The sequence below is a fragment of the Bos grunniens genome, chromosome 3 (assembly GCF_055505025.1).
Source record: "Bos grunniens cultivar Pamir isolate PY7600 chromosome 3, Bosgru_T2T1.0, whole genome shotgun sequence".
NCBI lineage: Eukaryota > Metazoa > Chordata > Mammalia > Artiodactyla > Bovidae > Bos > Bos grunniens.
The window spans coordinates 27,761,394-27,866,494 of NC_141167.1; the positions used below are offsets into that span (position 1 = coordinate 27,761,394).

A 105,101-nucleotide genomic window follows, 5' to 3' on the forward strand; every position below is an offset into this window, starting at 1 on the left:
CGACTGCACTGCACTGAACTGAACTATCTATTTTATACATAGTATCAATAGCATATATATATATCAATCCCAATTTCCCAGATTTCCCACCACCCTCCTTTTCCCGTTGATATCCATACATTTTTTCTCTACATCAGTGTCTCTACTTTTGCTTTACAAATAAGATCACCTATACCATTTTTATAGAATCCACATATTTGTGTTAATATATGGTATTTGTTTTTTCTCTTTCTGACTTATTTCACTCTGTATGACAGTCTCTAGGTCCATCTGCATCTCTGCTAATAATCCAATTTCCTTTCTTTTTATAGCTGAGTATCTAATTTATTCTTTACAAAATTACACATCATTTGTTCAACAAACATTCCCTGGATGTTTAATAATAACTAGGGCCTAAGGTGGAGAAGGCAATGGCAACCCACTCCAGTACTCTTGCCTGGAAAAATCCCATGGATGGAGGAGCCTGGTAGGCTTCAGTCCATGAGGTCGCTAGGAGTCAGACACAACTGAGCGACTTCACTTTCACTTTTAACTTTCATGCATTGGAGAAGGAAATGGCAACCCACTCCAGTGTTCTTGCCTGAAGAATCCCAGGGATGGGGGAGCCTGGTGGGCTGCCGTCTATGGGGTCGCACAGAGTCGGACACAACTGAAGCGACTTAGCAGCAGCAGCAGGGCCTAAGGGGTGCAGAATTGAAGAAAGCAAGATTTCAACAAAAGCATACAACTTTTAGAAGATGAAAAGCATTTGTTAATAATTATATGCTGAAATGCTCCTCCTAATGATTAATGGAAGGCAAAGTTAAAACAGTGGTATTTTTTAATCTTTAGATCAACAGAAATTGGCATCCTATATTTGTGAGGGTGCTGAGAAACCAGCATTCCCATACACTGCTGTTGGAAATAATAGATTGATACCTCCTCCTTAGATATTAGTTTGGTAATACCTATTAACATTTAAAGTGTGCTTCGATATTTTTGGACAGTGGGAGAAAATATTTGCAAACTGTCTAACAGCTGAGTGACTAAGCACACAGCACATCCCACAATAGATTTGTATCCAGAATATATAGAGAGCACTCACAGCTCAACAATAAAAAGATAATTATTAAGAAATGAGCAATAGAAACTTTCATGGTAGTTCAGTGGCTTAGAGTCCAGTTTCCCAATGCAGGGGGCCCAGTTTTAATCCCTGTTCAGGGAACTATTAGTAGATCCCACATGCTGAAACTAAGCATTCCCACGCCAAATCTGGAAGATACCACATGCTGCAACTAAGACCTAGGGCAGACAAATAAATAAATACATTTTTTTAAAGAAAGAAAATAGGCAATATATTTGAGTACATATTTCACCAAAGACATTGGATGGGTAATGAGCACACAAAATAACACCCAGCACAGGGAAATACAAATAAAATCTACAATGACGTAACGCTATAAAATTACTAGAATGGCTATAATCAACAAGACAAGTATACCAAGTGTTTATGAGGATATGAAAAAAGATTAGAACTCGTATACATTTCCGGTCAGAATGTAAAATGCTGCAGTCACTTTGTATTTTTGTTTATTTGAATCTTATCTTGTACTAAGGACACTTAAAATGAGATCTACCCTCTTAGCAAATTTTTGTATACAAATACATTATCATTGACTATAGGTACAATGTACAGTGTTGTACAGAAGATTTCCAAGAGCTTGTTAATCTTGTTTAAGTCAAACTTTGTCCCCTTGGTTAGGAGCTCCCAGTTTTCCCTTCTTCCTAGCCCCTGGCAACCGTCATTCTTCTGTTTGAGTCTATGGATTTGACAATTTTAGATACGTCATGTAAGTGGAAATATGCGGTATTTGTCTTTCTATAACTAGTTCATTTCACTTAGCATAATGTCCTGAAGTGTCATCCATGTCGTAGCATATTGCAGTATTTCCTTCTTTATTAAGGCTGAGTAGTATCCCATGTATATTTATTTGTTGTTGTTTGGTCACTAAGCTGTGTCCTGCTCTTTGTAACCCCATGGTCTGTAGCCTGCCAGGCTCCTCTGTCCATGGGGTTTCCCAGGCAAGGATCTTGGAGTGGGTTGCCAATTCCTTCTCCAGGGGATCATATATATATATCTATATATCCACTCACCTGTCAATGACATTTAGTTGTTTCCACATCTTAGTTAATTAATGTTCTGGAACCAAACTGAAATGAATCACTTATGTCAGGGAAAAAATGGAGATGGTTAATGCAAGCACATTAGGAAAATTTAACCTTATAGAAATTTACAGCTCTCAGAAGTCAGCAGAACATGCCACCCAATCTTCAAACACCAAGTCTGTTCACACTATATCTAGATTTTTTCCCCCCCGACTCAGCTACCTTGGTCCAAATAAGGAAGACCACCAGACAACCAATTAGCTGAAAAAAACAAATAAGTTCCACATTTATTCCATAAAAATTCCTTCAGTTCAGTTCAGTTTAGTTGCTCAGTCGTGTCCGACTCTTTGCGACCCCATGAATCGCAGCACGCCAGGCCTCCCTGTCCATCACCATCCCCCGGAGTTCACTCAGACTCACGTCCATCGAGTCAGTGATGCCATCCAGCCATCTCATCCTCTGTCATCCCCTTCTCCTCCTGCCCCCAATCCCTCCCAGCATCAGAGTCTTTTCCAATGAGTCAACTCTTCGAATGAGGTGGCCAAAGTACTGGAGTTTCAGCTTTAGCATCATTCCTTCCAAAGAACACCCAGGGCTGATCTCCTTTAGAATGGACTGGTTGGATCTCCTTGCACTCCAAGGGACTCTCAAGAGTCTTCTCCAACACCACACTTCAAAAGCATCAATTCTTTGGCACTCAGCCTTCTTCACAGTCCAACTGTCATATCGACCACTGGAAAAACCATAGCCTTGACTAGACGGACCTTTGTTGGCAAAGTAATGTCTCTGCTTTTCAATATGCTATCTAGGTTGCTCATAACTTTTCTTCCGAGGAGTAAGTGTCTTTTAATTTCTTGCCTGCAATCACTATCTGCAGTGTTTTTGGAGCCCAGAAAAATAAAGCCAGCCACTGTTTCCAGTGTTTCCCCATCTGTTTGCCATGAAGTGTTGGGACCAGATGCCATGATCTTCGTTTTCTGAATATTGAGCTTTAAGCCAACTTTTTCACTCTTCTCTTTCACTTTCATCAAGAGGCTTTTGAGGTCCTCTTCACTTTCTGCCATAAGGGTGGTGTCATCTGCATATCTGAGGTGATTGATATTTCTCCCAGCAATCTTGATTCCAGCTTGTGCTTCTTCTAGCCCAGCGTTTCTCATGATGTACTCTTCATAGAAGTTAAGTAAGCACGGTGACAATATACAGCCTTGACGAACTCCTTTTCCTATTTGGAACCAGTCTGTTGTTCCATGTCCAGTTCTAACTGTTGCTTCCTGACCTGCATACAGATTTCTCAAGAGGCAGGTCAGGTGGTCTGGTATTCCCATCTCTTTCAGAATTTTCCACAGTTTATTGTGATCCACATAGTCAAAGGCTTTGGGATAGTCAATAACGCAGAAATAGATGTTTTTCTGAAACTCTTGCTTTTTCAATGATCCAGCAGATGTTGGTAATTTGATCCCTGGTTCCTCTGCCTTTTCTAAAACCAGCTTGAACATCTGGAAGTTCACAGTTCACATATTGCTGAAGCCTGGCTTGAAGAATTTTGAGCATTACTTTACTAGCATGTGAGATGAGTGCAATTGTGCAGTAGTTTGAGCATTCTTTGGCATTGCCTTTCTTTGGGATTGGAATGAAAACTGACCTTTTCCAGTCCTGTGGCCACTGCTGAGTATTCCAAATGTGCCAGTATATTGACTGCAGCCCTTTCACAGAGTCATCTTTTAAGATTTGGAATAGCTCAACTGGAATTCCATCCCCTCCTGTGAGCAACTCAGAACTCATTGCTCCTTGTAGCATGGAGTTTCCTGGCTTGCATGTTGAAACCCTTGCAATTAACTCATCTTTCTGCTGATTTGTTTTCAGTATGTGGGGTTTGAATTTGTCAAAAACCAAATTCTGTGTATAGTGAAGCAATGAATATGGTGATGCTAATATTTCCTCAAGAGTCTGATTTCAGCTCTTTTGGATAAATGCCCAGGAGTGGGGACACTGGATTAAATGGTAATTTAATGTTTAAATTTTTGAGGAATCTCCATACTGTTTTCCATAGTAGCTGCACCATTTTGCATTCCCATCAACAGTGTGCAAGGAAAAAAGTGTGCGAGGATTCCAGTTTCTCCATATCTTTGATATTGCTTGCTGTCCTGACAGGTGTAAGGTAATATCTCATTGTGGTTCTTATTTGCATTTTCCTAATGATTAGACCTTTGAAACATCTTTTCATATGCCTGTCAACCATTTGCACATCTCATTTGGAGAAATGTCCATTCAAGTCCCTAGCTCATTTTTAGATCATGCTATTGCCATCATCTGTTAGATCATGGAAAAAGCAAGAGAGTTCCAGAAAAACATCTATTTCTGCTTTATTGACTATGTCAAAGCCTTTGACTGTGTGGATCACAATAAACTGTGGAAAATTCTGAAAGAGATGGGAATACCAGACCACCTGACCTGCCTCTTGAGAAATTTGTATGCAGGTCAGGAAGCAACAGTTACAACTGGACATGGAACAACAGACTGGTTCCAAATAGGAAAAGGAGTACGTCAAGGCTGTATATTGTCATCCTGCTTATTTAACTTCTATGCAGAGTACATCATGAGAAACGCTGGACTGGAAGAAACACAAGCTGGAATCAAGATTGCTGGGAGAAATATCAATCACCTCAGATAGGCAGATGACACCACCCTTATGGCAGAAAGTGAAGAGGACCTCAAAAGCCTCTTGATGAGAGTGAAAGTGGAGAGTGAAAAAGTTGGCTTAAAGCTCAACATTCAGAAAACGAAGATCATGGCATCCGGTCCCATCACTTCATGGGAAATAGATGGGGAAACAGTGTCAGACTTTATTTTTTGGGGCTCCAAAATCACTGCAGATGGTGACTGCAGCCATCAAATTAAAAGACGCTTACTCCTTGGAAGGAAAGTTATGACCAACCTAAATAGCATATTGAAAAGCAGAGACATTACTTTGCCAACAGAGGTCCATCTAGTCAAGGCTATGGTTTTTCCAGTGGTCATGTATGGATGTGACAGTTGGACTGTGAAGAAGGCTGAGTGCCAAAGAATTGATGTTTTTGAACTGTGGTGTTGGAGAAGACTCTTGAGAGTCCCTTGGACTGCAAGGAGATCCAACCAGTCCATTCTGAAGGAGATCAGCCCTGGGATTTCTTTGGAAGGAATGATGCTAAAGCTGAAACTCTAGTACTTTGGCCACCTCATGCGAAGAGTTGACTCATTGGAAAAGACTCTGATGCTGGGAGGGATTGGGGGCAGGAGGAGAAGGGGAAGACAGAGGATGAGGTGGCTGGATGGCATCACTGACTCGATGGACGTGAGTTTGAGTGAACTCCGGGAGTTGGTGATAGACAGGGAGGCCTGGCGTGCTGCGATTCATGGGGTCGCAAAGAGTCGGACATGACTGAGTGACTGATCTGATCTGATCTGATTAGTTTTCTGCTATTGAGATATAGGAGTTCCCCACTTATCTGGAAGATTAGCCCTTTATCAGATATCTGGTCTGCAAACATTCCCTCCTATTCCACAGATTGCTTTTTCATTAAGCTGACTGTTTTCTTTGCTGTGCAGATGCTTTTTGTTTTGATGTAGTTCTACATGTTTATTTCTGGTTTTGTTGCCTGTGCTTTTGGTGTTATTAAAATGTGCTTACAGGGAATTACCTGGTGGTGCAGTACTTTGAACTCAGCGCTTTCTCTGCCAGGCCCAGGAACTAAGAGCCCCCAAGCCATGTGGCTGGAAAAAAAAATTGTTGTTATATTTTTAACCTGGAAATTTAACTTCCAAAAATGTATCCTACAGCAATTCTTATGTAAACAAAGAAATATTTACTGCAGTTTTTGTTTTTGCTGCTGCTGTTTTTTGTAACAGAAGCAACCCATATCCAAGAATAACAGCTTTAACTACAAGGTAGACATTTAAAAAAAAAATGAAAGAGGTCTTTTCACACCAACTTTGAAAATGTTCAAATATATTGTTAAGTGAGAAAGAAAGTTGTGTAAATGACTTAATTTTTGTTTAAAAAATAACCTTCTGTATATTCATAGGAAAAAAAAAAAACCTGAGAGAAAATACACTGAACTGTTAATAGTTAACTATGGGCTGGGAAGACGAGAGGGAGTAGTGCATTAGGAATGTCCAGTATTTATATTACATTTTAATTTTTTTAATAGTCCTATATTACTTTTGTAATCAGACAACAATACAAGAAAATTTTAAGGGGATGATGTCTTTACTAGAAATGTTCACTTTTATGGGTCATTTCAGAGGTTTCATACCCATTCTATAAACGAGGTTCTGAGAAATAAAGTGATTTCAAGGTCACAGAGCCTGCCAATTCTCCCCCAGAGGTCACTTGACAGTGAGCTGACAGGACCCACCCGAGCAGAGAGACGGGACCAATCACGTTTGCTGTGAGGTCACTTTGAAGGCCTGGGATTGGTGCTAGTGTCTTAAGCAGAGCCGGCGGTCAGCAACCCGGGCAGCTGTGCGTGGCAGAAAGCTCCTGAGGGTGGCGGGAGGCCTGGGGGTTGGTCTTGGGGCACCAGCACCGTGCCTCAGCATCGGATGGGCTAGCCGTAGAGACAGCCTGCCTTTCTGGCTCTGGCCAGTCAGTCCCCCAAGCCCGTGCCCGCAGAGTCTGCAGCCGTTCTCCCTGCATCTCTCCCACCGAGCACAGGGAAAGGCAGGTCTCAGCCCTGCTCAGACTCCTTTTCAGCAGCGGTTGATTACGCATCACAGTCTCCGTTTGACCTGCCTGATCTGAAGCCAGCACAAGCGATCAGAGACAGGTCTCACACCATCTCTGCTTCCCTGCCTATCCTTGAACCTCCTGCAGCTATGCTGCTGAGCTGGAAAGACCCCTGCTTTATAGAGAAAAGGAGGGAGGGAGGTCCAGAGAGGAAGGGGTTTGGCTCAGAGCACACAGTGAGTTAATGACAGAAGCATGGACCTTTCCTTCAGGACAGCAAATTCGATGGTAACCTTTCCAACTTTACCTTCACCTCTTCCTAACAAACACCTTCATTCTTCTCTGTCTCTGACTTCCTCTGTGTCTCAAGCCCGTAAAACATCTGAAGCAGCAAGTTTTATCAAGAATGATAAAGACTTTAGAATCCCACACTTCTTGTAAGACCTTGGACTTATTGCCCTTATCTTCCTCTCTGCTGTGGGATATTGTTCTCTACTCTACCTTATGAGAGTAAATGAGAAATTGGGAGGCAGTTTGTTATAGAGCAGTGGTTTGTAAAGTATGATACCTGGACCATCACCACTGAAATCACCCAGGAATTTGATAGAAATGAATACTTTCCAACCCTACAACAAATCTCCTGAATCAGAAACTTCAGGGCCCAGCAATCTATGTCTTAACAAATTCTCCAAGTGATTCTGATGCATGCTAAAGTTTGAGAACCACTAGTATACAAAGGGTAAAACTACTGGGTTTGGAGTCAATTATGAGTTCTTCTAAAAGTGTCTTCATTCTGCCTAGTACTATTTGGGAGTCCTCAAGCAAAGCATGTCACCTACATGCTCTTTAGTTCACTTACCTGTGAAATGGAGGTAATGGTTCTATCTACATAACACTGTTGTTTATTCATTTGTTCAACATTTTTTTTTTGAGTGACTATTATATGACAAAGGACTTCCCTGGTGGCTTAGAGGGTAAAGCATCTGCCTGCAATGCAGGAGACCCTGGTTCGATCGCTGAGTTGGGAAGATCCCCTGGAGAAGGAAATTATATGACAATCACTCTTCTAGGTTCTACAGAAACAACAGTGAACAAAACAGACAAAAATCTCTGACCTCATGTAATGTACATTCTAATGAGACTTGAGGATTAATTGATATAATTATGATCATGTATAATGCTTAGTATAACATGCGGACGTATTAAGCATTCAGCAAGTGGAAGCTATTATAAATGATGGAAAAAGCACTTGGAAGGAGTGAAATGTTCTATTAGACTAAGTTGTGAACTAAGAAATGTATGATTCATGCCCATGTCATCAAAATCTTACACAGGACTTGGTGCTGAGTAGGGCTTGGTAAATATTTGATGAATATATGTACAAAAGTCAGGGATTAATGCTCTCTCTCTTGTCTGACTGGCTTTCCTTTATAATCCTTTAGAGTTGACAGCTCACCAATAAGTCACACCCTCCATAAACCTTCCTCTCTTCCTACATTTGTTTATTTCACTCGGTCCAGTGATTGAAAGATAATTTTCTCCACATTAACAGGTGTTTTGGGTCTGAAATGTAGTTGTATGATAAATCTATATAGAGTGAGTGAATGGATGCCAGAGAAGCATAGAAATATACTGGAAATAGCACTGAAATAGGAATCAGAAGGCTTCAATTCTAATTCCTATTCTGCCTCTTCTATAGTGTTTGGTCTTAACTTAAATCTGTTTTCTTTTCAGATCCCCAGTCTCTTCATCTGTAACATGGAACTTACAATCCCAACTCCACCACAATGCTGAGAGGAGACAGACTAACCTTGATACCTAAGTTTTAAGAACGTCTCACACAACCGTGAATGTGTGGTCTCCTTATCTTACTCCTCAAGAAGAATTGCTAAAAGCAGTAAAGGAGATAATGTATATCTCTTTGCAAACCTTAAAACACTGTGAAAATTAGATACTATTTCAAATCAAATAGTCTATAACCTATAGAATTTATAGTTTGGAAATATCTCCTTATCCTTGCAACTGAAAGGGTGATCTGCAGCCTTGACACCACTTGAGATCTTCGTAGGAATGCAGACTCTTGAGCCCCACCCAAACCAACTAAACCAGAATCCTTCATTTTAACAACACTTGCCGCTGGGTTAGTGGTAAAGAATCTGCCTGCAATGCAGGAGACTGCGGTTTGATCGCTGGGTTGGGAGGATCCCTTGGAGGAGGAAATGGCAACCCACTCTAGTATTCTTGCTGGGATAGTCCCGTGGAGAGAGGAGCCTGGCAGGTTTCAAGAGTCAGACACAGTTTATCGACCAAACCACCACCACCACTGTGATCTGGTGATTCAAATGCACAGTGAAGCTGGAAGCACTGCTGTAAATCAGGGGCTTCCCGGGTGGCTCAGTGGTAAAGAATCTGCCTGCCAATGCAAGAAGCTCAAGAGATGCAGGTTAGATCCCTGGGTTGGGAAGATCCCCTGGAGGAGGAAATGGCACCCTAATTCAGTATTCTTGCCTGGAAAATCCTATGAACAGGGATTGTAGGGTTTGTTAGGGCTATAGTCCATGGTGTCACAAAGAGTCAGACATGACTGAGCGTGCACACATGCTGTCAATCAGACTTACAGGACATAAGCATGGAAAAGATTTGAAGATCATCTTCAACTCTCTCATTTTACAGATGAGTACACTGGAGCCCTGCAATGAAAGGGACTTGTCTTTCTAAAAGGCAGATCTGTGTCACCCACACCTCACGTTGCAAGCCAGTGGTTCCACATTGCCCATATCCTTAGCTCAGCATCATCTGGCTGCTGCTGACTACTCAGTTGATACCTCCCCATACAGACTAGACAAACCAATCACTCTGACCCCTACTCCTCTGCTCTAAACTCTTTGGGATATTTTCTCTATGTGGGCTCCCCTTTCCACTTTAGTCCAGGCTCTTGCCACCAGCTCAGACTATGACAGCCCCCAGCTTTCATTAGGACACTTATCTAACCTTTACGGTTGACAGTGGGCACGGTTAGCCAGCTGAGGTCTCCTCTGCCTCCTGAAGCACTGTGGTCATTATCTGTTCTTACATTACTTATTTTACCAGACTGTGAGCTCCTTAAGGATTGAAACCAGGGTTCAGGTCTCAACACAGAGTCAGGCACCTTGTAAGACCTCAATTTATCCCAATGTGACTAATGTTCTCTAGCATGTCTTCGAGGTCCAATTTTCTACATTTTTCAACGGTGAAACCCCAGAGATCAGGGACTTGATATTCCTTCTCTTTCCATCTCACTCATGAGGCCCCATGTATCTGAGTACATAGGCACTGACTCACCACCCAGGCTGACTCGTTCAGCTGTTGGTGACAGGTAGGCATTCCCCTGATGTGCCCCTCAGAGTGGTTCACTGCAGCGTGTTCAGGGATGTTCAAGTGACACAACATGTTGCAACACCAAGGGTAAGGAAGGGATTAGCCTTCAGAATAAGTCATTTCAACTCTGGGCTGAGATCTAGTGCCTTCTAAAAACGCTCACAAGAAAAGCGAACCCTCCGACTGTGGTGGGAATGTAAGTTGGTGCAGCCACTATGGAAAACAGAATAGAGTTTCCTTAGAAAACTAAAAATAAAGTTGCCAGATGATCCAGCAATTCCACTCCTAGGCATGTATCTGGTGAAAACTATAATTTAAAAAGATACATGCACCCAAACTTCATAGCAATTCTATGTACAATATCCAAGACAGGGAAGCAACCTAAATGTCCATCTACAGATAAATGGATTAAAAAGATGTAGTATATTTACCCAATGGAATATTACTCAGTCATAAAAAAGAATGAAATCTTGCCATTTGCAGCAACATGGATGCCCCTGGAGATTATCATACTAAGTGAAGTAAGTCAGAAAGAGAGACAAATACCATATGATATAACTTATATATGGAATCTAAAATACTACGTAAATGAACGTATTTTTGAAACAGAAACAGACTGACAGACATAGAAAAACTTACGTTTTCTAAAACGGACAGGGGATGATAAAAGGATAAATTGGGAGTTTGGGATTAGCAGATACAAGCTATTATATATAAAATAGATAAACAACAAGGTCCTATGGTTGGGCACAGGGAACTATATTCAATATCTTCTAATAAATCATAATGGAAAAAGATACAAAAAAGAATATGTACATGTATGTATAACGAATCATTTTTCTGTATACTAGATAGAAACTAACACCGGAGAAGGCGATGGCACCCCACTCCGGTACTCTTGCCTGGAAAATCCCATGGATGGAGGAGCCTGGTAGGCTGCAGTCCATGAGGTCGCTAAGAGTTGGACACGACTGGGTGACTTCACTTTCACTTTTCACTTTCATGCATTGGAGAAGGAAATGGCAGCCCACTCCAGTGATCTTGTCTGGAGAATCCCAGGGATGGGGGAGCCTGGTGGGCTGCTGTCTATGGGGTCGCACAGAGTCGAACACGACTGAAGCGACTTAGCAGCAGCAGCAGCAGAAACTAACACATTATAAATAAACTATACTTCAATTTAAAAACTAAAATAAAAATTTAAATGTACAGAATAAAATTATGTACTTTGCAAAATTTTTAAAAAGTGTTCACAAGATTTCAAGCTGTGTCCCAAAAGTCAGTTCCTGAGGCCTCCTATCTCCATACAAGAACTGATACAAGTAGGTGCTCAGTACATGTTGATGAAGGAATAAACGATTGAATGGGTAAAGAGTTCTGGATTTCTAAATGTAACCAAATGCTTTCAAAAAAAGCAGTTGTGGGAATTCCCTGGTGGTCCAGTGGTTAGGAGTCTGCACTTTCACTTCTGAGGGCTTGGTTCAATTTCTGGTAGGGGAACTAAGATACCACAAGCCACATGGCTCCACCAAAAAAAAAAAGAGAGAGAAAGAAGCAGTTGTGCAGGGAGAGAGTTAAAACCAAATGTCACGTAGCATTAAAGCTAAAGTGTTTTAAGTTCTTTACCTTTGCCCACAAGCCCTGTGCAATCTGACCCAGCCTGCCTTGCCAGCTTTGTCTCTTCCCCTCCCATACATACAATTTTTGTCTCATCCCAAAAGATCTGTAGCCCCTAAACATGTCATCTGCTTTCATGGTCCAGTGCCTTCACACACATGTTTTCCTATATCTAAAGTCCTTTCTCTTCCCCTCTTAATTTAGGTAATTCTTATTTGTCTTTCAAAGACCTGGTTAAATCTGCTTAACCAGGGAAGCCTGGGAAAGCCTGCTCCTGGGAAGCCTGCTCTGACTGCACAACTGGGCTAGATGCCTCTTCCGTGCTCTGGTAGGTGCCTAGCTCCTTTTCATGAGTACTGATCATATTGTTTTGCTGTTGTCTACCTTTCCCCGCCCCCCACAAAGATTTGAGCACCTTGAGGACAGAGACTATGAGGACAGGTCTTATTTATTTCTGTGTCCTCAGTGTCCAGTATATGACATGACAGAAAGGAGAGACATTTATTGGGCACATTATCCAGTAGCAAGAATGGAGAGTGAAAGAGTTATCATTAGTCAGGACCTTTGTCACCTGTAGAATTCCACTCTTAAGAAGAGCTTTGCAGGGACTTCCCTCGTGGTCCAGTGGTTAAGAATCTGCCTTGCAGTGCAGAGGACACAGGTTTGATCCCTGATTGGGGAACTTAGATCCTATATGCCACAGGGCAACTACACCAGCATGCTGTGACTACTGAAGCCAGCATGATGCAGAACCCACGTGCCACAACTAGAGAGTCCACACACCACAGTGAAAGATCCTGCATGACACAACGAAGATCCTGCATGTGGCAAATACACCCAACTTCGCCAAATAAACAAATATTAAAAAAAAACAAGCAAACAAAAGACCCGAAGAGACCTCAACTTTAACTCCAAGTTTGTAAGTTAATTTAAGAGTACTTGTTTTAATGGTAATGTTTGGCAGAAACCAACAAAACACTGTAAAGCAACTATTTTTCAATTAAAAATAAATTAAATTTTAAAAATGAGTACTTATTTTAAAAAAAGAAGAGCTTTGCAAAGCCTCATTTAATATTTGTTGATGAATAAATTATTTACACACATATGAAAAGGGCTGGGGCAGTGAATAGTAAATGACAGGCAAGGACGCCTGGGGAAGCAGAATTTTACCACCGCCACTATCACCCAACCCTGCTGCAAGTCCACAGTAGATGAATGAGGAGGACATTGACAGATGACCCTCTACAGAAGGGCACACTGGGGACAAGACCCCAATAGTCTGATTGGAATGACTATTCCAAACTAGCTGCCACTTTTTCCTTTCTCCTACCCTACCCTGACAGAGAGTTTCAGAAGAGTTAATGACAAGAAAATATCATCTGGATCAGTTACCAGACCTGAGAATCAAGTCAGTTTTACAACCTAGGGAAATTCACTCCTCTAAGCTTCAGTTTCCTCATTGTAAGAAGAAATAGTAATATCTAGCTTGCGGAATTGGCAGGAGGATTTTATAATAATAGTTAATACTTATATAACATATATCATTGCAAGTCCTATTATAATACAAATATATTATTGCATATTATATATGTATATGTACATATATGAATAGTAACTCAATTAATCCTCACCAGAACTCTATAAGGTAAGCACAATTTTCATGTCAATTTTATAAATAAAGAAACTGAGACACAGAAATATGACAAAACTTCAGGATTTCCCTGGTGATCCAGTGGCCAAGACTTCACGTTCCCAACGTAGGAGGCCCAGATTTGACCTCTGGTCAGGGAATCAGATCCCACATGCCACAGTGAAGACTGAAGATCCCATATGCTGTGCAACTAAGACCTGGCACAGCCAAATAAATAAATATTTTTCTAAAAAAGAGAGAAATGTCACATAACTTTTCCAAGATCATACAGCTGGAAAGTGTGAAGCAGGGAGTGAAACCCAAGCATATTGGTTTGCTCTAGAGCCTTTAATCTTAGCCAGATCTTAACAAGTACTATACTCTGCCTCTTAAGATAATTATGTGAGAGTGAAGATGTCTGGCTCATAATAGTACATAAGAAACAATGACTGTAAGTAAAGTAACCCATGACCTGAGATGGCATAAAATGGATTAATATTAAAAGGTACAATATTACCTTATAACTCTTTAAAAATGTCTTATCTTTAAACTATTACATAGTGTTTATGTACAAGTCACATAGTTTATGTAATAGTCACATAGTCCTGTGATTGGAAGACTATTTTCTGCTTGAACAATCTGGGCTATTTTAAGATGCCCTAAAGGTAAGCTGGTTTTGCCTTCTCCTGAGGAACTGAAACAAGCTCTTAGCACTTCAGCCAGAGAACTTTTGAGGGGCTTGACGATCTCATGAAATTAATTCCTCCAGTCAGGCCCTGAAGACAGAGACAAATTGAATCCAGTCAGTGCTCTCAAGGAACTCACAACTAAATTGGGGAGACAAACAAAAAAGATCATCTCAATATAACACTGTTATATTGGAGGGAAGCTTGTAAAGGACATTTAAGTTAATTATGGACAGAGTGATCAGGGAAGACCTTTCAAGAGAAGGAGGCACATGGAGTCTAGTATCAAAGGGCAAGTGAGACATTTGAAGACATCAAGAAGGGTTTTCTTGGTAAAGGGAATTCTATGAACAAATGAATGGGGGCTTGAAATAGCACTGTATATTCCAAGAACTACAGTACTGTAGTTCACTATGGCTAGAACAGAGCAAGAGTCATGAAATGGTAGTGCCAGACAGAGGCAGAGGCCAGACGGGGAAATGCCTCAGTTGTCAAATTAAGGGGTTTGGCCCTAATCTTACAGGTTATGCAGAGCCATTGACTGAAGTCCCAAACAAAAATATAATATGGTTTAAAAGATAATCTTGGTAGCAAAGGTGGGTTAAACTAGAGGTTTAAAACTATAGATATCTTTTAAGCACGTGAAAAGATACTCAATATCTAATTAGTCATTAGAGAAATGCAAATTAAAGCCATAATAGATATCATCACTGGGATGCCCATAATAAAAAAAGAGGAACAACAACAAGTGTTGGCAAGGATGTGGGGAATTTGGAACCCTCATACATTGCTGGTAGGATTTGAAAATTGTGCAGCTGCTTTGCAAAACAGTTTGGCATGTCATCAAAAGTTAAATATAGAGTTCCATATGACCCAGTAATTCTACTTCTAGTTATATACTCAAGAGAAATGAACATACATTGACATAAAAACATTTACATGCAGCTTTATAGCAGCATTATTCATAATAGCCAAAAATGGAAACAATCCAAATATTCATCAGCTGATGAATAAACAGAATATGGTACATCCATATGGAATACATAATTGAATATTATTCAGCCATGAAAGGGTATAAAGTCCTGATAGATGCTACAACATAGATAAGCCTTGAAAACATAATTCTAAGAGGGAAAAGTCAAACACAAAGGGCCACATAGCATATAATTCGATTTATATGAAATATTCAGAATAGCCAGGCTCATAGAGATATAGATCAGTGGTTGCCTGGGGCTGGGGGTAGGAAGGAATGAGGAGTGACTGCTATTGAGTACACTTGTATGTGTCGCTTCTGTTGTGTCTGGCTCTTTGTGACCCTATGGACTTTAAAGCCTGCCAGTTCCTCTGTCCGTGGGGTTCTCCAGGCAACCATACTGGAGTGGGGTGCCATGCCCTCCTCCAGGGGATCTTCCCAACCCAGGGATCTAACCTGCATCTCTTACATCTCCTGAATTGGCAGGATTCTTTGTCAGTAGTGCCACCCTGGAAGCCCTCCTATTGAGTACAGGTCTCTGGAATTAGTGGTGATTGGTGGTACAAGATTTTGAATATACTAAAACCCACTGATTTGTGTTTAAAAAGTGTAAGTTTTATGACATGTGAATTATATATATAATAGAGACTGGTGGCAGAGTGACAAGTGAGGTTACTGAAATGGCCTAAGCAGCAGACTTCAAACAGGGGAATCCACATCCTTGGAAGTTCATGAAGAATTTCTGGGGGCAACACAGGCATAAATAAATTCCATATCTCTAACTTTTTTGTGTCCATTCCTTTCTAAAACTAATCTGCCTGATAATGTGTATTTTATTTCTCCTCTTTCACAGTAACTTTTCTCTTATCTTCAAAGGAAAGATATGCCACTGATGAATCTTGACTATCACTATGCAAGTATTGAAGTGAAGTGAAAGTCACTCAGTTATGTCTGACTCTTTGTGACCCCAAGGACTATACAGTCCAAGAAATTCTCCAGGCCAGAATATTGGAGTGGGTAGCCTTTCCCTTCTCCAGGAGATCTTCTCAACTCAGGAATCGAACCCAGGTCTCCCACATTGCAAGCAGATTCTTTACCAGCTGAGCCACAAGGGAAGCCTAAGAATATTGGAGTGGATAGCCTATCCCTTCTCCAGTGGATCTTCCTGACCCAGAAATTGAACCTGGGTCTCCTGCATTGCAGGTGGATTCTTTACCAACTGAGCTAACAGGGAAATCCCAATGAAAGTATAGCCCTGGGCTAAAAATGTCTGGACCATCACTGAAAGGATAATTTGAATGTTCTGGACTTCTGATGGACAGCAAAGCAAGAGTGTTCAGTAAGCAATGATTAAACTGATAATAAAAATGTAGATGTCAAATTAAAAATGTGTGAGGAGGGCCATAGTGTCTCAAAATTCTTCTAAAGGGTACCAAAAGATAAAGTCTAGAATTAGCTTTACCTTAGGATCACCAGGTTGCTTAATGTTCAAAACTCTAGTTTTGTGGTACCTTCAGATAATGGAACATTATTTAGCACTAAAAGAAATGAGTCAGTAAGTCACAAAAAGACATGGAGGAAATGTAATACTTAGCACTTTCATCATGTAAAAGAAACCAACCTAAACAGGCTACATATGCCATATGATTCTAACTATACAACATTCTGGAAAAGGCAAAACTGTGGAGACAGTAAAAAGATAAGTGGTTGTCAGGGTTAGGGAGAGAGATGGATAAATAGAACACAGAGGATTTTTAGGGCAGTGAAACTTCATACATCTAATTATATATTTGTCCAGATCTTTAAAAAATAAACTCATTTTTTGACATCTGCTCCTGCAATAGAGAACACAAAAAGGCAAATTAGTTTTTAGGAAAGATAGGGAGTTAATCTTTGAGCCTGAGGTTATGAGATATCAGTGGGATATCCAAGCAGAGTCTGCATTTGACATTAGATGTAGAGGCCTGGAGCTTGGGAGGAAAATTTAGAATAAAAATTTTGGACTCATCAGAATAGAGGGCTGGCCCCTCTCCTTGCCTGCATGAAGCCATTGGAGAGTTTGTCACCATTCAAGAAAAGCATAGAGAGTACAAAGATAAAGAGACTGTGATGCACGGATAGGATGTTTTTAGACTTCACACACGAAGGAATTTTCAGTTTGACAAGGTTCAGGGTGCAGCCATAGGGTGCAGGGTGTGGTCAGTCTAATGACTGATGTGGAAAGGGGAGTCATTAGAACTGAGGAAGTCAAGGAATAGAGAGGCCAGGGGGCAGGACGGGTCGTTAAGGTGAATGTTGAAGTCACCCAAGTTACTGTAGGATTGTACCAGCCTAGTGGCTCTTTAACTTTAGTGTGGATCAGAATAAGTTGGAAGACTTAACAAAACATAGATTTCTGGGCCCCGTATCCAGAATTTCTGATTTAGTTTGTCTTGACGGCCCAAGAATTCACATTTATAATAAGTTCCCAGATGAGGCTGATACTGGCGGTCTGGGGACCACACTTGGACAATTACTGCAATGGAATGAGGACTGAGGACTGAGTCAGGTGTTAAGGTTTTCTATGAATGTGTTTAGTTGGTGAGAGTAATGAAGAGGGAGCAATACCAGTCCTAAACAATGGATTTAGAAAGTGGCCCTGACAGTTGGACACTTCACCTGATGGTCAGTTCTTTGTTCATCTTAGGTACGTACTTTTCACTACCATCTATACCAGAAATTTAGGTCGCCTTCATCTTCCCTCTCTGGTTTAAACCTCTACCTCCCTGCACTTTGATTTCTTGTTGGAATAAAACAAAGGCATGGAATACATGTCACCTTGATGTTTGAATCAGAAATAGCTAGAAGCATCTTAACTCTGAAACCATCAACTGCAAGGGAAGAAAGAAGACTGAATTGTCAAACTGCTTTCTAACCCAGAGATTTCATTATGTGTTGGGAAGTTAAGAAAAGGAAAAGAAATCACTGCAGAGGCCATGTATAGATTAAGTGAGTAACAGCTGGCATATTTCTCAGACTTTCTCACAAAAAATGTTTTGTGCCTTTATGCAAGTCTCTGAAACATATATTATAAGTCTTAAAAGTTAATTTTATCTATTCACATTAAAGATCAGAAAAATACAGGATGGACTCAAAGCTTCTAATAAGAGAGAATGGTAGGGAATTCCCTGGTGGTCCAGTGGTTAGGACTCTACGCTTTCACTGCCCAGGCCAGAGTTCAATCCCTGGTTGGGGAACTAAAATCCCACAAACCTCGTGGAGAGGCTTAAAAAAAAATAGAGGGAGAGAGAGAAAATGTAATCTTACTGATTAGTCACATAAGAAAATTCACTTGAACTCATGTACCACGATATTTGTTGGAGCACTGTTTACAATAGCCAGGACCTGGAAGCAGCCTAAATGTCCATCAACAGATAAATGGATAAAGAATATGTGATATATATAAATAGATAATGAAATATTACTCAGCCATAAAAAGGAATGAAATTGGGTCATTTGTAGTGATGTGGATGGACCTAGAGTCTGTCATACCGAGCAAGTCAGAAAGAGAAAAGCAAATACTGTATACTAACCCATATATATGGAATCTGGAAAAATGGTACAGATGAACCTATCTGGAAGGCAGGAATAGAGACACAGATGTAGGGAATGGATTGTGGATACAGGGTGGGAAGGGGAGTGTGGGATGAATTGAGAGAATAGTATTAACATATACACATCACCACGTGTGAAATAGCTAGCTAGTGGAAAGCTGCTGGACTGCAGAGGGAGCTCAGCTCTGTGCTCTGTGAGGGGTGGATTGGGGAGGGTGAGAGGGAGGCTCAAGAGGGAGAGGGTATATGTATACACATAGCTGATTCACTTTGTCATTCAGCAGAAACTAACACAACATTGTAACGCGATTATGCTCTAATTGAAAAAAAAATCTCACTTTACATTATTGTAGGTCTAGGTCCGAGGAATTTGTTTCCTTTCTGAACAAAACTCTCTGTTCATTGTTCCTTGTTAATTAAGACAAGACAAGAGGATACTTAACTGGTTTTTAATCCACATTTCTCTTCTCTGGAGATGTGTTTCTGATTCCACAGTCAGAAGTTCTCACCAATTTCCCCACAAGCGCTTAGAGCCATGATGTAAAGAGGATTTCTCATATATTAATACACTAATTTTTCAGAGTACCCTGGTCAATTAAATATCACCTACGCCTTGTCCACCCTGGAGGCATAGATATCTAGGGGAATCAAGTCTCTTGCTAGGTAAGTTCTGAACTACAATGTTAGAACTGGTAGAGAGGACTTGGGGGCCACCCTTCCAGGCCATTTAACCCTCAGGACATTTTATAAATGATTACACCGAGCCCCAGAGAGAGGAAAGATTTGCCCAAGGCTTCTGCATCTCAGGGTTCCAAGGTTCCTTAGAAGTATCAAATCCCACCTCCCCAGTGTCTGGAAAGCAGCCCTTCTGATTCCTGGTGTAGTGCTCCAGTCTCATCCTGAGGTATACTCGCGTCTCAGCAGTGCGGAAAGCTATAAAATCCTGCTGTTTTTCTACTCAAATCACTCTTATTTGCCTTCTAGCATCTTACAGAAGATACTAGGAAGGAGAGACTTCCCTGGTGGCTCAGCAGTAAAGAATCCACCTGCAATGCAGGAGACACAGCAGATGCACTTTTGATCCCTGGGTGGAGAAGATCCCCTGGAGGAGGAAATGGCAACCCACTCTAGTATTCTTGCCTGGAGAATCCCATGGACAGAGGAGCCTGGTGGGCTACAGTCCATAGGGTCCCAAAAAGTTGGACACTACTGAAGCGAGTTCATGTGCACAAACACATTATGAAGGAAGGATAGAGTGGGAGAGTGATTTTCCCAGCGCCTTCCTGGACTAGTATCATCAGCATCTCCTGGGAACATGCTAGTGGCACAAACTCTTGAGCCCTCACTCAGACCTAATGGATCAGAAATTCTGGGGGAGACACCTAGCAATCTGCTTTAACAGGTGCTCCAGTTGATTCTGATAGACACTAATATTTACAATGGATTATGGTCGAAAAACAATTTCACATTAGAAAGACCTCCTGTTCACCAGGTCCTTCCTATCCTAGAGAGAAATTCCAATTCTCTCCAAGGCAATGAGGTAGTGGGATTGATTGTGGGGTCAGCATTAGTTCTTACATGACTGACTTGAGCGGTTTCCTATCTCTGAGCCTGTGTTTTCTCATCTATCAAATGGAATAGTCACCTTTTTAACCAGCCCCAGGGGATTGTTGGGAGGCTTGAATGTGAAGCTTGCTGATAAACTGCTTTCTAAAACACTGCTGTGACTTTGTAAGAGATGGCTAGAGTTCATATTTGGATTGCTACTTTTAGCCTGAAAAAAAAAATCCCTTTGATACTGCCTAGCTCTACGCAGAGTAGCCAACCCAGTGACTAGGGTAGACCTCTGTTAATAGAGAGAATGCTTATCGGAAACTTCTGCTTGGGTTCTGATGAGTGGTTGGAATGGGGCTCAGCACCTCAAGCTCAAGAGAAACCAGCTGAAATTTCATCATACTAAGTTTGCTTTCTCTCATATTAAACTGATAAGGAGGATCTTGTGCTTATTTCTAACTGGAAGTCTTTTTCATTATCCAACAGAGTAGTACAAAAGACAGTAGACCTTTAGAATGGTTCCCTCCCTTAAAGCTTCAGGGTACTGAGTAGTGAAAAATATCACGAAATCCTGCTTTAGAAAAATAAGTGAGTTGTGTTGAAATTCTTATTCCTTTGCTTTTGTCTTTTCCCATTTAACTTTCTTGAACTGCTGACTTTCAGAATTAGGAGAAAATTGAATAATTATTAAATTTGTTCTAAAACTCATTATTAGAACTCCCATCTATCATATCCCCAACATTTTATCTATCAGCCCCTTTGGTGACCAAGAGTTTACTATGTCACAAATACACAGCCTATCCCATGTGAGATAGTTTTTGCTCTTAGAATGTTCTCTTATTTTTTGAGCTAAAAATGTACCTTGGAAAAGCTTCTTATTCTCTCTTTGCCTCCAGCTTTGCCTTCTAGGGCAAAGTGGAACAAATCGATATTCTCGTCATAATAATAATAATAATAACAGCTATTTAAGAAAAAAAGAATCTTCCACATTCTGTAAACAATTGATTTTCTAGAGAAATAAATTATCATTAACCTTGAATACCTTAGATTCAGCCTTGACTATAGTTAGAGACCAAAGGCCACAAGCTTCAATAGCAGGAATTTTTAAAGATACAAGTGTTTTTGAGAGGATGAAGCACTCACTGAATTAACCATTAACTTCTGTTTACATAGATAAGAGGAAAGAATAGTATATAATTATATGCCATGTGTCATTGAATTTAAGTTAAATTTAAGTTGAATTCAGTTACTCTGAATCTTTTCTCGTGAAGTTGAATTTCTGTGTTTATAAAAGGAGCAGACTTTCCCAATAATATCAAAAGGTTTATTTTCATAGTTCTAAAGACTCTATAAATTACTCTTTATCATCCTGAGATTATGAGTTACTATAGGAAACTATGTTTGTTGTAAAGTATTATATTTGTTCACTTTAAGTCATAAACTCTGTTTGCCAAAGGAGGTTGATTATATTCGCCAAACATGATGAGTAACTATTAACCTGCTGCTGCTAAGTCGATTCAGCTGTGTCCGAATCTGTGCGACCCCATAAACTGCAGCCTACTAGGCCCTTCAGTCCATGGGATTTTCCAGGCAAGAGTACTGGAGTGGGTTGCCATTGCCGTCTCCTAACTATTAATCTAGTTCTGATTAAATCAACCACAATAAAAAGTATACAGAATCTCTTATAATAGGGACATTATAAAGTCATTTCTCATGGTAAAAAAAATTGTTTTAATTGTAAAATGAATAAGCAGCTCCAAATCAGTTTTATTTATTTACTTTAAGAATTGGTAACACATCCTTATGATTAAAAAGTCAAAAGGCTAGTCTGTGAAGATCTTCTACCTGTCTCCTGCCATCTAGTTGTTTTCCCTTGCAGCAATCAGACAATCGATGATGTCTGTTTCTGTTAAATTCTTCCAGGGATATTTTCTGCAAATAAGCAATCATGAATACATATTACTACCCTCACTTCTTACAGTAACACTAGTATGCAATATACATTTTTAGCACCTTGCTTTTTCACTTAACAGTAGATCTTGAAAATTATTTGAAGAAATTTCTTGTTCTTTTTTATGGCTGCCAGGTAAGCTTTGTAGGAATATACTACTACTGTGTTTAACCAGTGTATTAATAAACAGTGTATTAATGTTTATGAATAAACATTTGTTTCCAGTCTTTTGCTATTACAAACAAAATTTGTACACATGCTTGAGTGTATGTGTAGATTAAATTTTTAAAAGTAGAGGGAATTCCCTGGCAGTCCACTAATTAGGGGACTTTCCCAGTGGCTCAGCAGTAAAGAATCTGCCTGCAATGCAGGAGATGTGGCTTTGATCCCTGGGTGGGGAAGGTCCCCTGGAGGAAGGCATGGCACTCCATATTTTTGCCTGGAGAATCCCATGGACAGAGCCTGGAGGGCTATGGTCCACTGGGTTGCAAAGAGGCGCACACTACTGTATCTACTGAGCACACACGCACGTTCCAGTAATTAGGACTCTGCACTTACACTGCAGGGGTCACAGGTTGGATCCCTGGTGGGGGAAGAAAGACCCTGTATGCCGTGTCACCAAAAATAAATAACTAAAAATTTTAAAAAACTGATAATAAAAAAAGCCCTTGTGACTTAAATATTCTGAACAATTTTTTTTAGAGGTAGAATTGCTGGGTCCAAGGGAACAGTAATTTAAAAATTTGATAAATACCGCCAACAAGGGCCTTCCCTGGTGGACCAGTGGCTAACACTCCGTGCTCCCAATGCAGGGGGCCCTGGTTCGATCCCTGGTTGAGGGAACTGGGTTCCACACACTGCCACTAAAGATTCTGCATCCGCAACTGAGACCTGGAGTCGCCAAACATATAAATAAATATTTTTTAAAAATACCACTACTGGACTTCCTGATAGTCCAGTGGTTAAGAATCTGCCTGCCAATGCAGAGGACTCTGGTTCAATCCCTGGTCCGGGAAGATCCCACATGCCATGGAGCAACTAAGCTGGTGTGCTATAAATACTGAGCTGGCACTCCAGAGCCTGTGAGCCATAACTAGAGAAAGCCTGTGCACAGCAATGAAGACCAAGTGTAGCCAAAAACAATTAATTAATTAATTAATCGAATAAAAAAAAATACCACTACTGAACTGTCCTCCATAAAAATTGTTTGAATTTACACTCCCACCAACAAAATATGAGAGTACCTGTTAAAACCACCACTACCACCACCACACAGTCTTAAGAGTCTTCTAGATCCTTGTCAATCTGAAAGGTGAAAAATAATATTTCAAAAACATTCTAATTTGCATTTCTCTTATCCTGGGCAAGAGTGAGCATTTAAGAGCCATTGCTATTAATATCTCTTTTTCTGTGACTATTGGTTCATGTCTTTGCACTTTTTCCTCTTGGATTTTGGTTCTTATAGATTTAATCTTTTTATATAAATATGACAATCACCCATTTTCTTATGATACAAACTGCAAATACATATATATATATATTTATATATAGTCATTTTCATCTCACTCTTCTTATGGTGGTTTTTGCATTACAAATAATTTTTATTTCCACATAGCTGTATTTATCCATCTTTTATAGCATCTACATTTTGTTTTGTACTTTAAAAGATATTCCTCACTTTGAGAGATTATAAAAACTGCCATGGTCCCTTCAAAAATATTTTGATTTCTTTTTTTTCCTTTTTAAAGTCGTTGATATATTTTAAGTTTCTCTTGAATAGTGAGGTGTAGGTCCAAGTTAAATTTTTCTAAATGGCTGTCCATTTATTGTAACACCAAAAATACTGCCGCTTTTTTTTTTAAACTGACTTGAAATTTTACCTTTATCATACAAAATTATCAAGTATATTTGGATGTACTTTTGGACTTTCTGTTCTATTTCATTGAATAGAGGTCAATTGTGGCTCCATTCTTCATTGATGGCAGAGTCCTGATTTTTTTATGGTGATTTTCCACCACTACCATTGGTTTCTTTTCTTTCCTTTTTAAAATCATTGATATATTTTAAATATATTTAAAATTGGGTCTTCAGGGAAGGTGATCTTCAGCTCGAACTCAGACAATAAATCATTATTGGTCTAAGCTAATACTAGTGGCCTTTTTTCTTTTTAAAAATATTTATTTATTTACTTGGCTGCTCTGTCTTAGTTTCAGCATGCGGGATCTAGTTCCCCGACCAGGTATCGAATCCAGGCCCCCTGCACTGGGAGCTCGGAGTCTTATCCACTGGACCACCACGGAAATCCCTCCCTTTTCTATTTCTTGGTTTATGCATGGCCAGTAGACTTGAGAAGAACCATACTGAATGGCTACTAGGAATAATAAAAATCTATTAGACATACAAAGGGGGATGTTCACAAGTCAGCAGTTGGATGTATAAGTCTGAAATTCAGAAAAGAGGTCTGGAAATGGAGGTGTCCTTTAGGGGATTATCACTACTTAGACTGTATTTTTAAAAAATGTGATAGGATATGATTATCAAGAAGTGAGTATAAATGGAAAAGGTAAGAGGTCAAAGTATTGAGCCCTGGAACACTGCAGTATTTAGAAGTCAGAGAAACGTGGAGAGATGAAGAGAAGCCAGTAAGGCAGAAGAAGAACCAAGGGAATGGAGTGTCATGTGGGCAAGGAGGAGGAATTGATTAGCTAAGTCTACTGCTCTTGGCATGTAAAGTAACCATGACCATTGATTTTTGTGAGTAAATGGATGTCACTGGTGTCTCTTGACGAGCATTTCGGTGGAGTGGTGGAGGTGAAAGCTCAACTGTACAGGGTCCCATAGGAGATGGGAGAAGGGAAATGAAGACAGTATAGTACTGGCCACCTTTGTGAGACATTTTGCTGTGAAAAACAGCAGAGAAATGGGGTAATGGTTGGAGGGTCAAGCCCAGTCAAGAGGGTTTTTGTTTTAAGATGGAAGAAATAAATTTATTTTGGTAAGTCAATGGGAAAGAAAAACCATGATGAGGAGAACTGCTGGATAGATGACTTAAAGAAAGTGAAACAGCAGCACAGTAGCACTGTCCTACTCAAAGTGTGATCTGCACACTAGTGATGGCCCCCAAAAGTTTGTCACCAGTTTGTGACAGAAATTGAGAGTAAATATTTAGAAATTTTTATAACAATTTGACAGAAATTTTATGTCTATTGGATCTAATAACAGCAACAAAAAACTCTGACCTGGAGTGGCCAAATTTTTAGAGATAGAAAGTAACCTGGTGGTTGTTATGATCCGAGGTGAGGAGGAAATGAAGAGTTATTGTTTAAAGAGTACAGAGTTTCGGTTTTGCAGGATGACAAGAACTCTGGAGGTAGATGATGGTTATGGTAGCACAATAATGTGAGGTATTTAATGCCACTGAACTCTATATTTAATAATGGTTGGGAGGGTTAAAAAAACTTACCTGGGCTTGCATTTTTGTATGTCTATTTTTAAAATTTAATTTTTCTAGCAATTAATTTTTATCACATTTTATAAAAATATAGGTTTATGGCTAATTGTGGGGGGGGGACAAGTCTTTTTGCACAGATAGTGCGAGAATAATTGAGGAGGGTTTGACCTTAGCTAAAAGGTAAATGCTGCTGCTGCTGCTGCTAAGTCACTTCAGTTGTGTCTGACTCTGTGCGACCCCATAGACGGCAGCCCACCAGGCTCCCCCGTCCCTGGGATTCTCCAGACAAGAACACTGGAGTGGGTTGCCATTTCCTTCTCCAATGCAGGAAAGTGAAAAGTGAAAGTGAAGTCATTCAGTCGTGTCCGACTCCTAGCAACCCCATGGACTGCAGCCTTCCAGGCTCCTCTGTCCATGGGATTCTCCAGGCAAGAGTACTGGAGTGGGGTGCCATTAAGCAAAGGAAGGCAGAGTATAACAGCACAGTCAGGAGCATAAGCAAAGGTATAAATAGGTTGGAGGTCATGGCACTGGTGGGAACCTAGAGATATTTTCTTTTGCTTGCTTCATTTTCACAGTAAATTGGAAATGAAATCATCAGGCAAGTGAGAAGCCTTGGAAGTTTCAAGAGAGATCTTTGACATAGTCACCCAGTGGGGAGGGGGAGTGATGGAACTGGATAAATGTAGTAGGAGAGCCAAGCATTAAGGGCTTATTTGACAATAATGATATAGAATTGTACGTGGAGGTCAGTCAGTATGATTTCAGATTTTTCTCCACTCTACCCCATTTTGCTGCAGGTTTAGGATTAAAGTTTCCTCAGGTGAGTACAAGGGACAGAAAGAATTAGAGAAATGAAGGTGAATACCTAGGAAATATTTTCATAATGGACATAGAAGCTAAGCTGTTCATGAAGGGAAATGAGGATATAGGATAGTGTAAAGAACAGTGAAAAATGTATTAGGACAGTGGATTCTGAGTCTTGGTGGACGTGATCAATTTTGGAGCTGGTATTAGAAGTGAGCTAGAAAGGAAGGAGGTTGAGGTGGGAGAGTTGGTGATTAAAACTGAGATTATATTAATAGATTTCAGCACAAGCTGGAATCAAGATTGCAGGGAGAAATATCAATAACCTCAGATATGCAGATGACACCACCCTTATTGCAGAACGAAAAGAAGAACTAAAGAGCCTTTTGGTGAAAGTGAAAGAGGAGAGTGAAAAAGTTGGCTTAAAACTCAACATTCAGAAAATGAAGAGCATGGCATCTGGTTCCATCACTTCATGGCAAATAGATGGGGAAGCAATGGAAACAGTGACAGACTTTATTTTCTTGGGCTCCAAAATCACTGCAGATGGTGACTGCAGCCATGAAATTAAAAGACACTTGCTCTTTGGAAGAAAAGTTATGACCAACCTAGACAGCATACTAAAAAGCAGAGACATTAATTTGCTATCAAAGGTCCGTCTAGTCAAAGCTATGGTTTTTCCAATAGTCATGTATGGATATGAGAGCTGGACTATTAAGAAAGCTGAGCACTTAAGAACTTAAGATGCTTTTGAACTGTGGTGTTGGACAAGACTCTTGAATGTCCCTTGGACTACAAGGAGATCCAACCAGTCCATCCTAAAGGAAATCAGTCCTGAATAGTCATTGGAAAGACTGATGCTGAAGCTGAAACTCCAATACTTTGGCCACCTGAAGCGAAGAGCTGACTCATTTGAAAAGACCCTGATGCTGGGAAAGATTGAAGGCGGGAGGATGAGATGGTTGGATGCGATCGTGGACTCAACGGACATGAGTTTGAGTAAACTCCTGGAGGCCTAGCGTGCTGCAGTTCACGGGGTCGCCAAGAGTGGGACAGGACTGAGCGACAGAACTGAACTGAGCTACAGTTATTGGAAATAAGAACAAAAGTATGAGCAGGGAAATGAAAAGCTGAGGCAAGGGTGGACCCTAGTGGAGAGAACCATGAGAAGTTAGGGCATTGGAGGTATAATCTAAAGTAACTGAAATGATCAAGAATTATGATAATGGTAATTAATGACAATGAACCAGAAGCACAGCGATCTGTAGGTTACCGAAACGAGTGACTGCTCTAGTCTCCTAACAGGAGTTTTATTTTTAAAGCTCTGGTTATTTGAGCAAGTACAGCTCCCTTAAAAGCCTGGGAGAACGAAAAGCCACAGAACCAAAGCTGTGCAGGAGCTTTTGTCGGGTCTCCTCCGCCGAGACTGCGCAGTGAGAGCGGAGGCGGGGCCAATCGTGGGCTCGCGGGCGAGGGCGGGGCCTTGGGGGCGGAGTCTGAGCTCCGGGTTGGGCTGCGGCTGCGGCTGCTGCACTTCCAGCTTCTGAGGCCAGGAGGCCGAGGCCTGGGCCCAGCCCGGAGCCGCCGCTCGTCGGAGCCTCCTGGAGCCCCCGCGCAGGCTCAGCCTGGGGGCGGGCTTAGGCCCGGCCCGCCGCGGAACCCAGGACAGAGGCTGCATGCCCGAGGACCAGGCCGGCGCAGCCATGGTGAGAGAGCGAGGCCTGCCTGACCCGCGGCCGCCCGCCACCCTGGCCCCCGCGGGCCTGCCCTCCCCAACTCTGATGCCCCGTCTGCTCCTGCCTTTACCTCCCTTTCTTGTTACCTACCCCTGACTGATCCGCTCCTTCTTTCCCTTGTGCCCCGGCCACCTGCTGGGGTAACACCCCCCCCCCCCAACCCCCCCTGCATCTCTCTCCACTCGGTGCCATTCCCCCTTTTTTTAAATCACCCCCCAGTGACAGCCTCTTTAGCGTTCCCCTTTGCCTCCCCCTCCTCGTCCTTTAATCCGACCTTCCTTTTCTCCTCTATGGTTTTGCCTTGTTCTCTCTTTTGGGATCTCTACACCTTCCTTCGGTTTCCTCCCTCTTTTTTGCTCCTGCTCCTTTTTTTCGCTACTCGCCCCTTTCATCATTTTATCTCCTCTCCGTATCCTTTCTCCCCTTCGTCCTCCACCATCCACATTTCCTTTCCCCCTTATTGGATGTCCTCTCTTCCGCGCTCTCACAGCTGTCCCCATTTCCTTCTACGGGATTCAAGGGTCTAAGCAGGAACAATTTGAGGGCGGTTGCTTCCCAGGAGCTGTTGGGCGGGCAGATAGGGAGCCGGAGGCTTTCTTCTTCCTTTTCTTCTTTGTCGAGGGAAGGGAGTAGATTGGAGAGAGCTTGCAAGCCTGATTACCTAATGTCTTTGCAAAAACTGAGTGATAATGTGTTTGGAGCGGCGGAGTGAGACGTGGGATGCGGGCCGACATGCATACTATGGCCTTATGAGATATCTAGCTTTTTGATAGAAGTAACTTAAAATGTTTTAAATCGAGTATTTATTTTGAGCATCTTTTAATGTGGAAGTATAGTTTGGGAAAATAAAAAATATTTATTTACAGGCTTTTTTGTTACTCAGAACAAATGGTTTGTTTTTGTTTGGAGACTGAGACCAGGGCATCTGGAGATGGAAAATCAGCTTGGCAGTCAGTTTGTGACAGTCTCCTTAGTACCTCTATTATCTTCATTTATTTTACCCTCTCTGCTTTTAGTTGGGAGAGCCTTACATTTGCAGATTTTCTCTCTCCTTCCTGTTTGAAGCTTCAGTGGGTCTTTCATTGAGTTGGGTTACACATGGTTTGCAGTTCATTTGATTAATCCGTTGCTCCAGCATATACAGCAATCTAAATTTTGGTCTCTGGGAGGAATAAGACATTCTAATAAAAACAAAGTCCTGGTAATTATGTTCTCCTAGGAGGATAGTCAGTTTCTGTTTTTTTCCCTGTTTTTTGAAGAGTGGTTCAAAGTTACTTAATTTGTGAACTTTCTCTAACTCACTGACTCTGCATTTTTAGGTGGTCATTCTCCAGTGTCTGCCTGCACAACAACCCTTCACATTCACAACCCATCACACAGCTATTGTATGTTAATCTGTTTCTTCCCCTGAAATGTGAGTTCTACACAGTTACTCTGCCTTACTCCTGTTATTCCCAGTGCCCAGGCCAAGTAGGTGCTTGAAATGATTTCACTTTATGGTCTCATTTTTCCTATCTGACAAATGTGATCTTGAACTGAAATTTGAGAAAACTAGTGGACTACTCAGAAAGAGTGAGTTTGAGATTCTTATTTTTGGTGCAGAAAGGAAATTTATTAAGATGGGACCTTTTCAGAATAAAGAGCTGGTCCCAACAAATACACCAAGTGGCTAGATTTTTGAAAATGTTAGCTTTCCCACAGAGAGTGAATGTATGAGTACAGAGAGAGAAGTGATAAACTCCTTTTTGGGGGTTTAGGATCCAAGTGTTCCATTTGAGCTGGGCTTGAAAAGTGAATAGGGTTCATATAGATCATTTTGGGTAGGGGAAGAATGTTGTGAATGTGAATAGGATTCACATAATGAGGATGTATTGTAGGTAGTAGGATTACTTTTATGTGGCATGAAGAATGCAGGAATGAGACTAGAATTAGATGTATTAGACGTGGTTATGGTTTAAACTTTGTCTCCAACTAACTGGATTTTTCCTTATTAAAATACATACACACAGTGTAAAAGTATTTATGTATGGGAGAGTAGAAGAGAAGGCAAAAGTTTAGCTTGTTTTGAGCTAAAAATTATTTGTAGAGGCTATTTAAAAAAAATTTCCTTGTGTAATAGGTGTAACAGGCACTCAATAAATAGAATCAAATATTATTATAAAGCTTTGTGTTTGACATTTTTCAAAATGTTCATTGTTAGGTTGTGTTTTGAATAGTTGATGTGTCTAAGATGGGTTCTCAAAATTTATCATGAATCAGAATTACCTGGAGGGCTTGTGGTCTGCCACTTCTAGAGTTTGATTTATTAGGTCTGGAGTAGGACCTGAGAGTTTGCATTTCTAACAAGTACCATGTCATGCTGGTGTTCCTGATCTATAAGCTATATTTTTGAGAACCACTGGTTTAAGATGTAGTCCTTTTTATTCATTTAACAGTTTTTGGACTGCCATTGACTGGTGACATTGAGGATATTGCAAGTAATAAAATGGATGTGGTCTGCTTTTTTGTTTGTTTTGTCTGTGGACAGTATAGCATCAAGCAAAAAGCGTAATTATAAATGTGAAGAGTGCTAAAAAAGGAAAAGTGGCAGGATCATGATATGGGAAAGTTAGGGATGGCTTCCCAGAGGGTCTTACTTTTAGGAGAAACCTAAGGGACTGAATGACAGGAGTTGAGTTGTGTTGCAGAAAACCTGTTTAGAAGGAATAGCATATGTAAATGACCTAGTACTGTCTCTTGCCTGCTTAACTGCATATCCTGGAGTTCTCAGCTCAAGAAAGTCAGGGAAACCCCAACTCCCCTGCCTACTCATCAAAACAAAACAAAAACACTGTGAAGTCACACACTTGAGTTATGTAAGTCTCTTTGATAGAATACACATCATTTGTAATTTTATATTTCTTGCTATGATTTTTCAGTTAATATCTGTCTCTGCCTTCAGACTATAAAAATCATTGATACAGAAGTGACTTGACTAGCTTCTAAGGGCCAGGTGATGTTCTAGGCATTGTGGTTAAAGTGGTTTAAAAAAAAAAGACAATAAACAAATATATTATGAGAATAGTTGTAAATGCTAAGAAGAAATAAATCAGAGTAAGGTATAAAATTAAATATATTTGTGTGTGGAACTATTTCAAATGATATGGTTAGGCAGCAGCATTAATAGCTGCTATTTACTGAACATGACTGTGTATAAGACCTATTTTGTGTCTCATATTGTGTCTTTAACACCTAAATAGCTCCTGATGTATAACATGTGCTTAATAAATGTTTGTTGAATGGATGGCTGACTTTGGGAAGGATCAGAAAGTCAGGTAGACCTTGGTGAGAAAGACCATTTCAGTTGGAGTTTTACCTTTTGAGGGTTTATTGGATAAGAGTTTGAGAAGGAAAGCTTCTTGGCAAAGGGACTGACTTGAGCACAGAAGCTGAAACGAAGGAGGCATGTTGTATGTGGGGAAAAGCCTGCCGACGGGTTCATTCCCTGGTCCTGGAAGATCCCACATGCCGCAGAGCAGCTAAGCCCGTGCACCACAACTGTTACGGCTGTGCTCCAAAGCCGGGAAGCTGGAACACCGAAGCCCACAGGCCCTAGAGCCTGTGCTCTGCGCAAGAGAAGCCACGGCAATGAGACGCCTACGCACTGGCAACTAGAGAGTAGCCCCTGCTTGCTGCAACTAGAGAAAAATAAAAGCCCTTGCAGCAACAAAGACCCACATAATCAAAAATAAAAATTAATTAATTTTAAAAAATACATAAGAACTGACTTTTAACCTTAAATTAGGAATTCTTGCTTTTTTGTACTTTAACAATCAGTAGGTCTTTTTTTAAAAATTAATTTTTATTTGACTATAGTTGATTTACAATATTGTTAGTTTCTGCTGTACAGCAAAGTTATACATACACATATATCCACTCTTCTTTAGATTCCTTTCCTATATAGTTCCCTGTGTTATACAGTAGGTCCTTATTAGTTAACTTTTTTTTATAGTAGTGTGCATATGTCATTGGAGAAGGAAATGGCAACCCACTCCAGTGTTCTTGCCTGGAAAATCCCAGGGACGGGGGAGCCTGGTGGGCTGCCGTCTGTGGGGTCGCACAGAGTCAGACACGACTGAAGCGATTTAGCAGCAGCAGTGCATATGTCAATCCTAATCTCCTAATTTACTCCTCTCCCTTTCCCTGATGGCAACCATCAGATTGTTCTCAGTATCTGTGACTCTATTTCTGTTTTATAAAGAAGTTCATGTATACCATTTTTTAAGATTACTTGAGCACTATCATATGAAATTTGTCCTTCTCTGTCTGGCTTATTTCACTCAGTATGACAATCTCTAGGTCCAGCCAGGTTGCTGCAAATGGCATTATTTAGTTATTTTTTTATGGTTGAGTAATATTGCTTTGTATATGTATAATACATATTGTATGTGTATTGTACATATAAAGATATAAAAATATCTTCTTTATTCATCTGTCCATGGACACTTAGGTTGCTTCCATGTTCTGGCTATTGTAAACAGCGCTGCAGTGAACATTGTGGTGCGTGTACCTTTTTGAATTATAGTTTTCTCCAGATATATGCCAAAGAGTGAGATTGTTGGGTTATATGGCAACACTATTTTTAGTTTTTTAAGGAACCTCCAGTCTGTTTTCTATGACTGTACCAATTTACATTCCCACCAACAGTGTAGGAGGGTTTTTCTTTTCTCCACACCCTTTCCACCGTTTACTGTTTGTAGATTTTTTGATGATGGCTCTTCTGATTGGTGTGAGATGATAACCTCATCGTGGTTTTGATTTCCATTTCTCTAATAATTAGCGATGTTGAACATCTTTTCATGTGCTTTTTGGCCATCTGTGTGTCTTGTTTGGAGACGTGTATGTTTAGATCTTCCATCTGTTTTTTGATTAGATTGTTTGATTTTTTTTTTTTAATATTGAGCTGCATGAGCTCTTTGTATATTTTGGAGGTTAATCCTTTGTCAGTTATTTTGTTTTGCTTTTGGTTTCCTTGGTTGTGCAAAAGCTTTTAAGTTTAATTAGGTCCTATTTGCTTATTTTTGTTTTGATTTTCATTACTCTGAGCGGTGGATAAGTAAAAATTAGTAGGTTTTTCTAATTTTTCTATTTTTTTTCTAAATGACAAAATAAAAAGAATGCTTCCAGGCTGCTGCTTACAAGCTTGTCTCCACAAATAAAACATTGGAAGTATGGATATTGCAGTAATGCTAGTCACTTAGTTGTGTCCGACTCTTTGCAACCCCATGGACTGTAGCTCTCCAGGCTCCTCTATCCATGAGATTCTCCCGGCAAGAATACTGGGATAGATTGCCATTTCCTTCTCCAGGGGATCTGCCTGACCCAGGGATCGAACCTGGGTCTTCCACATTGTAGACGGATTCTTTACCATCTGAGCCATCAGGAAGTATGGTTAGTTTACTTCTAATATTGAAAATCCAAATTGGATAGAATTATCATCACATTTCTTTTTTTAATACTTAAAAATACTGAAATATCTTGATGTACCATTTAAGAGTCCTGATAAGATAAATGCACTCATTTACTCCTATTTTGTCATCACAACTTAGGTTTCCTGTCTTTCTTTTACCAACAATTCATTATAAGAATAAAAATAATTTAAAATTCCTGTGTTGTTCAGTGTGTAACAATTGAGTGTCTGTAATATGATGAGCCAGTTTCCTAATTTCCACTAATTCACACATGTTCAGTAGATCAATTTTTGGATACTTTCAAACTATTCTATTTTCAAAGGAGAATATTTTAAGTAATTTTTTTATGATATGGTAAAAAAAAATACACAAATCAGTGTCTATTTGTGTATAACTGAGTCACCTTGCTGTACGGCAGAGATTGGTACACCACTGTAAATCAACTATACTTCAATTAAATAAAACTTAAAAAAATGCAAAGCAAAATATCAATGTTGAATTTAATGATTGAGTCATCCTTGAATTAGGAAATTTTGGCTGGAACACTACTTTTTTCATAGATTCTAAAGCTAACCCTTAAAAACACACAATGAATAAATAGCAGAAATAGTCATTATTTGAGGTGGAATAAAAGATATTTTTAATGCTAGTAATTAATAGAGGAAAATGTTAAGACAAAGTTCTTGAATGCTGGGACATTTATTTAGAGAGCATGATCTCACACATTTAGTGAGCACACAGTATCAGATGATGTACTAATTAATCTTCACAATTCCATGCGGTTGTGATGTTTTCTCATGGCACAGTTAAGAAAACTGAGACTTAGAGAAATCAGGCAATTATGGTCATATACCAAATAAGTGACTGAACAGGATTCAAGCACAGGTTTGTCTGACCCCTAAGTCTGTGCTATTTCAAACACCTTCCCTGGACTCAGATTTTCAGAATCTAAACTGAATTCATGCATTTAAAATATTTGTACTATTGTTTCCATTTTAAGAGTAATTTAATATTGAGAGAAAATCGGTCAAAGAGTGTGTATAATCTTATGGTTCTTGATCTGTCTTGCCAAATCACTTTCTGCAGAGCATTTGTAGAGTGTCAGATGTTGGTGGCATTCTGTCTTTAGCATTTAGATACCTTTTTCATGTTGAAAAGCTTGAGACACATGACAGGAATATACTTTTAGAACACAGTAATTAGGGGGAAAAGCCCCAGAGGCTGGTGGGAATCATTATTCTAGTAGCATCTGTTGGGCATTGAAAGTGTACATTTCAAGATATTATTGTGTACAGAGCATCCTTGGTATGCATGTGAATTTGTGGATTCTTCATTCCACATAAGAAACTAGAGTTTAGGGCCCACTGGTTTACAGTGGTCTTACAGGGCTGCTGCGGCCACTCAGATTGTACTGCACAACACAGGTAGCAACTGTACCTGTGGCCAGCAGTGGGTCTACAAATATCTGTATCCTGTGTACTTGGCAGCGTAAATCACATAGTGGGAGTCCAGCAAATAGTTCTGCGCCGTATACGAGGATTCTTAAGGTCTAATTCTTTAATGCACTAATCATTTCATGAGAAAAAGTCCTTGCATTTTATGTTCAGGCATACTGAGCACACATACTGTTTATCATGCCTTTAGTTTTGCTTAGACTCTTCCTTTAGCCTGGAACGCTGTCTGCTTGACTAACTTTCAGGTTCCCTTTAAGCCCTCCTCTGTGAAGCCTTCATTTGCCCTCAGGTAGCCTTGGGCTCTCCTCTTCCTATGCCTTCCTTGTACATTATATGTGCTTTGGGTATGGAAATTACTGTATGGTGTTAGTATTTTTAGTGAGGCTGGCTGTCTCTCCAGATTATGAGCGTTCTGTGGGTAAGTACAGTATTGTGTTTTTTTCAGCTTCATGTCTTAAACAGTTGGCATAATTCCTGAGACTGAAAGAATGTGAGTACTCTGTAGAGAATTGCATAAGGTGAATGTTTACTGAGATGTGAGTCATGAAAAAGGGGGAAATAGATGAACACTTTGTACAGGTCCTCTGAGGAGGGAAAAAGAGTTTTGATGGGTAAGAAATTTTGGATCAGATAGTTTCTCTTACTAGCATAAGTAGTAGTTTTCACCCGGGATAAACATTTCTTTTGAGAGTTCATCAGGAAGAGCTGGGGAAGAAGCCAGATGATTTTGAGATGAATTGCAAAGCACTATCCCTTTGTATAAACATTTGCAAATTATTTGTCTATAATTTGTGGAGGTACCCTTTCAAAAGAATAGAATATTTAAATACAGATAGTAAAGAATCAGTTACTTGTAAATGTAGAGAGGTGGTTAAATTAAATATTTTGTTAACTCTATATAAAGATTTTTTTTCTTTTTTCCGATCTCCAGTTCTCCCTTGTGTGAACACTTTGCTTAGCTCTCAAAAGCATCTTAATGCATGTTCAATGTCATAGTCTCCTTTTCTAAGGGCATTTTAAAAAAAGTTTCAGTGCTCTTGGTTATGTAATATCAGTTATTTTCTTTCCATAGGCCTTGTAACCTTTGGCAAGTCATTTCATCTTGATGTGCCTCCAATTTTAAATCTCTAAGGTGAAAAGGTTGTATTAAATCCTCTCTCTCTGACCTTTTACACCTGTTAAAAACTGTAGTAAGATTCTAGCATGTTAAAGGTAAATATTTTAGTAAAGTAGGTACATTCTATTACCTGTAGTGGCAGACTGCTTTAATAGGTTTTAATTTCGGGTGAACCTGAGCTCTTACCTCCATTAATATACTATACAACTTTTCACAGCGGAAACCCTTCTTTCAATTATGTTAATATTTCCATAGTATGTTAGTATTTTAAAGGCATTTTCATACACATCCCATTTATTCCTCAGTGCCATTTTGTGAGGTAGTCAAGATAGAGGTTTAGCAGACAAGAAAACTGAGAAGTTAATTTTTTTACCTAAGGTCACACAGCTACTAAATAGCAGAGCTGGGACTGACTGCAAGCCCAGTGCTCTTTCCATTATTAACCCAGCTTCTCTGTTTACCATATTATATTTCAAAACTAATGCTAGTAGTTAAGAGGAAAATAATGCTAAAGTATCTCTTTGAGTTAGTGATTGCTATGATCTGCTCGTCTGCTAAGTGACTGCTGATCTGAATTTTTGTATTGTTTCATGGAATAGCTTTATTACATGAGCTAAGACGGAAGAGAAGGGGATTTATTTACCTTTGCAAGCCTTGATCTTTTGTAGATAGAAATCTAGCTTCTTGCCCTTTAACACAGAGCCCTTTGCCACACTGGCCAAGCCTTGAAGTGATACATGCAAGAAGGTTGCCTTTAGTTCATTTCAGCTCAGTCGCTCAGTCGTGTCTGACTCTTTGCGACCCAGTGAACCGCAGCACGCCAGGCCTCCCTGTCCATCATCAACTCCTGGAGTTTACCCAAACTCATGTCCATTGAATCGGTGATGCCATCCAACCATCCCATCCCCTGTCGTCCCCTTCCCCTCCTGTCCTCAATCTTTCCCAGCATCAGGGTCTTTTCAAATGAGTTAGCTCTTCGCATCAGGTGGCCAAAGTATTGGAGTTTCAGCTTCAACATCAGTCCTTCTGATGACTATTCAGGACTGATTTCCTTTAGGATGGACTGGTTGGATCTCCTTGCAGTCCAAGGGACTCTCAAGAGTCTTCTCCAACACCACAGTTCAAAAGCATCCATTCTTCGGTGCTCAGCTTTGTTTATAGTCCAACTCTCACATCCATACATGACCACTGGAAAAATCATAGCCTTGACTAGACGGACCTTTGTTGACAAAGTAATGTCTCTGCTTTTTAATATGCTGTCTAGGTTGGTCATACCTGCAACTTTATTTGGTGTCTAGGGATCTCTGAAGAGTAGTTGGTCATTTTTGCTTGTTTTTTTTCTGGCCATACTGCACGGTGTGTGACCAGGGATCGAACCCATGTCCCTTGCAGTGGAAGCATGGAGTCCTAACCACTGGACTGCCAGGGAATTCCCTAGTTGGTATTTTTTAAAAAAGAAAATAACTCCCCTCAGTCCATGCCAAATAATTGAAAATATCTGTACCCTTGAGTATAATATACCTGTACCTTTACTACTACCGCAAGGAGGGGAAAACTCCATAAACTAAAAAGAGATATCCCATGGAGTACTACTAAAACAAGGAGTCAAAGATTGTTTCAGTATCTTGAAGTGTCTTATATCCATGAAGTCCAATGACACTGTCTGCTTTTCAATCCCATTGTTTAATTTTATTGCTAGACTTGGGACTTAATATTTCTCTCTGAACATATGGTCTCTTTCTCTAGGGGCAAATAAATACTTTAAACACACCTAACAATAAATTTGTGTTGACTGTTCATTTACTCATTCAATAAACATTTAGTGCCTATCTGTTAGACATTCTTGTTGGCTCTGGGAATATAGTAGTGAACAAAAATAGTGTTCGTTTTATGGAGTTTACATTGTATAGTAATAGCTAACAATTATTGAGCATTTATGGCTCCCTTGGTGGCTCAGATGGTAAAGAATCTGCCTGCAGTGTGGGAGACCCAGGTTCAATCCCTGGGTCGAGAAGATCCCCTGGAGAAGGAAATGGCAGCCCACCAGTATTCTTGCCTGGAGCATTTCATGGACATAGGATCCTGGCAGGCTACATGGGATCACATAGAATTGGACACGACTGATTGACTAACACACACACACACTGAGCATTTAATATATGCCAGAACTTGATGCTTTTGAACTGTAGTGTTGGAGAAGACTCTTGAAAAGTTCCTTGGACTGCAAGGAGATCCATCCAGTCCATCCTAAAGGAGATCAGTCCTGGGTGTTCATTGGAAGGACTGATACTAAAGCTGAAACTCCAATACTTTGGCCACCTCATGCGGAAAGCTGACTCATTTGAAAAGACCCTGATGCTGGGAGGGATTGAGGGCAGGAGGAGAAGGGGACGACAGGATGAGATGGCTGGATGGCATCACCGACACAATGGTCATGGGTTTGGGTGGACTCTGGGAGTTGGTGATGGACAGGGAGGCCTGGCGTGCTGTGGTTCATGGGGTCGCAGAGAATCTGACACAACTGAGCAACTGAACTGAACTGAGTCACTGTTCTAAGTGTCTTACACCTAAAATTTATTTATGGCAACAATCCTGTGATGTAGGTACTGTTATTGTGTGCTTTTATAGATCAGGAAACTGAGGTACAGGGAGATTAAGTACTCATGCCTAAAGTTACATCGTTTTGTAAGTGGTAGAGCTGGCATTTTAATCCAGGCAGGCTGACTTCCAAACCCACACTTTTCACCACAGTATTTGTTACATAGTCCCTCAGAGAGACGTCAGTAAAACATTTATTTCTAATACTGAAATTGTCAAGTTTGTGATCTTTGTAGTCACCTGGTTATTGGTCCAATCTTTAGGAAAAAATCATCCGGGGATGCGGAAAAAAACAGTATCAGAGCCTTTGCCTTCTATTGGAGGATCTATTAGTCCTAGGAACTTTTCAGGTAGGAGGTAAGATCTTGAATCTGATTCATGAATCATAACCAAGACAACTGCATAAAGCCAGGACCCTAACACCTAACATCACGCCATTGGTGAAAATGTAGACTAAAAAATATCTGCCTCATGGTGTAGGGAAACAAAGGAGCTTACTTGTCTTGACATGGTCTCTGGATGGGAATAGTCTCTGTCGAGAATTTACAGTCATGAACTTTCTGCCTTATGTGCCTGAAACTTGAACTTATATAACTTATGCAAGATCATGGTATTAAGTAGGAAGGGAACATTTACTGAGTAATTACTCTGCCAGACATTGTGCTGGGGGCTTTAAAAACAGTTTCTCACTTCATCCTGACAATAGCACCATGAGATAAGTACTAATATTATCCCCATTCTGCAAAGGATAGGACAGAGGATCAGAAAAGCTAAATAATTTGCAGTAACACCACTGAATTCAAATCAAGGTCAAGTATTCTTCCTGTTAAGCACAGGGTCTCTGGAAACATCATTTCATTTTTGTGCCTCAGCTTCCTTAACTGTGAAATGAAATTTCTAATATTTTTCCTTTTACTTCATAAGGTTATTATAGATATCAAATGATAATAAAGGATATGAATTTTTTTTTTTTTACTGTTAGATACTGTTCCTGGTATCATCCATAAAGTATATTTTTCCTTTTAATTAATTAATCAAAAGAGAGACCTCATTATTTAATAGTTTTGAAACCCACAAGGTCTGTCTTGAGGAATTAAGGCAGTCTTACTATTTTTTTGTATCAGATGTTTCCTGAAGTAGTTTCTTGAGAAACATATTAATTCTGAGATGTCATCTAGTAACTTACTAATTCATTCAACAAATAAGTTATCTGATGCATTTTTTGGAACTTTAGGCCCTAAGTGTAAAGGATGCCTGATCGATGAGGACTTCATTTTTTATCACTCCAGCAACAGTGGAAGCCCCAGTCTCCTCCAGCAGTAGACTACAGTTGCGATATGTAGTCAATCCCCAGCGTCCCCCACCTCCCCACTTGCTAGAAATGCTCAGAAAGCTTTCTGACCACTGCTCAGAAAGCTGAAATGCTTCTTTGCCCTGACCCTGGTGACATAGTAACAGAGTGAAGCTTTTACATATAGAAAACAAACCAACCAACAAATTATGTAACTAAGTCATGGGAAAGTGACTGAGTATGCCTCTAGCTGAATATTGCATAGATGACTAAATATGTCAAGAATGGAGAATATAAGGAAGAAAATTTTTAAAAATTAGGAAGATTAAAAGAAAGCCATGAGAAGATTAGGAAGAGCTAATGAGTATCAGCATGTGATTTCCTCAAAGACTCCTTAGGAAGAAGTCTGTTCTTCTGTATGATACTTAGAAGTGTTGCAAATCTCCTACTACATATGTACAAATGTAGCTTATTGTAATTCCCGTAATTTGGAAAGGAGATTTGTACTCAGTGCTTCAGCATTGTTGTATTGAGATGATGGTATTTTTTTTTATTGTTACTAGTTTTGTATCTTAATTGTAAATTATCATTGACTTAATCTAGTGTGTGGTTATATATATATTTGTACTAAAAGAACTTTTGACATAAAAGTTTCCAGATTTAGACTTTGACAGTGTTTTGTAACTTGAATAGGAAACATCCATTTTTCTTGGTGAAGCAAATGTCGGTAAAATTCCCTTGTAGTGATATTGTTAATATGGTTTTGCGTTGGAACTTGGGAACCAGGAGGGATGGATAGGCTATGAGGTTTTTTTGCCCCACTTATGTGGATCTTAGACAAAAAGCATTTGAGAACTACTAACTTTCCTTGAATTTGTAGTCTTGAGAGGGAGACGGCCATCTAAACAAGTAAAAATTATACAGTGGATGATTGTAATAGAACTGTATAGAGAATGTCATGTGATTGTATCAGTTGTATTTTGGGATATGAGGAACAGCTTCAGGGAGCAGTGGACATGTGTCCTGGCTCTTGTAGTGTTGGTAGGAATTTGATAGATGAGAGGAAGAGAAGGGTATTCTCAGGAGAGAGGACAGCATGTATTGAGAAAGGTAGGCATGACTGACTACCACTGGTGACATTTCTTCTCTGAACCTCAGCTTCTTCAACAAAGATAATCTCTTTCTCCTTACTTTATAGAATCATAATAATGATTGTTTTCAAAAGACTTAATATTTATTTAAAATTATTTTTGATTGCACTGGGTCTTCGTTGTTGCACACAGGCTTTGTCTAGTCTTGGTGAGCAGGGGTCACTCTCTGGTTGCAGCATGCGGGCTTTTCTTTGCAGTGGCTTCTCTTGTTGCAGAGCACGGGCTCTAGGTGCTCAGGGGCTCAGTAATTGCGGCTCATGGGCTCTAGAGCGCAAGCTTGGTAGTTGTGGCACATGGATTTGGTTGCCCTGCAGCATGTGGGATCGTCCCAGAATAGGGATTGACTGGTGTCCTGTGCGTTGCAAGGTAGATTGTTAACCACTGGACTACTGAAAAGACGTTATAAATCGAAGAGTTAGACAGCTGTTTAATGATGAAGGTGTGGACCTACATCTTGGCTCTTGTAGCATGAGCTGTTAGTGTCATTATTACTTTTTTTTCCTTTTCCTCATTTGAAAGCCTTCTGTGTCTCCAGGGAGGCCTGGCGTGCTGCGGCTCATGGGGTCGCAAAGAGTCAGACATGACTGAGCGACTGAACTGTGTCTCCCTGAGGTATCATCTCAAGACCTCTCTTAACCTCCTTTCAGTCCAGTTGTTCTTTATTTTTGTTGTTCTTTTCTTTTGTTGTTCCTTCAAGATTCTACTTTGTGGCATCTAAAGACAGGAGCAGAAGAGAAGATACATGTTTGTCTAACTAGCTTTAATAGCAGGAAAAATTCTTTAATTGTTTATGTATAACTAAGCTATGATCCATGTTGTTTAGCCTCAGAGCAGTGTCATAATCTATGGAATATAATCCTTCAGCCAAAAAGTCATTTAGTAATAACTCAAGAGTCTTTATTTGCAAAATGTTTGGACAGCTGAAATAGAGTTCACAGATATATTTCTTAAAATTTCTTTTTTATTTCCTATTTACTTCCCTTTATATACATCATAACCGTCCCCCTGCCTTTCCCCTGAAACCCTTCTCAAGATGCCCTTTTCAACCCAGTCCATCACTGTTAGATGGTAAAACCTCAGAAATGTAAGACTGCATAGGGAAAGGGTGTAGGAGCAGTGGTGAGAAGTTACATTATGACCAATTTAGGAAAAATAAAAATGTGTGTGTGTACATGTATATGGGTTTCCCTGGTAGCTCAGCTGGTAAAGAATCTGCCTGCAATGCAGGAGGCCCCGGTTTGATTCCAGGGTCCAGAAGATCCCCTGGAGAAGGGATAGGTTACCTACTCCAGTATTCGTGGGCTTCCCTGGTGGCTCAGTTGGTAAAGAAACCACCTGCAATTCAGGAGACCTGGATTTGATCTGGGTTGGGAAGATCCCCTGGAGGAGGCCATGGCAACCTGCTCTAGTATTCTTGCCTGGAGAATCCCCTATGGACAGAGGAGCCTGGTGGGCTGCAGTCCATGAGGTCTCAAAGAGTCGAACATGACTGAGCGACTAAGCACAGCACAGCATGTATATTTTTATTCATAATTAATATAATTTTAATTATATGTATAATTAAATGTAAAAGGTCTATTATAAAGTCTAATATAAAAGGTCTGTTCTTACTAGTTTGAATACATATATTGAAAAGTATGACTATATTGATAAAATATACACTGATTTTTGGTTATTTTGAAGTATTTGAAAAGCACAAATGTGAACACAGTTCTTTTTTTTCAACATTTTCACAAGTTTTTGCTTTTTTTTCTCTTATTTTTAATAACGGATACTTTTAGGGACTTCCCTCATGGTCCAGTGACTAAGACTCTGTGCTCCCAGAGCAGGGGACCAGGTTTGATCCCTGGTCAGGGAACTAGATCCCACATGCTGCAACTAAAACCCAGTCCAGTCAAATAAATAAATAAAAATGAATCTTATTTTTTAAAAAATGATAATTTGATACATTTAGAAGACCATAGAAAACATTTATGTAAGCCATGAAACATAGTAAACAAACGTCTAAAAACCAGCATCGAACGTAAGAAATAGAGAATAACCACTGCCAGTTTTTCCTCTGCGTGCCCCACTCTTCTATGCTACTTCCACCCACCCCCACCGTCCTTTTTAATTTTAAATCTTTCCCTTGCTCTTCTCTATAGGTTTACTATAACATATTGTTTAGTTTAGAAGTAGCTATATAATCTTCTGAAATTTGCTCAGTCGTGTCCGACTCTTTGTGACCCATGGACATTACAGTCCATGGAATTCTCCAGGTCAGAATACTGGAGTGGCTAGCCGTTCCCTTCTCCAGGGGATCTTCGCAACCCAGGGATCAAACCCAGGTCTCCTGCATTGCAGGCTGATTCTTTACCAGCCGAGCCACAAGGGAATCCTAATCCTATGCCTGTATAGATGTTTAGTTGAGCTCTTGCTGCATATACAGTTTTTGTTTAGCTTAGATTAACTTTATTCTTAGCATTTTACTGTCTTTAACCAACAAGGATCTACTGTGTAGCACATGAAACTCTGTGTTATGTGCCAGCCTGGATGGGAAGGGGGTTGGGGGAAGAATGGATACATGTATATGTATGTCCCTTAGCTCTTTAATTGGCTATATCCAAATAGAAAGTAAAAAGTTTGAAGTTTGAAAAAAAAAAAACAAAAACAGAAAAACTTAGCCCAAGCAAACTCAAAGGTATTTGATTATAGCTCAAGAAAACTTGAATTCTGAACAAAAATTATTACTCTACTACTGGAGAAATTCATTTAAGAATTCACATAACACATATCTAAGTAAACTTTTTTTCCAGAAATGAAGTGTAGAGACAAAAAATAAAAATAGTTTTGACATTGTATCCTTCTCACACATATACATAACTGAAATTGAATAACTTTTCTTTGTTTCATCATTTCAGAATAAAATGTGAAAAAGATACTTTAAAGACTGGGTTCTAAAAAAGAGTTATTCATAAACATATTATTATGAAATTATCTATATAGTTGATATACCATAATTTGCTTGCCATTTCCCCCCTATTTTAGAATTTGTATATGTATTTTAGCGGGGAGGTTAGAAAAACTGTGAATAAGTCTCTCTGTGTAAATTCCTTTGTTAATATCTCTGGTTATCCCTCCCCACCTTTTTTTTTAATTTTTTTCTTTTTTGTTCCTGGTAAATTCTTAGATGAGGTCCTGGATCCAGGGACTGGGTGTTTTTGAGATTGCAATTAAGTCTTTTATATCCAGAGAAATTGTGACAATTTATACTTTGAGCAGCAGTATTTGAGAGGACCAATCTGGATATACTTGATTTGAATGATTCACAATGTCAGGATTTTATCCAGTTCCAGAAAACACCATGTTAACAAAAAAAATTAAAGAGCTGTGCTGTTCTTTCAGACTGGTGTTATTTTTCCTGTTTTCCATAGGGTGTTTTTTCAGCCAGTGTTGAGGGACCACGTCATTCTGCCTGCTGTACATGTGATAGTTAATTACAGGGCTTAGTTATCCTGTCTGATCACTCCTCTGAGAATTTATCTCTTCTGTGACTCAGCTGTCACCAGTAGGGGGTGATATTTAAATCTGTATATTCAGCTCAGTTCTTTCACAGAAGCATTTTTAGTTCCTTTTCTGTACTTGCCTAAGCAGACAGACTTTTCACAGCCGTAACAAATTCCCTTGAAGAAATAAGTCTTTGCCTTGTCTTCTTTTCAGTCTTGTTAGTGAGATCATGGGAATATTAATTCCTATTTCATTTTTTATTTTCTAACTTTCTGAGGACAATTTCAGACTTACAGAAAGTTGCAGAAATAACATGAATTCTCGTATAGACATTCACCCAAATCCTCCAAATGTTAGCATTTTATCTTGTGTGCTTATCTGTGCTATTTCTACGCACACACAGACACACACACACATTTGGTTAATGACTACTTTAAATCTTGGAGTTTGTTTTATTTTAAAACCTCAGCTTCTCTGTCTTCCACCCTTTTCCCTCCTTCATCTGACAGCACTCTATGGAATAGGAAAAATTAGAACTAAATATGTTGTTGGAGAAGGAAATGGCAACCCACTCCAGTGTTCTTGCCTGGAGAATCCCAGGGACAGAGGAGCCTGGTGGGTTGCTGTCTATGGGGTCGCACAGAGTCGGACACGACTGAAGCGACTTAGCAGCAGCAGCAGCAGCAGATCCTTGTTTACCTTTTTAGTTATTACCAAAGCTGTGGGCCTGTGGAGTTGATTTCCACTCTTAGTTATTGATGATGCTAAAATTTGTAACTTTTTTTTTTTCAAATAAATGGTCAATTTTTATAAATCATCAAAAAAAAAAAAGAATTAAATATGTTGGTTCAAGGCCTAATTCTGCTACATTTTTAACTCGATGAACTTGGGTGCATTGTTCTTTCTGATCTCCAGTATCCTCATATACAAAGTAGCGTCTATTACACCAGCTCCACAAGTCTGCTGTGAGGGCCAAATATATGTCAAAAGGATTCTGTAGGAATGCTGGTCAATCCAGAGAACACTCAGGTATCTAGGAGAGTGCCAGGCATTATGCTGCTGCTGCTGCTAAGTCGCTTCAGTCGTGTCCGACTCTGCGACCCCAAAGATGACAGCCCACCAGGCTCTGCTGTCCCTGGGATTCTCCAGGCAAGAACACTGGAGTGGGTTGCAATTTCCTTCTCCAATGCATGAAAATGAAAAGTGAAAGTGAAGTCGCTCAGTTGTGTCCGACTCTGTGCGACCCCATGGACTGCAGCCCACCAGGCTCCTCTGTTCATGGGATTTTCCAGGCATTATGCTAGGTACTGGGAATTCAGAAATCAGCACCTGTTTGCTGTTTGGTCACTTACTGCATCTTGTCAATTCTTCAAATTGTTTTTCACTTTGGATTTTTTCCCCCCATTTTTTTTTGCTTCTGCCGTAATCCACAGCATTATCACCACTTGTGTGAGTCACTGTAAAAACCAGCTGGTCCCCAAGTTGTTTTTTGGCATTTATGTCAGTGCCAAACTAATAATTGTTCTGAGGTATGGTACAGTATGGGCTTCCCAGGTGGCTCAGTGGTAAAGAAACCACCTGCCAATGCTGGGGCTGCGGGAGACTCAGGTTTGATCACTGAGTGGGGAAGATCCCTGGAGGAGGAAATGGCTACCCACTCCAGTATTCTTGCGGGATAATCCCATGAACAAAAGAGCCTGGTAGGCTACCATCCATGGGGTCTCAAAGAGTTGGACAGACTGTAGCAACTGAGCACGTGGTGTGCGTGGGTGCGTGTGTGGTGTCACTTCAGTGGTGTCAGACTCTTTGCCACCCTATGGATGGTAGATCACCAGGCTCCTCTGTCTGTTGGATTCTCCAGGCAAGAATACTAGAGAAGATTGTCATTTCCTTCTCCAGGGGATCTTCCTGACCCAGAGATTGAACCCATGTCTCTCACATATTATAGTGGAAAAGGTTTAGACTTCATAATAAGAAGATCTAGGGTTACATTTTTGCCCCACTTCTTACAAATAGTGTGACTCTGGGCAAATCTCTTTACCACTATTCGAATTTAAACTCTTTCTCTTTTAACAGGTAAATATCAGGGAGTGTTCTAGGTGCTAAGGATATACAAAAAGGGTTAATATGTTCCTTGAACTTGAAGAGCATCATGATCTAGTAGGGTAGACATACTGTCATAAATAACTATGGAGTAACAGAAATTATAAAAGAAACTGGCTTTGGAGTCATATATAAAGAGCAGCTTGCTGCTGCTAAGTCACTTCAGTTGTGTCCGACTCTGTGTGACCCCATAGACGGCAGCCACCAGGATCCCCCGTCCCTGGGATTCTCCAGGCAAGAACACTGGAGTGGGTTGCCATTTCCTTCTCCAATGCATGAAAGTGAAAAGTGAAAGTGAAGTCGCTCAGTCTTGTCTGAAATTTAGTCTTTGAACTGTGTGGGTTACCTTATGATCCAAACGAAATCAGACTTGACCTCCTCTCCCTCCTGCTTTTTTTCTAGTAGGAGCTTTGTTTTTGCCTTGCCTGGAGTGTGCCTAATTGGTGAAGGGAAAAATCTCCCTGAGCAGGAATTTTCAAGAGATGAATTGTTTAGACACCGAATTTCAGCTTCTGCTTTATCCTTTCTTTGTTGTCCTGTGCTGCTGTTGTCTGTTTTAAAATAAAGGGAATTCCCTGGAAATCCTAGTGATTAGAAGGTGCTTTCACTTTTCACCATAGCCGAGGTTCAATCCCTGGTTGGGGAACTCATGCCTTGATGCAGCCAAAAATAATAATAATAAAATTAAAATTACTGATCTCTCAATACTTCTGTGTTAGCTAAAAATCCTGGAATTTGGGGAATCACAGATGGCAGTATAGTTTTTGGAGGAGATCTCAGATCACCTGAGTACAGTTGTAGTTTTGTCACTGGCTTGATATATATAACCTCTCTGTTGTTTTTCTTTAAATGGAGATGATTTTCCTTGTTCCCATCACATAACTGCTTTCAGTATCAGGCGAGATAACATATTTAGAATTTGTATATAAAGCTGAAAGATAGTGTATTATGCTGGATAAGGGCATAGGCTCTTGGAGCTACATTTCCTGGGTCTGAATCCTGACTCTGACCCTTGCAAGCTGTGTTTCCAGGCATACTGCCATTATTCTGAGTTCTTTTGATCCTATTTATCTCATTTGAATCCTCACAACAACTTTATGAAGTAGGCATTATTATTACCTGCATTATAAGATGAGAAAACTGAGGAGCAGAAAGTTTAGATAGCTTGTGTAATGTCACACAGTTAGCAAATGAAAAGTTGGGATTTGCACTCTAGTTCCAAAGCCCAGGTAATTAACTATTAGGCACATGTACTTCCCAATAGAAGAGCAGCTGACTAGAACAGTCTTTTTATGCTTGCTAATAGGAATTATAGAGATCAGGTGAAGTTTTCTCTGAAAAGGAAAAATTTGTGGGGGTGAAAAAATGTTTTTGTTTGTGAACATATTTTATCAATTGGAAAAAAATTTTTAGAATGATTAATTCAGTATTCTAAATGTTCATATATTACTTCCTTAGGTTTGTTCTGTTAAAATGACTTCTAAAAATTATGTGCTCAAAAAAAAAAAAAAAATTATGTGCTCAGAGAGTTCATGTCTCGTCTCTGACAGTTACCCAACTTTCATTCATTTTCTTTTGTAAAATAAATAGATTATTTTGAAACTTACCAACTGAGGTCAAAGGGTAGCTTGTTTCATCTGGGTGATGAATTATAGACACTTAGAAAGATGGTACAGTGAAGAGTAGAAAAAGCAGGAAGAATTCATACTTACAACACAGGAAGTAAGACAGAAAATGCAAAATTCTATGAGGCAGAAGTTGAATTTGAAGAATTACTTCCTCTAAACTTTTCTTATGTGTTCTAGCTACCTCTGGCTGCAGACAGAGGTATATGACCTTTGCTACAGATGGTCCTATGCCCAGGTAAAAATAAAAGGTTTATTAACATGGAAGAAAAGAAGAACAAATTTCATGGTTGGTAGCTCACAGCCTCTGTTACATTGGGCCAACCATTTAACTTTTGTGAAGTCTGTTTTCTCATCTTATAAATAATATCTTTGTTGTCCACTTTACTCAGTTATTACAATATCAAATGTGTCCATGTGAAAGCACTTTGTAAACTGTAAAATATGTAATTTTAAATAACTTTTAATTCTAGAAATCACATGGTATATAGAAAATTAGATTTATTCATATAAGATCAGTTTAGTTCAGTTCAGTTGCTCAGTCATGTCCGACTCTTTGCGACCCCATGGACTGCAGCATGCCAGGCCTCCCTGTCTATCACCAACTCCCAGAGTTTACTCAAACTCATGTCCATTGAGTCGGTGATGCCATCCAACCATCTTATCCTCTGTCATCCCCTTATAACCCCGCCTTCAATCTTTCCCAGCATCAGGGTCTTTTCCAATGAGTCAGTTCTTCGCATCAGGTGGCCAAAGTATTGGAATTTTATCTTCAACATCAGTCCTTCCAATGAATATTCAGGACTGATTTCCTTTAGAATGGACTGGTTGGATCTCCTTGCAGTCTAAGGGACGCTCAAGAGTCTTCTCCAACACCACAGTTCAAAAGCATCAATTCTTCAGCGCTCAGCTTTCTTTATAGTCCAACTCTCACATCCATACATGACCACTGGAAAAACCATAGCTTTGACTAGATGGACCTTTGTTGCAAAGTAATGTCTCTGCTTTTTAATATGCTGTCTAGGTTGGTCATAACTTTCCTTCCAATGAGCAAGTGTCTTTTAATTTCATGGCTGCAGTCACCATCTGCACTGATTTTGGAGCCCCCAAAAATAAAGTCTGTCACTGTTTCCGTTGTTTCCCCATCTATTTCCCATGAAGTGATGGGACCGGATGCCATAATCTTAGTTTTCTGAATGTTGAATTTTAAGCCAACTTTTTCACTCTCCTCTTTCACTTCCATCAAGAGGCTCTTTAGTCCTTCTTTACTTTCTGCCATAAGGGTGGTGTCATCTGCATATCTGAGGTTATTGATATTTCTCCCGGCAATCTTGATTCCAGCTTGTGCTTCATCCAGCCCAGCGTTTCTCATGATGTACTTAGCATATAAGTTAAATAAGCAGGGTGATAATATACAGCCTTGACATATTCCTTTTCCTATTTGGAACCAGTCCACTGTTCCATGTCCAGTTCTAACTGTTGCTTCCTGACCTGCATACAGATTTCTCAAGAGGCAGGTCATACCATATAAAATAACCAATAGCAATTTACCCAGAGTTAACGACTGTTAATATTTTGATGTATTTATTTCAGTTTTATATTTATAGTTTTGTAAACTAATTTTTGTGATAACTTTATTGATATATAATTCACATACGATTCAGTTCACCCATTTGAAGTGTACCCAATTCAGTGGTTTTTAAGTTACTAATAGTTGTGCAAATACATAATCAATTTCAGAATATTTTCAAATATTTCAACATTTCAGTTTCAAAAACAAGCTATGTACCCATTAGCATTTTCTTCTCATTTTCCTACAACTCTTCCTCTCCATTAGCTCTAGGCATCCACTAATCTTTCTGTCTGTATAGATTTGCCTATTTTGGACATTCCACATAAATGGAATTCTGCTTTATATGGTCTTTTGTGACCGGCTTCTTTCATTTAGTATAATGTTTTTGAGATCCATCTGTGATTCCATAATACAATGGAATAGTATTCCATTGTGTAAATATACCATATTTTGTTTATCCAGTCATAAATTGATGATATTAGGCCATTTCCACTTTTCATCTATTATGAATAAAGCTTTTATAAACATTTATGTTCAAGTTTTGTGTAACATACGTTTTCATTTCTCTTAAGTATATACTTAGTGGAATTGCAAGGTTATATGGCAATTGATAGATTTTTAAAGAAGTTTAATTTATTCTTGGCTGTGCTGGGTCTTTATTGCTGTGTGGGCTTTTCTCTCGTTGTGGAGAGCACAGTTGCGGAGCCTGGGCTTCTCATTATGGTGGCTTCTCCTGTTGCAGGCTCTACAGGGCACGGGCTTCAGTAGCTGTGATATGTGCATCTCCTGGGCTCTAGAGGGCAGGCTGCATAGTTGTGGTGCATGGGCTTAGTTGCTCTGCAGCAAGTGGGATCTTCCCAGATCAGGGATTGAACCCATGTCTCCTGCACTGGCAGGAGTCTTCACCACTGAGCCACCAGGGAAGCTCCTGCTAGATTGTTTTCCAAAGTGGCCGTACCACTTTACATTTCCACTTGCAGGGTACGAGAGTTCCAGTTTCTTCACATCTTCACCAACACTTGTTTTTATCTGTCTTTTGGTTATAGCCTTAATAGTGTGAGATATTACTTCATTGTAATTTTGATTTGCATTTTTCTGGTAACTAATGATGTTGCATGTCTTTCATGTGACTCTTGGTCATTTGTATTTCTTTGGAGAAATGTCCATTTAGACCTTTGCCTGTCTTTGAGTTGTCTTTTTATAATTGAGTTGTAAGAATTATTTGTATAATCTAGATACAAATCCCTTAACAGATACATGATTTGCAAATATTTTCTCCCATTTTTTGGGGTTTTCTTTTCACTTTCTTGATGATGACCTTTGATACAAAAGTTTTTTTGTTTTTATGAAGTCTAGTTTATCTGCTTTTTTCTTTGGTTGTTTGTGCTTTTGATGTCATATCTAAGAAGTCATTCACCAATTCAAAGTCAGGAAGGATTATACCAATGTTTTCTTCTAAGAACCTAACAGTTTTAACTTTTACCTTTGGGCCTTTGATCTATTTTGAGTTAATTTTTATATGTGCTTTGAGGAAGGGCCCCATGTTCATCCTTTTGCATGTAGACGTCCAGTTATCCCAGCACTGTTTGTTGAAAAGCCTGGTTTTTTTTCCCATTGAATTGTCTTGACAGCCTTGTTTAAGTCAACTGACCATAAATATGAGAGTTTATTTCTGATATTTCAGTTCTATCTCATTGATTTATGTGTCTGTTTTTATGCCAGTACCATACTGCTTTGTTTACTGTAGCTTTATAGTAAGCTTTAAAACTGACAAGTGTGTCTTCCAACTTTGTTGTTCTTTTCAGAGATTGTTTCAGTTATTCTAGGTCCATTGTATTTCCATATGACTTTTAGGTCAGTTTGTTAATTTCTGCAAAAAAAGAATCTGGAATTTTGGTAGGGATTGTACTGAATCTGTAGATCAATTTAAAAATATTATCTTCTGATCCATGAATATGAATGGATGACTTTTATCAGGTTGAGGATGTTCTATAAACTATGTATTTTAAAAAACTTACCTTGTATTATGAATATTTTCATATTTGAGTAATATATCTTTGAACTATAATTTTTAATGGCTGCATATTATTCAGCCATTAAAATGTCACATGTGTAGTATCAATTTAATATGGTTAAGAGTTATGTTCCTCAGTCATATTTTTTTTAAGATATTTTTATTTATTTATTTGGCTGCATCAGGTCTTCATTGTGGCAGGGATTGAACCTGGGTCGCCTGCATTGGGAGCTTGGAGTCTTATCCACTGGCCCACCAGAGAAGTCCCCCTAAGTCAGTTTTTAATTTGAAGTTACACTTTGTCAGTTACTATGTGTAGAATACTTAGATGTTACTTTTCTGAGCCAGTTTTCAGTTAGGCAAAAATGAAAATAATGCTTCACTACTTAGTAAAGTAGGGGTGAGGAATGACTGAAATAATGGATCAGATCAGATCAGTCGCTCAGTCGTGTCCGACTCTTTGCGACCCCATGAATTGCAGCATGCCACGCCTCCCTGTCCCTCAGCAACTCCCGGAGTTCACTCAGACTCACATCCATCGAGTCAGTGATGCCATCCAGCCATCTCATCCCTTGTCGTCCCCTTCCCCTCCTGCCCCCAATCCCTCCCAGCATCAGAGTCTTTTCCAATGAGTCAACTCTTTGAATGAGGTGGCCAAAGTACTGGAGTTTCAGCTTTAGGATCATTCCCTCCACAGAACTCCCCTTCAGAATGGACTGGTTGGATCTCCTTGCAGTCCAAAGGACTCTCAAGAGTCTTCTCCAACACCACAGTTCAAAAGCATCAATTATTCGGCGCTCAGCGTTAAACTCTCAGCAGAGTCATACAGAAAGCACCTAATGGATGGTAGCTGCTATAATTATATTTTAGTTATATTACTGTTATTAGGGACCTTAAAGAGTGTTTATTTCTGTAATCAAAACCCTTATACTTAAATCTTTGTGCTTATTTGATTAGTTCTGTATTCCTCAGATTGGAATAAACTGGGTTAACCTTTTTCTTTTTTGAGGGTAACACATATAGCACATTCTTTCCTCCAAATGAACTGATCATATTTGAACTGTTAGGTTGGGATGGGAATTTTGTGGGAGGTCAAGTTGGAAAGTAAACTGAGGCTAGATTTTGGAAGGACTCGGGCATCATCAGTCTAACAATATAAGATTTTTTTCTTTTGTGTTCAGGCCCATGCATCCCACTGATGTTTTGAGCAGTAGAGTGTCCTGGGATGGTAATTTGGGAAGATTAATCCGTTGTGCCATCTTCCCTAACCATCCTTGACTGATTAGGATACCTTGCTGTATGTTTACATGACTACCCAATATATCCTATACTATAGTATATAATAGACTTTTAGTAAAAATGTGTTTAAATGTTTCTCTTCTCCTGCTTCTTGAGAACATGGATCATATAGTGTATTCCCACTGCCTAACATGGTATCTTGCACATGGTAGACACTTGAGTAAAAGTACTTGTTGAGCAAGTAAATGAATCTTTTGTTTTCTACTTTTCTGGAAACTAACTTGTTGGCTTTGGTTTTCCCTTTGTTTCTTCCTGGGATCCAAGGAGGAGGCATCTCCTTATTCCTTACTTGATATCTGCTTGAATTTCCTGACTACTCACCTTGAGAAGTTCTGCTCAGCAAGACAAGATGGAACATTGTGTCTGCAGGAACCTGGAGTATTCCCACAGGAGGTGGCTGATCGGCTACTTCAGACCATGGCTTTTCATGGTAATAAATAAACAGAGGAAACAAAAATTATGCCCTTTAAATTAGCATTGGATTTTGAAGTGCTGCTGTGGCCATTTAATTATTTTCATAGAAATAACAGAAAAGCCTAATTGAGGAAAAGGAATTCATTTATTTTTGCCTACCTTGCTACTTATGGCATAATTTAAGTAAGCATTTTCTTTTCTAACCTGGCAAGCCCTTTTTTTTGTTTGTTTCTTCTATTTTGTTGTTATGAGAAGCTGTTCCCATGGCAAAAATAACTTCTCTCCCAAAATAGCAGTTTGGAAGTCTGCTGGTCTAAAATACCTTACAGGGTTATTTGGCAGCAAGAAAATCAATAAATGTTATAATGGAAAAGCTAGTTTATGCTTTTGATCTTTGAAACGGGAAATCATAGCTAATGTATTACTTCTGTCTTCAAAAACAAATTCTGAAAATGTGAAAGATTTATCTGTGAAATTCTGATTATGCACAATATATTGAGAATTTTGTTACCTACGTGTAAGTTCTAAGTTGAAAGAGATTCCATCCCTTTATATATTTAGGGTGTGTAAACTCTTACAAGTAAGAAATACAATTTTTTCCACAACTATCAAATAGAATAAATATGGCAATAGTGATAATTATCATTTATGAATTGCCTCTTCCATGTAATATTAATGCCAGGCATTTTATACTTTTCTTGAATTTTCTCAAAAACTTAAAAGGTAGCTACTTTTGTCCTATTCATATACAGATAAGGAAACTGAGGTTCAGAGAAGTAACTTGTTAAGAGTTACACTGCTAGTAAATGATAGAGTCCTGGTTCAAATGCAGATCTGTTTTATTCTAAATCAGTTTTCTTTTCACTGCCACACAACCTTCCTACTCCTACATTAGAGGTGTTGTTGCTCCCCTGGATAGCCGATAATGGTATATACACTTTTGCTGTGACTTTAAATATATATACCCACACATATATTCAAATATGTTTATAGTTGTTATATTTTATTAAATATAGGGACTATAAGGGACTTCCCAGGTGGCTCAGTGGTAAAGAATCCACCTGCCAGTGCAGGAGGTGCAGGAAACTCGGTTCAGTCCCTGGGTTGGGAAGATCCTCTGGAGGAAGAAATGGCACCCACTCCAGTATTCTTGCCTGTAAAATTCCATGGACTGGGAAGCCTGGTGGGCTACAGTCCATGCCAGTTGCAAAAGAGCCAGACACGACTGAGCAAGTGAACACACATACACAAATACATGAATTTATTATATATACTTAAAGTCACAGCAAAAGTATATCCCATTATCTGATATGTGTGTGTGTGTGTGTGTGTGTGTGTCTATAGACAGAGCACACACAAATGCAGATAGTGCATTCGAAGGAAGGGTGGGAGGAAGAAGATGTCTGCATTCCTTGGTTTTCACTAAAGTTGCTCAAGTCTGTAGTCTCTTTGGATTCTTCCAACTGCTGAAGGAATGAGGGTAAATTTCAATAGGTATTATCCACATTTAAGTTAAAGATCCCTTACAAATGAGATTTAAAAGGTTGTGGTAGTGCTAGCATTTCTTTCTGGTCTCAGTTTAATGATTACACTTAGCAAGTTCAGTTTAAATATTTGTACATATAACTAGTCTTATAAATCAAAAGAATAAATGTTAACTGAAGTTTTAACTTTTCCATATTCCTTTGGAAATATAACTATTGTTAATTAATAATAGCAGCTAACATTTGTTGAATGCTTATTATATACCAGGCACTGGTGAATGCTTTGTATGAATAAAATAATGAAAGTAGTTTTTAAGTACATATAACTTAATAATTGTCTTTCAGAGTATGTCTTTGAGAAGCTATATGCTTGATCAGAATGTGTTTTCTATCAGTTTTCTTCAAATTGAGTTCAAATGAGGAAAGTGAGGATCAAGAGAAACAGTGTGCTGCCCCATTTGTGTTTCCCCCATGTGATTACCTGTCTTATTCATTACATGCACAGATTATTTAATCTCTTTGTAAAAATCATATCCACCTTCAAACAGTCAAGAGTGGATACTGCTAATAGTACTGCAAAAGAAAAATCTCTGGACTGCTAGGGAATTCCTTATGAATGCTTTCAAAATTGCTAGTATAAGTCTTCTAATAGTGCAATGATTTTAGAAAATAATTCATTTAAAAAAATTTACTTATTTACTCAATTCAAGGGATTAATGATATTGGTAGCAGTCCTTATTAAAATAAGCCTGATACTAAAGAGTTTTACTTACTTGATTCTATAATTCTCTTGTTATACTCTTTGCTCACTGTATCTGTGGTCTCAATGCTAAAAGTTTTCCAGGAAATGTGTGCATAAGATCTAGAAATCAGAATAAGAATTTTACCATCTAAAAACATAATGCCATTTCAGTTCAGTTCAGTCACTCAGTCGTGTCTGACTCTGCGACCCCATGAATCGCAGCACGCCAGGTCTCCCTGTCCATCACCAACTCCTGGAGTTCACTCAGACTCACGTCCATCAAGTCAGTAACGCCATCGAGCCATCTCATCCTCTGTTGTCCCCTTCTCCTCCTGCCCCCAATCCCTCCCAGCATCAGAGTCTTTTCCAATGAGTCAACTCTTCGTATGAGGTGGCCAAAGTACTGGAGTTTCAGCTTCAGCATCATTCCCTCCAAAGAAATCCCAGGGCTGATCTCCTTCAGAATGGACTGGTTGGATCTCCTTGCAGTCCAAGGGACTCTCAAGAGTCTTCTCCAACACCACAGTTCAAAAGTATCAATTTTTCGGCACTCAGCCTTCTTCACAGTCCAACTGTCACATCCATACATGACCACAGGAAAAAGCATAGCCTTGACTAGACGGACCTTTGTTGGCAAAGTAATGTCTCTGCTTTTCAATATGCTATCTAGGTTGAACTTAACTTTCCTTCCAAGGAGTAAGCGTCTTTTAATTTCATGGCTACAGTCACCATCTGCAGTGATTTTGGAGCCCCCCAAAATAAAGTCTGACACTGTTTCCACTGTTTCCCCATCTATTTCCCATGAAGTGATGGGACCGGATGCCATGATCTTCGTTTTCTGAATGTTGAGCTTTAAGCCAACTTTTTCACTCTCCTCTTTCACTTTCATCAAGAGGCTTTTGAGGTCCTCTTCACTTTCTGCCATAAGGGTGGTGTCATCTGCATATCTGAGGTGATTGATATTTCTCCCAGCAATCTTGATTCCAGCTGTGTTTCTTCCAGTCCAGCGTTTCTCATGATGTACTCTGCATAGAAATTAAATAAGCAGGGTGACAATATACAGCCTTGACGTACTCCTTTTCCTATTTGGAGCCAGTCTGTTGTTCCATGTCCAGTTCTAACTGTTGCTTCCTGACCTGCATACAGATTTCTCAAGAGGCAGGTCTGGTGGTCTGATATTCCCATCTCTTTCAGAATTTTCCACAGTTTATTGTGATCCACACAGTCAAAGGCTTTGACATAGTCAATAAAGCAGAAATAGATGTTTTTCTGGAACTCTCTTGCTTTTTCCATGATCCAGCCGATGTTGGCAATTTGATCTCTGGTTCCTCTGCATTTTCTAAAACCAGCTTGAACATCAGGGAGTTCACGGTTCATGTATTGCTGAAGCCTGGCTTGGAGAATTTTGAGCATTACTTTACTAGCGTGTGAGATGAGTGCAATTGTGCAGTAGTTTGAGCATTCTTTGGCAGTGCCTTTCTTTGGGCTTGAAATGAAAACTGACCTTTTCCAGTCCTGTGGCCACTGCTGAGTTTTCCAAATTTGCTGGCATATTGAGTGCAGCACTTTCACAACATCATCTTTCAGGATTTGAAATAGCTCAACTGGAATTCCATCACCTCCACTAGCTTTGTTCGTAGTGATGCTTTCTAAGGCCCACTTGACTTCACATTCCAGGATGTCTGGCTCTAGGTCAGTGATCACACCATCCTGATTATCTGGGACATGAAGATCTTCTATGTATTCTTGCCACCTCTTCTTGGTATCTTCTGCTTCTGTTAGGTCCATACCATTTCTGTCCTTTATTGAGCCCATCTTTGCATGAAATGTCCCCTTGGTATCTCTAATTTTCTTGAAGAGATCTCTAGCCTTTCCCATTCTGTTGTTTTCCTCTATTTCTTTGCATTGATTGCTGAAGAAGGTTTTCTTATCTCTTCTTGCTATTCTTTGGAACTCTGCATTCAGATGCTGATATCTTTCCTTTTCTCCTTTGCTTTTCGCTTCTCTTCTTTTCACAGCTATTTGTAAGGCCTCCCCAGACAGCCATTTTGCTTTTTTGCATTTCTTGTCCATGGGGATGGTCTTGATCCCTGTCTCCTGTACAATGTCATGAACCTCCGTCCATAGTTCATCAGGCACTCTATCTATCAGATCGAGGCCCTTAAATCTATTTCTCACTTCCAGTGTATAATCATAAGGGATTTGATTTAGGTCATACCTGAATGGTCTTATTAATATAATATCTAACTATTAACTATTAAGAATGTAATGTCGAATATGAATATTGTAGTGGTATAGTCATCCATGGACAGGTCTTATGTGAACATAAGTTTTCATTTCTTTGGGATACATGCCCAGGAGTGCTACTGTTGGGTCCTATTGTAGTTGCATGTTTAGCCACACTGTTTACAGAATGGCTATGCCATTTTACACTCTTAACAATGTAAGACTGACTCAGTTTCTCTGCATACTTGCCAGCATTTGGTGTTATTACTGTTTTTTTATTTGAGCCATTTTAATAGGTGTGTAATGATTTCTTCAAATACTTTTTCAACCCTGCCCTATTCCTCCACTCTTTCTGGACAAATTAGCTGTGTTCAAATATGTTTTAAGTCTGTTTTTTTTACCTGTTCTTTAGATTTGGGTAATTTCTTTTTTTTTTTCACTCTTTTAGTTCACTAATTCTTTCCTTTTTTCCTTTTATTCTGTTGTTGAACGCAGCCATTATTGTATTTTTCAATTCTAAAATTTTCCTTTGGTTCTTCTTTATAACTTCTGCTTCTTTTCTGAGGTTTTCTGTTTTCCATTTGTTTCAAGCTTGTTTGTATTTGCACACTTAAGCATTTTTATGATGGCTCCTTTAAGACCTTCATCAAATAATTTTAACATTTCTCATTTTTTTAGTGTTGACATCTATAGTCTTCTTTTCACGTTGAGATCTTACTGGTCCTTTGTATGATGAGTGAGTTTTTATTGGAATCTGGACATTTTGGATATTGTGTTATGTGGGACTGCTGTTTTTGTTTGTGTCTCTGCCACCACTCTAGCAGTGGAAGGTGAAGGCACTGCCTTGTTATTGCCAGACTGGGGTAAATGTTCTTATTCCCCACTTGACTTCTGTTGACACCTGAGACTTAGTGCTTCTCATTACTCATTACTGCTCTGCAGGGGATTGGCGTGCTGCTTCCCCACTAGTTCGCTACTGGTACCCTCCCTAGCTGAGAGCCGTGTGAGTACTTCATTTCTCTTCTTCATTTGGCCTCCACTGACAGCATGTTGTAGGGAGGTGACCTCATTACTTACTGTTGGGCAGTGATGAAGTCTCAACTCTCCACTAGGCTTCCTTTGATACCACCCCAGCTCAGAAAGGGAGAAGCACCTCATTACTGCCAGATGGACATGGAAGTCCTGCCTCCATACTCGGCCTTCTCCTAACACTTCTCTGTGGGAGATTGTGGCAACTAGTTATAGCAGGAGTGAAAGTCTAGGTTCCCCGCTTGGCATCTGCTGGTGTGGATGAGGGTGAGGTTTTGTTCATGTCTCTGACACCCTCATCCACATCAGGAAATGTGGTGAGATAAAGTAATCACTTTATTTCAAACACCAGAGACCTAATGAGGAACCAGAACACCAGTCTCCCGCATAGCCATAATGAGGAGCACTAAGTCTCGGGTGTCAACAGAAGTCAAGTGAGGGACAAAAACATTTACCCTTGCTAGGCTGCCCTTTTCCTGGTACTTTGGCTAGAGTGAGCAGATTTTGTGGCCCTGGCAGGGGAGGGGCTGTTTTTGTGTGTGCTTGTTGGTATTTCCCAATTGCCAGCTTAAGTCTGGAATATATGGTACAGGGGAAAAAACCAGGAACTCCACCATATTGTTCTTTGTGTCCCAAGATCTCTAGCTAGCCTGCTTTCTTCTCTTGACCTTTCAGTGATCTAGCCTTATTCCTTGTCTCTTCCCACTTCCATACGTAATCTTCAGAAATCGACCATGTTCTCACTCATATCTAGGTTTTCCCCTGTATTCTTCTTAAATTCCCCTCACCTTCCTTCTCCATCTTTGCATTTTTCCTTCATCTTTGAAAGACCTTCTCAAGGATCACCTCTTCCATGGAGCCTTTTTCAGATCTCCAGGGATGGTAAATTACTTCCTTTTCTTTGCTTTCATGATCCTTTTGTACTTGGATCTGGTATACCTTTGGCTAGAACTGGGCATGTAGCCCCATCTAAATCCAAGGGTAGGTTGGAAAACACAACTGTGCATGTGTCCAGTAATGGGAGGAGAACCAGATATTAGTGAATATCAGTAATGCCTAACACAGTCCTGATTCTGCCACGTGCTATTTCTGTGCTGTTGGAAGACCACTTTTTTGAACCCCAGTTTACTCAGCTATAAATTGTAGATAATCACATTCTTACCTTAATGAATTGTTGTGTCTATTAAATGAAATACTGTTACATGGTAGTGCTTTGAAAGTGTAAAGTATACTGGAAGTTTTAGCTATCCTTTAACCATTTTTTGAAGTTAAAGTACTGCTTATTTTTTCCTAGGTCTCCTGAATGATGCAACTGTAGGTATTTTTAGGGGCAACCAGATGCGCTTAAAACGAGCTTGCATTCGCAAAGCCAAGATCTCTGCTGTTGCTTTCCGGAAAGCCTTCTGCCACCACAAGTTAGTGGAACTTGATGCCACAGGTGTGAATGCTGACATCACGATTACAGACATCATCAGTGGGCTTGGCAGTAATAAATGGATCCAGCAAAATCTCCAGTGCCTCGTGCTGAACTCATTAACTCTGTCCCTCGAAGATCCTTATGAGCGGTGCTTTAGCCGACTTTCTGGCCTTCGAGCATTAAGCATCACCAATGTTCTCTTTTACAATGAAGACCTGGCTGAAGTTGCCTCATTGCCAAGATTAGAGAGCCTGGATATTTCTAACACCTCGATCACAGACATCACGGCTCTGCTGGCTTGCAAAGACCGACTCAAGTCTCTAACCATGCATCACTTGAAATGTTTAAAAATGACAACTACCCAGATACTGGATGTTGTTCGAGAACTAAGACATCTGAATCATCTTGATATTTCGGATGATAAACAGTTTACATCAGACATAGCTCTTCGATTACTAGAACAAAAGGACATCCTGCCCAACCTCGTCTCCCTGGATGTTTCTGGGAGGAAGCATGTGACAGACAAAGCTGTTGAAGCTTTTATTCAGCAACGGCCCAGCATGCAGTTTGTAGGTTTGCTGGCCACTGATGCTGGCTATTCTGAATTCCTCACAGGCGAAGGACATTTGAAGGTCAGATTTTAAAAATATATTCCTTTGTCAGGCTGACCATTGTTTAGTTTACATAAGACTCCATTAAGGTGAATGTCTAATAATATATAGATCATATTCATGAAATATGACATAGAGTGAAAAGGCCTTGCTTTTGAGTCTGAATTAATATTCCAGATTATTTGCTTTATGGCCCAGAGCAAACTATGATGTAACTTTTCAATTTACATTTATTTATAAAATAGATATGATTCTTACCTGCAAAATTATTCTGAAGATAAATAATTATATATGTAAAGTGCAAGTCATGTTGTAGGCCCTGGATAAATGATAGTTTTCATGAAGAGAATGTTTAGATATTTTGAACCACTTAAACATATAATATCTAAAGGATCACGTCAAAGAAACTAGAGATGCTCCTTTGTAGAAAAGAGTAATGGGAGGTAAGTTGTCCAAGAAGATCTCTATTGTAAAAATGGTAAAATCCTTCTCTTCTTAGGTTTCTCATGCGTAATGGCTTAAATTCCATTTGGGAAACATCTACTGAACTTGGCTCAACTTGAGATTGAAAGATAAAAAAGATACAGGATTTGCTTCCAAGGAGCTTGATAGTAGTAGTAATGTTATGATCACAAACAACTCTAAAGCCAAGGATCAGTATAGTTGCTGTAGGAGAGTAGGAGAAACTTTTTCTCACTGGAGAATTTTCATCTTGATGGAAGATGGTATCTGAATCAGACCTTGAAGGATAGAACTGTAACAGGTTTAAGGACAACTAGTATTTTTCTTGGAGAAGGAAATGGCAGCCCACTCCAGTGTTCTTGCCTGGAGAATCCCAGGGACGGGGGAGCCTGTTGGGCTGCCGTCGCAGGGGTCGCACAGAGTCGGACACGACTGAAGCGACTTAGCAGCAGCAGTATTTTTCTAACATACATTGTATCCTATAAGTGCTTTATATTGTATATGGTAATATCTGTAGGTTGATATTAACTCCACTTTATAGATGAAAAACATAGAAATTATGATTTACTGTTAGTTAGAACCAGTGTTTGGATCTACATCTATCAAATTTCAGAGCCCCATTTTTTTTTTCCTCTACGACTTACATCAAACCACTTAAGTTGAAGCATCATTTGATTCTACCTGGTGCAAATGGCAATACTGCATCCTTTTTTATGGCTGAGTAGTGTTCATGTGTGTGTGTGTATACCACGCCACTTCTTTATCCATTGTCTATCAATGGACACTTAGATTGCATCCATGTCTTGGCTATTGTAAATAGCGCTGCTGTAAATTTGGGGATGCATGTATCTGTTTGAATTATAATTTTCTCCAGATGTATGTCCAGGAATGGGATTCTGAATCATATGGTAACTCTATTTTTAGTTTTGTAAGGAACCTCCATACTATTTTCCATAGTGACTGTACCAGTTTACTTTCCTGCCAGCAGTGCAGGAGTATTCTTTTTTAGCAATCAATATCGATCTCAAAAAAGGAGAAGGAAAGGTTAGCTATAGAACATTTTAAAACATGTCAGTTCTTATATTATTTGTAAATTTAGACTTTAAAAAGTAGAATGTAGGCAATTATTTTGAGTCACTTTTTTATTCATTCATTCAGTAAATATTTTATTAAGTACCTCTGCATATTATGTACTGCGCTAGACATGGAGATTTGATGGTAGAGTGAAATGGCGTGATCTTGCCCTCATGGAGCTTATAATTTAGTGAGGGATTCAGACAGTGAAGTATCATACATATGTTATGGGTGTATGATTTCAATATATGTATTTATATATCATATACATAATGTGCACATATATATATGTGCATAAACTGCATAGTGTGAAGAATCTAAAAGCTACATAATACTGTATTTGAGTATGTTGAACAGAGAGGCTTGACTTAGTTTAAGGCTTCTCTGAGGACTTGATGAATGAGTGAAGACCTTATGGATGAGTAACTTGGTAGAGAAGATTCCAGGCAGCAAGAATAATACAGCAAAAGATGTGTGGTAGGAAGGGAACATGGTACATCCAAGGAACTTCAAGAAAGCCACTGTGGCTAGAGTTCTAGAGTAGGAAGTTGCAGAGCGATGAGATGAGGCTGGAAAAAGTAGGTGCTAGGGCCAGAAAGGGCAAAGTCACATGAGCCAGGTGCAGGGCAGCAAGTGTGAGGAACTACATAACAGCTTGTTATTGAACAAGGTAAGTTTCTAGCACAGGGCTTGTGGGTAAAGGCAGCATAAAAATGTAGATTACTAAGTTAGTGTTACTTGTCTGCCTAAGAAATGGATCAGTAAAGAATTATAAAAATCAAAGGGGAAGAAATCTCTGTGTACTGGGAGTTTAGGAAGGATTTCCCAGAGGAGGTGAGCTTGATCTGTGTCCTCAACGATGAGAGAAATGTGTCCCTAGCACACTGCACTAAGTAATCTTCTCAAGGCAAAGATCCTCCAGTAGCTATGATTCCCGAGCAGTGTGATTTTTGCTGATTGTTCTTACCACCAACAGACCCTAGAGTGAATTAGCCCAAGATTTTCAGTTGAGGCTAGTAGAACATACACATTGTACAATGCCTTTGTGAAACAGGTTTGATTTTACAAATGGAACATCATTGCTTTGAAATTTTGACTCTAGAAAACACCTACTTTGCTGTCATCTAGTTTCCACTTCTGTAAACACAGTGATTCTTAACCTTGGCTATAATTAAAATTACCTGGAGTGTAATTATTTGAGATGATGGATATGTTAAGTAACTGTATCATGATAATCATTTTGCAGTATTTACATGTATAACATCATCGTTTTACACATTACACTTACAGAATGTATTTGTCATTATGTATCTATAATATATATCTTTTAAAGCTGGAAAAATTTTTAATTAAAAAAATCATCTAAGTAACTTGAGTAATTAAATCAGAAGCACTGTAGGGAGGTGGGACTGAGGCATCAGTTTTTTTTAAAGCTCCTTGGGTGATTTTAATATGTATCCAAAATGGAGAATCATTGTTTTAAAATAATTTTTTTAAAAAATTGAGATCATTGGAACTTTGCCCCTTATTCAACTATACATAAAAATAGATGTTTGTTTTAAATTATTTATTTGACTACTAATTTGAGAGTTGAAAAATAATAGGTCATGTTAAGAGAAGAGAGCTGAGATTGCTCTGTCTCCTTTTTTAAAATTTTCCAGGTTAGCAAAGTTGAAAAATGGGTCTGAAATGATTATTTTAATGTTATGATGCTTTAAATTAATTTAGTTTGACAGTTTTGGTTTTACATGCCTCAGTAGAGACAGTGTCACTCCCCAGTATTCCTTATGAGGCATTATCTGGTACTTTTAGTGGGTGGTTCAAAGAACAAAAGATTTGTTTTTCCACTTGCATGTATATTATGTATTTTGATCTCTTGGCTCTGTGAGGGAGGTATTTTCCTCAGTGAGAGGGAGTGATTTTCTTAAGGATCACAGCTAGCTGATGAGCCTGGAATGTATTCCTTTACTGCATCTCTGCCTATATTTGAGAACCTTAGTTCTTTCTCTTACTCATCTAGTCCCAACACAAAGGGTTTTCTGACGTAGAATTACCAACCCTGTCACCTTGGTTTCCCTACCTTATCTGCTCGTTTGTCACCATCAGTTTCCTCAACCTTCCGCTATCCCACCATTAAGATTCCTGTGTTTTTTGGCTGCCTCACTCCTGAGAAGCACTGGTTATATGTTAAACCCAGTATTCTCAGTCTTCATCTCATTTGGTCTAAGTGCCTTTTGACATAGTTGATCTTTCTTCCTTCTTGAAATACCTTTTTTTTTTTTTTTTAACTCAGTTTCTAGAATATCAGATTGACCTTGTTTTTTCCGTACTTTTTGGACTTTCTCTCGGTTTCTTTTATTGATTCTTCCTAAATCTCTCAGGCCCCAAACCTATATGCCTATGTAAATTTAGGAATCATCCTAAATTTATATCTCTAACCTAGACTTCTCCCTTGAACTAAGACTTAATACGTACTTTTTAAAGACGTCTGAGCTAGTGCTTCTGCTCTTGAGGAATTCTGATCCAGTGGAGAACAGACAGACAGTTTAAAAATAGCTTTAATCAGTTGTGAGAAATGCTGTAATAGAGTTATGTGCTGAGTGCTACAAGAAAGTCTTTCCTTAGAATATACATTTAGTTTTATCCATATTTTAAATATTAATAAGGTTTAACTTAGTGGTAAAGGACATTTTTTCTGTTTTAAATAGATTGCAGAAACTAGTATATACAGATGATTGTTTGTTTTGTTGTTGTTGGTTTTTTTTTTTTTATCTAGCATATGAAATTGATTGAATTGAAGATGCATATAGTTTGAAGAACCAGATTGCTTGATTTGAGTAGGGTAGGGGCTCAAGAAGTGTTAACCACTGAATAAATATACAGGCAATGAAATTTGGTTCAGATTATTTACATTCCAGTAACAAAAGTTCTGTAATTTTACATTTAAAGATAACTTGAGGTTATATTTTATATAAGATTGTAAAGCTGTTTGAATCAACCAACATGGATAAATGAAGTCTGATGAAGATGACTGTTCATGTGTTTTCCCTCTTACAGTCTTTTTTAGCTCTCCTAATAGTTCAGTGTCTTTCCAAATCTAAAATCTAAGAAAAAGTTCAGGGTGATTCAAAAACAGTTGAACATTAGGAAAATTTTTATTGTTCAATAACTGCTTATATGTGTGAATACATAGTCAAAATCGATGTTTATGTATGTGTATTATACATTCTTATTGTTGTTTAGTCACTAAGTCGTGTCTGACTCTTTTATGACGCCACAAACTGAAGCCTGTCAGACTCCTCTGTTCATGGGATTTCCCAGGCAAGAATACTTGAGTGGATTGCCATTTCCTTCTCCAAGGGTTCTTCCCCACCCAGGGATCAAACACACATCTCTTGTGTCTCCTGCATTGGCAGGCGGATTCTTTACCACTGAGCCTCCAAAGAAGCCTATATTATACATCAATAGTATAAAAAACATTTTGTAAAGAAACTTCCATTGTTATTCCCGCAGTCTTACAGTCTTACAAATGCTCAGTATATGCCTTTTTGTCACTTGATACACACATCTGTACTATAGTCTAATTTTATTAGACCTTTGTAGCATATCCCATCGGTGGTTAAAATGTTAGCTGTGATACAGCCCTTCATTTTCTTAAAGCTGCATATTCCTTACCCATATGAACATAGTTATTACTAAGTAATATATTTTAAACATTTATTTTTGTGTTACCTTTTATAATGGTGCTGCCAAAAAAAGATAGGGTTTGGGGGTTTTTTGTATTTTTTTTTTTTTTACCATTTTGAAATTGTCACTCAGGTTGATAAATAGAACTTGTCAGCCACCCTGAAGCTCTTTCACATGCCCCATCCTGATCACAACTTCCTCCTTCCCCACAAAAGTAATCTCTGCCCTGACTCTAATAATAATCATGTCCTTGCTCTTTTAAATAATTTTACAGCCCAACCATTTACCTCTAGGCACTTAGTTAATCTTGTTCACTTTTCTTGCCCACTTTTGCCCACTTTTCAAAATCATACGTCTTTTCAGTATCTTTTATAAAATTCCCTCTCCATCCGTTTCTTTTCCTTATACTTTGTGTATTAAAGAATCTGACCCTTTGGTCTGTAGACTTTCCCTCAGTCTAGATTTTCTTGATTGTATGTTTGTGGTGCATATTGACTGTATTTTCTGCAGATTGGTAGCTGGATGTGAGGACTTGGTCAAACTCACGTTTAATCCCTTTGGCAGGACGCTTAGGTTTTACGTTCTTTCATTAAGGAAGTACATAATGTCTGGTTGTTTTTCTTTCTGTGATTTATTAGCAGTTGTTGACATTCAACACCTAGTTCCATTAATTCATTGAGGATCATGGTGATACTGTAATAATTTCTTTTTTTACTTATTACTGGCTTACTTTTCCCAAAAGCCACTTCTTGTTACATACATTTGGCTACCCAGTGGTATATGAACCACAGTTGGTCTTCCCTTGTGCCGCAGCTGGTAGAGAATCTGCCTGCAATGTGGGAGACCTGGGTTCCATCCCTGGGTTGGGAAGATCCCCTGGAGAAGGGAAAGGCTACCCACTCCAGTATTCTGGTCTGGAGAATTCCATGGACTGTATAGTCCATGGGGTTGCAAAGAGTCGGACACGACTGAGCGACTTTCACTTCACTTCACTTAAGATAACTATATTAACCTGTATAAATGGGAAATTCCAGGATAAACCTACTTTTGAACAGAATTTTTTTAATGCTGAATGGGAGCTTGATAAATCTGGGAGAATCAATTAATATATTTATTTGATATTTATTGAGTGCTTGTTCTGAGCCACACACAGTGCTGCCTGTAGGGGTACAGTGAATAGATCAGTCTACTAAGGGGATTATGGTAATGGCTATGAGGGTGATGTTTCAGGAAGACCTGACCTAGATTGGTGGGCCAGAGAAGGCCTCTCTAAAGAAGTGTTATTTAACTTGAAATGAGAAGGATGAATAGAAATTAGGTAAAGAAAGAGAAGGAAATTTCAGTCAGAGAGGACATTATACTTAGTAGCTTTTTCCTGGGAAAGAGCTTGGCTTATTGAAAGATCAGAAAGGTCAGTGTAGGGTGTTGTGGGGAGAGGGATAGATTGAGAGTTTGGGATTGGCATGTACACATTGCTATAAAAATAAAAAAAGGCCACTGTCATTACTAAATTGTGAGTTAGGGCGAGAGGGTTACCTTAAGAGGCAGTAGAAGCCTAATCATGTGTAGTAAGACCTTATAAATCAGAGTTAAATATCTTGAGATTTATTTTAGGTACAGTATAGAAAATTTTACCCATAGACTTATTCTAGGGTCTGAGCCTATCTAATATATATCTGTTTAGCATATGTATACCTTCACAGGGTGACTTTTCTGGATGGGTTGGAAAATAATCATAGCCATTTGTTTGAAGCTTTACATAACTATCCAGGATGCCGTCCACACAAATGATGTTTGGATAGAGACACTTGGAGGGTTGAAAAGAATCCTAAAAGCTCGTCTTCTGGCTGTGTTCAAAGGTGTCTGGAGAAGCCAATGAAACTCAGATTGCAGAAGCACTGAAGAGGTACAGTGAACGGGCCTTCTTTGTCCGAGAAGCTCTATTTCACCTTTTTAGCCTGACTCATGTGATGGAAAAAACAAAGCCAGAAATTTTAAAGGTAAGAACAAGAAACTGGATGTGAGAAGTGTGAAATTATCTTCCTAGATAGATGATGGTTTTGTGAAGAAAATTGGTGAAAATCTGCATTTAGTCTTTTTTTTTTTATAAGATTGATAATATATAATTCAGTTTTTAGCCATAAATGAGAATGAGAGGAGATAACTGAATAGTGTTACTGAAGTTTTATAGTAATCTCATTTAAACAATATAAATGCCTTCAAGTTCATATTTAACTATCTAAAACCAGTAATCATTGTGATATCTTTTTACCAGCTGTAGTAGAAAATAGAGTATATAACTTGAATCAGGACACTACTTGGTATATTAGCCATGTATTGCTTCTGTATATGGTTTTTAAAGAAATACAATATTGGGATTTTATAAAGCACTTTTCCATGCTATTTATGAACCTTCTTGTGCTTTTGTAACTAATCTGTGTTATTCCCCAATTAAGATATTTTACCCAAGACAGTTTTTGGAGGAAAAAAAAGGAGGATTCTTAATTTTGTTGATTGGGTGGGACATTTTTTTGTCAGAATGTGGTTCTTTAGCCACCTGAAGTCTGGGATATTGCTTATTTTAAAAAGCATTTGTGAACCTCATTCCAAGAAAATTTAGATTCAGTAGGGCTGGATAAGATACAGGAATCTACATTGTAATAATCCCTCAGGATAATCCTTATACACATTTAATTTAGTACTATATCATATTTGGTCCCTCTTTTAGTGGGCACAACAATCCCGAGAGAAGTTTTATCTTCTGTTTCACGGATTATGTACTTGAGGGTCTGTGAAGTTAAGTAACAATAAATTAGTGGCAGAGCCAGAAATGACTTAACTTCCCAGTTTCTTAAATTTTTTGAGAATGGGGTGTTTGGATAAGAAGCAGGAACATCTGAGTCTCCGGATGTTGACTGCAACATCCGCCACCTCCCGTGTACATACCAGAGGATATTGGTGCTTGGCATATGCATTATCATTTTTTGGTTTTGGTTACTGTGCACTTGAGTAACAGAGGACCAGACCCGTCGTCCTGATATGAAATATTTACTCATTCATTCATTCAGAGAATGGTGCAGAGAGAAATGTGATCCTTGTAAGGAGTTTTTGCTGCAAAAGAAAGCAAAAGCAAAAGGTGGTAGTTGGCTGAGGATGTTTGTGGGTTTTGTTTTGTTTTGTTTTAGATGAGAGAAGAAAATACCTTGTATGCTGTGTGAATGATCGACTACAGAATAAAAATCTGGTATAGGAGTTGGAAGGGGAGATCAGCTGAAGCAGTGTCCTTGAGTAGACAAGAAGGGAAGAATCAAGCATTTAAGTGGAGGGATTATTTTTAGAGAGGAGCCCCTAGAGGTCATTTATGGTCACAGGCAGGCAGACAGCAATTCCTCGTGTGTATGCTGGCAAGGAGGTACGTGTAAAAGCCAGAATCTGAAGTTCTTTTATGATTACTTCAGTTTTCTTGGGGTAACTGGAAGTAAGATCTTCAGTCAGTAATGAGGAATGGGGAGGATTTGTTGGGGATTTGAGGAGAGAGGAAAAGGGGAGAAGTAGTTATCTAGGCCAGAGGGAAGTAAATGGATTTTATTTTATTTTAATTTTAGCAGTATTCTTAAGGAACTGAATGTTGGGATTTGAAAGTGAAGTTTGCTGCTGGTTTACCCTATTCAAGTCAGTAAGAATTTGTTTAGTGTTTGGCATAAAACAGGCCAGACTGAACTATGTCTAGGAAATACTAAGATGTTTTCTCTGAATAGAAAAGATTCATTAACATTACAGAAAAATTTCCGGACATGAACAACTTGACACCTCCCTTGACCAGGTAGGTGAATAACTATTATGTCCTAGGCTCTGCACATAAGGATAAAAAATATACTTAAGATATCTTAGAAATTATTACAGATCAACAGAGTAATGTTGCTATATTCTGCTGCTGCTACTGCTAAGTTGCTTCAGTCGTGTCCGACTCTGTGTGACCCCATAGATGGCAGCTGACTAGGCTCCTGTCCCTGGTTTCTCCAGGCAAGAATAGTGGAGTGAGTTACCATTTCCTTCTCCAATGCATGAAAGTGAAAAGTGAAAGTGAAGTAGCTCAGTCATGTCCGACTCTTTGAGACCCTATGGACTGTAGCCTACCAGGCTCCTCCGTCCATGGGATTTTCCAGGCAAGAGAATTGGAGTGGGTCCTTCTCCATTGCTATATGAAGAGGGTTTATATGTCTTTTATAAGTTGGATTAAGAGAACTCATTTCTTTTTCAGCTTGTGGTTACTGGGATGAGAAACCACCCTATGAATTTGCCAGTGCAGCTTGCTGCAAGCGCCTGTGTGTTTAATTTAACCAAGCAGGATCTTGCTGCAGGAATGCCTGTCCGACTCCTGGCCGATGTGACCCATTTGCTGCTCAAAGCCATGGAACATTTTCCCAACCACCAGCAGGCAAGCATATGGGAATTCACATTCAAATGGTCTTTTTAGTGTCTGCTACCCATCTCCTACCTCCATACAGTTCATTTTACTAGACCAAAGCTGGAAATTCCTTTGGAGGCTGTGAAGTAATAAGTTTTGTGGTGTGACTGAGTGCAGGGCGATAGAGAAGTAGAATACTAAAGAATGCATTCCTTACCTAAAACTATTTCAGTCCAAACATTGTGGGAAATAATGCAAGCCATGTAAAACTTCTTGCACTTAGACCTTGAGTTAGTAATAATTTCAGCATACAGGATTAGGCGTAGAGCTTCTGCTCTGAGCCAGGCATTGGTTAGGTACTCAAGTACTGGAATAGAGAAATAAATAAAACATGGATTTTCTGTTTCTAGCAGTATAGGTAGTCTACAAAACCTGTCCTGTTCTTTGGATAAAAACTAAAAATGCTGCTTGAATTATATTTTTAACTCTTAAAATTTAACAATGAGTTGGCAAGTTAGTAGAAAATACTCAGAGACCCAAAATCAAGTAAAATTGGCAACCTAAATTGGGGAGTGGATCATTAAAGCCAGCTTCCCTCATTGAGAACAGCTGCCAAACTAGATGAGTTTTAGCCTTTGGTTTTCATGGACTCTGGAAGCCAGGTGAACAGAAGACAAACTAGAACCCATCCAAGGGCCACCAGAAGGGAGGGAGATTAGCTGGAATTATCCAATTTATCACCCTATTTCTCATCTAATAAAAAAGATTTTAAAAATGTGCAAGTAAACTTATGTGGGTCCAGTGGAAGTCTTTGAACCGTAGGTGAGCAGAATAAATGTTCTAAGACATGTTATGCTTTATAAATGTCTTTTTTTTTTTTTAATAGAATCTAACAAAACAGTATTTTATTCAGGGGTTTGTTTTTTTTTTTCTGTCTTTGGTTCTTAGTTACAGAAGAACTGCCTCCTTTCACTTTGCAGTGACCGAATTCTTCAAGACGTTCCATTCAACAGGCAAGTGGTAGCACCAGAACTATGGGACAAAATAGAATTATAGAAATCTGTCTCGGGTCATTTCTTACCAGTTAGGATATTCCTAGTGTACAGTTAATCAGGTGGGTGGGCTTGTGTATCACTTTGTAGAATGCTGAATCTACTTTCTGTAATTTAATGCTTTGATATTCATGAGAGCAGATTCTATTTTCATACCTCTTTGCATAAGAATTTGTACTGATTATAGTTTTTAGAATGTATGCACAGTGTTGTAGGCTGAAGAAATGGAAGTATTTAGAAATTCAGTATCTTGCCTACGGTTTTGTGACTGGTAACTGCAAGGCTAGAAAGGATCAAGTCTAGTTTTAGCTCCAGCATTCTTTTCTCTGTATCATGCCTCTTATTATTATAGTTACTTGATATTGAATTATAGGAGAAACCTTTTAAGCAGAGGTTAAGGGAGACCATATAGCTGGATTCCAGTAAGTAAAAAGGGTTTCCTTATTTTGTAAGATGTGATTTAGGAGCTAATTTTTTTTTTTTTCATTTTACTATTTTAAAATATAATTTTTTAGTGATGGTATTTTCAAAAATAAATTTATACTTTATGATTTAATGAGAAGTGTTTTTCTCAAGCAGCAGTTTTATAGTGATTTACTTTTATTTGGGTAATAGTACACTGTTATCTGACATGCTGATGGAATGAAGTATTCCATTTACTATTTGAAATAAATAATTGGTTCAGACGGTAAAGAATCTGCCTGCAATGCAGGAGACCTAAGTTTAGTCCCTGGGTCACAGGGATCCCCTGAAGAAGGAAATGGCAACCCACTCCAGTATTCTTGCCTGGAGAATTCCATGGACAGAGGAACCTGGTGGACTACAATCCCTGGAGTCACAAAGAGCTGGACACAACTGAACGACCAACACACTTTCACATGTATCTCATGTAGATTACTGAATTTTATTTTATAAATATATTAAGCATCAGCATTGATCACATGAAGTCACAGGTTGAAAAGACATAATCTCTTAAAGAAAATTATAAACCACCCCAGAGGCTGACAGACTGTTCCTTAAATGGCTAGATATTAAATGTTCCCAGTTTATGAGCCATAGGGTCTCTGTTGGACGTACTTAATCCTCCCATTGTACCTCCAAAGCAGCCGTAGATAGACACTTTAACAAAAAAAAAAAATGGGGATAACCGTTCCAGTAAAACTTCAGAAGACAGACAGCTAGGCCCACAGCTATAACATCACTTGAGGTGGGCTATTGTTTGCCCTTGATGTAGCCAGTGAGTACAGTCTGCTAGAATTGAGCTTCTTTGTGCTAAGAGACAGAGGTTGGTTAATCTTTGCCTCTCGTGCTTAGTACTTCAGTGGCTGATGGATGGATGGATGGATGAATTAGGAGTATAACAGAAGACAGTCTTTCATAGAAGAGGGTGACAGAATGTACTGGCCCTCCAAGCAAGGACAGAAAGATTTCATTGGCTTGGTGATCATTGAAGATTTCATTTTAGTGATGGCATTAAGATAATAAAACTAATAACTAATGTATGAAGCACTTGCCGGACACTGTGCTAGGTGTTTTCGATATGCTTATTCAGTCCTTGCAACAGTCCTGTGAAATTGTTACTCTTGTAATCTTCATTTTACAGATGAGGAAACAGAGGCACAGAGAAGTTTAGTAGCTTGCTCAAGGTGATAAGATAGTAAGTAGCAGAATTTAGATTTAAATCCAGACTGACTTCCAGAGCTTCTACTTTTTATATCCATGTCATATTGCCTTGAAACCGAAAATTGACTGAGTTGAATGTTTTGTGGGAACTGCATAAGTAAAGGCACAGAGGAAATCAGTACTAGTAAAAATTAACTTTTATCAAAAGTTTGATATGTGCCAAGGTCTGTACTAAGTCTTAAGCGTTATGTGTGATATGATATAATCCTCACAACAGTTCTGTGGAATAGACTGTATTATTTTACAGACAAGAAAATTGAAGTTCAGAGAGATGAAGAAAGTTACCCAGGGTCCCAAAGTTAGTACATGGTGAAGGTGATATTTGAATCCAGGCTGATTCCAAAGTGTATGATGTTCTTAATGACGTCACTATATTGCCTCACAGGATAAAACAATGTGTTTTATTGTTATCAACAGTAGGTAGAGCTAGAATTCCAACCCCCAAATTCAAAGAACTTCAGAATCCGCTTTTAACTTTTAATACTAGGTTATATTATTTGATATATATGGACATGTTTTGAGACTAATAAAGTTTCTATGTATCATATCCTCTCTTTTCCTGTTTTATTTATTTTTTCTCTAGCATATGTCAGTACCCAAACATGCCATATACTTTACTTACTTATTTATTACCTGTCTTCCCCACTAGAGTGTAATCTCTGTGAGAGTAGAGATATTTCTCTGTTTTGTTTGCTAATCTGTCTCTAGCATCTGAAACAATATCTGGCACAAAGGAGAAGCTGAATAAATGTTTTTGAGTAAAAGAATGAGTGTTCCCATTGTGCTAAGTACTGAGGGGGAACCAGAAAATGCTTAAAATTATTATTATCACTACAGAATAGAAATATGTTATACCTCTAGAAGATGAATGTCAGATATTTTTGGCCATTTTTTCCAAACTCTCTGTTTCTTTTACAGTGTTGTCAGAATTAATAATACCATCTCCAAAACACTAAGTGTACTTGTTATTCTCTATCAGTTAGGAGGAACTTTCCTTTTCTTTCTCACCTACCTAAATTGTAGCATCAGTTCCCAGCTGGAGCTCTGAAACTACTCCTGGGGCCTCCAGGGTTAATTCATTAAACTCCTTGTGTGTTTTCAGGTTTGAAGCAGCCAAGCTTGTCATGCAGTGGCTCTGCAACCATGAGGATCAAAACATGCAGAGGATGGCAGTTGCTATCATTTCCATTCTGGCTGCCAAGGTACCTGAATTCATGTTTATAATTTTCTGTAGGAAACTGTTTCCCCTGACAGTTCAGTAAACCAGGTTAACTTATTCAAGCTGCATTCAGTATTGCAGAATTCCAGGGTGATCAGAGATTCTGGTCTGACCTTCGGAGTCTGCTACAATGAATGATATTAAACTCACACCAGTAGATCCTTGGACATTTACCTTGTCTTCTGCTTGCTTGCAGCTTTCTACAGAACAGACAGCCCAGCTTGGTGCTGAGCTCTTCATCGTCAGGGTGAGTCTATGCAGACCCCTAAACAGTTTTCATTTTCATTATTCTCAGGCAGTGTTTGCTTATCTTCAGTGTTTGCCAGTACTTCATCAAGTACTGGTGCCCCCCAGTACTTGCCTATCTTCTGAGATTTTATATTTCAAAAGTTTGTTTTTGTTACTTCTAAGTGAATGTGTTAATTTCTCTTCATTGGGGCAGCTTTACTCTTTAACAGGAGGTGGAAAGAGTCCTAAACTAGGAATCAGATGACCCAGGGTCTAACTTGTAAACTCACTGTGTGAATTTAGATAAATTACCTGGACCACTGGGGCCTAAATAAACCTTAAATCCTATCTAGTTCACATAGTTCTGTGATTTTGTTATTTATTAAAAAAATGTGGCATCTCTATTACAGTCATAAGACTTTGCTAGATGGTTTAGGGGAAAAGATAATGTTAATAGCTGATTTATGATTTTGGGTTGCTTCAGTTGAGGAATTAGTATGGTGAACAGTGAAAACTTAAAAGGTTTAAAGAGACTAAGTTAAAATCATGCCTTATTCCCAGTTCTATCACTCAGCAGCTGTGTGATTTCAGGCAAGTCACCTAAATTTTCTTTGAAGTCATAAAAAAATGCTTTATACAGTTGTTAAGAAGATTGAAAAGGAAAAAAAGATTGAAGGAATATACTAAGTTCGTAGCACAAAATACAACACATATGTTAGATGAGTAGAAAAGGCTGCTGATTTTATTTATTTTTACTCTTTTCAGGGATGACATTTTAGTTTTAAATATGACTTTTTATTGCTGTGAATGAGTTTCAGTAATTTTGGCTAGAGGTGTATTCCAAGACTATAAAGAAGTAGTCCATTTGCGTGCTTTGGGAGGAAATTAAGTTTGAGTAGCAATTAGCAGGAATTAATAGTAGTAGTAATGGTGATGCTAGCTAATTTTTTTTAAGCCCTTAATTAAGTTCAGATAGCCCAATTCTAGTGCCACACTCTTGGCCACTATGCTATTAAGTTACATAATTGCAACTGGATGATTGTGTTTCTTAAAAATTTTTTCCTTCATTGTGGAAGTGAAAGTGAAGTCGCTCAGTCATGTCTGACTCTTTACGATCCCGTGGACTGTAGTCTAGCAGGCTCCTCTGTCCATGGGATTTTCCAGGCAAGAGTACTGGAGTGGGTTGCCATTTTGTATATAACTTTAAATAATAGTGCTCATTAATGTTACTTGTATCTCTTTTAGCAGAGCTCCTTTTACCCCCAAAAGTGTAAACTAAAAATGGAATTATAAATGGCCCATGTAGGTCTTAAAATATTTATTTTTCAAGCTTAACATTTCTTAGGTTTAAAGCTATGATTGAAATAATTTACAAATGGAATTTCAAAGCTATTATCTTATTTAAACCCAATTTAGACTTTAATTCTCTTACTATTGTATATAGTTCATCCTTTCTTTTTTTCTTAAGGAAAACATGGGGTAGGAGAGAATTAGGTCTTCCAATTCTTACTTTCTCTTACTAAGTTGGCTGTGATAAAATTACTTAATATTACTCGGACTCAATTTCCTCTTCTGAAAAATGAAGACGACAGTATTACAATATAGGATATAATTTGCTGATATGTAGTAAGTAGTAGATTCATTCCCTCCACCTTTTTTATCCCAGGATCTGAAGTGAGTATATATTGTGACCTCTTGGGTAACATAGTAGATCCTAAGTTTTAATCATTTTGCTTTTCATTTTATTTACAGGTGATTAGATTATAGGTATGATCAGAATATTATAGAAGCATTTGTGAAAATCCTTTTTTTCTTGTAGAAGGGATCAGAATAGTATAGAAGTATTTATGAAAATCCTCTGTTTTTTTCTTGTGAAAGGAAAAGTCTAATCCAACAGGCTGTTTGTTGCACTTGTAAAAACCTTCATAGGAAATGTTTGAACCCATGGAACTAATCCTCAGGGACTTGTTAGTCCATGTTATTACCACTAATTATAATAACAGTTCAGTAATTAGAAATTCTATTTTCCTCTTTCAGCAACTTCTTCAAATAGTGAAGCAGAAAACCAATCAAAATTCAGTGGACACTACTTTGAAGTTTACTTTGAGTGCACTTTGGAACCTCACAGATGAATCTCCAACCACTTGCAGACACTTTATTGAAAATCAAGGGTTAGAACTCTTCATGAGGGTTCTAGAGGTTAGAATGGGAATTTAGCCTACAGCTTTGGACATTCATTTATTGATTGTTTTCAGCATTTGTTTATTATATTTGGTTCTTTAGTTATAGATGTCTCTTTCTTTTTATAGTCATTCCCAACTGAGTCATCCATTCAACAGAAAGTCCTAGGACTTTTGGTAAGATACAAGCATTTCCTGCTAAATTCAAGCTGTAATTATTTTCCATCTGAGGTATTACATAGAAAAATGCTACTCTGTTTGTAAACACATACTGATGTTAAAAATATATATCAATATAATTAAGTGGAAAAAGCAGGCTACAAAGTTACATATTTAGATTTTCACCATACTGAAAGGAAGAATATAAATTACATACTTTTTTTATATTTTGTGGTATAATACAAAGCTTCACTTGTATTATAATACAAGCATGTATTATAATACAAGCATGTTTTACTTGTATAATCAGGAAAAAAAAAGATCTCATGAAAAATGTCACTAACCTACAAATATTCTTAGATTCTATGTCTGGTAATTGATGATTACTACTTAAACAACTGTTTAACAAATCAGATATTCCACAAGTATACTGAATATATGTTAAAGTGAGCCCTCTAGGATTTTGAGACACAGAGGAGGATCAGATATTTTATCACTTTTAATCACTGAAAGAGAAGAAGTGCCTGTACAGTAAAGGCTGTTTTAGAGTAGACCTCTGCTCTTGAGGAATTAGATCACAGGAGGCATAGGTTAGTAAATTGTAAAAGAAAAGTAGATTAATGTTTATTTTCTAGATGCAGAAGTATGAGAGATGGATTTTTGCCAAAGCTGAGGGCTGGCATTTAAAGAGGACTATCTAGGGACTTCCCTGGTGGTCCAGTAGTCAGGACTTCGTGCTGCCAGTGCAGGGGCACAGGTGTGATCCCTGGTCTGGGAACTGAGATCCCACATGCAGTGGGTTGCGGCCAAAAGACAGAAACAAAACCTAAAAACACTATAGTATCTATTTACTATAGTTTTAGTTATATAAAGCAGAAAATGTAAAACTATCTAAATGCCCAGTAATAGGGAAATGTTAAGTAAATTACAGTATTTGATTGTTTTATTCATGGTTCATAGGATTATTAGATACAGAATTTGGCTCAAGTCATAAGAAAAAAAGGGGAACTTATTTTAAATATTCAGAAAGATCACATAGGGCTTTAAAATTGCTTTTTTAAAAAATTTCTTAAAGAATACATGCTTACTGTTCCTAGTGAAACAGTGCAAAAATGTATTTAAAAAGTATAAGGTTTTGTCCCCAACCTTCCTTTATTTTCATTTCTGTGAATTAATGTTAATACATCCTGATGTGCTTCCTTCCGTTACCTTTTTCCTTTACTTTGTGATTGAATTTTTTCAATAGTTTATTTTGAGGTATTAATTCTAGTTTAATTCTTCATGATCAGAGAAACTACTTTGAGTCCTTTTGAATTTATTGAGACATGTGTGGCCTGGGATATGGTCTTTCCTGGTCAATGTTCCATGTGCTCTTTAGAAGAATGAATATTCTTCTTTTGTTAGAGTGTTCTATATATGTCTCTTGGTTGATATTGAAGTCTACCATAGACTTACTGATTTTCTGCCTACTTGTTCTGCTAGATAGCATTTATCATGTTCTATCAGTTTTTGCTTCCTGTACTTTGAAGCTCTTTTATTAGGTTCAAAAACCAAATTGCTATGCCCTCTTAATTGATCCCTTTATCATTATGAAATGACATTCTTTATCCCTGGTAATATTCTTTACTTTGAAATCTCCTTTGTCTCCTTAATATAGCCAGCCCAGCTTTCTTTTAACTAAGGTTGACATGGTTTTATCTTTTTCCCTCCTGTTACTTTTAACCTGTATTTTTCTTTATATTTAAAGTTGTTTCTTATGGACAGCGTATACTTTGCACCCTGTTTTTTATCCAGTATGAGAATCTCTTCTTTTTGTTTGGACTGTTTGGATTGTTTACATTTAATGTTATTATTGGTATGGTTATATTTGAGTTCATCAGCTTGGTATTTGTTTTATGTTTGTCCCATCTGTTCTTTTTCTGCCTTGTTTTGGTTTGAGTTTAATAATATTGTTTGATCTCCTTTCTTGGTTTATTAGCTATTACTCTGATTTGCTAAGTTAATGATTATTGTGAGTTTATAGTATACATTTTTAATCACAGTCTACCTTTAAGTGATTTTATATGATTTCATATATATTATAAAAACCTTTAAAATAGTAGATTTCCATTTCTGCTCTTCTTTCCTTTATGTCATCATTGTCATGTATTTTACTTTTATATATGTAATAAACCAATAAACATTGTTTTTTATTATCAGTTATCTTTTAAGGGGATTTAAATACTTTTTAAAAATTTACATGTTTTCCCAAATACTTACTATTTGTGACGCTCATGTTTCCTTTGTGTAGATCCAGATGTCTATGATTTTCCTTCTGCCAAAAAAGCATTCTTTAACATATTTCATAGTGTGGGTCTGTCTGCTACTGATGAATTCTTCAGCTTTTGTATGTCTGCAAACATCTTTATTTAGTCATCATTTTTGAGTTTCTTTTTTTGTCAGCTGTAGAACTCTAGATTGATAGTACTCTAAAGATGTTGATTACCTTTTTTTCTGACTTGCCATCTTTCCAATGAGAGATCTGATGTCATCATTATCTTTATTCCTCTGTATGTATATGATTTTGTTCCTCTGGCTACTTTTAAGATTTAGGATTAGCAAAAACAAGTCTGTGTAATTTGATTACGATGTGTTTTAATGTAATTTACTTCATGATTCCTGTATTTGGGATTCATTGAACTTCTTGGTTTACAGTCTTCAAGTTTGAAAAGCGTTTGGCCATTATTTCTTGAAAGAAAAAATGTTTTACACCCCCTTACCCCCAACCCACTGGAGTCCTTTGGAGACTTCAATCTCATATTTTAAGCTGCTTGAAATTCACAACTCATTGGTGCTTTTTAAATTTTCTTCTGTTTTCTGTGTATGTTTCAGTTTGAATTGTTTCCATTGTTATGCCTTCTAATTTAGTAATTGTTTCTTCTTCAGTGTCTAATCTGTTATTAATCTCAGCTAGTATATAGTTTTTATTGTTAGACGTCATTTTCTTCTCTAAAACTTCAATTTGGCTCTCTTTTATATCTTGCATATTTTTACATAACTTTTTGAACATATGAAATGTATTCATAATAACTGTCCTTCTCTGCTAATTTTAGCATCTGTATTAGTTCTGGGTAAATTTCAAATGATTGATTATTCCCCTTAGTTTGAGTTTTGTTTTCCTGTCACCTTGCATGCCTGGTAGTTTTTGACTGGATGCAGACATTTTGGATTTTACCTTGTTGGGTGCGGGATAGTTTTATTTTCCTATAACATATTCTTGAATTTTGTTCCAGGATTAACTGCCTTACTTTTAAACAGTCTGATCCTATTTGATCTTGCTTTTGTGACGTACTAGGAGGATCCAGAGCGTGCCGAGGCTAGGGCTAATTATTCTGTACTACTGAAAAAAGACCTTCCTGAGTACTCGGTGCCCTGTGAAAGAGTTTTCTCAGACTGGATGGTGAGAACAGGCACTGCTCCTGGCCCTTTGTGAGTGCCAAGAACTTCAATCTTTTTGATAGCTCATTTTCTACCTTCAAATAGTTTCCTCACAGTCGTGCTCTGATCAGTTCTCTGCTGAATAGGGTGCTGTGCCCTGCAGCTCTCTGGATTCTCTTCACGTACAGTTCTCTTCTCTCTGGTTCTCTGTCCTATGACTTGCCTTGATCTCCCTGGATTCCCAACTCCATCTCTTCAACTCCATGAGTCCACTGGGCTCTACTTCAATTGTATATCACTGTGCCACAGCCTGGAAACTCTCAAAGCAGCGTCTCGTCTTGTTTGTCATCCACCTCTGAAGGCCACTGTTCTTTGTTACCTAACGTCTAGGATCTTGAAAACGATTGTTCCCTGTTGTGTTTTTCAGTTTGTTTAGAATGGAGAGTAAGTCTGGCCCCTTTTATTTCATCTTGGTCAGAAGGAGGAGTCCTCATCAGTTTTTCACTGTACAGATTTAGGAATGAGAAATTTGTCTTTTATACTTACCAAAGATCCTGACGCTAGGAAAGATTGAAGGCAAAAGGAAAAGAGGGTGGCAGAGAATGAGATAGATAGATAATATCACCAACTCAACAGACATGAGTTTGAGCAAATTCTGGGAGACAGTGGAGGACAGAAAAGCCTGATGTGTTACAGTCCGTGGAATTGCAAAGATTTGGACGTGACTTAGCGACTGAACAACAGCAATGTATTTCTTATACTATTTTTTTAAAAACTTGCTCTTAGTGTAGGTATGTTGGCAATGAATTTTCATTTAGGTTTTGTCTGTGTGAGAATGTCTTTATTTCATTTTCAAAAGATAAATTTTTTGGTCACTATTGAAGTCCAAGTGGACATTTTTTCTGTTGGGTTTTTTGGTTATAATTTTCATAAATTTGAAATAATTTTTGCCATTATTTCTTCAAATATGTTTTTCTGTACCCTTTCTTATATCCTTTCTTTTTGAGACCCTGATTACAAGTATGTTAGATGGCCTGAAATTATCACACGGGTCATGTGACAGAAGTGCTCTCCTGGCTTTTTGGCAGTTTTTTTTTTCTTTCCATGTTTTGGCTTGAACATTTTCTACTACTGTTTTTTCATTTTTCGTTGTATATATAGATATATAATTATAATTATATACATATAGTATAATAATATATATATTCTTTCTGGAAGTTACATTTAGGTCATTTTTATATCGTCTTTTTTTTTTCTCCTCAGGCTTATATTTTTCTTTCGTTCTGTAATATATTTATAACATTCATAATAGCTGTTTTAAATCCTTATCTATTGGTTCTATTATCCCTGTCATTTCTGGATCTATTTTTATTGATTGACTTTTCTTCTGGTTAAGGATTGTATTTTCCTGACTCTTTATATGTCTGGTAATAGCCATTGTGAAATTTAATTCACTTTGTTGATTACTAGATTTTATTGTTTTCCTTTAAAGAGTCTTGGACTTTGTCCTGGTATTCAGCTAAGCTACTCACAGATCAGGTTGTTGCATTCAAAGCTTACTTATAGGCATACCTCATTTTATTCACTTCACAAATACTGTGTTATTTTCCAAATCGAAGATTTGTGGCAAGTCTGTTGGCACCATTTTTCTAACATTATTAGCTCACTTTGTGTTTCTGTGTCACATTTTGATTATTCTTATAACATTTCAAATTTTTTCATTATTATATTTGATATGGTGATCTCTGATCAGTGATATTTGATGTTACTACTATAACTAGTTCAAGGGCTCAGATGATGGTTAGAGTCTTTTAGCAATAAAGTATTTAATAATCAAGGTATGTACAGTGTGTGTGTTTTTTTTTAATGTAATGCTGCTGCATACTTATTAGACTACAATATATATAATATAAACGTAACTTGTGTGTGTACTGAAAACTAAGAAGTTTTGTGTGGGTCCCTTGATTGCAGTATTCATTTTTTTGTGATTGTCAGAAACCAAACCCACAATCTCCAAGGTATGCCTATATTTGCTTTGTTAGAGTAGCTTCAGATCAGCCTTTCCCCTATTGCTTAACCCTAGTTACCCCACTATACTCAAATGCTTTGTTTAGATGAGATCCCTTCACTCTCGCTGGTAAGAATGTAAACTGTTCCTAAACCTGTTGACTTTGGGATTTGTTCATGTATTCCTTTCTGGTGGTTCTTTCCCTAGCTTCATGGGGTTTCATTTCATATCACTAATCAGCCAGAGATTTTAGGGGATCCCCCTGCAGATGTCTTTTTCTTTGGAAATTTTTCCTTTTTATTACTCTGTTCTATAGATTTCTGCTGCCTTAGCCACCCTACACACGGATTCTTCTCTCTTCAACTCAGCAAAACTGTCCGATTCTCTTTAGATTCCCCTTATATGCACAGCAATCTAGAAACTGCCCTATTTGAATATCTTCTCTTGTATCTATACAGGGATCAGATTCCCTGTATTCCATTGTCTCATAGCTATTGTCCATTCTCTCATATATTTGGCTGGTTTCCCAGTAACTTGTTTATTGCAACAAAGAATGGCCCATGATTCTTTTGATGCTTTGTTCCAGATCTTTCTTGTTGGTTTTTGTTTTAATGATGCTGTCTTTGCATTTTCGTGTGTGTGTGTGTGTGTGTGTGTGTGTTTTAAACTTCTTAAATCAGGTACTATCTTGCAGTTGTATTGCATGAGATTCTTGCGGGAGTCTAATTCGCTACTGTGTATGTGATGATTCTCACTCATTATGGATTATTGTCATTGTGAATCGTAATTTAGCATTTTCTGTGAGGCTTTGAGTTCAAGATGTGTCCTTCTCAGAGGGTCTTTGTATTTCTTTCTACCAAGCTTGGAGGAGATGGAGGACTACCTTTGTTTGTTTGTTTAATTTATTTATTTTGAGCACACCACACAGCTTGTGGGATTTTAGTTCCCCAGCCAGGGATTGAACCCAGGCCCTTTGGAATGAAAGCACAGAGTCCTAACCACTGGACTGCCAGGGAATTCCCTTATTTGTTTATTTTAAAAGGTATATATTTCTTTCCTTTTTTTGTCTCTCTAAAATGATACATGCTGTGTAAAAAATATGAATATGGAAGAATATAAAAAATAAATGTGAGATGCCTTTTCTTATTTGAATATGTGAGATTAGAGAGGGGCATAGGAGACTTTGATTAATCATTTATGGTGATGGAAAAATACAGGATTATGTACATTCAGGTAGCGGGTAAAGTTATACCTGTCTCTTCTGTCTTCCTTCTTTTTGGTGGTTGGAAAAGAGAACTTATCTTTTCAGAGGATGCATTTGGACATGATGCCTTTTATTTTCACTTGTCATAGAATGACTTAAGCTAGGGAGTGAATAGTTTCTTAACAATAAAAATGCCAGGGTTTTTGGTTCCTAAGAATTGGAATCAGTGTGTTAGGAAAAGAATTATGATTTCATAGTAGATCAGATGAAGTTTTGAGAAAGAGGATTAATCTTCAGAATAGTGAGGTAAGTTGGGTCTTATGTTGTTTTGGAGAAAGTCAAGCACAGCCTAGATTGTAAACCCCTCGATTGTTTCCCATGTGAATAGAGGTCTTCCTTATGTACTACCTAGGCAAGCCATCATATCCCAACTCCAGATAAAGCACCTACCTTCCACAGGCCAGCAGGCAAATTTTGACATTCAGTGGAGGTCCTAGGCCATGAAGTTTTTAAGACAGAGGATCACTATATTGCTCACATAAATGAATGCTTTCCTGTCTTCATCTTACTTAGGCTCTCTACATTACTTAGAACTACTAATCCTTTCACCCTTTAAAAAAAAATTTACTTATTTTTGGCTACACTGGGTCTCCATTGTTGCGTGGACTTTTCTGTAGTTGTGGTGAGCAGGGGCTACTCTCTAGCTGCAGTGCACCGGCTTCTCTTTGCAGTGGCTTCTCCTGTTGCAGAGCATGTACTCTAGAGAGGGGGGGCTTCAGTAGTTGCACCACACAGGTTCAGTAATTGTGGCTCACGTGCTCTAGAGTGCAGGGCTCAGTAGTTGTGGTGCATGGGCTTAGTTGCCCCGTGGCACGTGGAATCTTCCTGGACCAGGGATTGAACCCATGTTCCCTGCATTGGCAGGCGGATTCTTAACCCCTGGGCCACCAGGGAAGTACCCCTTTCATCCTTTTGATGTACTCACCTATCTCTGCTTTCTAGATACCAAACTTTCCCCTTACCTCTCCTACTGTTTTCCTCCTACCTGTCTTATGGTTGCTCTCAGGTTGGAGTTTCTCCAGACCACACAGATGGTGTAAATTTGAACTACAGTCTTGCTTGAGTATTGCCTGTTTATAAATTACAAGGGAAGACTTTTCCTTTTAGGCCAGAGCCCAGATCACAATAGGCTTCTTTCTTTTGTCGCTATGTCAGGCCACCCTTTTATTGAGGTGTAATGCTTTGAAAATTCTTGCATTGTATGCAAAGTCTTAGTATCTCTGGTCCTTACTTCTGACCTAGCATGGCTGTTAAACCCAGTTTTCTTGCACCCTGCCCGCCCCCCACTGCTGCGAGCCAGAGATAGCCTGTTAGGTTCTAGTTTGATTTCCTGTTTACATTTTATCCCAGACAAAAAAGTTACATATTTAAAGTTTGCTTGCTGTTTTTCACCCAGCACAACTAGATATTGTACAGCAGGAAATTTTTAGGTTATCTAGTTCACTAAATCACTTGAAAAGAAACTACTATTTCTTTATTTTATTGTTTGGGGTGGAGAGGAATAAAATCACCTACAATCCCACAGTGCTAACATAGCAACAGTCTTCACCTTTTGTCCATACATGTTTAAATCATTGCAGTGTCATTTAGCCATTTACTATACATAATTACTTTTTCTGTTTTTTCCCCCAGAACAATATAGCTGAAGTACAAGAACTGCATTCTGAATTAATGTGGAAGGATTTTATAGACCACATCAGTAGTCTTCTACATAGTGTTGAAGTGGAAGTTAGTTACTTTGCGGCTGGAATTATTGCCCACTTAATATCTAGAGGTGAACAAGCTTGGACATTGAGTCGCAGCCAGAGGAATTCTCTCCTGGATGATCTGGTAGGGTAACTTGCTGTTTTCTGGAAGAATACAAACAACATTCATAATGATTAAACTATCAAAGCCTCATCATGCAATACTAAATAAATATTATAATCCCTTCTTGTGTGTCTTATGTCTTTCAGCATTCAGCTATTTTGAAATGGCCAACTCCAGAGTGTGAGATGGTAGCATACAGGTAATTAGCAAGATAATTAATATTAAGCCAACCTAGTCATGTTGCTTGCCTAGAGCTCATTGCTATTAGATGTATGATCGTTTTCCCTTAGGCATCTATGTTTTTATTTTGCTACTTATCATTCATCAGTCCTCCTTTCATGTTCATTGAAGACAGGTGCCAAAGTCTTGTTCTATCCCCTTGAAATTCAAAGATGAATAAGATATGGTGCCTCCAAACAAGGACTTTACAGCCTAGTGAGGGAAACCAAATGTAAATCAGATATAATTCACTCTTATGCTAATTTCATAGAATGCTCTAAAATCAAAGATGAAAATGCTTTTTAAAAAAAGATGAAAGTACTTAAATCTGCACTGGAAAATAATGAAAAACTTCCAGAGAAAGTAGATTGTGAACTGAGTTTTAAGTAGGGACAGAAGATTTTAGGAAGAGTATTAATGCAAGGAGGTGTAAAACAAGAGAACACATTTAACGAACTAGAAGCAGCACCTGATTTGTTTAGGGAAGCAGTTTATAATTATTAAAGTACATACTGGATTCTGACTTTATTTATGACAAGTGATTTGATAGATAAGTTACTAATATACCTGAAGTATTCCTATTCCAGATTGCTACATAAATATTATCATTACAGTTTATTTTGTTGTCTATTTTATAAATGCTGATGCTGCCAGTACTTTTTATTCTAATATGTTTTACCCATTTTGGGGCAGTAGACTAGAAGAAATAGGCTAAATTCTGGACCTCCTTCATGATGTTCTATTGGTTGGTTATCAACTAACTTCGCATCTAGGTTTCCAAACCAAGGTCTACTGTTCTTCAGAATGTGTATCTTCAAGACTGAAAGGTGCTTTTGAGAAAAAGTACATTGTTCTGATCACGTTCTATCTTCTGCATCAAGACTTCTGTTTGAATACAATCCTTTATCAGATGGCTAAGACAAAGGAATGATGTTCTACAGAGGGTCATTTATATTAGTTTACAAATAGAAGGATGAAATTTCTGGAGTGAAAAGCTCAGGAATCATTGCTTTAGAAAATGATGCAAAGTATAGGATGTAACTTTTATTTTCTTTTCAACTTTTAGGTCCTTTAATCCATTTTTCCCATTACTTGGCTGTTTCACAACACCTGGAGTCCAGCTATGGGCAGTTTGGGCCATGCAACATGTCTGCAGCAAGAATCGTATGTACCGAAAGAGAACTGTGTTTGAATGTAATTCTTGTCCTTCAGCTAGAAAATTAAAATGATATGTATATTCAGTGTTTAGGACCTTGCTGCCGGCATCCATAGTGTGTGGAAAAGTAAACTATTTAAATCAGGTTTCATATCATTTTTTTCCCATTATTCTTTTTTGAAGGCTGTGATGTGATATAACTCTCTGTCAGTATTTATTAATATAAACTCATTCCATAGGTGATTTGAAATATTAAAAAGAAGCACATAAATATACCTTAATAGTAAAGTATAAATTAAATTTTCTTAAATTAAAAATCAGATCCAAGGAAAAATAATTTGAAAAAAATTAAAAGATAGAAGGAAGGTAGTAGAATTTAGATATGTAGGCCATTCATAGTAATTGATATACTCTCTGTGACTGGACTGGAAGTAAGCAGCTACATGGTTCTCTTTCTGTATATAAGAGGGAAGAACATTATATATCCTCAAAGGGGTATAAAGCTTTTCTGCACAATTAAGTACAAGTTAAGTTTCTTTTATAGAGTCTTAATAGGGGCTGTGTTATAAATGGCCTTATATAAGAATGTGAGAGTCATTTTTTTAACAACAGTTTTTTAGCAAGTAGCAGTACTGTTTTGTTATATTCTTTCTTGTTGCATTCTTTGATGAACACGTATCACAAAAAGAGAACTCAATAAAAGTTCTTCTTTGTCAGGTGGATAGAGGGAGATGGTTTAGGGAATGGGAAGCGACAGAGAAAACCACCTTGTACCCACCTAAACCTCCACCTGGAAGCTTTTCTGCCTCCTCCTACTAAATTCCTGGAGCAGAGTTGTTCATTCATAAACATAAGATTGCCTCATTAGCCACACTAAACTGCCTCTGCTATAAATTTTTTTTCCTTTCTCTGTACCTTTAGGTTCTGAGAACTCTCAGTATATATATTTTTTAAACAGTCTGTCCGATTTTATACCCAGCCTCTAATCTCCAGGCTTCTTTCCTCATTACTTTTCACAGACTCATAGGAGACAATAAAACATAATAAGTAAGTAATAGTGCATTTTCATTTAACTGGTACCATTTTTGTGACTACTCTTAGGTGTTGGTGTTTTTTTCACGTTTACTCTGTGAAATGAGTACCCTGAAGAATTTATTCTATAATGCACTGTAATTTGGAGATTGTTAGATTATTTTATCTCCAGCTCAGGTAGTTCAGGTTCCTACTTTCTTGCTTCCCTGTTTATACTTAAATGGAATTTACTTCTCAGTTTGCACTAAGAAGTTTTAATGCACTAAAAAGCGTATACCTTTTAAAAATTAAGAGTTAGTGTAGCATAGTGATTAAGACACAAGACTATTAATACCTGGATTCAAATCATGTTCCACTGCTTACCATGTATGCCATCTTGAGCAAATTATTAAATGTAGGACTTCAGTTTCCTCATTTGTTAAATGGAAATAATAATAGTACCTGTTTCACACATTATAATGAGCATGTTCCCATATTTTGGGAAATTTTTGGCAACATGATTTACAATAATCACTTAATCTTTATTTTATGGTATATTAGTTTCCTAAGGCAAGTGTAACAAAGTACCAAAAATGGGTGGCTTAAAGTAACAGGAACATTTTGTCACTCTGTTCTGGAGGCTTAGAAGTCTAAGGTGTGAGTAGGGCCATGCTTTCTCTGACAGCTCCAGGGGAGGACCCTTCCTTGCCTCTTCCAGCTTCTGGTGTTTTCCATTCCGTGTGTCTTCATATCATCGTCTTCTGTGTGTGTGTGTCTGTTTCTGTGTCCAGATCTCCCCTTTTCATAAGAACATCAGTAATATTGGATTAGGGCCAACGTGCCCCGCCCTTGTTTCCACATGAGGTTTCATTCTGAAGTACTGGGCCTTAGCCGGTGTTAGGACTTTAACTTATCTTTTGAGGGAGATACAATTTAACCCATAACATATGGCTATAAATTTATTAAACTTACCTAGCTACATCCCTATTGATGAACATTTAGGTAGTCTACCTTTTAATTTAAAAATTATACTCAAATGCTTGTTTTTACAGAGATATTCATTGCATCATTATTTATAGTAGGAAGTAACTCTAAGTAGCCTAGAGGTCCAGCAATAGGGGAATGTAAAATAATGTTGAAACATCCAGACAGTGGAATTATAAGTGAAGAAGACATGATAGAAAAGTATATGAGCACAGACTTATATTCTGGGTCACAACAGAGTAACTGGTACCAGAGTATAAGCAATAGAAAAATGTGGGGAAAATTTGAAACAGTTTGTTCTAGTCTTAGACAAAAGATTGCAAGGATTCTGATCCTTGAAAGGAGAGAACAAATGAGAGGGCTTTGTCACCTGGTTCTTCTTGGCCATGCCTCCTCCAGGGGCTTGAGGAACATGGTGGAGACTGGAACAAAGGGATGGAGAACAGCCACAGCCTGGCGGGGGCAGGGGAAGCATTCCTAGTGGCCCAAGGAAGGAAGGAAGCTGGCTTGCTGTAAGAATCACAGATCCATGAGAGGAAGCCAGCCTTTTCTAGTCAACACAGCTTTGCCCAAAGCCCAAAGAAAGCCCGTTTCTTTGCCCAAAGAAACGTCTCCCCTGGCCACAGAGCAGAGCAGCCAGCCTTCTACCTCCTGGAGGAGATGGACACAGGGCAGGCAGGGAGGGCTGTTGCAGGAGAGGATGAAAGTAGTTGTTTCTTGAATGAATAAGAGTGTGTCCAGGGAGGTGGTGTTGAAGATGGCCACAGTGGCCAGTATGGGGAGTCTGGGAGGCCAGGACCCCTCATTACCTCTGCCATAGGGCCAGTCTCCACTTGGCCCTGTGAGCATGGGCAGGGCTGCCCTAAATGTCATGCCAGGCACAGACACCCTTAGGGAAGATTTCAGTGGGTCCAGGGATGAGGGTTGGTACATCGATTAGGAGAGGGCAGCCTGAGGGAGTGGTGGCAGAGACCTCTCAGAATTGTAATCAGGGTCCCCAAGGTGAAGAGATGCTGGACCATCCCAAACTGGGAGAGGCCTCTGTTTTGGCAACCCTGAGTCCACCCTTGGTGGGCAGCTCACCCCTCATATACACAGACATGTGAATGGGCCTGCATACATACACAGGGATGTATGCTCAAGTAGATAACCACACACTGATGTGGCCTGCCCCAGCCCACACGCAGCACCACCCTCAGACTCTGGAGTTCCCCTCTCAAAGACCTGCCTCCAGTGTGCCTACATCTGAGGGTCTCCCCAGCAGGGCACAGGCAGGGTGACTGGACTGCTATGGGCCCTTGAGGGGTGGAAGGGGGTCAGGGAGGCTTGGGGAGGTGGGTGGGGAGGCAGGCTCTGCTGCAGTTCCTGCTGTTTGCCATCAGATCACACTGTGTGCTGAGAGTCAGGCATAGAACAAACTCTACAGACTCCCTTTCTTCCTGGAGGCATTTACTGGAGTAGCATAGGGGAATCAAGTACAGCTCAGCAATTTCATTGGATGGAGGAGACAAAAATCAGAGTGCAGCTAGACTGAGGTGCCTGGAATTTGGGGGCAGAACAATGCAGTTACATCTAGAAAGAACTCCAGAAATCTTCATAGGAGTTTCTTGAGTCTTAGGCTGAATACTAAGCTGTGCATGCCTAGGATGAGACTCCCTGAGGCCAAATACCAAAGAGACTGCTAACTGAACAACATGAGCTTACACAGGGTTGGAAAATATTTAAATTCCAAACAGTGGAAAGAACATAATACCTAGGGCTTTCACTGCAGATGCCAGAAGAGCCAGAAGAGATTAGCCCTAAATTAAAGGCTTCTCTAAGGCAACCCTACAAAGCTTACAAAACAAGTCTTGAAATGATCAAGCTGCTCTGTAGAAACTGCCAGAGAAAAACTAAGCACTCTTATAAAAAAGACAACAAAGTCTACACTCAACAATATGTTTAGTTATATGATGGATTGCTAGATGAGAGAAGAAGCAGAAAAATATGATCTGTAACCAAGAGAAAAATCAGACAGTTGAAACAAACCCAGAAATGATAGTGATGATGGAATTAGCAGGGGAAAATTAAAAACATTTTTTATAGATATGATTCAAGATTTTTTAAGAAAATATGAATACCAAAAGGAGGAAAAGTGAAGTATAAAAAGTAAATTAAAATTTAACATGAAAAATATCTTAGCTTAAGTGTAGATAAGAAAAGAAGAAAAAAGTTCAGTGAAATTGAACACAAAGCAATAGAGAATATCCAAACTCAAAGAAAGCTGGTTAAAAAAAAAAAAAAAAAGGAACACCAGAGGTATCCTGATATAAATACCAGGCAAAGACATAAGAAAAGAAAATTACTGAACAGTGTATCTCATGAGCATAGATGAGGATATTCTTTTTAAAAAATGTTAACAAACAGAACCTAACAGTGTATAAAAGGGAGGTTACTCCAAGAATGCAAAGTTGCTTTAAGATTGAAAATCAATATGCTTCTTCCTATTACCAGACCAGGAAAGAAAAGCAATCTAATCATCTCTATTGATGCAGAAAGGCAGACCATTGGCCACTGCCCATGAAAGCAGGGATTTTTACTACTATTCAATTTTTCTACCCTTGCTGGGAAAACAGTTTGCAGTTCCTTCTACAGAGGTGTTTTGGATTTTACCTTTTTTAGTCAGAGGGATGACCTTCCAAACAGGATGTCGTCTATTTACCTTGAAGTTGCTTTCCCCAAACCGGGCAGCTCTTTGTTGGTTAGTGGAGAGCTGTTTATGTGCCACTGTCCAAGTGACAATAGAATCTGGCAGCTCCTTGTGCAGTTCCAAAGTCAGTACTAGTGAGAAAGATGCTCCCTTCTCATGAGTGTCCCCTCCTTACATTCTACAGGTAGGATGACCCTGTGTAAGCGGATTCCATTATATCATTTAACTCTTCTGGGCATTGTCATCCCCATTAGAGTGTTTCTCTGACGTCACTCAAAAACACTGTGGCTCTTTCAGGTTTGAAGATCGTTGTTTGTCCTTCAGTCATAAGGGTAGCTTCAATTAATGTCAAATAGCAAGGCAGAAAATGCCCTTAAATGGAAATTCTTAGTCCAGAGTCCCAGTAGTCATCTCTGGTAGGCTCACAGGCTTTTGCCGTAACCCCCAGTCTGCCCTTCACATAGGACTATCACACAGAGAATTTGTCCCTACTAGTCCTCCAGCTTCTGTTCCACACTGCATTGGCTAGGGCAGCCTTCCTCCCCATTTAGCATATCTAATTAACATTGCTTGAAAGAAGGATTTATAGGCTTTCTGTTTTATGATGTTAGGTAGGGAAAACATTCCCCAGTCAGTAAAATGTCCATCCTCATAATACAGTCAGATAAAAGAAATTCACATACTAATTCTCCTATAAACTTTTACCTTAATTCTGTTAATCCTTATATTCCTAACTGTAGCCTCCATTAGGACTTCATCCACAGATTTTAATCTTACAATACTGAGTAGGAGAGTGTTCCCCAGCCAGACATAATCCTTATTTCCATAAAATATTCAGGTAGAAGAGGCACAACTTCTTTCTAGAAAGTCTGTTTAAACATTCCAACTTTCATAATCCTATCAATCCTTACATTTTTATTTTCTCTCAGTCTAATTGTAGCCCACATCAGGGCTTCGCCAGTGGGTTTTGGTAACTTCTCTACTTCTTGACTAAATTACCCACTCTTGTGCAAAATTCAAGTCCTCAGAAAGGCGTCAAGCCAAGCAGTCCTGGCCTTTTGTCAGTGTTTGTCTTGAGTAGATGAAACAAATGCCAGTCAGGTTTGGATCCATCTCTAAATGCCATTGGTAACTTTAACCTTTAGTAACCATAGCTCTGACTATACAGACCTTTGTCGGCATGGTGATATCTCTGCTTTTTAATATGCTGTCTAGGTTTGTCATAGCTTCTCTTACAAGGAGCAAGTGTCTTTTAATTTCATGGCTGCAGACACGGCCTGCAGTGATTTTGGAACCCACAAAAAGAAAATCTGTCAGTTTCTACTTTTTCCCCATCTGTTTGCCATGAAGTGATAGGACCAGATGCCATGATCTTTGTTTTTTGAATGTTGAGTTTTAAGCCAGCTTTTTCACTCTCTTCTTTCACCTTCATCCAGAGGCTCTTTAGTTCCCCTTTGCTTTCTGCCATTAGAGTGATATCATCTGTATATCTGAAGTTGTTGATACTTCTCTTGACAGTCTTTATTCCAGCTTGTCATTCATCCAGCCCAGCATTTCACATGATGTACTCTGCATATAAGTTAAATAGCAGGGTAGTAATATTCAACCTTGATGTACTCCTTGCCCCATTTTGAACCAGTCTGTTGTTCCATGTCCAGTTCTTACTGTTGCTTCTTCACCAGCATACAGGTTTCTCAGGACGCAAGTATGATCCACATAGTCTGGCTTTAGCGTAGTCAGTGAAGTAGAAGTAGATGTTTTTCGGAAAATCCCTTGCTTTTTCTGTGATTCAAAGGATGTTGGCAATTTGATCTCTGGTTCTTCTGCCTTTTCTAAATAAATCCAGCTTGTACATCTGAAAGTTCTCTATTCACATACTAATGAAGCCTAGCTTGAAGGATTTTGAGCATTACCTTGCTATCATGTGAAATGAGTGCAGTTGTACAGTAGTTTGAGCATTCTTTGGCATTGCCTTTCTTTGGGACTGGAATGAAAACTGACCTTTTCCAATCCTATGGCTACTGCTGAGTTTTTCAAATTTGCTGATGTATTGAGTGCAGCACTTTTAACAGCATCATCTTTTAGTATTTGAAATAGCTCAGCTGGAATTCCATCACCTCCACTAGCTTTGTTCGTAGTAATACTTCCTAAGGCCCACTCGACTTCACGTTCCAGGATGTCTGGCTCTAGGTGAGTGACCATACCATCATGTTTATTTGGGTCATTAAGACCTTTTATGTATATTTCTTCTTGTATTCTTGCCACCTCTTCTTAATCTCTTGTGCTTCTCTTAGGTCCTTGCTGTTTTTGTCCTTTATTTTGCCCATCTTTGCATGAAATATTCCTTATTATTTCCAATATTCTTGAAGAGATCTCTAGTCTTTCCCATTCTGTTGTTTTCCTCTTACTTCTTTGCATTATTCATTTGCAGAAGACTCTCTTATTTCTCCTTGCTGTTCTGTGGAACTCTGCATTCAGTTGGGTTTATCTTTCCCTTACTCCTTTGCCTCTCACTTCTTTTCTTTTCTTAGCTATCTGTGAGGCCTCCTCAGACAACCACTTTGCCTTCTTGCATTTCTCTTTCTTTGGGATGGTTTTGGTCACCACCTCCTGTACAGTGTTATGAATCTCCGTCTACAGTTCTTCAGGCACTCTGTCTAGCAGATCTAATGCCTTGAATATATTCTTCTCCTCTGCTGTATAATCATAAGTGATTTGATTTAGGTCATACCTGAATGGCCTAGTAGTTTTCCCTACTTTCTTCAATTTAAGCCTGAAATCTACAATAAGAATCTGATGATCTGAGCCATGGTCAGCTCCAGGTCTTGTTTTTGCTGACTGCATAGAGCTTCTCCATCTTCAGCTACAAAGAATATAATAAATCTGATTTCAGTATTGACTGTCTGGTGATGTCCATGTGTAGAGTTGTCTCTTGTGTTGTTGGAAGAGGGTGTTTGATATGACAATACTCTGTTAGCCTAATCCCTTGAATTTATTTGTCACCTCCACTGTATTGGGTCAAAATGTTTTCAAGTCATATGTCTGATAAAGTGCTTGTGTTCAAAATATATCATGTACTCTGAAAACTTATGATAAGAAAACAAAATGAGTAAAAAAAAGAAAACAAAAGAATGGACAAAAGAGTTGAATAGTCTCTTCAAAGATTTACAGATGACAGGGGGACTTCCCTGGTGTCCTATGGTTAAGAATCTGCCTTGCAATGCAGAGGATGCAGGTTCGATCCCTGGTTGGGAAAGGAAGAGCCTCCATGCCACAGAGCAACTAGCCTGTGTGCTGGAACTGCTAAAGCCTGCATGGCGCAACTAGAGATCCGTGCATCGCAACAAAAGATCCCGCGGGACACAACGACCTGACACAGCCTAATAAATAATAAATAAATAAATAAATACAAGATTTACGGATGGCAAGTATACACACATGAAAAGATGCCCAACATCATTAGGATATATGTATAGATCAATGCAATGGAATTGAGAGTTCAAAACTAAACCCATTCATCTATGGCCAAATGATTCTTGACAAGGGTGCCAAGACAATTCAGTGGGAAAAGAACGTGTTTTTCAGCCAATCGTGCTGAGAAAACTGAGTAGGAGAAGGCAATGGCACCCTACTCCAGTACTCTTGCCTGGAGAATCCCATGGACGGAGGAGCCTGGTGGGCCTCAGTCCATGGGGTCGCAAAGAGTCGGACACGACTGAGCGACTTCACTTTCACTTTTCACTTTCACTTTTCACTTTCCTGCATTGGAGAAGGAAATGGCAACCCACTCCAGGGTTCTTGCCTGGAGAATCCCTGGGACGGGGGAGCCTGGTGGGCTGCCGTCTATGGGGTCACACAGAGTCAGACACGACTGAAGCAACTTAGCAGCAGCAGGCAAAAATCTACATCGCAGAAATTAGAACAGTGGTTGCTTGGGATGAGAGGTGCAGGGGAGATTGACTGCAAAGGTGCACAAGGAAACTTATTTTGTTGTTGAAAATATTCTATATCCTGATTGTGTTGGTGGTTACACCAGTGTATCTGTTGTTCTTGTTCAGTATCTCCTGGAGTTTGCTCAAATTCATGTCCAATGAGTCGGTGACATTATCCGACCATCTCATCCTCTGCCTCATATAACTGTAGATTAAATTGGGTGTATTTATGGCATGTAAATTAGACTTTAATAAATATGACTAAAACTAAAAAAATTTAAAAGACATATGTACAGTAAATTCCCTGGTGTTCCAGTGGTTAGGACTCTGTACTTTAACTACTGAGGTTCCTGTTTCAATCCCTGATTGGGGAACTAAAATCCCACAAGCCAAATAGCACAGCCCTCTCCCTACCCCTACCCCCTCAAAAAAGCATGTGTGCAAAAAAAAAATTTTTTTAAGTTTTAAAAATGTTTTATTTATTTAGGCTGCATTGGGTCTTCTGTTGCGCGCGAGCTTTTTCTGGTTAAAGCAAGCAGGGCTACTCTTTAGCTGCTGTGCTCAGGCTTTCCATTGCCGTGGTTTCTATTGTTGTAGAGCATGGGCTCTAGGGTGCAAGGGCTAAGTTGCCTCAGGGCATGTGGAATCTTCCCAGACCAAGGATCAGAACCTGTGTCCCCTGTATTGGCAGGCAGATTATCAACCATTGGACCACCAGGGAAGTCCAAAAAAAATTTTTTTTAAATAATGAACATTGGCATATACAATATGACTGCCATTAAAATTATTTTTTAAACGTTGGAAATGAATTAAAGTACCTATCTTACCCACGTTTTGGGGTCAAAGATTTTCTGGACTGCCTGTCTTATGATTTATATATATATATTATAATATATATATAATGTTATGAATGTTGTCTATGGCCTATATGTGAGTCCTGTAGTGTTGTGTAACATCATCGCAGAGACATTTATCAAGCTCTAACTTATGTTAATGGGCAATAATAAAACAGCTTAAATTTAAGCGAATAAATAAAAATTATTCCACAAAAAAGGCAGTAAAGTGTTTTAAGGAAAGCTCTTTCTCCTGTTTTCTTTCAGCCTCAAGGTACTGCAGCATGCTGATTGAGGAAGGAGGGTTGCAGCATTTATACAACATCAAAGAACACGAACAGACTGATCCCCACGTCCAGCAGATTGCTGTGGCCATTCTGGACAGCTTAGAAAAACACATTGTACGCCATGGGAGGCCACCTCCCTGTAAAAAGCAGTCCCAGGCCAGACTAAATTGATAGCCATAGGTAATTGGATAATGGAGTCACAGAAATTCTTTTTGTGATAAGTTCACTTGGAATAGCTTACCCTCTGTGATGTTTTAGGGGTTTCTATGATAAGAGTCATAAGATGAGTATGGGATTGACAATGTATAGTACTGCCCATGTGAACAGTCTCTGATTTGTCTTGTGATTTTTAACTTATTAGGCAAGAAGGGTCTCTTCCTTCATCATTGCCTTTTAGGAAGATTTCCACATCTTTCAGTGTTTGAACTTAACTGTGCTTAAAATTCTACAGTTTTATGATGAAGTTTGCACGAACCCTTAGGCCAGACTTTTCTGATTTTAAAGTCCCTTCCAATCAATTTGCAGCTTCAGATAAGCTGTTAACTTGATTGCTGGCACTGCTTCAGTTGTAAATTTTATACTGCTTCTGTATAAAATGCTTTTATTCTCTGTTTGTGTATCTTTTATAAGATGTCCTTCTTAGTGTGAAAGAATGGAAATCTGAGTCCTACCCTTGTGAAAGCTACTTACTGGCTAGTGCCAGGATGGCTGGCAGAAAATACATTAAAAACTACTAAGGGAGAATAGAGGTTAGGAACTGGGAAAAGGCCTGCTCTTGAGGTATTTTTAAACTGGGACTGGCTAATCTTCTGGAACCCACCTCTCCTAAGACATTGAGCAGTAGCTTGTTCTTCATATTAATTCTTGGAGATGTGGACTGCTGCTTCCTATACAGATTGCAGGTTACTCTCTAGAAATATTTCCCCAAGCTACCATGGTGTAAAATATTACAGCATTCTGTGTTAGAGATTAATTAACTGTCTGAATCTCTTTATGTCATATTGTTGTGAAAAAAATGGTCTCTTGCTAAAACTGACTGTTCTTTTCTATTTCAAAGTCTTTTTGTTCGGTGGAATAGAGACCATATATGGTGTTAACCTGCTCACTTAAAATAATAATTAACAATAGTAAATTTTGCCACAAGAAGTTAATTTTCTTTTGTTTCAAAATATATGTATCTTAATGTTTTCATGTTAGGGAAAGATATCCACGTCTCACTGCCAAAAATAAATAAGAATTAGATGATTGTTAAATGTAATGATTCTAGTTGCAGTGCAGAAAAGGAAGTATTTTGTGATAGATTGTTTTTTAGACAGTTTTCTTTTCTTTAGGAGAGTTGTTATAGTATAGTAAAGAATCAGTTATCAATAATGGCAGTTGGGAGGCAGCAAGTCACCAAGAGAGTTATTTTCCATTTTAAATTTCAGTTTGTGAATAAGGTTAACCTGCAGTCTTAGATAACTGCATTTTTTTCATAGATGGCCAGAATGTTTTCAATAGAGATTTTAAATGGTACATTTAAATCATTGTGATCATTCAGAAGCATTTTTATTTAGAAAGGAGCTGGCTTATTAGTATGCTGTTAATATTTTGACATACATGTTTCATACCACTATCACAATAATCATACTTGAATTATTTGGTACTCCTTTACAGAAATAAAAACTAAAAGAAAATAGGTATTTAGAATCACTAAAAACCATTTTAAATTGTGGGTTAATTCTGATTCAAGGAATTTTTATAGCTGTAAGATAAATTTTCACAAGTTAAATATTTCAGAGGAAATGGAAAATTCTTTTTAAAATGTCCCCTTTTCCTGGGTTTTAAATACCTAAGGCAAAATGTCAAAAATAGGATGTCCTACAATAGCTTAGAAGTTGCTAGCTCTGTGGACCATTTCCAGGTCTTCTGGCTTGCGTAGTTAAGGAACAGCCTGTTTGAGAAGTTTGGCTTCAAGTTTCTGTTGTATCCTACTTAAAACAAAAGTACATGCTCCTTGTAGGCAAATTCTAGGTTTTTGTCTTTATAAGTTGTTTTCAAATATGGCTAAAAATGTTGGACATGACTAAGCAACTTTCACTCATTCATATATAAATTATGAGGTGTAACTGGCCTGTCTTTTAAGGTAGAATCTGTTCGGCCTCCTGTTTGCATTTGTACACTAGAATGTAATGGAACTTGGTGCCTTCAAGGGTTACCTCTTCAGTGGGTTAGAGGTGCTGTTTCAAGCACAATTTAGACTAGGGTTGAACCACTCATTGTTCAAATCATTGGTGCACTCAGATATTGCAAATTATCACTACGTCAGTCCACAAACAGTAAGGTTTAAACCTACTAAAGGAAATGGAATTAGACTTTTTAGACTATAATGATGCATGTTGTTATCAATGAGTAAAACAAGAGCAGTCTAAAAGCAAAAATAATTTAGGTATATCATTCTTCCCATCAAGTAAGTTTTGCTGTTCTCTTTATACTCTAAAAAATCATTTTGTCCTTTTGTAGTTGAAAAGAAACATAAATCAAGTAGTAATAAGTTACTTTACTCTCTGGTCAAATACTCAGTGGCTACTGATCTTAGTTGAGAATTAAAAAAATCATATCAGACTCACAGACCCAGGAATTGACCTTAAGTGTTGCTGCTTCTCACTCCTGGACAGAAATGCTATTTAGTGGCACTAGTCAATTTAAGTGAATGACCCAGGTGGAGATGAATCCCACAAGGCAACTGTAGAAATTTAATTTCATATCTTTGGTTTGCAAGCTTCCAAAGAATCAAGGATTCATGTTTTAAAACATTGGTCCTGAATATCCAGCCTAGGGAGTTAATCTTGCTGGTGGGACCTTTTGAGTTGGCCCTTTTTCTCCCCAGTCAGTCATTTGGCTGTATTTTAAATTATGCATTGCTCAGGATAGTATTGGGCCATCTTCTAGATCTTTGGGACACATTTTGATGAAAACATATTTTGTTTCACTGTGTGCTGAATTAGGGTAGAATCAATTAATAAACCTTGGTTTTGGCTTAGTGCTTTAGAGTGTCTGACATTCTTCCTCCCCCTGCGCTCCACCCCTTAGGAAACACTGTGCAGCAGTACCCAAGGTTGAAAAAGAGGTCCTGAGTAGCCAGGAAATAAACTTGCTGTATTGTATATGTTGAAACCTACCCTTCTCCTGCCCTCTAATAGTATGTTTACATTATTTGGTTATTGTGCAACTTTTATCTTGAGATAAACAGTATTAAACTGAAGGTGTAAGTTAAAGGCAGTGTCATACTGTCAGCTGATGTGGGCAGTTTTATCTGCATGTTACTTTTTTGGGGACTTTATATGGCTAGGGTTTCCAAGTAGTGTTCTGAGACAACTTACAGAGAGGTTTGCAAACTTATGGTTTCCCTCTGAAATCCACTGTAGCATTGGATATTGAGTATTTAAACGTTACCATCCGCTTTGTATTGACACATTTTTCATTTTTTTGTGTTAACTCATGAACTGTTTATTTAAGTAATAATGCAAATCCAAGCTTCATCCAATGATGAAAATAGCAGTATGATAGAAGATTTTGCTGAGTGTGCTTAAAATGCATAATGGCTTTATCTTCTTTAGTATTTCATAGATTTTGCATGACATGTACACTCCTAATTATGCATTCTGTGGTTTCCAAATCTTAACTGAAGACATTCAATGTTAACCTAAGAAAGAGCTTTCTCTGCCTGTTTTTACCCTCCCCCAGTGTTTTTAATAAATTATGGGAAAATCAATGCTATTTCTCATTTTCTGGATGAAGCAAAGCTCTGCTGGAGAGCACAACCTGACTGTATAGCTAGACAGAATGGCTGTTAAGAATATTTAGAAAATCCAAATATATCAAATTATGAGAAATAATAAATAATTCATTAATAATATGTGCTTAATTTTTGAAGTTACTTTGGAAAATTGTTCAAATTGGGTTCTTTTAAGCTTATTTTAATCAGCTTAGAAGCAAGAAGCTACTTAGCTAATGAAAGCTGTGACATACTTCATAAAAGCAGGAAATTCTTGAGAGCATTTAATAATGGGAGGATGTTATGTCAAGATTTATACTCTCAGATAACCTGTAAGAATAAAATTTTAAATCCCTGACTTTTGTAGCATTCCCACTGTCAAATTCTCACTGACTTGTGAGTGTGGAAAAAGGTATCTTTTGCTTGAATTCTGGTAGAAGAGTTCAACTCTTTTCAAAAGATATGAAAAATTCATTGGAAAATACGTATACATTTCAAAGTCTCTCAGTTATCTGGACTGAAGGCACTGTTCTCACTGTGGCCAGATGAATGGGAGGGTCCTGTACCTGAATCATGCTATATATTAAATCAGGACATCGTTAGGTATTAATGTTGTGTGTACAGATTTTTGTTTGGGGTTGTTATTTTTTTTTTTTTTTTGCTTAAATAAATGTTACAAATTTTATGTAAAGTGCGTCTTGTCTATATTTATTCTAGACATTTGCTTTCAAATTTAAAACTAAGGCAGATTCCTTGGTCATCCACTTATAACAATTGCTTTCTCAATTGGCTTTCTCAAAGGCCAGTGATTTTACTGCAAAAATTTCCAGTGTTTTTTTTTTGTTTTTTTTTTTCAGGACCTGGAACTCCATTCATTCATTTCATTAAATTCCCACGCTAGGTGCTGTTTGGGCTTTCCTGGTGGCTCAGACAATAAAGAATCTGCCTGCAATGCAGGAGACTTGGGTTTGACCCCTGGGTCAGGAAGATCCCTTGGAGAAGGGAATGGCTACCCATTCCAGTATTCTTGCGTGGAGAATTCCATCGACAGAGGAGCCTGGCGGGCTACAGTCCACGAGGTCACAAAGAGTAGGACATGACTGAGCAACTAACACAAACACAGGTACTGTTCATGTGTTGGAACTTACATAAGTCCTTCAGAGAATTTATAGTTTTGTCGAGAAGAGGAAGTAGTAAACAGATAAATATTACATAACACAGACCACTCCACAGTATTTGTTGTAGAGCCACAGAAACTATACCTAATCAAGACTGGGTTCCCATCAGACAGCCCAAGAACACTTCTAAAGAGCATATCTGAGTTGATAGTCATTCACACAACTGTTGAGATAATTAACTGGCATTATTGTTTAAGTCCATTTAGTGAGGGAGGCTACCAAAAAACAAAGTATTATTAGGAACTGCCCACCCTGGCCAGGCACCATAGTAACCATTTGCATGAGTGATTTATGACAGGAGGTCCTAGTAAGGAACATGGAACTAATAAGCCACCACAACCAGAAGAGTTTGGGAAAAGTCAAAAGGGGATACCATGTATCAGACCACCTCCCAGAATCCTCATTGGCATCCATCGTGGCTGAGCAATGTGTGCGCCACCAGGAAGGAATCAGAGTGACTGGCCAAAGACAACCCGGAAACTAATTCCATCACCAAAAACCCGAGACTCTGAGCTACGTGGCAGAACAGTTCTCCCAGATTCCTTTACCCTACTGTTCTTCACCCGGGTGCCCTTTTAATAAAATCTGCTTTGTCAGCACGTGTGTCTCCTCGGACAATTCTTTTCCGTGTGTTAGACAAGAGCCCACTCTAGGGCCCTGGAAGAGGTTCTCCTTCCTGCAACAATATAAGAAGCCCATGACCAGGAAGAGTCCTTAATAACTTTAGTTTCAGAAACCTCATTTTATAATTGAAGAAACTAAGTCTTAGGGAAAATCGTTGTTTTTCAGTTGCTAATTCATGTCTGATTTTCTGTGACCCCATGGACTGCAGCACACCAGGCTTTCCTGTCCTTCACTATCTCCTGTAGTTTGCTCAATAATTTAAGAACTCATCATCATTCAGTGATGCTATCCAACCATCTCATTCTGTTGTCCCCTTCTCTTTCTGCCCTCAGTCTTTCCCAGCATCAGGGTCTTAATGCTGTTGCCCAGATCACACAGCAAGTCAGTGACAAACTTTGCACGTCTGTTCTTACTTCCAAATTTACAATCCAATGGTTCCTCTCTCCCCCATTAGTGCAATAATAGCATGAGATTGCTTAGCTCTTAGACAATTGTGATTAAGCATCAAATGAATGGTACAGAAAAGAATGCACCAAATGGTCGTAAGTGGACATTGACTGTCCTTACTGATGGTGTAGGGCAGCATTAGTGTTTAGATGCCATAGAATTGTTGAATGGTCACTAGAAATACTACTGCTTCACTGATACACAAACGTGAGATTAGATGTATTAGAGTGATAGGGTTTTTTAAAATATTTTATTTATTTTTATTTACTTGGCTGTGCTGGGTCTTAGTTCCAGCTCTTGGGATCTTCGATCTTTGTTGGGGCATGCAAGTTCTTTAGTGGCTGCATGGGGACTCTCAGTTATAGCATGTGAGATCTAGTTCCCTGACCAGGGGTGGAACCCAGGCCCCCTGCACTGGGAGTGTGGAATCTTAGACACTGAACCACCAGGAAAGCCACCTTTAAAAGTAGTTTTTAAAATAATTTTTATAATAAGTATTAGCTTTTCTTAACCCCTCATTGTCTCTTCAATAATTCATTCAATACTAACATGGTATCACTATGAGCCACACATACTGAGGAAGATAAATACCTTTGGACAATATTTAACCAAACAAGTTGTTAAGCTGTGTTGTCTATAGCCAACCTTCAAAAAGAAAAAAAGCAAGACTTTCTCCATTCTCCCCTCTCCCTTACCCTTTCTAGCAGTTTTTATTATGTAGATTGGCCCAGTCTCTTGCTAAATTTAAATTCTTTTCTCCTGAGTTGTCTTTCTACTTCCTGTTCCCTATTCTTAATCTGCATTGTAAGAATCCAATGAACACCTCCAAGTAACTGCATAACTTCAAATTGAGAGGAGTGGGTGAATATCAGAAACCATGAGCACTCACATTAATCATTTTTTGTCTTTTTATAATTTAAGATTCTAATGCAGTCTGAAAATTCAGCCTATAAAAGCAAGTCACAGGGTGGGAGTATCGACACGCAGCTCTTGACTTCTAGAAGCAGCCTTTGGAGCAGGTTTGTGGAAATGATACCAGATTTTGCAGATGAGTGGCTTGTTCCTGTGCATTCAGTAAGACAGCTGTTTAAAATCATGCAGTGACTCAAAAACTGTCAATAAAGGACTGTCTCTCCTAGACTGTGATGTGACTATAAGAGTAAAGAACAACAACAAAAAACCTCAGCTCTCCTATCACTTTACATCAATACACATTATAAAAGGAACCATTTTCAATGACAAAGCTAGAATGTGATTGTCATATTTCAATATAGGAGTTATCAAACACATGTTCTACCTAATTCTTGGTTTCATCAATTCAGTCTAAAATAAAGCCCTTCAAAACTGGAAATAGTATGAATAATGAGACAAGTACTGTATTTAACCCTCAAACATGTTGTAAGGGAAGAGAATTACTCCTTACTTTATAAATAAGGGGAAGCCTAATGATATGACTTGTCTCATATCACATATATAGAAAGTAATTTGTAAATTAAACCTAGATACTGTTTTAATACCAGCTTCCCCACTCTTTGAAGAATCTTTGCTGCTTTGTACAGTCTCAGTAGCGATACCTTTGAATTAAAAAGACAAATGTGGGATTTCCCTGGTGATCCAGTAAGTAGCTAAGAGTCCAGGCTCCCAATGCAGGGGGCCCAAGTTTGATTCTTGGTCAGGAAACTAGATCTCGCTTGCCACAACAGATCCCACAGGCCTCAAGCCTCAATGAAGATCAAAGATCCTGTGTAATGCAACTAAGACCTGGCACAACCAAATGAATAAAAGTTTTTTTTAAACACATGTATAATCAAAAAAGTCCTCTGAAACTGGTTCATGAAATAAACCACATTATTGTTTGTGGATACTAGCAATGGATTTAAAGAATCTTCTATTTTAAAGACCTATGGGAACAGATCAACTATGTGATTTGGAGTCAATCAATTACCACTGTGCCAAATTCTATTGTAAGAAGGGTATGATTTCAAATAACACTAGTTTTCAGTACATTCTGATGATTGACTTAGAATTCCATATATCCAGAAAATACA

At 38.6% G+C, this 105,101-nt stretch overlaps 1 protein-coding gene across 3 annotated transcripts; it reads left to right on the plus strand.

The window, feature by feature from the left end:
- The first annotated feature begins 28,011 nt into the window (after positions 1 to 28,011).
- On the plus strand, positions 28,012 to 102,581 carry ZYG11B (zyg-11 family member B, cell cycle regulator). 3 transcript variants are annotated; one of them, XM_086388767.1, is made up of 16 exons: positions 28,012 to 28,172; positions 29,522 to 29,616; positions 53,628 to 53,793; positions 60,553 to 61,307; positions 68,369 to 68,509; positions 70,771 to 70,947; positions 71,866 to 71,930; positions 74,755 to 74,854; positions 75,068 to 75,118; positions 77,137 to 77,298; positions 77,409 to 77,456; positions 85,760 to 85,957; positions 86,083 to 86,135; positions 87,222 to 87,319; positions 97,028 to 97,227; positions 101,662 to 102,581. In XM_086388767.1, exons 3-15 carry the CDS (start codon positions 53,781 to 53,783, stop codon positions 97,216 to 97,218), a joined length of 2,052 nt encoding a protein of 683 aa, XP_086244893.1. In that variant the 5' UTR covers positions 28,012 to 28,172; positions 29,522 to 29,616; positions 53,628 to 53,780; the 3' UTR covers positions 97,219 to 97,227; positions 101,662 to 102,581. The 3 variants fall into 3 exon arrangements, with proteins under 3 accessions (XP_086244893.1, XP_086244882.1, XP_086244888.1); XM_086388756.1 differs by lacking the exon at positions 29,522 to 29,616; XM_086388762.1 differs by lacking the exon at positions 101,662 to 102,581 and having other exon boundaries at positions 97,028 to 101,495.
- The last annotated feature ends 2,520 nt before the right edge of the window (positions 102,582 to 105,101 follow it).

Bases quoted from the DNA above. Each gene is read 5' to 3' on its own strand.
- ZYG11B (XM_086388756.1), top strand. From the start codon at position 28,143: ATGCCCGAGGACCAGGCCGGCGCAGCCATG. The intron at 77,299-77,408 runs GTTAGAATGGGA...TTCTTTTTATAG, and splicing joins TCTTCATGAGGGTTCTAGAG to TCATTCCCAACTGAGTCATC. The intron at 85,958-86,082 runs GTAGGGTAACTT...TATGTCTTTCAG, and splicing joins ATTCTCTCCTGGATGATCTG to CATTCAGCTATTTTGAAATG.